Source organism: Homo sapiens, chromosome 11, assembly GCF_000001405.40.
Source record: "Homo sapiens chromosome 11, GRCh38.p14 Primary Assembly".
In the NCBI taxonomy this organism is placed as follows: Eukaryota; Metazoa; Chordata; class Mammalia; order Primates; family Hominidae; genus Homo; species Homo sapiens.
Window position 1 is genome coordinate 119,896,976 of NC_000011.10, and position 140,989 is coordinate 120,037,964.

General features: G+C 48.0%; 4 long non-coding RNA genes across 8 annotated transcripts, besides 12 other annotated features; 2 read left to right on the top strand and 2 right to left on the bottom strand.

Moving 5' to 3' along the window:
- Positions 1-1,677: 1,677 nt before the first annotated feature.
- Positions 1,678-5,907, bottom strand: LOC124902772 (uncharacterized). The gene is made up of 2 exons (XR_007062922.1): positions 5,827-5,907; positions 1,678-1,839 (listed from the first exon to the last, which is right to left on the bottom strand). It is a non-coding gene; the product is annotated as an uncharacterized LOC124902772 (long non-coding RNA).
- A 2,463-nt stretch (positions 5,908-8,370) lies between these two features.
- LOC105369526 (uncharacterized) lies at positions 8,371-54,187 on the top strand. Of its 4 annotated transcripts, XR_948081.3 has the most exons (12): positions 8,371-8,747; positions 16,320-16,721; positions 22,485-22,560; positions 32,560-32,681; positions 41,092-41,184; positions 42,517-45,860; positions 45,955-46,714; positions 47,833-48,080; positions 48,794-49,157; positions 49,440-49,558; positions 52,385-52,563; positions 53,698-54,187. It is a non-coding gene; the product is annotated as an uncharacterized LOC105369526 (long non-coding RNA). The 4 variants fall into 4 exon arrangements; XR_948080.3 differs by lacking the exon at positions 22,485-22,560 and having other exon boundaries at positions 42,517-46,714; XR_948082.3 differs by lacking the exons at positions 16,320-16,721; positions 22,485-22,560 and having other exon boundaries at positions 42,517-46,714.
- Positions 10,525-11,028: an enhancer, noted in NCBI's record as "H3K4me1 hESC enhancer chr11:119778209-119778712 (GRCh37/hg19 assembly coordinates)". NCBI's record gives its function as "activates a minimal SCP1, AML or CMV promoter by ChIP-STARR-seq in primed H9 embryonic stem cells {active_cell/tissue: H9 hESC(primed)}" and the evidence as "EXISTENCE:reporter gene assay evidence [ECO:0000049][PMID:30033119]".
- Positions 22,781-23,280: an enhancer, noted in NCBI's record as "H3K4me1 hESC enhancer chr11:119790465-119790964 (GRCh37/hg19 assembly coordinates)". NCBI's record gives its function as "activates a minimal SCP1, AML or CMV promoter by ChIP-STARR-seq in naive H9 embryonic stem cells {active_cell/tissue: H9 hESC(naive)}" and the evidence as "EXISTENCE:reporter gene assay evidence [ECO:0000049][PMID:30033119]".
- Positions 24,282-24,782: an enhancer, noted in NCBI's record as "H3K4me1 hESC enhancer chr11:119791966-119792466 (GRCh37/hg19 assembly coordinates)". NCBI's record gives its function as "activates a minimal SCP1, AML or CMV promoter by ChIP-STARR-seq in primed H9 embryonic stem cells {active_cell/tissue: H9 hESC(primed)}" and the evidence as "EXISTENCE:reporter gene assay evidence [ECO:0000049][PMID:30033119]".
- Positions 24,783-25,283: an enhancer, noted in NCBI's record as "H3K4me1 hESC enhancer chr11:119792467-119792967 (GRCh37/hg19 assembly coordinates)". NCBI's record gives its function as "activates a minimal SCP1, AML or CMV promoter by ChIP-STARR-seq in primed H9 embryonic stem cells {active_cell/tissue: H9 hESC(primed)}" and the evidence as "EXISTENCE:reporter gene assay evidence [ECO:0000049][PMID:30033119]".
- Positions 38,919-39,724: an enhancer, noted in NCBI's record as "H3K4me1 hESC enhancer chr11:119806603-119807408 (GRCh37/hg19 assembly coordinates)". NCBI's record gives its function as "activates a minimal SCP1, AML or CMV promoter by ChIP-STARR-seq in naive H9 embryonic stem cells {active_cell/tissue: H9 hESC(naive)}" and the evidence as "EXISTENCE:reporter gene assay evidence [ECO:0000049][PMID:30033119]".
- Positions 45,593-46,792: an enhancer, noted in NCBI's record as "CDK7 strongly-dependent group 2 enhancer chr11:119813277-119814476 (GRCh37/hg19 assembly coordinates)". NCBI's record gives its function as "activates an origin of replication core promoter dependent on BRD2, BRD4, P300/CBP, MED14 and CDK7 cofactors, with strong dependence on CDK7, by STARR-seq in HCT116 cells {active_cell/tissue: HCT116}" and the evidence as "EXISTENCE:reporter gene assay evidence [ECO:0000049][PMID:35650434]".
- Positions 68,023-68,192: an enhancer, noted in NCBI's record as "experimental_19319 CRE fragment used in MPRA reporter constructs". NCBI's record gives its function as "activates a minimal promoter by MPRAs in K562 erythroleukemia cells, with activity observed for the non-introgressed 11:119835792 or rs12574743 variant allele {active_cell/tissue: K562}" and the evidence as "EXISTENCE:reporter gene assay evidence [ECO:0000049][PMID:34662402]".
- Position 68,108: a transcriptional cis regulatory region, noted in NCBI's record as "Neanderthal adaptively introgressed variant 11:119835792 (GRCh37/hg19 assembly coordinates) or rs12574743 in the experimental_19319 CRE". NCBI's record gives its function as "modulates activity of the experimental_19319 enhancer by MPRAs in K562 erythroleukemia cells {active_cell/tissue: K562}" and the evidence as "EXISTENCE:reporter gene assay evidence [ECO:0000049][PMID:34662402]".
- Positions 78,254-78,936: an enhancer, noted in NCBI's record as "NANOG-H3K4me1 hESC enhancer chr11:119845938-119846620 (GRCh37/hg19 assembly coordinates)". NCBI's record gives its function as "activates a minimal SCP1, AML or CMV promoter by ChIP-STARR-seq in naive H9 embryonic stem cells {active_cell/tissue: H9 hESC(naive)}" and the evidence as "EXISTENCE:reporter gene assay evidence [ECO:0000049][PMID:30033119]".
- Positions 81,091-81,965: an enhancer, noted in NCBI's record as "H3K4me1 hESC enhancer chr11:119848775-119849649 (GRCh37/hg19 assembly coordinates)". NCBI's record gives its function as "activates a minimal SCP1, AML or CMV promoter by ChIP-STARR-seq in naive H9 embryonic stem cells {active_cell/tissue: H9 hESC(naive)}" and the evidence as "EXISTENCE:reporter gene assay evidence [ECO:0000049][PMID:30033119]".
- LINC02744 (long intergenic non-protein coding RNA 2744) lies at positions 90,977-97,755 on the bottom strand. Its single transcript, NR_183635.1, has 4 exons — positions 97,619-97,755; positions 92,306-92,481; positions 91,616-91,905; positions 90,977-91,252 (listed from the first exon to the last, which is right to left on the bottom strand). It is a non-coding gene; the product is annotated as a long intergenic non-protein coding RNA 2744 (long non-coding RNA).
- Positions 116,942-117,547: an enhancer, noted in NCBI's record as "H3K27ac-H3K4me1 hESC enhancer chr11:119884626-119885231 (GRCh37/hg19 assembly coordinates)". NCBI's record gives its function as "activates a minimal SCP1, AML or CMV promoter by ChIP-STARR-seq in naive H9 embryonic stem cells {active_cell/tissue: H9 hESC(naive)}" and the evidence as "EXISTENCE:reporter gene assay evidence [ECO:0000049][PMID:30033119]".
- Positions 126,084-126,585: an enhancer, noted in NCBI's record as "NANOG hESC enhancer chr11:119893768-119894269 (GRCh37/hg19 assembly coordinates)". NCBI's record gives its function as "activates a minimal SCP1, AML or CMV promoter by ChIP-STARR-seq in naive and primed H9 embryonic stem cells {active_cell/tissue: H9 hESC(naive and primed)}" and the evidence as "EXISTENCE:reporter gene assay evidence [ECO:0000049][PMID:30033119]".
- Positions 129,778-132,020, top strand: LOC105369527 (uncharacterized). 2 transcript variants are annotated; one of them, XR_948085.4, is made up of 2 exons: positions 129,778-130,227; positions 131,865-132,020. It is a non-coding gene; the product is annotated as an uncharacterized LOC105369527 (long non-coding RNA). The 2 variants fall into 2 exon arrangements; XR_948084.4 differs by lacking the exon at positions 131,865-132,020 and adding an exon at positions 130,444-130,621.
- The last annotated feature ends 8,969 nt before the right edge of the window (positions 132,021-140,989 follow it).

A 140,989-nucleotide genomic window follows, 5' to 3' on the forward strand; every position in this document is an offset into this window, starting at 1 on the left:
GGAGTCCTATTCATCTGTGTGTCCCCAACACGATGAATAGGACTGAGATTTTAAAAGGCTCCAGGCCACATTAATCTTCAGCCAAGTTTGAGAACCACTGGAGTCCACACACACATAGAGACAGCAATGGCTCCAGATTCTGGCTTTGTAACAGTGAGCCTGGTACACTGAAGGGGCTCGATAAACATTTGATGAATGAAAGCGTGAGAACTATGTTGGCTGGCAGGTTGGTTGGCTACATGCAGAATGGAAGGATGGTGGGGGAATGGTTGGCTGGAGAGATGAATGAGTAAATGAGTTCCTATGTGCTGTGGAGGCAAGGAGAGCTTGGCTGGGAGAGGGTGGATTCCTGGCCATAAAGGACTCCAGCAGTTCTTTCCCAAGGCCTCAAGGGAAGAGCTAGAACCCATTGTGAGAAAATGCAGCAGGGCTGTGTATACAACATTCTCTTCCTGTACAGTTAAGCCCCAAACACTTCGAGGTCCCATGGAGCCAGCTGACTGAATTTGAGCTAAGTGGCCTTTACCCTGGGGGGAAAAAGAAAAAGACATTTACCCCGAAAGTCCTCTCCTGCTCTCTTCAGAAGTATATTAATTTTATAATGTCAGAGACAGAACCGTAAACTCTCCTTCTTAGAGGATTGTTGCCAGAACCCTTCTTGCTGAGGAGCACTGAGCCGCTCCGCTCCGGCCCCCATGAGCAGCAGAGAGGGTGGGAATCAGCTATTTGACAAGTGAGGCTTGCAAAGGTCACTCCTGCTGGGGGGCTGGCCCTGGAAGGAGCAGAGAAGCCCTGCTCACTCTTTCTTTCCTGCCTCTCCCTTGCTCGGCCTCGGAAGTGGTGAGGACTGCCTCCAGGTTCCTGTACCAGACCAGAAGATCCTGGGAAGAGCTTCTAAAATCTAGCATTCTCTTCAAAGATGGGCTGGTATGTATGGTGTGTCTGCCTGGAGGCAGAGGAGTGATTGCAGAAGATGTCCTGCCAGAGGAGGTCAAAGTGCGGTCTTTGGTGGGCCACCTGCAACTTAGCCACGGGGGGTGCTTCTGAAAATGCAGACGACCAGCCCTCATCTTCAGTCCTGATGAATCAGTTGCGGAAACCCCAAATCTGTTTTTTTTTTTTTTGTAATGTTTCTCAAGTAGGCATCCTGAAGTTTGAGAACTATGCTCTAAGGAAATTGTTTCCCCAAGGCTGTATCTAAACAGTCCCAGCTCCAGCTGGCAGTGATAGGAGGCAGCTGAGGTTTATTTTTTCTATTTTTACCCACCTTCTAAACACTAAGAGGCAGCTGAGGTTTAAAGGCAAAGATGCTGGTAGTGAGGCTTGAATGCCCCTTAACCTTTATAAGACTATTTATTCATCAATAAAATTGGGGTTAATAACCTCTATCTCAGAGGGCTGTATGCAGATTAAAGGGAAGTTCCAAGCATAGTGACTGGTGCCCAGGGGTCCCTTAATGTTTGCTGAGATTGGGTCAGGCATAAAAAGAAGTGTTGGTCCCAATGCCTGTGTGTAGGGCCTGAAAGAAATAGAATAAACTTAAGGAAATTTACACTGTGGCCCCTTGAAATTTGTAATCTATGTTACACGTGTTTTCAACTTCCCAGTTGAGCTCTTTTTATGGATTCTTTTCTGTAAGTGTACACAACAACATAAAGCCTTTAGGCCAAATCTGTCTCACTTGACCTTAAGCTGCCCACTTGACATTTTTAATGAAACATTTTGTTTTACTTAATGATTTCATGTACTTAGTCTAGTAAGACCTTATCCCCTACCAGTAAAGAGCTTGCCAAGCTTTGTGGATAGGCGAAAATCAACATTCTTTCTCTGATGGTATACCTGCAGGAAAAGAGAGACAAAGGAAGTTTTAACAGTTTATTCGAATTTAAAAAGTATGCATCATCTGAAGAGTCTGGGTTGCAAACTTCGCAAGACAGGTTGATCGCATGATGTAAGGGGGACATTCTCTGATGGTTTATTTCCTTCGTCCTTGTGCCCATCCCATTGCTGGGTGGTGAACACTTGTCAAAGAAACTCATTCAAATGCTTTCTCACCCAATGTGTTGGATTCCCTGTGATTCATTACATTATTTTCTTCCTGAAGAAATCTGAACACAGAGAACTTGAAGCTGCAGGGGGAAAACATTGCTGATTTGTTCTAGGACATGTAGACATTCATGTTCCATCGGGACAGGAGGATTGAGCAGATGACAACTGGAGACTGTGCTCATTTCCCATCGATGAAATGCCCTCGGCTCAGTAGAATCCCCTATTTTAGAGAATTGCAGAGCTATTTGCTGGAAATAAAGTGACAGCTTCAGAAGTGATTCACAGATTTGGATGAACATGAAGGTTTAGGTTTTTCAGGTCATCACCTGGTGTCCAATGGCAGGAATATTCTGAAGTGCCAAAGTTAATCACTGTGGCTCCCACGGTATCCCCTGAGTTTGTAATGCATGACTCTGAGGCCCACTTTTGGGTAATGGTGAGTTCTGGGAAAGTATCTTCTTCCACCTGGAGGCAGAAATCATGTGTGCCCCTGCTAAAGTCCACAGGTCTTTTTTAAGAATTTCAGGCATTATGTTCTCACTCATAAGTGGGGATTGAGCAGTGAGAACACACGGACACAGGGAGGGAAACATCACACACTGGGGCCTGTCAGGGGGTGGGGGGCAAGGGGAGAGAGAGCATTAGGACAAATACCTAATGCATGTGGGGCTTAAGACCTAGATGACAGGTTGACGGGTGCAGCAAACCACCATGGCACATGTATACCTGTGTAAGAAACCTGCACGTTCTGCACATGTATCCCAGAACTTAAAAAATAAAAAGAAAAAATAGAAAAGAATTTCAGGCATTAAGAACTATTCTCAGCCACTTGATCAAAACTGATCGATGGCAAGCACCAGGCCTGTAACTGTGCACTTCAGTTGGAATAAAATGAATTACACGGAGTTTGGGGTATGGGCTTCCCCTCTCCCTTTCAACATTTGTATGGCTGCTAAAAATCTATACATTTAAATATACTTCACCATTGTTATTCATAAAAGCTGCATGCAGTCTCTACCTCCCCAGTTTCGATCGCATAGGCCACAACTCAAAGAACTGGGGCATCTCTGGGCTCATGCACTTCCAGCAAGCAGATGGCTGTGTTCCCTAAACTGAGCAGTATTAAGCTTGAGGAAAGAGAACAGTCAGAGGCTAGGCTGAGATGGCTTTTCCATAAACCTGGCAGAACATGATCAACGGGACACAGAGGACTGACTGTTAAACTGGGTCTACAATAAAAGGGCAGGGATAAATCAGTGTCAGAGACCTAGAGAGGTCATCTTCATACTTAGCAATGGGCCATCATTTCCCTCCCTGCAGCTCCTGCTCCCCACCTGGCCTGTGGCTGCAGGTGGTCTTGAGCCCTCTTTGTGTGACCCGCACCATACTGTGGCTCTGCCTCCATTTTTCCCTGGGGCCCTTGGATCTTAGATTTCGCCTTCCCCCGTATCATTCTCCAGGTGTCTGTCTCCTATGCCAGCAATTGCCCCATCTCCTCCTGCTTATCTCCTCCAGCCTGGCTGGTTCCCTCCCGTCCTCTTCTCTGAATTATTCCCAGGATATTCACTCTCCAAGGAGAAGTATCCTTTGATGCCCATAGTTTTTCTATGATTGTATCAAAGATGGATAGATGGACTAGATAGTTGTGGTTACAATAAAAAAAGTTCATGGGCAAAATGGGCCACAAAGACACACAGCCTCGAATGTTCCACTCTCAGGCAGTGGATATTAACACTTGCCCTGTGTCACAAAAGGGATTCCGTGTGCTGGGCCTCTCAGTGGACTGGTTCACACATCCCCAATGACAGAGAAGCAGGAAGCAGGGTCCCAAGGTCTGGCTATAGCCCAGATTCTAGCCAAAGTAGAATTTCTTTAATAATTCAAATTTTGTCTTTATAATTAATTAAAATGTTATATGCTTCTCCAGAATATATATTTATCTGTTTTAAAATATGCTTGTCTCTAAAATCTTTGGATAAAATATATATGCCTTAGGAAAATATGTACTTCTCACCGTATTACCATGTAGGCTCAGGGGCAGAGTTCCCTATTTGGGAAACATAGACAATCATTGTCACAATAAATTTTTGCCAGTAATGCAGTCATCCCCGTAATGCAGGAGAGGAGACTGAGGCTCAAAAAGGTTAAGTGAGTTTTCTGAGATCACCTAGGGCTTGGATTAAAAATTTAGTCCCAAATGCTTATCCCTCCTCTACCCATTCTATTAAGTACTTCGCCTTCCTCTCTGGCCTGTAGCCCTTGTCACTTGCAGAGGCAGTGTGGAACTTCGAAGCTGTTCAAGACATCCAATTTTCAGAGAGCGTGGAGGCTGCAGCTGGCCTGTCACCGAACAGCATCAGCTAGAACTTTAGAGGGAATGGGGCCTCCATTCCTCCCATATGTAGAACTGGATTGTGGATTCAGCTGCTGTCTCCAAGAAGGACAATTGTCAGAGTCAAGGAAGGTTAATGTGCCCTTAGCAGAGATGTGCCATCTGAAAGCCTGGGGGCCACCTCTATAGAGGATCCACCAGTTCCTGGCAGCCTAGGCAAATCACAACTCTGGCCTGGCCTTCTCCTCCGAGGGGTGGATGCAAATGGATGGACCGGGGCTGTTTTTCCTTCAAAGTTCCAGGCATTGTCTTAGGCAGGTGCAGCTTCCAGGAGGAGATAGGTGGTGGTGGTAGTGGTAGTAGTGGTAATCTGGGCCCCCTAGGGCTGACTCCCAGGCAGCAATGCCCAGATGGTCAGGCTGACCTCACTTCAGGGAGTAGTGGGCGATGCAGGGCCAGGCCTGGGGCTCTCCCTGGACAGCTTCCAGGACAGCAAGTCTCAGCCACCTTGGGCAAAGTCATGATGATGTCCAGGAGGGCTATTTGATGACCTCTGCTCCTGGCTGTCCTTTGTTGGAATTCCCTGCTCCTGCAGATACAAACCAGATGCCTCTGTCCAGCATGATGCCTTCCTCTTCAGCTCATCTCCTACTTTTCCACCTGTCATTGACCTGCGGCCACTCCAAAGCCACCACTCTCCTTTGTCTTCCTCATCAGTTCTGGCTGTTGCTTCTGCCTGGAACGGCTTCCCCAATGTGACTGCCTGGGTGCACCCACTCATCCTGCAAGAGTCAGCTCCGGTGCCACCTCCTGTAGGCAGGCCTCCCTACCCATCCCTGCCTGGGCCAGGCAGGTTTCATCTGTGCTCCCACAGCCTCCTGTGGCCACCCCATGTCACAGCTGTTAGCTCTACTCCTCTGCTCTATTGCTGGACTTAGAGCTTCTTGAGGCCTCTTTTTCTCCAGTGCCATATGAGAGGTGCTGAGTAAACAGTTTTTGGATAAATAAATGACAAAGATTGCCACCCTGTGGGATTTGGCTAAGCAAGAAGAATGGGGGCCTGCCAACAGTAACAATAATGGCTAACGCTGTCATTTATTGATTGCAGACTGTGTGCCAAGTATGATAACAGGCAGTTTGCATATATTACTTCATTTAATCCTCAGCACAGCCTTTGAGATTGATCATTTCCATTTTACAGGTCAGAAAAACTGAGCCTCAGTTTTTCCAAAGTCACAAGACAAGGGGGTAGCCTAGCCAGGATTTGAATGGAAGTCTGTCTGATGGAAACATTTATGCTCTTAGCCAGCATGTTAGTCAGGGTTCTCCAGAGAAACAGAACCGATAGGGTAATGTGTGTGTCTGTGTACGTATTAGTCTGTTTTCATGCTGCTAATAGAAACATACCCGAAACTGGGAAGAGAAAGAGGTTTAATTGGACTTACAGTTCCACAAGGCTGGGAAGGTCTCAGAATCATGGCAGGAGGCAAAGGGCACTTCTTATGTGGCGGTAGCAAGAGAAAAAATAAGGAAGAAGCAAAAGCAGAAACCCCTGATAAACCCATCAGATCTCGTGAGACTTATTCACTATCACGAGAATAGCACGAGAAAGACCAGCCCACATGATTCAGTTACCTCCTCCTGGGTGCCTCCCACAATGCGTGGGAATTCTGGGAAATACAATTCAAGTTGAGATTTGGGTGGGGCACAGCCAAACCATATCAGTGTATATGTGCATGTATCTACAAGAAGGGATTTATTAGGGGAATTGGCTCCCACAATAGGCCATCTGCAAGCTGGAGACTCTGGGAAGCCGGTAGCATGGTTCAGTTCACATCCAAAGACCTGAGAAATATGAAGCTGACAGTGTAACTCTCAGCCTGAGGCTGAAGTCCTGAGAAGCTGTCAAGGCTGCTGGTGCAAGTCCCAGCGTCCAAAAGCCAGATACCGTGAGCTCTGATGTCCAAGGGCAGGAGAAGATGTGTGGAGCAACTCAAGAGGGGAGAGACAGAGAATCTGCCTTTTTATTCTATCTGGGCTCCCAGCCGATTTGATGGTGCCCGCCCACATTGCATGAGGGCAGATTTTCCTTACTCAGTCCACTGATTCAAATGCTAACCTCTCCTAGAAACACCTAATAACACTTTTCCAGCTATCAGCGTATCCCTTAATCCAGTCAAGCTGACACCTAAAGTTAATCATTACAACCATCAGCTCACAGCAGCTAGAGCTTGAGCTTAGACAGGTGCCTGGTGGCCCTGGTGTCTCATACCACAGTCTGCAGTATGGGCTGACCTCAAACCATCTCCAGTCCTCCCAGGCAAGGCCGTGGGCCCAGCAGGCTCTTCCCTGGGGACCTGCTTCTCTGTGACTGAGTTGCCCAGTGCTCCCTTCCTCGCTCCTATCTTGTGTCCCCATAATCCCTCCCCTTGCCTCCCCTGACTCCACCTGATTGTGGGAAAGGAAAAGGTGAACATTAAGGTGTATGAGCCATGATTGTTTGTTTGTGTGACAAGAAGCTGATGTGTTGGTGAGTATACTCCCATCCACACTGGGCCTCATCCTGTCTGCAGGAGCTCTGACATTGATGAATGAGTCTTTCAAAGTCAGTCCTCACTTTGCGGAGAAGCCAGCTCTCCTGAGAAGTCTGGTTGCCAGCAGCAATCAGCAGCCCTGCCCACAAGCCCGTGCCACCTGGGCTGGACACCGCCTTTAGCAATCCTTAGAGTAGCAAATGAGGGAGGGGACACCGTGCGTCTCATCCCTGTGCCCCCAAAGTCAAATTAGAATGCCGCCTCCACCTTGGGCATCACCGACCCAATTGTTTCCTTTCCTTCTATAGCCACGGCCTCTTGAAGGGCTCCTCAGCCAGCAAGCCTGAGCCAGCTCTTAATTATGTGTGCTAATAATGGGGGTGCTGAGGCCTAGAGAATCTCAAATGGCAGATAATCAAACATTCACTCCAATCTTCTTTGCACTGTGGTTATGCGGTTTTCAGCTGATGTCTGCACGTGGGCGGCCTTAGTGTTGATCAGGTTCAGAAGGAAGCCACTCTTTGAAGAAGGTGAGAGGCTGCCATCATGGCTCCAGGCCTTCCCCACTTCTCTGCAGTCTATACTGGGGATGCAGATGCCATGCCTTTGGGAGGAGAGGAGAGGAGGAGATAAAGACAAGTGTGCGATGGGTTATTAGTTGTCAAATGGACTTTCACTCATGTCATTGCAGCTCTGAGCAGAGGAAAACGTGACAAGTTCTTGCGCATTGTAAAGAGAGGGGCATGTACTGGATATTTCCCAACATACCCCTCTAGCACCATTCTTCTCTATCCTGGTCCTGCCAGGCTGACTGCTACCAATATTATCAACTGGCTTCCCTCAACCTCAGGCTTTGCACTGGCTTCAGCCAATGGGAGGCACCTGCAGAAGATCCAAGGGCAGGAGGAGAGAGGCCAAGGTATTTATTTCCCTGTTTCCCTCTCTGCTTGGTCACGGTCCAAGGGTGGCTGAATCCCTCTGCTAAAGGCTGTAGCACCAGTCCAACAGCTCCAGATCTCCCAAAGTTCCAGAAACTTCCCATTGCCCTTGCCCTTTTAGATTCAAGATACTTCCCCATGGCCTGTGGCTCCCTGAACTTTCCCCACACCTTTGTAAAGTCCCTTTGACTCTGTCCAATTACCCCTTTGAGTATGCTGTCTATTTCCTACCAGAACCCTGCCCAATAGAAGTATTGTCAGACGTAGCCGCGGACTTATCAAGAGAGAAAAACTGGCTCACAGCCCTCTCCCATCAGCCAACCCCATCCTGGTAAGAGAAGGCCTGAGACTGTGAGTCTTTTGGGGAATACAATGAGTTTCCCATCCCCTGTCCATTCCAAGCCAAGTAAAGGAAGCTTCAGGAAAATCACATATTGAAAGAGGGTGTTGACTACAAATGGGAAACCTGACCCCACCCACTGCTGGGTACTTAAGCTGTAGAAAGTCAGAGGCCTGTCCCTAGTTCTGCTGGAGTGGAGCTGAGAGAGGCTCTTGGGAGCTGCCTGCGTGGGCAGAGTTTGAAGGCTTAGGATATCTCCTGAAGGCCGGATGGGCCAGTAGAGATTAACGAGGCTTGAGCTGTCTTGAAAGATGGCTGCCCTGAGAACTGGCTAGAAGAGGAGACCAAGGAGGCTGTGTGGGTCACCCTTGCATTGGAGATGAGGGGAGTCGTGAGAGATCAGTGGGGAGCCCATTGCCCTGTTGGGGAACTGCCTGGTGGAGCTTTCCCAGGGATATTTTAAAGAACCTACATGGGAGAAAGCCTGCATTTGGACATCTTCCAGGCCATTCAATAGCCAAAGAGAACCACCAACAGCTTGAATCAAAAAAAAGGTAACCTTTCTCCCTGCCCTGACCCTGAAGGAGTCAGGGTATGCACAGACCATGAGGGAGGAAGAAGGGGAAGGCCAGGAGGGAGAATGAGCAGCAAGCTGGTTTCCTACCCATTGCAGATTCTCTAGGCTGGGACGGGGTGGGATGGAGAGAAGCCTTAAATTGAATGAGAGAGTGAAGTTTTGATTTAGGTCAATCTGGATTTTTTTATAATGGGATTGAATGGAGAGAGTTAATAGTCAAGAACCTTTGAAAGGTTAAGGGATTTGATCTGCATACCATGGGGCGGGTGTTAAGCAGGGGTGAGGAGGGGGCACTCAGAGAGCTGGTTTGAATGGCTGTAGTGACAGGACAAAAGGCTGTTTCCTGATTCTACTCCCACCAAGTCCAACTATTTAATAAATTGTCTCTAAAGCCACTTAAGTCTTTGAGATTTTGCAAGACTACAAATTAAATAGAAACATAAAGGGAAAGTATTTCTCTAATACAGGATTGAAAACAAATCAAGAAGGTGGTGATGTTAATACAAATAAAAAGTTAAAGACAAATTGACAGGTCTTTTCTTGTCCCCCAAACTACATTTAGGATAAACTATAGATGAAATCCACATTTATTTCCATAGTTTTACAACTTGTACTGAACAGGGGCTCTGCTAGACCATGTTGGGGGATGCAGGTAACTTGGACAGAGATGTAGAAATGAATAGGATACATTCCTTGCTTATCTAGGATCTTGCGATCTTGTGGAATACTTGATTGTATCCTGTTCTTTATTATTCCCACAAGCGGTAGGCTCCTGAGAACAGAACCCATAGCAGATAATCTCTTACACATTTACTAACCATCTGCCGCAGGCGAAGAACCTAAAAGTCCTAAGTCACATGGCTCCTAGCCCAAGCTGGGCTCATGGCAGGCATGCAACAAAAACTGAAATTTCACGGGGTGGGTGTGATGGGCCTGCACAAACCCCTCACGTAGAGCTGCGCGGGGAGTATGAGAGCCCTTGGTTTGCTCTGGGCTGGCTTCACACACCTTCTTGAGTGTTTATTTTCCAAGCATCTATCAAATTCCTACTCTATGCTAGGCATAGAGGACTGTAGCAATGAATAAGATCCCATCTTTGCCTTCAAAGAACCTGATATCTAGCAACAGAGATGGATAAAGTAGACCACAAACAGCAATAAAACATTTTAGGGGCCATGCTAGGAGAAAGCCGGGCTCAGTGGAGGTCGGTGAGAACAGTGATAGGTTTGACCAGGGCTGGGGACAGGAAAAGGCTTTACATGGAGACGGTGCTTAAGTGAAGGAGGAGAAGGATGTTCTAGGCCTAAGGAGCAGCTCAGAAAGATCCCAGGGGCTTGCCTGGGAAATGAGGTGTGAGGGGCTAGGCAAGGGTTATGCCTGTGGCAACAGGCAAGCTGGCCAGGTCCTGTTTGGCTTACAGGAAACGCTGAGAAGTTTGGACTTTACTATTTAGGGAGCTACCAGAAGGTTGTAACTGGGGGAAGTACTGCCATCAAATTTGCATTTTGGCAAGATAAACTCTGGCGGTGAGTGGAGCAAAGGTTGTCAGATAGGATCGAAAGTGGGGAAACCGGTCAGGATGCTGTGGCACTGGCCCCAGCAAGATGGAATGTGGGCGTCCACTTGCAGAGGTCAGGCCAGAGGCCAGAGCTTTTAGGAGGAAGACTTGACCAGAACTGACAGATGGGCTGGAGGAAATGGAGGGGCAGGCATAAGGAGCTCCCCCAGAGCTCTGGCCTGGACTGGGTGGCTGGTGGACAGGTGGGAGAACCTCATTCCAGCTGGCTCTGATCTGGCCGCAATCGACTCCTGGCCTGCAATCACCCCCAGGGCCTGGGTAGGCAAGGCTGGGATGCTGCCTCTGTGCTCAGAATCAGCCAGGCTGAGCCCCCTGGGCCCAGGATGGGCATCTGTACTCCAAACCAGGCATTATGCAAGTCCCCCGCTCAGCTCAGCGCTGTCTCCAGGCCAAGAGGCTTCAACGGAGTTCCACAAAATTATATTTTCCTCTTTGAAAGCAGCCTTTGCAAACAGAGCATTGCTTAATTGAGAAGATATTTAGATCTGTGTATCTCTTGTAAGGTGCAAGGCTCCCCATGGTGACATTTTAATGGCCAGGGGCATGGGGAGGAAGGTAAACACTCTTTACCTTTGCCGCAGCCTGGGAATTCTCCTCGTTTGTCAGATATGATTAGCTGTTACCCTTCTGGTCTTCCATTGTTATTCAGGTCCCTGCTTGTCACAGTTACACCCCTTTGGAAGCTCACGCCTCGCTTTCTCTCCAGCTCTCTCTCCCTCTGGTGGCACCCTGACTGGCTAGTAATTTATGTATGACAATATGAGACTAATTCGGTTATTATGTCAAAGGGAAATTGAATCTAGGGTTTTAGTGCCGCATCTGGGAGAAATCTTCAAATGAATCTGGAGTGCAGAAAAAAGCCTCAGAGTTCGATTCATCCGCTTGTCACCCTGTCGGCAAGATTAAGTCATTATAGAGGGCTAAGCCAGGTCCAGAAATGGGAATGGAGAGGAAGGAGATAAAGGGGGATGAGAAAGGGGTGGGGGAGCAGGAGCACAGGGGCTGGGGAGGTGGAGCAGGGCTGGGTGGTGGGGCGGGGGGTCTGGCAGCCAGGAGGGCTGGCTGCCTCTCCAGGGACTCCCTTGTTTACCCACAAGGCGGCCCCAGCAGTGTGAAAGCCAGGGGACATATGGGCAGGGAGGAAGTTCAGTGGGAGGGCATTTATGCAAACATTCGCTTGTCTCTGCTCCTGGGCGTCTTAAATATTGTCTGAGTTAAAATCTGGCTTCCCTGCCTTCCACGGGATTAGAGCACTTTGCTCGGTGCCAAGTGAGACGGTGGCATTTCTGCTGAATACCTAGGTTTGGGCAAGAAGGAGCTCCCTGAGCTCTGCACAGCAGCTGGGCACAGGGCTGCACAGGACAGGGCAAGGTCCTAGTGCGCAAGGAGGCACCCTATGTCTAGGGAACTGACCATGTGTGTGTTTACTCTGTTTGCCGAGAGAGGATGGGATAGAGTTCTTGGAGTCTGGGATGGAATCGTGGGGAACGAGAACCAGCCAATGTGTGTGTGACCTGAATATAAAAAGAATTCTGAAAATACTTTATAAAGTTGTTCTGCCCTCCAAGACACCCCAACCCTGCTTCCATTTGTCTGATTGTTAACTAAAGTTGTTTTCTCTGTCATGAGGTTGTTCCCCATCCTAGACCTCAGTGGAAACACTAGTTAGGTTTGCTCTGAGCATGTTTTCTCTCTCTCGCCTCTACCCTCATGGCTCTCCCATTCTTGGCATGCTCCAGGCTCTAGGTAGCTCTGCTACCTGCTTGTCCTTCCTTCCGCATAGGAGGGTCATGGGGCACTTGGCAAAGGGAGCTACCCTCACCCCAAGAGCATGAACTGCTGTGCTGGTTTTCCTCTAGACATTTTGGTGCCCGGCTTTATCTCTCTGAACCTCAGATTTTGCCTCTCACAAACTGGGATCACCCACTCTCATGGGGAAATTCTGAATTGCATGGTTACCATGACTACAAGTTTCCCCTCAAACCTTCTGGGCATCCTTCTTCATCTTAGAATTCTCCATCCAGGATTCCTCCAGCCCAAGGAAAGGGCACCAGAGGTCTCCATGGCCATGCCCCTGCATCCAGGCAGCAATCCTGAAAAAGGAGCACACCAAGAATGAATTAAGGCCACTTCCACCAGCTCTCTCTTTCCACTTCCCTTGGCTTACCCACGGAAAAACAACTTTTCTTTTCCCCCCCAAGAAAAAGAAGGAAACTCAAATTAAAAATGTAAGAGTTCAAAATAACCCTCAGTTCTTAACTCTCATCAATTTGACTGTTTCTTTCACTACCCACGCGTCGGCTTCGACCAGACACCCACCCAGCAGTACTTATGCAAAAGATATTGGCAGCTGTTACTAACCCAAGACGCGAATTGGTGCTCAGAGTGGCTTTGTTACCATCCCTCTGTCTGTTCTTTGTGTCTCTGGAGATTTTCCTCTGTCTAATGAGGGCCCTGGTGCCCTTGGAAGGGCCCTAGGCTGCTGCAGTGCTGCACCCTCACCTCCCAAGTGAGTAAGGCCATGTGAAAGTTGGCCATCCCCCACGACCTCCACCACGTCATTGAATGCCATGTTTCTGTTAATTGGACTGTGTCATCTCAGGGACCGTTATTTATTAATAGATGCTCGGAGCCCTGGACAAGTTCATCATGATCACCAGAGGACTTGAAAGAGGCCAAGGGACAGATGGGTATTGCCGAGTGTGAGGGCAGTCTGCTTGAATTCCAGGCACACCCTCCTTGATGATGCTGCAGAAGGAAATCCACCATGATTATTGGAGAGAGGCCAGCTCCGTTGATATTAGAGCAAGCAGTCAGTGTGTGTGGACCCGCCCAACCCACTGCAGGGCAGGTGTCTCCTCCAGGTCATGATGTCCCAGGTGGGGCTGGCTGCCCTCAGGTTTGTGCTGATAAGCCAGGGGCACCTGGATAGATGGAGAAGGTCTGGTTCCAGGGAACAGCAGGCTTATTACTACCACAACCCTGTGTTCCCAGTGTCTGCTTGGGTCCTGGCATGGGTTTATCATTGGAGTCATTTCATTCATTGTTCTGCCGCTGAGCCCAGCTGCAGATAAAATAGTCTGAAAAGCTAGTTGAGGGGAAGGCGCTCCCTTTCTTCTAGAGTTTTCTGAGGAAGAACCTGACACAGCTCCCTATAGTCACGCACAACAATGCTGGCAGCCCCACTCCTGAAACCCTCCCAGCGCGTTTCATGCTGCAGATGTAGTCAGCAGAAGCAGATGGTCAGGGTGGTCTAAGCAGACAGGTAGGGGCTGGAGACACCCAGGGAGGGCCTCATGCTGGCTCCTCCACCCCCACGTGGGTTGCTCACTGGCTGTGCTCCCAGGACGTCCCTCACAGGAGACTGAAACCAACACCCTGGCCACTTGTTGGCTTAGGGCCCCTGAACCCATACATGTCCTTGAAAAATTCATGCAGGCTACTTACTCCAGGCTGAGGAGGCCCAGCTTAAGCCTCTGGGCAGCAGAGCCCACACTCCCTTCCACCTGTTGCTGCCATGGGGCCACCCAATGGTGCTTTTATACCAGCAGGGCCTATAGGGGAGCCAGTTCCAGGAGCAGGCCAGGACTAGGCACCTCACATGCCTCGCCCTCATCATCCTGGCTTTGCCAGGGAGGGATGGGGGAGCCTGCAAATGAGGCAGGAAAGAGTATACAGACTATGTGGTCCCAGCAAGAGGCCAAAGCCAAGGGAGACATCAGGAGAGGCACTTGAGGACATCCAAGCCGAGAGACTCAGAGTCTATATAGGGAGTGGTCCCCAAGGACACTGGCCATGGAACTGAAGGTCCAGGACAGAACTTCAAGACCCAAGATAGCGGCACTTTCCCAGCTGGCTTCCAGAGCCCGGGGCGAGGCTGGACCTGCAGGTGGAAGAGCAATCCTTCAGCAGCAGAGGGAGGAGGGGGCAATGGGGAGAGGCGCGGCACCAAGCAGACTATTCCAGAGCAGGACTGGTGCCCAGGCAGAAGGAAGACCCAAATAGACCAAGACTGGGTTCAGGAATGAAATGGGTTAGTGGATCGTCCTCTTCTACTTTGTTTCGCTTGGAAATAGATTTCATTTTTAATTGTATAAGTAATATGTGAATATATTCTTGTAAAAATTCAAACAAGAAAAGTGAAGCAAAAGTTCTCGTTATTTAACTCCACCATCTGCCCTCCCCAGTCCCACTGCCCTCCCTAAAGGGAATGACCATGGTCAGGTTAGTGTTTAGATAGGTAAGGTAGGTAGATAGATGATAGAGATAGATAGATGGGTAGATAGATGAGGGAGATAGATAGATGATTCACTGTTTGATAGATAGATAATTTATGTGGCTTGCCTTTTTCACCTGACAATATTCCTTGGCATCATTTCCATCCTTATGGAGGGATCCATTTCACTCATTTAATTGTTGCATGGAGTTGCATTGATCAGGGGTAACATAGTTTAACTGTAACCCTATTGATGGATGTTTATTTTGTTGTTGTTTTCTTATTGTTTCACAATAAGCACCCCTTTACATGGCTGCCACAGATTTTAAAATAGGCCCATGAGTGACTGGTGGGGGCAGGAGTCCCTTGGGATCTTTTGGGGAACTGGGGTGTGGAGAAACTGGGCTAGATTGAAGCCAGGCCACTAAACAGTCTCCAAATGACTCCTGTGTCTTGGCCAGCTTCTCAGAGCAGCTGCTTCCAGTGGAGTCTGGGGTGCCTCCCACCCTGGAGCCTCTGGTGCCCTGTGTCTCATGGGGGTCATCCCTTGCTGACCCTTAGGCCTACAGCTTGTACAAGTGGCCACATTCCACCCATGAATGTCTTGCAGGAAAAGGCACAAAATCTATGTTCTGGCCTGATCCAGGCAGGTTAAAATCAGAGCCCCGCATTGGAGTGAGAGCCTGATAATAATCCTCTCACTGCACCAATTTCCAACAGATTTGTTCCCTCTCAAAATGATCACAAACAATATTCCTGCAGCAGCCCCAGCCAAGGGACGTGTGCTATTTTGAGCTGTTTTTGGTAATTGGTTAATGCGGAGGATGAGTGGGAGGAAGACGCAAGGGCCTTTGTAGACGTGGTGCTGATGTCATGGCTGAGTTTACAGAGACATGGTTTCCTATGTAGCTTTGGGAACAATTTCTCCCCCTGATCACGTGTCTCCGGGACAGTTGAGTAGCAGAGTAGCAGGTGGCTCCTTTGTTCTCAAACCTGTCATGCAGTCCCAGGCTTCACTGGGCTATGGTCTTAGTGCATGGTCTCAGAAAGAAGTCAGGTAAGGGGGGGCACAGTGTGGCTTACACCTGTAATCCCGGCATCTGGGGAGGGTGAGGTTGGAGGATCACTGAGCCCAGGAGTTCAAGATGAGCCTGGGTAACATAGCGAGATCCCATCTCTATAAAACAACTACAAAAAATCAGGTAAACGACACAGGCATGTTACAAAAACAGAAAATGGAAAACCAAAAATAATAATAATAAAGATGATACAGGCAGCCTGCCAAAGGCCCAGGAGGTCAGCAGTGAAAGGCAGAGGGTTTCCTTGTTTGTGTGCTATGAAAAGACACCTCTGAGTTCCCTTCTCTTTCTCCTGCCGCGTCTCCTTGCACGTTGATGGAGTGCCTTCTACAGTCCTTGCAGGAAAGCCATGGTATCTCATAAGAGCAAGGGCTCTAGAGCTGGGCATTGGCTGAGTTCAAATCCTGCCTCTCACTTTTGATACCTAACTCTGTGCCTTGATTTTCTCATCTGAAAAATGGGCATGATAACATACTTCCCCTAGAGGGTTATGGTGAAAGCTCAGTGAGATGAAGCCCAGTGCCTGGCACGCAGCAAATGCACACAAGGTGGCGGCCATTAGTATTACTTATTCGCCTGTGTTGTGATGCTCTCTTTAGCTTTCTATTTCTTCCACTAGGCTGTGAGTTCTTTCCAGAGATCTTAACCATGTTCTTTATTGTCTCCTCAATACAGGCCCTCAAAATAGGCTGAATGAAAAGAGGTGTGATCGATGAAAACTGGCCGCTCCTTCTTTGCAACTCCTTCCATTAGGTGGTGGAGTCTACGTTGCCCTCCCTTTGATCCAGGCTGGCCACACAAATTACTTTCACCAACAGAATGCTGTAGAAGTGATACTGCATGACCTCTGAGCCCAGGCCTTAAGGGACTTTGCAGCTTCTGTTCTTGGCCTCTGGCTGCTCTGTGACTACCATGGAAGGAGTTCCACACTAACCTCCTGTAGGGTAAGAGACACGTGGAGGCAGACTGAGCCTCCCAGCCATCCCACTGAGGCTCCAGGCGTGCCAGTGATGTACCTGGCTGAAGCCTGGCCCCCAGTCACCCACTGACGGCAGCTGCAAAGGTGCCCGTGATGAGGTGAGCAGAAGCCTAGAAGAAATTGCAGAATCATGAACAAATGGATAGCTGCCGTTTTCAGCCACCAAGTCTTGGAGTGGTTTTTCATGCAGCAATAGATACATGAGACAGGAAGCTTTGGAAGAAGTCATTTTAGCATTCATAAGGGACAAGGAGGGCAAGCTGGGCCTAGCTGGATTGGATAGTCGAATTTCAGAAGGTAGCATTGCCTAGATTCAGAAAAAGACCATTGCAATCCCACAGATAGGAGCTCTAAAAGTAAGGTGGCTCAGGAGGGCTGAGAGCATCTCAAACAGTGAGTTCTGGTGCTATAATCACAAATGAAGCTGATAAAGAAAACAAAGGTATTGTCATAGAAAAACACTGTGATACCCAAGGAGCCCTGTCCTGAGCTCAGATTATAAAGGGGCTTGCAGGGTATGGAGCGGTGGGGCCAGTGTCTATGTCCCAGGAAGACATAAACATGACACAGACCTGTGTGAAGGGTACCAGGGGCACCGTGGTCCACAGTGAGCTGGCAGTGCCAGCAACAATAAAAATGGGCACATTGAAAATTTTTGAAGCAAGAAGAACAAGGGGCGAGCCCCTCTCTTTATGGTGGACATTATCATGTTGAGAGAGGTTTGAGCAAAGCAATCTTCCCACTTTGCTTGTTTCCTGTCAAGGACAATATTCCCTGATCTGGAGAAAGTAGAAAAAAATACAGCTGAGAGAACTGAAGCCCAAATAAGATGAGGCAGTAGCAAGAACATGCTTGTTGTTGTTCGAGATTTTTATTCCCCAGCCAAAAATGTCTTTTATTCTAGAGCTCAAGAAGAGTTCTTGCAGGATGGTGGCCACACTAATAGTTCTCGCTATGGCAGGGTTTCTCCAGGGTGGTCACCTGTATCAGAATCCCACCCCCACATCCCCAACACAGCTGCTTGGCAAGAGCACAGCCTTCCCAACTCTCTCTCCCACTTATAATGTCAGACTCTAGGGTGGGGATCAGCATTTAGTTAGTGAACACATGCGTACGACTCCCTGACACTGTTCTAGACAATGTAGACATAACTCTCCTTTAATCTTCATAACAATCCTATGTGGGAGATTCTATATGACCTCTATTTTAGAGATAAGAAAACTGAGGCCCAGAGAAGTTGAATGGCCAGGGACATGGAAGGTGGCAGAGTTGGAACTTGAGCATAGGCCATCAGTCTAGCTCCAGAAGCCATGCTCCTAACCACTGGGATATGTGGCCTAGTGGATTATGGCCTAGTGGCCCATGGACTCCAGACAAGAACCACAGGCATCCTCCTGCACAGTTACATTTGCAAACCACTGCTTTAAATAATACCCAAACTGCCTGTAATCCCAGCACTTTGGGAGGCCAAGACAGGAGGATTGCTTGAAGCCAGGAGTTTGAGAAAAGGCTGGGCAACATAGTGAGATGCTGTATTAGTTCATTCTCATGCTGCCAATAAAGATATACCCAAGACCGGGTAATTTATAAAGGAAAGAGGTTTGATGGACTCACAGTTCCACTTGGCTGGGGAGGCCTCACAATCATGGTGGAAGGCAAAGGAGAAGAAAAGGCACATCTTACATGGTGGCAGGCAAGAGAGAGCGTGTGCAGGGAAACTTACCTTTATAAAACCATCAGATCTTGTGAGACTTAGTCACTATCATGAGAATAGCACAGGAAAGACCTGCCCCCATGATTAAATACCTCCCACCAGGTCCCTCCCACAACATGTGAGAATTATGGGAGCTACAATTCCAGATAAGATTTAAGTGGAGACACAGCCAAACCATATCAAACACTATCTCAGAAAACTAAAAAACTAGGAATGGTGGCACACACCTGTAGTCCCAGCTTCAAGAGACTGAGGCTGAAGCAAAAGGATCACTTGAGCCCAGGAGTTGGAGGTGAGGCTGCAGTGAGATATAATTGTGCCACTGCACTCCAGCCTGGATGACAGAGTGATAGCCTGTATCTTAAAAAAATTCTGACACCTGTAATCCCAGCTACTCAGGAGGCAGAGGCATGAGAATTGAGTTGTTTGAACCCAGGAGGTGAAGGTTGCAGTGAGCCAAGATCACGTCACTGCACTCCAGTCCGGGTGACAGAGAAAGACTCTGCCTCAAAAAAAAAAAAAAAAAAAAAAGAAAAGAAAAAAGAAAAAATCCTGAGAATGGGAGAGATAGAGAGAGAAGGAGAAATGCTGTCTCCAAATATAAGACCCTAGAGTCTATCATCTTTGGTAAAGCCTTAGCACAGTCATTAAATAGATGGTTTGTGATCACTTAGAGAAATGGTGAGTATCAGGAACCAGCATAGGTTCACTAAGCATGAGCCAAGTCAAATGAGCTCATTTATTCTATTGAGAGCATGGTTGGACCAGAGCATCTGGAATGTAGCAAACATTTTCCAACATCATTTCCACCCCCCGTGATTGGTTCATTTTGGGCCACTAAGCTGATTGAACCAATGAGTCATGAAGACAGACTTGCTTGAGGCTTTGGGGAGAAAGAGAATCCAGTCTGTCTCTCTCCTTGAATGGGAACAAAGTATGTTGCCCCAATTACTCTGGCAGCAACCTTAAGAGCCTAAGGGGAACCACATTATGCTATAAATGGTAGACAAGAGATGGATGGAATCTGAGTCTCTGCTGACATCATTGAGCGACTGAATCAACCAACCTTGATGCTGCATCTATCTCTAGGCTTCTTATTATGTGAGACCATCAGTTTCTTTATTGTTTAAACCACTTTGATTTAGGGCTTCTGTAACCTGCAGAAAAACATATTGTAACTAATACAAGGGGAATACCCTAGATATAATGCATTTCAGCTTCAGAAAATTATTTTACTCCAGTTTAAGATATCCCTGTGAGCAAAATGAAGAAATGAGAACTAAATAATATAATTAGGTAGATTCACACCAGTAAATCCAAAGTTGACCAGAGACTGGGTGGAACAAGCCAAGTGGTACCTTTAGAACAGCCAGGTGCATGCTCAGGAAAGTTGAGTGTACCTGCCTGTAGCAGGAGCCCCAGGCCAGGAGCATTCCGTCTTCTGGAATTTGTGTGGACATTGCCTGAAATGCCTCATTTGTGCCTGTGCATTCCCACGAGTGGTACATGTCTCAGGCTCCAACATTGGTATATACTTCCCTGAGCTACTGTCTTTTGCAGACCTGATGTCAAGACCTGGGTTTGTCTTCAGGTGCACTCTTGCCCCCTGGACAGGTGTGAGGTCTCCCAACTTTGGCATTTCTCCCTTGACCTTACCCTTTTCTCCTGGATTGGAACTGATCCCTGCCCTCTAAATCTTCAGAAGCAACCCCTGACATATCTTTAGTTTCAGTCCAAATATGCAGCCGTGGCTGGCATTTGATGCTGGAACCAATGTAATGCTTCTGTAACCATGCTCCACTCCATAAGATATGCAGTTATCTTATGTGAAAACATACTGTTCAATGGCATAATCAAGAGGTAGATTCTGACATGACCCACATCCATGTTTCTCTCAGCTTCTCAGCCAAGTGTACACACAAGAGATCAGTGTCACTAGTTAGGTGGTCTCTAGTGGGTGATATGAGAAATTTAGCCCTTAAATATCAGCCTGGCTGTAATCATCTCCTAGGTATAGAAAGGCATCTTACCCAATTTGCAAATGTCCCAAAGCTGCCAGGCTGGCTAAAGTACAGGCTGACAAACTACAACTTCAAAAAGATCCTAAAAGTAGTGGAATAATAGGCTGAGAATGTATTTTTTACTTAACTATTAAAGTAGCCTACAGCAGTTTATGTTAAAAATGGGCTGAGCCCGGGCAACATAGCAAGGCCCCATCTCTAAAAAAAATTTTTTTTTAATTACTTGGGTGTGGTGGCATGCACCTGTAGTCCCAGCTATTCAGGAGGCTGGGGCGGGAGGACCTCCTGAGCCCAAGATTCTGAGGCTACAGTGAGCTATGATTGCACCACTGCACTCCCGCCTGGGAGACAGACCAAATAAAACCCCGCAGTTTCTTTAAAATGGTCTATGATGTCATGTTGCTGCCCAAAAGGCCAATGGCATCTTAGGTTCACACTCGAAGTGTAATGTCCAAACAAAGCAGGTGATATCCCACTGGGAATCCTTTTGGGGGCCCATATTTGAAAATGGCTATCAAAGGAGAGGGGGCAAAGGAACAGAGGGAAGCCTCTGCAAAGCTCCAGAGCTGGGACCTGGGATCAGTCAGTGAAAGTTACAGAGAAGCAGAGGATTCAGCTTATTCTGAAGAATGATTTCCTATACAACAAAACTTAAGACACATTAATATGACAAGTGCTGTGCAAGGCTATGGGTCATTCAGTCCCAGGTTCAAATCCCAGCTCTGCCGCATGCTAAATGCATCACCACGGACAGCTCGATTTCTCTGAGACTCAATTTAAGCTACCTCACTGGCTTAATTGCAATAGTCTACCTAGAGGGTTTAGCATAGTGCCAGGCACAGCATCAGTGCTCAATAATCTACAGTAGCATTATTAATAACAACAATCAAGTAGGGTTTGAGGTAAGGTAATAGGTTCCCCATCATTGGAGTGTTAAGCAGAGGCTATGTGTCAACACATCAGGAATGTCGGAGAGGATTTGTATGCTCTGGGTTGGAGGTGGAAATAGCTGATTTCTACAGCCCCTAAAAACTATAATTCTATGATTTAAAACCATTATAAGAGCCCAGACTTCTGGTCGGTCAGGGACAGTAATCTATTACTAGGATTGAAATTCCCTGCTGGCTCAAGGGCCCAGAAGTTTCATTGTCTGAATTACTGTTCAAGCATGCCTTGCATATGCCTGTGGTCATCCACGTGTTCTGTGTGTGTACACGTGGGAGTGTGTGTGAACATGTGTTTGCCTAGAACTGTGCCCCGCTCTGTAAGACAGCCAGTTATCATGTGTGAAAACATTCCATTTAATGGCATCATGAAGGGATAGATTCTGACGTGACCCAGGTCCGTGTTCTGCTCAGCTCCTCTGCCAAGTGTACACACAAGAGACATTTCCCTCTGCTGATTTCTGTGATGTTTGTTCTTGGACAGAAAGCTTATCAATAAGGTCCTCAGACTGTCGATTCTCTTCAACAGCTGAGGGGCAGGAATGTGGGCTGGGATTTGATAACTTGTGGTTGAGACCCTGCCCAGGGCTACCCCTTCCAGAAAGAATTCTCTAAGCCCCTGGCATTTGTCTTCATCCCCGTTGGATTCCTTTTGTAGGCTTTTTGCACCCTTTAAAGACTTTTTCTCATCGCACCTGAGGCACTCTCTGCCAATCTGTTATATCAGCTCTCTTCTCTTGGAGGAAAAGCATCTGACAAACAAGTAAGTACTGAGTGGTTGGTACCCAGGAGCACTGGTCATGTGCCAGGAACTGTGCCCATCACATGTCAACAAGGGCTTGTAACTCAGCAGGAAAGTTAGAGACAACCCCCAAAGTATAAAAACCTGCTACAGTCACTATGCAGAGGTGGGGATAGGGGATACAAAGTAAGTGGCACCAGAGCTGCATCTCTAGACTGGTTTCTACCTTGGTAAGGATGAATGTAGAAATGCTGGTCCTATGGCAACTAGAGAGTGGCAAAAATATCTAGGGAAGGAAGGTATTCCTGGGATACTGCCCATCATCCCTTGTAACTGTCCAATAAAAACTCTGACTATTTTGCAGAAAGGTTCCCCAATCTTCTCTCCACTGAGATCTTGTAGCAACTGTTTAGATTGCTATTGTTCTCTCCATTTTGCAGACAAGAAGACCAAGGCTCAGGGAGGTTATGCAATGAGTCACCAGCAAGGACGTGCCAGAGCTGAGATGCAAACCAGGTCCTCGAGTTCCTGCTCTTGTGCCCTTTCCAGCACCTCTGCTCTCTCTTGGAAGCTGCCGGGGCGAGGCTCAGGCTGTGGCTGGTCCATCCTATGCTGGACCAAGTTGTCCCTAACCCTCCAGGGCTCTCTCACATCTGGGGAAAGATCTGTGGGCTTCTGGACAGCATTTCATTTGGCTACGTCTTGTGCTTGTGGCACTATGCGGGGCCTCTGGGGAACTTCTTTTGCTCACCATATTTCCTCATTTCCCGACCTGTCCCCTGCACAGCCAGGTTCCCTTTGAAATGCCATCTGGAGCAGCAATGGCCCCCAGACAGGCCGGCTAAGCAGCAGGGCAGCCACTCCCCAGAGCAAGCCTGGTGGCCGAGCCGGTGTGGGCAAAACAAGAAGACTCTTTCTGCTTCTGAATGATCTGGCCCTGCTGCCATGGGGTCCTTTATAAACTCTCTCCTGAGTTATTCTCTACTTATTGTTGTTATTGCTATTGATCCAGCCTCTAAACAGCAGAGATCCCAAGGCTCAATTTAAACCATCAATCACATTGATAATTCCTTTATTTGTAAAATTGTTACTTTGGAGACTCTCTGGATGCCTCCCAATACCCAAGAGAGGTGGGAAAATTCTTCCCTGAGGGAAACTGAGGCCCAGGGAGATGGGAAGATCAGCCAGGGGCTACAGAGCTGAGCTGGACCCGGGCTCCGGATGCTTTGTTTCTTGCTCAGCTCCTGGGGTACCGGCTCCCCTCCTGCCACGGGCTGTTCTGAGCTCATGTGAGAGTCTCAGCCAAAGCTTCTCCAGCAACCTACAAAGACAAGGCACCCTTGAACCCTTAACGAGGGAGTGTGGGCCTTTTATTCCCCCAAAGGCCCCAGCAGCCCTCAGCCCAGCCTGCCTCCCTTTGTGCTTCAGCCTCAAAGGGGATACAATGAATAGCTTTTCCACTCTCCTCCATCCCAACCCCTAGGGATGAGATCTGTGCAAAAACCGAAAGGATCTTTTTGTAAATGGGGGGGTGGGGGCTGGGGGTGGATGTAACATCACAGATGCTTGCCTTTTCCATTCTGAGAATATTGGCAGGAGAAGAGGAATTAGGGTGGTACGTGGGTACCCGAGTTTCCTTATATGCGCAGAACAACGTGTCTTCCGGTGGGGGCACCATCACTTCTTACGGCAGCCAGTGGGGAGTGGGTTCTCTTTTCTTGGGGGCTCCTGGGCCAGCAGCAGTGGCACCATCCGGCCCTTCTGCTGCGGGACAGAAGCCGATGGTGAATGTGGGCAGTGTTCATGCTGCTTATTCAGCTCCCAACGTGTTCATAGTAGCAGCATCCAGGACGGCTTCCGCGGGGGACAACAACCACAGAGCACAAGCCTCCTCCCTGACAACCCTGCCTCGCTCCTCCTCGGCCCTGCTTGGGCTTCAGGGGTGCTCGTTCCCCTGCTGCGCAGCCACTCTCTCCCCTGCGCCCCACCTTTCAGCTTTACGGCGAGGCATCCGGCCTCACCTGTTAGCAGAAGCAAACATGAATCAAGCCCCCATTTCCAATCTTCCAGGCTCATAAAACTTGCCACGCTTTGCAAGGTGGGGTGGCCCATCCCCTATTTTATCTCTGGGGGAGAGCAGGCACAGATGCGGCTGATGGATGGGAAGTTTAGAAAATGAAGTCTTGGAAATCGATAGAATATACAAGCTATGTATCATGTGAGCACCTCTTGTCTGCGCTTCAGTAAATCAAAAGTAACGAATGGCAGGCTTCCCGCAACCAGGGACCCCCGGCCTTTCGCTGAAGGCGGGGGCTTGCATAGTGATTGGGTTTTCACAGTCCAAGCACATGTTTTCTACTTCAGTAGACCTAAAAATAGGCCCTGATACTGATTTTTTTCTTTTAATATCTCTGCCCCCCACTCCCAGCCCTTTTCCTCTTTAATTTCCATCCTGTAGGCACTTGGCGTCCAAACTTCTCCTGTAGAAGCGTGATGTATTGCAAGATAAGCTGCCTCAGTGGTTCCCAGAATGAACGGTCATCCCCAGGGCTGTGTTACTGCGACATTAGCAAACTCTGATCCTCCTGCAGTTTGAATGCCTCAGCGCCTCGGAGATGATTATCTGTGAGGCTCCTTGCACCCCAGGCTGTGGGCAGCACTTGGCTGCAGAGTCGCTTGGAGGAGATTGGCACAGGGGAGTCGCTTGGAGGAGATTGGCACAGGGGAGTTGCTTGGAGGAGATTCGCACAGGGGTTGGCGGAAGCCAGGAGGCCAGAGGGCCTGGAGGTGGAGTAGGAGTCCCCTGGCTCTGCACTGCTCAGCTTCCGGCCAATATCCATCCTCTCATCCCCAAAAAACACCCAGATTTGAATCTCAAGTCAGAAGACTCCACCACACCACCCCCTTCCCCTCCTGGTTGCAGCCATCTCTGGACCCCCATGGCCTCCCCACCTTCCTTGAATATTTTGGTTTCTAGATCATTGTCATTCTCCCCAGTCCTCCCCAGCATAATTCATGGGGATTCTTCCCCCAGCCTGGCCTTTTCCTATTTTGATTTCGTCTCCTCTGATGAGCTTGTCTTCAACTGCCCCCCAGCTTCCACCTTGGCTTTGTCATTATCACCCCTTTCTACGGTTCCGTAGTCTCCAGCTTAAGCCTTCTACTCTCCAGCCCCCACATCCAGTGACTTCAGTTCACTCCTTCAGGGATCACCTTCCAGCCCCACTTGTAACTTGTCAGTCCTATCACCTGTCCACTTTCCCTTCTACTATCCCAGCATACCTGCTAACCTGCTACAGTTTCCTGACCAATCGTCGTAATAACCCCATTGCAAACGCTCTCATCCCTTGCCCCTCTTACTTCCCAGTTGCTTAGCAAAACCTCGACGGGGTTAAATCCAACTTTCCCCCTCTGTGGTGCTTACACCTTTGTGAGCAGAGTGTGGCTGGAGAACAATACCCCAAGTGTGCTGACAGGCCCACTTTGAATCGATGAGCCTTAAACTCAAGTGGGCGTTGGTTGCCGGCTGGCATCATACATCATTTCTCTGGTCCATTCATTCTCACGCTTTCCCAGATGAGTGGTCATACCTCCCCCTTTCTCCTTACACCTCCACCACCTCCCCCTCCATCCTCATCTCCACAAATAACCTTGCTGTCTAGTCGCTGAAAGAATGGAACAATCAAAAAGAATGTTCACAAACTCCCACCCCTGCAACTGCCCTCCCTCCCACGTGTGTTTCAACTCCTCTACCTCACTCGGGTTCTGTGCAGGGACTGTCCATGCTCCTGGCCTGTGTCAGATCTGACCCCTCTCGCCTGCTCAAGGACATGCCCTGGGCACTCGCCCTGCTTGAGCCTGCATCATCCATTGTTCACTCTCTCCCAGTCCACCCCCATCAGCATGCAAACCTGCTCTTATTTCTCCTGTCCTAAAAAAAATGTGCCCACCTCTTCCTCCACCAACTTACAGCAACCTTCTTGAAAGATCTGTCCACCCTCACTCTCCCAAACTCCTCTCCTCCCACTCTTTTCTAGACCATTCAGGGTCTCATCCCTGCCGTTCTAACTAGCTGTTCTTGTCAAGGCCATTGTTGCCTTTCCTGGTGCTAAATTCAGTGGTGGCTTCTCAGGTCCCATCCTGACCTATCGGCAGCATTTGGCAGTACCGCACTCCTTTCTTACTGAAATACTTTCTTCACCAACGTCCAAGACCCACACAGTCCTGGTTTTCCTCCATCTTCACTGGCTTCTCCTGTCTCTGGTGCTGGTTTCCCTTCATCTCACCAGCTCCTTGACATTGCAGGCGCCCAGGGCTCAGCCTCTGAGCCTTTCCTATTTTTCTCTCTACACACAGCGCCTTGGTAATCTCAGCCAGATACATGGCCTGAAATGGTTTAAATGCAGCTATATGGTGGCATCTCCAAATTTATATCTCCTCTGAACTCTAAAGTACATACTTGACATGTCACTTCCCTGCCTAAGCCTTTCAGTGACTCTTCTCTGGCTGAAAGATAAAGTCAGAAATCCTGAATGGGACATAAGAGCTCCTTGATGCTCTGCCCCACTCCTGTTATTTTCCATTCTTAACTCTCAGTCTGGCACTGCCTTGGCCTCTGTGATCCTCTGATTCTGTAACCAGGCCAATCTCCTCAGGCCTTTGACAGTGTTATCCCCTCCCAAGGACTCCCAGCAACCCTCCCTCTCCTCCCAGGCTTGGCTAATTACTTCTTCAGGTTTCACGGACCTCTGATGTCCTGCCTAAGGTTCAGGTAGCCTCCGGTGCTCAACCCTGTCATAGAAATGACCAGCTTGCATGTGGCCATACACTGGACTGGGGGCTCCTTGAAGGCAGACACCATCCCATTGCAGTGGGATCTCCTGGAAAAGTCTGCCCATTTCCTATCTACCATTTAGTCCTATTTGTTCCTATACTATAGCCCCAATTTTGCGAGAGGTGGCAACATGCCCAACTGACTCCTAGCTTCTTTCTGGACAGGGGTGGCCATACAACTAGTCTCAGCCAGTGGAGGGCAGGTTCCTGGGAAAGCTGTGTTCTCCTAAGATAACCACTGCCACTTCTGTTTTCCTTCCCATGATCAGAGGCCATAGAGGAAGTGGCCATTTGTGACCATGAACAATAAGCCACATGCTAAAGACAGTGGCAGGACAGAGGGAGCAGGAGCATCATGACATCATGGAGCTGCAGGCTCTAGACTGTGGATTAGGGGGATGTGGAAACAAGCAGCAACGCCCCTCCCGTTTAGCTAGCCCTCTCTAGTTGTTTTTCTGTGACCCGCTGCTGAACACATTTCTGCAGGAAACACCCCAACTCTGGCAGAGACCCTAGGGGACACGGCTGTGTGATGAATGATTGCACGGACTGCTTACCAGTTTCAACCCACATTGTGCTTTCCAGCGTTTGCCTGAACTCTGCTTCTGCTCCCTCTACCACTCCATTTATGTCTAGTGAAAGGAAATTTCTCTCTCAAATCTCAGAGTGAATACCTCCTCTTGAAGTGGGCTCTGACCCCTTCTATCCTATGTGCACCTGGATTTGTTAATGTGCATCATCCATCTGCTATTTAAACCACCATGATTGGTGTTATAGCTATTCATAGGTGATTCTGACCTCCTGCTTAGGAGGCCCTAGAGAGTAGGTTAATACATGTATTTGCCCTCCCCACCGCATACCCACCTACATAACCCTCCCAGAGCCTAGAACACTGCGTCATGCATCACAGATAATCAGTAAATACTTTTTGGACGAGAGCTGTGGCTGTCCAGTAGCCCCGCCCACCTCCTCTGGCAAATCCTTTCTGACCACATCACCCCACTTTCTGCACCACGCTTTTGGTGACGGCACCAATTTCCTTGTCTTGGGTTTGTTGCCTATAAATACATTGAAAGCTCAAGTTTGGCAGAAGTCACATCCAAATCTGAGTTTCTGCTCTCTCCTCCTCATTCCCAAGATAGAGTCGGTACCTTACAGAAAGTGGAGGGAATGCATGTGCTGATCAAATGCTTGACTTGGCTAAAGCGGATACTTGCTGCTGGCATTGGTGGTCTAACCCCCCTTTGAAGGAGGTTGGTGGCCTGCCTCCTTTTCTCTCTGAAGGCCTTCCAAACATGTCGGCTGCTTTTCAGAGCCTTGATTCCCGACCCCATGCAGAGATTTCAGAAACACTCTAGAGGCCTGGCTTTTATTTCCTAAAACAGATTTCCTAGAGCTCATCCAAGTTCTTGGTGGTACAGGCTCTTTTAACTCATCCCACTTCTCTCAACTACTCTCCAAATCTCTCCTCTGTAATCTGGTTCCTTTTGGCCCCTCCTTTTCTCAGATGATTTCTAGGTGTGAAAGAGCATCCCATTTGGGGACAGATTAATTCTAGGAAACCCTAGAGGGATTTCCCTAAAAATGCAATCCAAGACAAACAAATCCCAGGACCTCACTCTTTAAAGCTGAAAGCCAGGAGACAGTCCCCAGGCAGCAGAAGCATTTGACTAATGAGTTTGTGGCAGAATCTGTACCCTTGATTCTTGGAAACATAAGCCTGTAAATTGATTGAGCAGAGGAGCTAAGAGATCATCTCAACTCAAATGCCACAAGGACCAGGAAGGCAGCGTAAATGAGTTATTTGGGATTTGCATGATGCGTGACAACTGACATCCATCTTAAATGTTGGAGAGTGTCTTCACCTGGGTTCCCCAGAAAGCAGAGCCTGAGATACAGGCTCATTGGTGTGCCACAATTGTCTCTGGGGTGCAAGAGTATGAGGTCAGGGGAGTGAGGCAGAGAAAGGTAGAGAGACAATATGAGGATGCATTATCAAACTGGCCACCACCGAGGGCAACTTCATGCTCAATCTTGTGGAAATACACCCAAGAAGCTACGAAAACTGTCCAGGTGGTGGGGGCAGGGGAGAAAGAAGGAAGATTTGTCTACCAGCTCCGATATCCCATTTGCCAAAGGTTGGCCCCACTAAGCACTAACTTACCTTCACTTCTGGATTTTAATCCATGACAGCCCAAATATGTTCATTGGCATCCCATGTCTTGGTGTCTACAGTGCTGGAGGTGAGAGGTACGCGGTGGGCAGCCCAGACACCAGGCATGACCCCCCCAGGTAGTAACTCACTGCATGATGCCTGTTGGAGCCCATGCAGGGCTGCTCACTGCTGTAGCAGAACGAAAGGTGCCTAAGAGATGGCTCATACGATCCACCCCAGCACTACTCCATCCACCTAAGAGATGGCTCATACGATCCACCCCAGCACTACTCCATCCACCTAAGAGATGGCTCATACGATCCACCCCAGCACTACTCCATCCACCTAAGAAATGGCTCATAGGATCCACCCCAGCCCTACTCCATCCACCCTGACTTTCCATCACATCTGGCACTCAGAATACAAAGTGAGGCCTCCATTTTTGTGAACAGAGAGCTTCACGTCTTTTCTGAAGGGGAAGGTACAAATACAGCCAGTCACAGAGTCTCCTCCAAGATGGTAGTTAGCTAGATTTTTTTTTTTAAGAGATAAAGTCTCACTCTGTCGCCAAGGCTGGGATGCAGTGGCACAATCATAGCTCACTGTAGCCTTGAACTCCTGGGCTCAAGTGATCCTCTCATCTTGGCCTGCTAAAGTGCTAGGATTGTGGGTACAGAAATAATTGTAAAGAGTTCAGGTAAGAGGATTGGTGAAACAAGCCACAGTCTCACTGCTGCAAGTGGTCTTGAGGCTGCAATTTAACATCACCATCTTTCTCCACCCTCCATCCTAGATTTTCCTCACCTTTGGCCAGCACTTTGGCTGGTGTGGATCGCTGACCTTGTGGGACCTGGTTTGTGTTGTTGCTGTTGTTGTTTGTTTTGTTTTGTTTTGTGATGGAGTCTCGCTCTGTCACCCAGGCTGGAGTGCAGTGACGTGATCTTGGCTCACTGCAACCTCCGCCTCCCGGGTTCAAACAATTCTCCTGCCTCAGCCTCCTGAGTAGCTGAGACTACAGACCTGTGCCACCACACCCGGCTAATTTTTCTGTATTTTTAGTAGAGATGGGATTTCACCATGTTAGTCAGGATGGTCTCAATCTCCTGACCTCATGATCTGCCCGCCTCGGCCTTCCAAAGGGACCTGGTTTTTTATCCCTCCAGAGTCCAGGCTCCTAGTGGCTTTGCCCTTGTTGAGTCACAGTTATCATTATCATGGAAGCAGCAAAAGATGCCCCAGTGAATCTTCTGGCTTTCAGACACACTCCCCGCTGCCCCCATTGAGTAGCAGCAACACCCCTAATTTCTCGTGGCAGTCAGGGTAATCAATCCTGCCAACATAGTAACTATTTTCTTTACTTGATGGTCGACCAGCATGAGGAACCCAGAGTATCTAGGTAATTGTCGTGACTTCAAGTTCAGTAGCACCCCCTACCCTTTGTCCTCTGGCATTCATCACCTGGGAATCAGGACCTCTCACCTGGCAGAGCCTAAGTTTACCGGGAGAGGAGGCACAAACTTCTCAAGCAGTTCTCTAGGAATAATGGTGGGAGGGTAAATCCCACACCTTGATTCCCACTTGTGTGTGCTCTACCTATTAGAGACATGTGGGTCATCGTTTTAGCACATCCTTTAGGATGCAATATATGCAATGTATTCTCCCTGAGTTGGTGCCTTAGCTTAATAGGACATTTCACCACTGTCTTTGGCTGGCTGCTTTAGCATGATGGGGTTCAGATATGATAAGACCAGTGGATCCCATGACCATGTGCCTATTGGTACACCTCCTTAGATGACTTGGGTTTCTTGGTTTGAGACAATGTCATATGGGATATCATGGCAAGAAACTAGGTATTTTGTAGACTCTCAGATGGTGGTACTGGTGGGGGCTCTGTGGACAGGAAGGCAGGGGTAGAAGTGGGATTTACCCTCCCACCATTATTCCTAGAGACCTGCTTGAGAAGTTTGTGCCTCCCAGAGTAGTACCAATGCTGGAAAGAATAAATTGCTGCCCCTCCCAGCATTGAAGGAATCTGATTCAGTCAACCTACCACAAAGTGGCTGGCTAGTCTCCTGAAGGAACGGTGCCACATTAAGGTCTCTGTATGAATCTCTGTTGCTGCCTGTTTGCGTATTCAGTGGTGGCAGCTGCATGATCAGTCTTGGTGAGAAGGAACCCATGATGTTGGCCCATGCGTAGCCTCCATCCTTTCTGTCACAGTCACTCTGCATCTGCATGGGGTGGCTGATAAGAGAAGCTGGCTGACATCCCCAGGATGAATCATCCTTTCCATCTGATCGGTGAGAATTTCCTCTGCCATCAATGCTTCTGGCATTAGTGGGAGATACATGATCTGCATGTTTTGTTGCTTTATTTCCACTACCATAGGCCCATCTACATACCTCTCCCTGATCTTTCAATCTAATTCTTTCTAAGCTCCTGACTTAGAAGCCAGGTGACTGGCGACCATACAGGAGTCCGTGTAAATCCATGTTTCAGGCTGCATTTCCCTCTCTGAGAAGTGGACAACCAAGTGTACTGCTCATGGCACTGCCCACTGATAGGATTTTTCAGGCTGCATTTCTCTCTCTGAGAAGTGGACAACCAAGTGTACTACTGCTCATGGCACTGCCCACTGATAGGATTTTTCATCACTACTGATCTTAGGGCCATTTTGTGTTCTCACCAACATAATGTGCTGGCCTATTTGTTATCCAGATACAAGTTATTTTCCACCTCTGTTGGTCAGAACCCCACATGAGTCCATAGGTATGAACTAGGGGAGAAGGGCTAGTGAAATAGAGGTCATTGACATGGGATCTGTTCATTTAGTTCATTTGTGCTTTTTGGTCCTGCTTGGCCTCTTCCTGAAGATACCATTTCCACCATACAGGGAACTCTATTGCCTTGACTCCATGACTCGGTGGATTCGAGAAGAAGCCCCTGATGAGTAGCTCGGGTTTTGTAGTCACTTGGTGCTGCATGGTCCCTCTCTCTTCCAGGGCCCACACCAAAAGGTGCTTCAGAAAGCATGGCCTTGTTCCAGACCGTAGGGGGTTTTCACTACCTCTCTTCTATTGAGGCTCTGCCAAAGACTCCCCATGCATTTTCACCCACCTCACATACCTCTAGAGAGTCTAATCTGCTGGGACATACAACCCTAGTGTTGGATTGCACCAGTGGCTAAAACCCCTGCAGACCTTTATTTTGCTTTGGGCTCCACTCAAAACTAGAAGCTTTGCCAGTCACCCCAAAATTGAGTCAGATTGGTGTTGCCAAATGTGCTACATACTGCCTCAAAAATCCAGAGACCCACTAAGCACAGTGCCTGTTTCTTAGTGGAAGGAGGTATGCAATCCAACAGTTTGTCTTTTACCTTAAAGTGTGGGTCTTAGAATGCTCCAAACCACTAGACCCCTAAAAACATCACCTATGTGCATAGTCCTAGATTTTCATTCAGTTATCTCCTACCTCCTGTTCTCAAGTGCTTAATAAAATCTCCAAGCTTTCCATTTTGTGCTCACCAGGTACAATTTGCTTGATGTCATCAATACAGTGAGCCAGTGTGATATTCTGCGGAATTGAAGATGACTACAGTCCCTTTGGACTACACTATGACAAAGAACAAGAGTGTTAGCACAGCCCTGGGGTAAGACAACAAATGTGTCCCCACCATATGAAGATGAACTGACTTTGATCCTCCCTACTGATGGGGAAGAAGGCATTTGCTTGATCAATAGCCTCTTACAAATGCCAGAGGCTATTTGACCTGCTCTAGTAAAATTACCACATCTGGCACAGAAGCTGCAATCAGGGTTGCTGCCTGGTTTCGTTTATACGAGTCCTCAGTCATTCCCCATGAGCAATTTGGTTTTAGCAGGTCCAGAATGATGAGCTGAATGAGGATGTGATGGGAAACACCTACCCTACATCCTCTAAGTTTTTAACGAGGGCACTAATCTCTGAAATTTCTCCTATAATGTGGCAATAATTCTTCCATTTTACAATCTTGTCTGAGCAGGGTGGTAGTTTCAGGGTATCCCACTTGGCCCATCCTACCAGAATGGCCCCTTATTCATGGATTGTGGAATCAAATGGGAGGGTTCTGCCGGCATCTATCCAAATACACTTGCAGGGACTGGAGGAATGACCACGGGGTGGTCTACAGATCCACAGGACCCACTGCAGAACAGACTTAGACCCCAAGTCCCTTTATCACCCAGCCCCTTATTGTCAGTGCCAGTGTTAGGTCACTGCAGGTATCTACCAGTCCTTAGAAATATGGGCATTTCCCTTCCTTCCATGCAGTCACTCTAGCAAATGGCTGTAGGTCCCTTTGGGAAAGGATGGGAGGAATACAAATCTTATACCCTTGTGATGGCATCCTGTGGTCCTTCCTCAAGGGGACCCTCTTCTTCTTCTCTCAATGGATGCTCGGTCTGTGAACTGACTTAGATCTGGAGACCAGGTGAGGGTCTGATGTCATCCTTCTGCTTGCCATTTCTTGATATTTTTTCACAATTATACAAATTAAGCAACTCCCTTGCAGCTGTCCATCTGTCCCACACCATGGCTGATTAGCCATCGTCAACTATCTCTGCAGGTCTGTGTTCCCTGGTTGCTTCTCTAGCTTGCTACTCATGTTGCCTCTGGTGTTAAAGGGCCAGCACCTGGCCTCTGTTCTGCCAGAATCCTGTCCTGCCCATTGATCACACAGAGCACAATTCTATCATCAGCCTCAGCCTACTGATGGCGGCCATTGCAGAATTTCTCAGAGATGCCTGTGCTCCCCACCCTGAACCAGGGCATCCCTTCTTGCCTTGGGGAGGAGGATCCTCTGGGTACTCCTGTAGAAAGTTGTATTCATTTCCCCTGGCTACTCTAACAAAGTACCATAAACTGGGTGTCTTAAAGCAAAACAAAAGAAATGTATTTTCTTTCATTTCTGAAGGCTGGAAGTCCAAAATCAAGGTGTTGGCAGAGCCATGCTCCTTCCAAAGACTCTAGGGGAGGAAGCCTCTTTGCTCTTCCAGCTTCTGGCTTGTGGCAGCACAACTCCAATCTCTGCCTCCATCTTCACATGGCTATCCTCTCTTTGTGTCTCTCTGAATGTCCTCTCCTCTTCTTAGAAGGACAGCTGTCATATTGGATTGGGGCTCACCCTAATTACCTCATCTTAACTTGATTACATCTACAAAGACTTGACTGAGGTCACATTCACAGGCACCAGAAGTTAGGATTTCAATGTTTCTTTTGGGGGAATGCAATTCAATCCATAACAATAGCCAGCTGGTAAGTTCCCAGGTCCTATATAGATAATCCATCCTAAAATTCCTACCTCCCTGCGTCTTCTGACCCCTTCTTCAATCCTATGCTGAGGAGGTTCTGGTATTTCTACTCATTTGCTCTAAACCATTGTCATGGCCAAGCTCTAAGATGCCATCCTATCACACTGTTCAGACCAGTTCTAGGTCCTAACACTCAATCCAAGTCAAGGGCTTACATCAAGAGTGAGTGTCACAAATTCTCCCCCAGGCAGCCTTCTCTCCCCCACCTCCTTCCTCTATCCAACCCCGTGCAATGTTCAAGCACCAAGGCCATGGCTTTCTACCCCAAGGCCTCACTTTCTACCTGCAGCTCTTCCCAGTATTCTACAGGTGATAGCTCGGATAACCCTGATGTCATTGCATGCCAGGACTATCACCACCCAACTTATCGCCAGGGATGGGGTTCTTCTTGCCAGAACTCCAGTGAGTAATCCAGCTCCAGAATCCCATTTTGAGGGCTGCTTGCTGGAGCCACTCCTGACACCAACTGTCTTCTCTTGGGTTTTCCAGAAAGCAAAGGCTGAGGCAAAGTCCTCTGTGCTACTCCGTTATTAGGGAACACAATCCCAGGAAGGAGAGCAAGATAGGGAGGGGCAGAGCCACCACGAGGAGGGCACATTACTGAGCTGTCTGCGGCCAAATGCAACTGATTGTTCAATCTTGCAAGATCATTTCAAGAAACTGTCTGCCTCGGAAGCATCTACCGGGAGGGAGAAAGAGGGAAGAATTTTCCATTAACTCCTATTTTCCATTAATCAAAGTTTTGTCAAACTGGTCATTAACCCATAGCACTTTCAGGTTGTGCACATGTGGGTGCTGAGTGGGATTCTTCAATGCCTGCACTTCAAAAGGGAAGCCCAGGGATATGAGGCAAGGGGCCCATGGTGGCAGACCGTGCAGGCACGGAGCAAGGCACTAGCTGGTTGACGTGCATGAAGTTAGTTGGAGCCCATCAAGAGCCGGTAGCAGCAGATGCCCTTGAAGCTAGAGACAGACGAAGCTGAGAGGATCTAAGGGGGTGCAAAATAAGGGCTTGCTAGAGTGATCAGGGGATCATGGGCTCGATGGCCCAGAGGAGGGTATGTGCTCCATCCAAAGAAAGCAGCTGCACTCAGCCCCAGCCAATTGCTCGATCTTCTGATTTGTTTTCAAGAAAGCTAGTTTATTGAATTTTCTTTTGAAGTTGATAAGCAATTCAGATTTAAAACGTGATGTGGGCCAACACTGCAGGTCAAATAAAATATTTCTGAATATTGCCCACAGGGGCCCATAGGTTTGCAATTTCTGAGCTACTCATCTTATGGAACTGGGCCAGGTCGGGAAGGGGGCAGGGCCGAGCCTAACACTGGATGTTCTGACTCCAAGACCAGTGTTCTTACCCCCATTTTTAGAAGGCTGGCCTTAGCATTCATGGCCTTAGCAAGATCTCTAGCCTGCCATGACTCAGGAATTTCCCCTCTCCAGGATCTAAGTGCACCCAGGTGAGGGCATTTCCCTCTAACTGCACCCAGGTGAGGGCACAGTCAACCCATCCCCTGCCCCATCCCTCACCCTGACAGGCTATTGGCCTCCCATGGGGGCTGGGTACTCAGGTCCCACTGATTCTCAGCCTTGTTGGCCTGGCTGATGAGGTGGAGCCAGTGGAATCCCACCACACTGCCAACCTGAGACCGGGGACCCATCAATCCTGCTCCCCTATTGCCTAGGACACCCCCGTGATGGATGAAGGGCCTGGGCCATGAATCATCTCTCTCACCTTTTCCCATCTCCCAGCCAGCTTCCCGGAGCTGGAAAGATGAATGCCTGCAGAATCTCACCTGCTCTCTTGAATAATTTCCCTTTAAAAGACGCCAGTTATCAGTAATTCGTTACTCGTCTTTGTTAGCATAAACAAGACAGAGAAGTTGGGGTGGGGGATGATGCTTCCTGCTCCTCCTCCCAGCTTCTGCCACTGCCGCTGCCTTCATCATTCCACTGTCACTCGTGCTGGCCTCCAACCTCAGTTCTGCCTTCCTGCTGTGGAGCAAAGCAAAGCAAAGCCAGGGTCTTAAGGAGAGCTGCTCCAGCTGGTGGCACCCTCTCTGGCAGATGGCATACAGCTGTTTCTGGTGACATCTGGATGAGCACAATCAGCTCCAATTGATGATTTCTTTTAATCTTGAATTAAATGTCACATGTTGTCTCTTTCTTTTACGGCCCATATACATCCCTGTCTGTGTTGTCTATAACTACAGAATAAGATATCACTGGCCAGGGACCACTTCTCTGAAAGCCAATCTTGTTCCTCGCAATCTGCATTTGTTGGAATATAAAACTGGCCCCCAAGGCAGGAATGTGGAGGACCTGGAACAGCAGGGAAGACCCTGGGAAGGACAAATGTCAGAGTCACAAAACAAGGAACATAGCCCATTCCATTACCCCTGGAGCCTTTCTTGGCAGGGGGTGTGTGCCACAGCAGGATGAGCCCTTGGAGGCGATGGCGGTTTCTGTCAAAGGCACAGTTCCAGGATTCGGCCCTGCCGAGGTGAGAACTATCAAGAACCAAGGGAGGGAGCAAGGCCTTTTGAATGCTAAGAACCAGGGCAAGTGGCCAGACAGGCAGAGAAGTCCCCCATCCCTCCTCTTCTGAGCAGAAGCAAAGAAAACAAGAAAAGGACAGAAATTTCAGTGTGGTTTGTCGCCTGGTTAGGGACTGTAGCTAATTTTTTTATGCCACCACCAGAAGACCAGGACGAAGTGATTTTTCTCTGGACTTCACTCCTAACTTCCAAGTTCTTTCCTCGTTTCTCATATCCAGCAATATCTCATCCTATAATGACAATGGCAGCATCGCACATGTCATTCAAGGGCTTAAGTTTTATAGCTCTCCCCTCCCTCCATCCATTCTCCAGCATCTATCTATAGGACATCACAAAACTATAAATCGGATCATGCCACCCCCTTGATTAAAAACCTTGAGTGATATCCCATTGTCTTCAAGATCAAGTTCAAAGCCCTGAACATGCCCTGTAGCGTGCCCTGGCCTCTGACCACTCTTGACCCTCATCCTGCATGCCCCCCCAATTGCTCCTGCCACGCAGCTCTTCTTTCAGCCTCTAGGGAGCCTTCTGCCTCTTCCTACCACAGGACCTTTGCACGTATTAGTCCTTCTACCTGGAATGGCCTCTCCACTCTACCGCCACCCCCAGCCTCCCATTTAGTAACTCTGTAACTCCTATTTATCTGTCAGGTCTTGACTTAAGCATTGGGTTATCCAGAAGGCCTTCCTTGCTGCCCTAGACTATATCAGACATGCCTTGTTCTCCTGCCTTTATGCTTCAGTTACCCAGTGAACTCGTAATGATTTGCCTAACATCCTTTCTCTCCACAAGACTTCATTTCCATGAGATGAGGGGCTGTGCCCTGTCTGCTGCTACTTGCTCAGGGGCAAGTACAGAGCCTGCCACAGAGATGCCCTTTGTGGAATGAATGAATGAGGGAGGGACTGCATGTGAGGGCATCCTGGCCCAACTGCTCTCTACATAGCTGGTCTCGCTGCAGACTCTCTTCACTGTCTTCAGCCTCTGTCTCTTCCTCCACCATCAGAGATCCTTGTCCTCTGCTCAGACTCCTCAACTAAGGCCATTTCTCATCACCTTTTCTGGTCCGTGGCAGTGCAGGGTCCTTGTTCTGACCTCTAGCTCACCTCCTCTTTGGCTTCAGGGTGAAATGGGTCTCCCTGAGGCTGAGGAGCCCCAGCTGCCTGCCTTCTCCTGCAGGAGGGGCCTGACTAGAGCTCCCCAGCTGTACCGCCTCCTCCCCAGCTTCCACCTATCCTCAGGGAGGGACCTGGAGCTCACACTCCAGACCCCAATCTAAGGTCACGGTCTCATCCCAGACCACAGTGGCATGAATAAAACAACACAGAGCATTTGCGATTCAGTGGCTGCTCTATCCTTCTGTCTCCAGCTGGCCCAAAGGGAGACCCAAAGCCAGCATGATTTTAGGGAGGTTTGGGGGCATTTGCCACAGGATGGTGGGGTAATGACTGGGATCCTTGCTGCCAGAGGCCAGCTGTCCAGTGATGGATGTTAATATCCTCTCTCTGGGAACCCAGAAAATGGTTGTGCCATCATTTGCATATATTTGCATCTCCTACACTGCCATCTATCCCAGGGTCTGCAACCTCTGCCTGGGAGCCACGCTGGCCAGCAGGCTGGTTTTCCTTGGCAGGCAGCCTGGAAATCCTCCCACCCCAGCTGCCCTTGACATGGTGGATGCTGCGCCTGCATCCCCAACCCTCTCAGGCCCCCCAGGATGGCAGCTCTGCTTTCTGCTCATGAATAGGCAGCCAGTCGATGACAGCTCAGCTACTTCTCACACCCGCTCCCCCACCAGGGCAGGGTGTGCAGTCAGGCTTCCCACCCACCCTCACCTCCCCTTGTCCTACCCCAAGTGGAAAGAGCTTGGTAACCTGGCGTTTGCCCACTCATTCATTCAGTAGGCTTACTGAGCACATACTAAGTGCCAGGTGCTGTGCTGGGGATTGGGTCTATAAGGAAAGCAGAGGGGCCATTCTGAGAGCTAGCCAGGGTGCCGCTCACCACGCTGGGGTCCAATAACCTGGGGCTATGTTCTTCCCATTGTCCTCGCTTTACCATCTGCCACACTGGACCTGAAGTTTCCATCCTTGGCCCTTCAAGGGCTCCGTCTTCAGCACCACTCACTGCAAGTGCCTCTCCCAGAAGGGCAAGAGCCTTCCCTATTTGGGGCACAATGTGGGTGGAGATGTGGGCCACACCCACAGGAGCTTCCTGGCCCTGGCCCCTGTACTTCCTCAGGGATGAAACGGGCCTTTCAACCCAGTGGGCAGGTAGGGGTCTCAATAATGGTTCTCCTTTTTTGGCATCTGGCCCCATAAACATGACAGCAGACGGGGCAGTATGGAGCTAAGAATGACAATGGCTTATGTAGATGAAGCCCACGGTTCACTGTGGGAAAGCCAAATTTCAAACTGGGCCTGTCCTGGGGATTCTTGGGGGCCTCAAGCCTCATGGTCCAGACCCTGTGAGCACAGTTGTCTTTGGCCAGTTCCCAAGAGGCCAAGGCTCCTGACAACAGTCCAAAGGCTCAAGCAGACAAGGGCGGCTTCCCCTTCCCAGTGCAGCAGAAGTGGAGACTTGGTTGACATCTTCCTTCCTGGTGGCCTCTCCTCCTCTGTTCTCTGTTTGTCTTGGTGGCTCTAAGTTCTCCAATTCCTCCAGGCTAGAAACCTCACTTTTCTAGGTCATCGCTCTCCCCGTGTGGCAACCCCAGTCCAGCCAGTTGCCGCATCCTCTTTCAGAATGCGTTTTGCAGCTGTTTCTGCTACCATCATAGATGAGCCTGGAATGATGACACTGTTACTGCAGCCTCTTGGCCAGTCTCCCATCTTTGATCCAACTTATTCTGCTGCCAGATTAAAAGTAAAATTCCTAAAACAAAATCCCATCAATACTTTCAGTGACCCCCCTATTACCCATAGAATAGAGCCACTTCTCACTCTCGTGCCATAGTTTTTACCACAGCACCTAACACAGTGCCTACTACAGGTGATAATAATGATAGCTAACATTTTTGGCATAATGACCACGTGCCCCAAACTGTTTCAAGTGTTTGATTTGTATTATTTAATCCATTCAGCAACCCTGCAAGGTAACTACTATTACTACATTTTACAAACAAACTAAGGCACAAAATGATTAAGGAACTTGCTTAAAGTCCTACAGCTAGTAAGTGGGAGAGCTGGGATTTGAATGCTTGGGATCTGACTCAAGAGCCCACACTTTCAACCACCATGCAGAAATATACCCCAGATGGAGAGTTAATGTATGTTGTACGTATCAATACATGCATTCATGAACCAATAGATGAAAAGATGAGTGACTGAATTAATGAAATTACTCCACATCATAGGTCCCCAAGACAAAGGTACTGATACTTTCCAGAATAGTTTCATTGTGCCTTCTTCTGAGCAGAGACAGTGTAATGTAATTGTTATGGCCATGGGCTATGGTATCAGGCTTGGGTTTGAATTCTGGTGTCGCCATTTATTGGCCATGTAGGTTTGGCAAGTTATTTGAGCTTTGCCACCTCTATTTCCACTTCTGAAAATGGGAATAATAATAGCACTGATTGTGGATCAAATGAAGTCATGGTTATCTAGCACAAAGCACAATGCTTGGTAAATGGCGAGGGCTCAATGCACAGCCACCACAGTTCCCATGAGAGCTGTCCTTTGTCCCCACTGTTTCCATGGTCTAAGCAACAAGGTTGAAATGTGCAAAATGTGATTTGTGCTCTGTTGGCTAAAGACAGCAGGTGTGTTGGGCAACAAGGGTGGAAAAGGAGGAAAGTGGTGGGCTCCAGGTGCAGAGAGGGGACCCAAGAAGGTCTAGAAATGGCAGAGAGGAAGCATCCACCACCCGGCGTGCACATCACACAAAGACGGTTCTGCTTCCCTCGCCTGTTTAGTATGAAACTCAGTGAGAATTGATGAAGTCATTTTTCAAGCCATAAAGCACTGCAAACACATTTGTATTATTTTTCTTCTGTGCCATGGGTAGTTTTTTTTTTTTTTCAATTCTCAGATGTTTAGCAAACACGGGCTATCTTCCAAAAAATGTAATTTTGTGGATGGATACATTTAAAAATGGTATGCTTTGGTCAAGTCGGTAATGTCTATTTTTCTTTATTGATGACTTCTCGTTTCAGTGGGTCACTGACAAGAAAATTCACCTGGAGGCCAAATTGTCTCTAATAACAAGTCCAAGACATGCATTCCAGCTGGAATCCTCTTCCCGGATGGTAAGTTGCCTAGGAACAAAGACTGGGTCTTCCTCATCTTTTGTTGCAGGGGCCAACAGTGCCTGGCAAGACAGGTGGACACTCGGTGACTGCAGACTGGATTCTGGCTCATCTGACCGGGTTCAAATCTCAGCTCTACCATTAGCTGTGTGAACTTGGAGAAGTGATTTCATGCCTTTGAGGCTCAGTTTTCTTAATTAAAGTGGGAATAATCTTAGTAACCTATTTTATAGGGTTACTGTGAAGATTTCTCTCTCTTGTCTCTCCCCCACCCCTCTCCTCCCTCCCTCCCTCTCCATGTTGGGCCTAAACAGTCATTTCAATCATAAAACATCCCTTGTGTTCATATAGCCCTCTGCAGTCCACAAGGTGCTCTCAAATGCATTATTTCATAAATAGATACAATTATTTGTCCATTAAAAAGGTAGATTTAAATTTAAAAAATGCCTGATCTCATTTTATCAGAAATAAAGAAGCATTAGCATCCCCATCTCTCAGATGAGGAAGCTGAGCTCAAAGATTTGGCCAGGGTCATATAGCACGCAGAGCTAGGACGCAAACCAGGCTTTCTAACACCAACTCCAGATCCCTTTGAGTTAAAGGAAATCAGGCAATAGTTCTAAAACGAATGACATTTACTCAAGCTGAGCCTAATGCAGTTCTCAGATATCCTGACCTTCAGAGGGGGAGAAATCGGTCAAGCCAGGTGGTCAGCATCAAGTGAAGCAAACAACCAGCTGAGAGACTGAATTTTTCCCTATTTCTTCAGGCTGCTGTTTGTGGCAGGAGCAGAGAATAGCAGGTGGAGACACAGGCTCAGTGTGGTGTGAATCAGGAAAGATCTGGGGGCATATCTGGGAGTGGCCTCTCTGTGAATTTGCTGCCTCCAAGTGCTGGATTCTCCAAGAGGCACCAATAAAGGCTGGGTGCACTCAGATGGACTTCTCTGTGCCAGAAGGGTACCCATGTGTAAGCATCTGTCATCACCTCAGTGGCTTTGTACAGAGATAAGATGGTTACCATTATAATTCTTTCCACTTTTAAGATGGATAAACTGAGGCTTGAACTGTTCAAGTTCATACAGCTAGTAATGGCAGCAAGATTCAAATGTGTGGCTGTCTCACCTCAAAGTCCATTCTCTTTCCAAAAAGCCAAATGAGGTGGCAAAGGGGAATAGCAGAAGGAGATATATGGCTTTAGGGGTGGACAGTGAGGGGTTAGGAGTAGGAGGAGGAAGGCACTGGACAATGCGTTAATTTGGAGAGTCAAGTTATGTAGAAAACTATTGACATGGTGATACAAATGGCTCACTCACCTCTTTATTTATTTTAGGTTGTGTGTTTTTAATTGCAGTAGCCATCTCCAAAAATGCCATCCAGTAACCATGCCCTTGTGTGCTGCCCTTTCCATGAATCTGAGCTAGCCCCATAATTTGCTTTTGGCCATTGGATGGTGGTGGAAGTGATGCTGTGTGACTTTTGAAGCTGAGTTACAAGCAGCCTTGGACAGTCTTTCTAGACCTCGTGGAGGGCTCACTCTGGGGGAAGCCAACCAGCATGTAAGGAGCATAACTGCCCTGAGACCGCCGTGTTGTTAGGATGCCCAGCTAGCTATGTGGAGAAGCTGCATAGACTGAGGGAGAAGCCCAGCTAGTCCCCAGTTATTCCTGCCACCCTAACTGAGGCACCAGACCCATGAGCAAAGAAACCATCATGGATGTCCTGTCCCATCCAGCTTCTGTGACTGTAACTGTATGAGGACCCCAATGAAAACCACACAGCTGAGCCTAGTCAACACACAGAGCTATGGAAGATAATAGTAAATTGTTGCTTTAAGCCACTTGGTGTTTATTCATTTGTTTGGAGGGGGTCGGGGGCAGAGAGATTATGCAGCAGTCGAAAACCAGAACACTTGCATAAATCTCTATGAAGCTGGACATCTCTCTAGACCTGAAGAAGCTCCAGAATGCCCTGAGCCTGGCATGACTACAGGGCCACTCTATTCCCCCGCTGGAATGATCCAGAGTGCCAGGAAAACAGGCCCTTCACACAAGGCCCTGAGTCTGTTTCCTGGTTCCTCCATGACTAGCTGCAAAACTTTAGACAAGCCAGTGCTCTCTCAGCCTGAATTTTCCCATCTGCAAAGTTAGGCAATAGAGTCAATGGATCATCAAAGATTCTTCTGCTTCTCTGCCTCATGAAATATCACTCTGTGCCTAAGAGATGAACACACCACCTAGAATTCCCCCTCTAGGCGTGCCCTTTCTCGGTTCACTCACATGATAGGCATAAAGGCACAAGGAGAAAGGAGCTCATCTGCGCTGTTTCTGGGCTTCAGGAATCTCCAGTCACCAAGTGAGGCTGTGGGAGGGCCAGACATGCCAGCCAGTACCCAGGTTCCCAGCTCCATGCCCCTCCTCAGCCTCCCTTGAGTTTTTCAGTGCTAAAGAGGGAGCACCTGCTCCAAGGCCCAGGTAGTTCTGGAATCCCAGCTCTACCTGAGAAGAGGAAGTTCCTGCCTGCCAAAGAAGAGGGGCCTCCTGAGAGGAGTAGGCTTCTCGGTGGCTGCAAAGCGTCTGGTGACAATATTTGTGTCTAAAAATACAGCAGCTGAGAACCAGCTAATTGCAGCCTCTGGAGTCATTCATAGCTCAGCGTTTCACACCACACTTGCACCTCTTCCAGTGTTTCTCAGGAGCTGCCACGAAGGAGGCCACTTATGGGTGGAAACCCAGCCAGGAGGGCCCAGGATTGGGCCTAAGGTCCAGGGCATCCTTTCACCCAAGAGCCCAGCCTGGTACCAGTATGTAGCTGGCACCTAGGAATAGAGCAAAGAGAGCAAGTTTCTCAAGTCAGCTGAATCCCCCCCCCTCTACTCAGATGCCCTTGGCCACTTGCCCATCAGGATCCATTCAGACCTGTTGGGGCCCCTCAAAAGGCAATGGCCCAGGTATAACTTCATGAGTGAGATGTACTCGAAGAGATGCACAAGGTCCAGGAATTACCTTGCTGGAGACGGCCTTCTGTCCTGGACCTGCAGCCGGCAGGGTGCTAACCTTTGAGCTAGGACCTCTGCTGGACTGGGTCATGGGCTAAGCAGGGGTTGGGACCCCATAGCTCCCTGCTGTGGATCCTCCTTTCTTTCAGAGCTTCTCAGATGGCTCCTGTCTCGTCTACCAGGATAAAGGGCATGACTCAAGGTCACAGGATGTGACGATCTGAGAACTTCAGCCACAGCCTCTCTGGTGCCCCACACTGCCTGAACACACAGTGGACGAAGGTCATGGCAAAAGTAGAAGGAACCCTGCGTGGGGAATGTGTTTGCCTCAGGCTTTAGGAGAAGGAATTTTTTTTTTCTTAATCAGGGAGGCATTTTAAAAGCACAAAGCCAAACTAACATTTGTGTAGTATTTTTCACTTGGCAAAATGCTGTCACACACCTAGTGCTAGGTGGTTCCCATGTTAATTAGATGAGGTGGTTATTATTATGGCGTCCACTTTATGGGTAATTAAACTGAGGATCAGAGGGGCTGAGTCATTTCCCCAGGGTCACCAAAGTCATGACCAGCCTTGAACTCAAGTCAGGAGCCCTCCTGCTGGGTCAGCAGGCCCAGCACCGCCTCCTGGCCCAGCTTAGAAGCTTGACTAGTCAGCCCCATTGGGGTCCCAGATTACAGAAATGCCACACTCCGGCCACACAGCCCTGAATCCAACCTAAATCCAGCTCCATCAACTTCCCCCTATCTGCGAAATTCATTTGAATCCCACTCTGAATCTGGATCCATTAACCTTTGACCTATGAGAAATGAGTCAGAGCCTAAGAAAAAGCGGGCACCTAGAGAAAGCAGGGAGCAAAAAACAGAGTTTCTGAGAGCAGGGGCCCTCTGCTTGATGGTCAGCTCCTCCCCTGGCACCTGGGCCAGGTCAGCCGATGCTCTGTGTGGCCAAGAGAGGGCCAGACCTGGCCTCTGGCTGTGAGTGGCTGGGACGGCGAGCAAGACCCAGCTACATATCTGTCTTCAGCCCCTGCAACTGGGAGAGCAGCAACTCAGAGATCAGCCGTTTCACCCTTCTTCCTAATCACCGCGGGCGTGATGGAACACCTTGACATTCTTTAACGAAAGTTCAACTCCACTGCCACTCGGGGCGCTGCATGAGGAATGAGGTTTATGTTGAATCCCAGAATCACAGAAATTAGAGATGAAAAAGGACGCTGAGGTCAGAGGCAGCCCATCCCCATGGGGCCAAGTGCACGTTCTTCTCGGTAATAGACTTTCCCTTTATTCCTCCAGTCCAGGTGGCTGCCTCCCTGAAGACCATTCTCCACTGTTTCTTGGAGAAGACACTGTTGATAGAAATGAGAAGTCTGTGCTGATCCCTGCATGATTTGCTTTGAAATTTATTAATCATCCAAAAGCTGGTGAAGAGGGGAAAAAAGAGAATGTAAACTCATCTGGTAGCCAGCGTGCCTGAGTGCGAAGAAGGAGGAGAGCCAGAACCCTCTGGGTTTCCAGCTTGCTATAGCTCTAGGGCAGCATGGGACAGTGTAGACTGATCACTGACTTGCTATGTAACCTGGCAAAATTTTGACTTCCCTGAGCCTCAGTTTTCTCATCTGCAAAATGGGAGCTCATGATGCCTATGCACAGGGCTGTTGGAAGATTAGAGTTAACAAAGGTTTAGCACCTCATATTGTGCCTGACCCATGTGAATTACTCCGTAAATGGTAACGATTATTACTAACATTACTTTATGACTCTCCCCTCTCCAGATCCGTGTCCCTGTCTGTAACACAGGGCTAAGCAAGTTCTTCAGCTATTGGGCTTCATCCACTCAACATTCCACTGGCACTTCCAGAGCTGCCACCACACTTCAGACTCCCAAGGCTAACAATGACCAAGAAAGACAGATTCTCTGACGTCATGGAACTTACTGTCTTTATGAATTTCCAGGGAGAAGGGTGCTAAGATGCTAACATGGATACTAACCATCTGATGCAATATTCTGCTGCACAGATTGTGACCTATGACTCACTGGGACATGATAGAGGTCACAGAAATGCCAATGACATCCCAAAGACAGTGTGGGAGTGTGTTGTCTAGCTTCTTAGCAAACCCCACCCCCACGGTGGCATGACCCCTGCACCATCTTCTCCCACCCTGGGATCTCCTTCCTACCCCTCTGCCCATGTCAATCTGGAAGGTACTTTTATACACACACACACACACTCCTAATAGCATCTAAATCAGTCACTCTCAACCTTGGCTGTGCATTAGTGGTGCTTACCTATGACAGGGCTAGGCCCAGGCCACACCCAAATCCATTAAAGCAGAGCGTCTGGGGTGGGACCCAAGCATCAGAGTTATTGGCATCTTCCCAGCTCGAGAACCAGTGCTCTAAGCGGATGTGGTCGTCGGGGGAAAGGCAAGGACCTCTGGTCTTTACAATCTTCTTGATATCACTGAATAACCTCAGTTTCTCTGTCTGGGCAAGGAGGGTACTAATACCTCCCTCTCCAGGCCATGATGAAGGTAAAACAATATTCTGAAAGAACCTCAGGAATCCTGCCCAGATGAGAGGCACTGGCCCTGTGGCCTCTGGGCAGATTCACTGGAGAAAGTGGTGGGTGTGATGGTTTCCCTGGGGGCCAACACTGAGACTTCCCAGTGTTTGCTCTACCAGGGTGAGCATCACTGTGGTGAATGTCCCTTGCAGAGCTCACATCTGTTGCACCAGGATACTTCCCCTGAAGCTGAGCTGCCAGCCCCAGCCTCCCATTCCCCCACCTCCTTACCATGCCCTTCCTTTCCTTCTCTGGCCAGGCCCGAGTCCTGCCATCTCTAGATGCTGCATTTCCAATACTTTCGGCCCAATAAACAGTTGGCAGGTGTCAGGTTCCCAGGTTTGAAAGGGGTCTATATTAATCACAGAGATACACACCTGTCAGGAGTCCAGCTAATGTCCTTCAGAGAGCCCTGGAGGAGAGCGGGAGAGGCAGGGCTGATCTGAGGGCGGAGCACACTGAGGAGTAAGGAGAGGCTGGGATGTGCTAGGGCCACCAGACCAGGATGTACTGGGGCCGCCAGACCTGTCCACGGAGTCCAGGCGGGGGACTCCCACATGTCTCAGGCATCATGAGGGGCTACAGAAGCAGCATGAAAACAGTCCCCACCCTCGCCCAGTTCATGACCTATATTGGGAGTGACACACGCTGGGCTTTAAGATGCTTGCCAAGCAACATACAGGCAAGTGCAAAGTAGTGAATCCAGGTTGAGGAAGTGGGTGAGGAGAAGAAATATCAGGTGAGAAGCAGACCTGGGGGTTGGGAGAATGGGGTAGGAAGAGTCCCAGATATGCAGTGAAAAGTCATGCCCTGTTAACGGGGAGAGAATAGAAGGAGGGGAGGGGAGTGGAGGGAAGAGGAAGGGAGCAGAGGGGCTGAGAGGGGAGGGGAGGGGAGAGGAGGAGAGAGGAAGGGAGGGGAGGGGACAGGAGAGGAGTGGAGGAGAAGGGAGGGGAGTAGGAGGAAGGCAGTGCACATTGCATGCAGTAAGGAAAGTATTATGTTATAAAACTTTGTTTCAGCTTTTTGTGGGGTGAGTGTGTGTACTGGGTCCTGAGATAAAATTTCTTTCTTGCATGATCTAAGAAGTATGTGTGCATCACAGGAGTCCAGGCTTTGAGCCTGGGATCAGCACAGTTCCTGACTCTGACCCACACACCATGAGCCAAAGCTCTAGACCTTTCAGAAATTCTTCACCATCAGAAAAATGGAGGTGGCACGCCCTGCCGCAGCTGATCAACTTCCCAGATGTGCTGCGAGCCTGCAGTAAGAGAATGGATGTGAAAGTGCTTTGTAAACTGAAAATTCCAATGAGAAAAATCCATTATCATTAGGTACAGTTAACCAGAAACCTAAGAGGTAAACTTAGATCTGGATTTTGGGGGGTTTGTTTGTTTGTTTGCTTTTTGAGATGGAGTCTCACTCTCTCGCCCAGGCTGGAGTCCAGTGGCACGATCCTCAGTTCACTGCAACCTCTGCCTCCTGGGTTCAAGCAATTCTCCTGCCTCAGCCTCCTGAGTAGCTGGGATTACAGGCATATGCCACCACGCCCAGCTAATTTTTGTATTTTTAGTAGAGACAGGGTTTCACCATGTTGGTCAGGCTGGTCTCGAACTCCTGACCTCATGATCTGCCTGCCTTGGCCTCCGAAAGTGCTGGGATTACAGGCGTGAGCCACCACACCTGGCCTAGATCTGGATTTTGAAGAAGAAGAAGAAGATAATGATGACGATGATGACAGCTAATGCTTAGATGGTGCTTGCTATTCACTAGGCACTGTCCTATGATGGGTGGAATACAGGCTGTGGGGAAGGAGGGGCTGCTCTCTGTGGCAAGAGATGGGAACTGAGCTAGGCAGGTGGCTACAGCCACAAGAAGCCCTGGCTACTGGGCTGCAGCACATGGCAGATCACACCAAACAGAGATGGTACATTTTGGGGTTGGGTGCACAGGGACAGATCATCTGGAGTATGACGTGGTTTCCTTTGGGTGTCCTGAAGTCCCCAGCAAGAATGCTGAAACATGTCTGTCATGTTCCCTTCTACAGGAGAAAGAGATAGAAGTGGCCTGGCTTTGAAACATGGTGCTATCCCCTAGCAAGCAGAGGAGGAGCTTCCAGACAGAAAATGGTACCTTTCCCCAGAGTCTATGTTGAGGTGCACCAGCCTTTCCAGTCCTGAGAAAAGACAGAGTCATGGCTCCAGGGCAGGTGGGCATGCCTGTGTCCCAGGAGGCACTGTTCTTCCTGGCCAGAGACCCATGCCCACTTCAGAGGAGCCATGAAGGAGAAACACCAGGCCACAGTGGAGGACTGTGATCAAGGAAAAATTGAAGAACTGCTGCAGGAAATTGGAGCTGCCAATCTCCTAACAATTGGAATTTTTTTATACTGTGCATTTCACAAATGTATGGTAAGTGCTTGGGAATCACAAAGGTCCTATAAGTATTCAGTATTACAAGTCACATCCTGCTAACACAAGTACCATTGCAATGAAACTTTCTGTATGACAAAAGCAATTTCCACATCCTGGTCGGTGGCCCATTTATTTCAAACAATATTCAATATGCCAACAGTGATAGCTCCCTTCTCTGAGCAGGCAGGCTGATTGTCTGTCCTGTTAATTCTGTAAAGCATGCATGCACCATCTTGTACCATTCACCATTGTTTGATGCTTATTATTCTTGCCTTGAAGTCCTCAAGGACAGAGAAGATCCTGCCCTAAGGAGCAAGTGTGCGGAGGCCACCTGGCCTTCACTGGTTCCTGCACTGAATGTTTCCTTCTCACCTGCTGAGTACCAGGTGTTACCCCAGGTATGAGATGACCACGCCAGGAAGATGTAGACCCCGCTCTCAAGGGCTTACAGGCTGCAGGGCAAGTAGACCAGCAAACTGCCATCAAGATTCAGTGTGAGAGGTGCATTCTACAACAGCACTCAGAGCAGGGATCCAGGGAAGTGGTGCCTAACATAGACAGAAGGAGTCCAGGAGGACTTCCAGGTGGAAGTGACATCTAAAAGATGAATGAGAGTCATCCAGGCAGGTGAGGTAAGGAAAGGGTCAAGGGTCAAGGCAGTGGGACAGTGGTGAGAGCCAGACTAGAATTCCAGGTATTTGGATCAGCACAATGATAACAACAGCTCACTTTTAAAGAACACTTGCCAATGCCAGGCACATAGTAAAGGCTTTATAAGCATTATTTCATTTAAGCCTCAAATCAACCCCACTATCCCTATTCTACAGATGAAAAACTGAGGCTTTGAGAGGATAAATATTTTGTCTATTTAATCAACACAATCTAAATATTAGCCATCATTATTATCATAATTGTTACTATTATTATTAACTTCAGACATCACATCTCAACTAACCTCTTCTGGTGAAACAGGTACGGATTAACCTCCCCTAATGATAAGCTCACACCATTAGTAATGAGCTGCATTAGGATTTGAACTCAGTACTCAGATTCTGGAGATGAAAGAGGTCACCAGGCGGGGGAACGGCACCTACTCAGTCTCCTGGTGTGGTGCAGGGAGGGGTCATAAAGCATCAGTTGGGCAGGGCTGGTCCTGAGTGGCATGAAGGCTGTGGAAAGGCACCCATGAAATGTTCCAGAGGGTGAAGGGCATGACAGCCTGTGGCTTTAGAAAACCTCCTCTGGCTTCATTATGAAGAATGGATTCAAGAGGGCAGAGCTGGAAGCAGGGAGATGCATTAGGGGCTATTTTCTCATCCAAGCAATAGATGTTGGCGGGGTGAAGTCAGGCTTGGTGTGGATGCAGAGGAAGTAAAAGATGAAAGAGCATTTTAGGAGGTGAACTGGATGGGGCATCCGCCACACAGGCTGGTGGGGAGGAGAAGGAAGCTGGGACAGGCAGTATGGTGCAGGGAAGGACCCAGTTACAGAGTCTGGCTCCAAAGGTGGGACAGGGCATCTGGAAGCCCCACTGCCATGCCCAGGGCATCTGGAGAGGAAGGAGGAGCTCCATAGGTGGCGAGGCTGCCATGTGGTGGATGTTTGAGGTGGCAAATAATACTTGCAGCTCAGCAGGCAATGGCCTGGTGGCTCTGCAGAAGCAGCCCCAGGGGAGGATGAGGATGAGGGATGTTGGGTGCAGCCAGGGAGGCTGGTTTCAAATAGTAGGCAGTCAGGGGATTAGGTCCAGAAAACAAAGAATAACTTAGATCAATGAGGGCAGGTTGGCATAGGAAATGGTAGAGTTGCAACTGCAGGGTGCTAAGGGTGCCTGGGTCCGGCTGGCTCCAGAAGTCAAGGTTGAACTCCCCTCATTGTGCACCTGAGCAGCTGACATCCTTCCAAAGACCAGGACATCAGGGACCCCATCTAGGATGGGATGAGACAGAAACAATGTTCTTGTCCTGTGTGGTTTTACTTCCCTCCCCGGGGCCCAGCCGAGGGGTGGGTGCGTGGGGGCACCTAGCAAACACTGGTTAAAATCAGAGCCCAGCATCCTGTCCCAATGTGCATGCCTACCCTCAGCTTTTGAAGTCTGAGGTGTCAACAGTGTGTAGTTTAGAAATCCTGGAAGGTTGCAAAGTGCTCAAGGGGATGGTTCTAAAATACGTAGTGATGCTCCCCCGCCAATATGTTGTGTGTTGTGGCAGGAGAAATATTTCCAGAGATGGCGACATCAGAACGCTACAGGAAAGCTCTAGAGAATTTAGTGCCTCTGCGTCTCTTCTCCTTCTCATTAGGAGACAGCAGTGGTGTTTTAAATTCTTTAAAGTGGCACTTCAGTCAAGGAGGAGTTTATAAAAATAATTTCTGCAGCATGGTGGATGGAGGGTGACAGGCAGCAGCCGGGTGAGGGGTTGAGAGGGCTGGGAAGAGAAGTCAAGCAGGCCACTGGGTAAACAGGGGGGACCCCTGAACCCCAGAGTCAAACAGAAAAGACTCTACCATATGCAGCCCTGGACAGTCAAGAAGCATGGAGCAGGGAGGGTCTGTGTGCTGATGGCTGATGGGCCCCCACTGGTGGCCTCTCAAGCCCCATTAGGGCTGGCACCAGGTATGGTCACTTCCAGTCCACACAGAGCTTTTGTAGGCACAAGGACAAGTGACCCCTTTAGGTAGATGCAGCTCTGCCCCAGGGTGCATGGCTTGGTGGGCAGAACACAGCCAAAGTTCAGCCCCCTAGTTCCCCCAAGGCCAGGTGCTTTGATGCAGAAAAATATTGTGCAACTGTTCATGGCAGTCCATGGGGAGAGACTGGGGTGCATCCTCGTGAAACACTGGAAAACAGAGCCAGAAAGCAAAACTGGAAATCATGGGAATCCAAGAGGAATTAAGACATTTTAAATAAAAAAAAATCTATTTTAAGATCCAGAAGGAGAGAAGACTCCTGATTAGCTAAGGCAACAAGCAGTGGTATGGGGAGAGAGTAGAAGCCACTGCAATCCCTTCCCCATCTAGGTAGTTAGGCCACGATTGGCAAAGTGCTTTGCCATGCATGATCCCTCAAAATTCGCACTGATAAAAATTCAGTGAAGAGACTTCCATAGAGCAGGGAGCCACAACTCAGAGGCCTCACTACTTGCCCAAGATCTCTCAGCTAGGGAGGTGGGGAAATGGGACTCGAAGTCAGGTCAGCTGACTTCAAATCCAACCCTTTTTCCTAGGTAGCCTCAGTGTGATGGATTATCTGCAGAGATCATCACCAGTAATCCTCCAGCCCTGTACATATCCACTCTTTTCCATCAGGAGGTGAAATTTATTTCCCCTCCCCTTGAATCTAGGCCAGTCTTGTGACTTGCTTTGACACTGACTTTTCTTACACTGTGCATTTCACAAATGTATGGTAAGTGCTTGGGAATCACAAAGGTCCTATAAGTGCTCAGTATTACAAGTCAAATCCTGCTAACACAAGTACCATTGCTATGAAACTTTCTGTATGACAAAAGCAATTTCCATGTCCTAGTCGATGGCTCACTTATTTCAAACCATATTCAATATGCCAATAGAATGTGTAAGTGACACCAGGCAAGGTCCAGGCCTCAGTCTTAAGAGGCCTGGCAGATCCTACTTTCACCTTCTTGGGATCCAGCCACCATGTGGAGAAGCACAGTCTAGACTGACATCTGCTGAAGATCACATGGATTGGTGCAGTGAGGGAGAAGCCTGGCCAGCCCTCCAGTCACCCCAGCTGCCACACATGTCAGGGAAGCCATTGTGGATATCGTGGCTAAATGCAGCCTTGTGAATGGCCCAACCTGACACCATGTGGCATAGAGGAGCTGCCAGTGGAGCCCAGCCACCCCACATAATCATGGAAAAAAATAAGACACTGTGCTGGATAACCGAGACACCTGATTAGTGCAGACACTCCTCCTGGGGTCCTGACACTGGAAGGACCTGCCCAGCGTGTCATCCTGGCTTTGATAACTGACCTAAACTGGCCAGGACTGCTCCTTCTTCCACTGTGTCCTCTTGCTCACCCTAGACTGCGAATTCCATGAGGACAGGACAGTTCTTTGCTTTGCTTTCTCTCCAGACTTAGGAACTGTTCCCTAAACAGAGAATACTTGGTCGTGATGCCTGGCCATGATGCTGGTCAGTCAGTCTGCCTGCCTGTCTAGCTTGATATTAAATGCCCAAATCAGACTCCCCTAGTAATACACATAGTGTGGCTCGTGAGTTGGGTGTGACTTTTTTCAGCGGAATAACTCAATTTCATTTTACATGTTGCTGCTAGCCAGGAGAGTGTGGTCCCACTGGGGAGGGCAGGCCTTTTGATGTTTGCCATGTTGGTCTTTACTCTGTGGGAGCCCATGAGAGGCAATGCAGAGATTTCAGAGTATTCAGAATATTCTCCCACTCCCACCCCACCATACCCTAAATGGCTGTACCTGTCACACATACCATGCCCTGGCTAATAGCGTGTTGTTGTATAAATTAATTACAAAATGACTAATGTCAATTTCACTTTCATCAGAGATGGCAGAAGGACTGAGGACCTGGGGAGGAGAGAGGAGGAAACTGGAGGACTGTGAACGTGGCCACGTCTTTTCCAATGGAGAGAAAACTCAATCGGATCTGGGCACTCCCTACATTTCTCCACCTCCTGCCGCCCCCGTGAGCCACTGCAGGGAGATTTTTCTGAATAATGGAACATTTTCCTGTTTTAATCAGATGCAATTTTGCAAGCAGTTTTTATGATTTAGCAAGTCCATTAAAACTGGCATTTGTTCTGCTCTGACACTCGAAAGGGGCTCCACAGAGCATAAACATTGGAAATTACTTGTAGGGAGAGACAATATTAAAATTCCCCAGCCTGGGCCTGTTGTTTGAGAAATTCTGTTATCAAGCATCATGCCAGCTACGATCAGAGGTGCTTGAGATATATGCTGCTTCCTCTTTACGCACTAACTGGGGGCCTGGGAACTCAGGCAGCAATAAAGTCGCAATGCTGTTATCTCTCAGCACTTTTGGCATCAGGAGGTGAATGGGTCTTAAGGAGAACTCACTGGAAGAGCAGGTCACGAAGTGCAAAATCTCAAGGAAGAGGGTGGGTGAACACATCTTTAAGGACAAGCCTGGAAATTGCTTTCCTGCCCACAGTGAATGATAGAGTTTATTGGCACATAATTAAGAAGGTCTGTTTTGTCAGTTTCACTTGTAGTCAATTCTCAATTATCCATATACTAACAGATGACCAGGGTCAAGTGAAAATTCTCCTTTTGCCCTCCTTCTGCTTCCCTGCAGGGATTCCCTCTCCACAGAACCAAAGTAGAGTATCAGCAAGAGAGGCTTTGGGGAGCATCTCCTCTCCCAGTCAATGCAGAAGCCATAGAAGAAATCACAAAAGATAGAACCTGGCAGTTCAACTACATAAAATTAACAATGCGTGGGTATAACAAACTAAGAAACTGGCCGGGCGCAGTGGCTCACGCCTGTATTCCCAGCACTCTGGGAGGCCGAGGCGGGCGGATCACGAGGTCAGGAGATCGACACCATCCTGGCTAACACGGTGAAACCCCGTCTCTACTAAAAATACAAAAAAATTAGCCGGGCGTGGCTGTGGGCACCTGTAGTCCCAGCTACTTGGGAGGCTAAGGCAGGAGAATGGCGTGAACCAGGGAGGCGGAGCTTGCAGTGAGCCAAGACTGTGCCACCGCACTCCAGCCTGGGTGATAGAACGAGACTCCGTCTCAAAAAAAAAAAAAAAAAAGAAACTTTTTATTCTGAAGAAAAATATTTACTTCTAACATTTCAGAGTGTTAATGTTTTCATATAAATAATTAATATATAAATTGATAGGAACGTTCTAAGAGTCAAGATGGGGTGAGGTGAGGAGATCAAACAACAAACAGACAAAGGATTCATGCAACAAAAAGATTTGAAAATAAACATATGTTGAAAAGGACAACCTCACTTACAATGAAAGAAACACAAAGATGATATAACACACTGTTTGGACTTCTAGCTAAACATGAAAAATTGAACACGTGTGTTTATTTCCTCTCCCTTCCAAATCTTCACTAAAATGAAAACAAAGAATATAAGAAAGGCATAAACTCATAAGAACCCCAAGAAGAGGAAAGGAGACTGCCGCATATAAAAGACATCAACTATTTCTCTAAGACAGAGGCAGATGGGGGAGTGGCAACTGGCCGAGGATGCCAAGGACTAAGGGGCTGCAGAAAGAGGGCTGTCAGAGAGTTTGTAGACTCACCCGCAACACCCGAAGTCACTGGAACTAGAGGGCAGTCAGGCCCAGGAATGGATAGAAAAGCCCCAGAAGCAGATCAGGCTTCACGTGCTGGAGAGAAGGATGTAAGGAGTGGGTCATGGTGGGATTCGAGGCTGAGGAAGAGGGTGCCAGATGTTTGGTTCCGGCAGTGTAGTGGCCCAGATAACCAGCATGCATGCCCATGACAAAGACCTAGAAAGGCGAGCATCCTTTAAATGCAAAACTGAGCTTTAAGCCAATTCACCTGTGAGCCAGGCACAAAGGATCTGGAGCAGGAAGCACTTGAATTGACACTACAGCGGCTGCATGATTTTGCCGGCATTGGGAACCCAAGCACATAGGGTTAATGCTCATGTGGGACCCAGTGGCTGGGCATTGGGCCTTCTGAAGAGGGATGTTTGAACTGAGATCTTTGCATAGAAGCTTGACTTTCAAATGATTACACTTCGATGAAAGAGTGGAAGAGAAAATGTACAGTCCTGGTCCAGGAAGATGACAAAGAAGTCTGTCTGACTCCACTTAGACAAGGAGTTCTCATCTGGCAATTTATAACCATGGACCAACTCTTCATACAGATTTGGTCTTTGACTTTATGCTAGCTTCTTGATACAGAAAGAAACAACTTGATAATGTTTTATTTTAAAATAGTTCTGGATTAGTGATACATTTGGGACTCATAAGCAAATGCAAAATGTCTTAGAAAAACACATTCTCATCTAAGCGTGCTCAGGATTCTAGAGATAAAACTCTGTTGAGATAAGCTTGCAATCCAAAATTCAAAAACACAAAGAACAACGCAGGTGGCAAAAGGAGGAAGAAAAGGAAAGATCACCTCAAAAGTCAGGAAAATGATTTTCTTCAGAAGAGCAGGGGCTGTGCCTGGCAAATGAAGAGGATGCTGGGTGCTGGAAATATTCTATTTCTTGACATGATTGAAGGTATAGAGAAGAAATTGAAAGCATAAAAGGTCACTAAGTAAACATAAGGGTAGATTCAAGCCCCCCAAATTCTAGAAATGAAATACGTAGATATTAAAGTTAAAAATTTATGGAGAGCTTAAATAGCACTGTTGACCCTTGAACAACATGGTTTGAACTTCATGGGGTCACTTATAGTGAGTTTTTTTTCCAACCAAAGGCAGATGGAAAATACAGTATTCACAGATTTCAAAAACCTGGCTATACAGAGGGCCAACTTTTCACTTAAGCGAGTTCTGCAGGACTGAGTGCAAGACTTGAGAATATGCAGAGTTTGGTATTCGCAAGGGTGTCCTGGAACCAATCCCCTGCAGATACCAAGGGACAACTCTATATTAGACATAGCTAAAGAATTAGTGAACTAAAACATAAATCTTAAGAAATGACTTATAGTGCAACACAGAATATAAAGAGATGGAAAATCTTAGAGATTAAGAGACATAGAGACTGGAATGAAAATGTTCAACATATATCTCATGGTAGTTAAAGAAGGACAGAATAGAGAGACTAGGGAAGTAGCAATATTCCAAGAGATAATGACTGGGAATTTTCTAGAATTGGAAATCCTCCTGTTTGGGACCACGAAGAATCCCAGGTAGGATATGTAAAACTAAATGCACATCTGGCAATATTGCTATGAAGTTTCAGAGACAACGGCAAAGATCTAAGCAAGCAGAGATAAAACATACAGAAGACCTACAAAAGAACATTTGTACTGACTTCAGACTTCTCAAAAGCAACCGTAGACCCCAGAAAATAGTGGAAGAATATATCTAAAATTCCAAGAGAAAATAACTGTCAGCTTTAATTTTATGCATAGCTAAACCAGTTTTGTTTGTTTGTTTGTTTGAGATGGGGTCTTGCTCTGTCACCCAGGCTGGAGTGCAGTGGCTTGATCTTGGTTCACTGCAACCTCCACCTCCCAGGTTCAAGCAATTCTCATGCCTCAGCCTTCCGAGTAACTGGGGTTACAGGCAGGCAGCACAATGCCCAGCTAACTTTATTATTTTTTTTTTTTTTGTATTTTTAGTAGAGATGGGTTTTCAACATGTTGGCCAGTCTGGTCTTGACCTCCTGATACCTCAAGTGATCCACCGGCCTCGGCCTCCCAAAGTGTTGGGGTTACAGGCATGAGCCACCATGCCTGGCCCTAAACCAGTTTTTCAAGAGTGAGGGTGAAATAAAGACATCTTCAGATGTAAAGAGATTGAAAGTTTTTAACTACAGAGGTTTGCTGAAAGTAAACTTACTATGGAGTAAATACAAGAAAGCATAGTAAAAACATAGTTTAAAAAAACATGGGGCTGGGCTCAGTGGCTCATGCCTGTAATCCTAGCACTTTGGGAGGCCAGGGTGGGCAGATCACCTGAGGTCAGGAGTTCAAGATCAGCCTGGCCAACATGGTGAAACCCCATCTCTACCAAAAATACAAAAAGCTAGCTGGTGTGATGGTGGGCGCCTGTAGTCCCAGCTACTCAGGAGGCTGAGGCAGGAGAATTGCTTGAACCTGGAAGGTAGAGGTTGTAGTGAGCCAAGATCGTGCTACTGCACTCTAGCCTGGGTAGCAGAGCAAGATCCTATCTCAAAACAAACAAACAAACACGCCAGTTCATGTCAGTTAATTGAAACAAGCCTATGTTGTTTTTAAGAAAACCCTAAGCATATACTACTACTACTACTACTAATAATAATAATGACAAAATGGAATTAAAATATGAACAACAGAATATGTAAGTTGGGGAAGAGGTGATAGGAGCTAAAATGAATTCTCAAGGCCTTGTTTCATTCAGGAGGAAAGCAGAGACTGATTAACTTCAGACTTTATGTTAAATATAGATGCAAAAAAATTAAGAGAACATACTTAAAAAGTCAAAATAGAATGTTGAGCTTCCAAAACAGTAGGCAGAAGAGAAGAAAATAATTTTTTACAAGCCTCAATCATTTCAATAGAAAGTAGAGAAGAAGAAAAACAAAGCAGAGTGTGGTAGATTGTATTTTCTGAAAATGGCCACAACAATATTTCTAATTCCTCTTGTACTTCCAGAACTCAGACACTCCCCATCAAGACTTGGTGGAGTCTCTTATGCCTCCCCTTGAACCTGGAAGGACTGTGTTACTCCCCTGGCCAATAGAACATGGTGGAAGTCATGCTGTGTGATTTCTGAGGTTAGATCATAAAAGGTAATACGGCTTCCATTTAGTGTGTGTGCACACTATCTCTCTCTCTCTCAAGATTCTTGCCCTTGGAACTTGGGCACCATGCCGTGAGGAGCCCACAGCCATATGGAAAACCTACATGTTGTTTGGACCAACAGGTCCAGCTAAGATCTCAGCAGCCAGCCAGCACCAATCACCAGACATGTAAGTGAGCAAGTCCTGAGATGATTCCAGCCTTCAAAGCTTCCAGATGAGGTGCCGGACATCGTGGAGCTGAGCCCTATCCCATTCCTGACCCACGGAATCTGTGGGCATAATAAATCGCTATTTTATACTACAAAGTTTTGGGGAAGTTTGTTATGCAGACAAACTGGAATACAGAGTAAATAAAAAGTACAAAATAAAATGGTAGCATTAAATCCAATATATAAATAATCACAAAAATGTCAACTGACTAAACTCACTTGCTGAAACAAAGGCTGTCAGAGATTTTTAAGAAGCTTATAAGAGACATCTCTTAAAAGCTATTCAGGAGGCTGAGACAGGAGAATCGCCTGAACCCGGGAGGCGGAGTTCAGTGAGCCAAGATCAAGCCCCTGCACTCCAGCCTGGGCCACAGAGGAAGACTCTGTCTCAAAAGAAAAAAAGCAAGGACACAGAAAAGAACAAAAAACAATGGAAAAAGATATATATTCTCTGGATATATTAATCCAAAGAACACTGGGGCTGAAATATTTTGTTGTATATCAATATAGTTGTTATTATTAAGTACAGAGATGAACACTCCATAACATTAAAAGCTACCATTTGCCATGAATATATGATACAACTGACCCTTGAACAATGCAGGTGTTAGGGACACCAACAACCCCATACAGCCAAAAATTCGTGTATAACTTTTGATTCCCCCAAAACTTAACTACGAATAGCCCTACTATTGACCAGAAGCCTTGCTGGTAACACAAATAGTTGATTAACACATATTTTGTATGTTATATGTATTAAATATTATATTTTTACTTTAAAGTAAGCTAGGGAAAAGAAAATGTTACTAAGAAAATCACAAGGAAGAGAAAATATATTTACTATTCCTTAAGTGGAAGTGGATCATCATAAAGGTCTTCATTCTCAGCATTTTTGCGTTAAATAGGCTACGGAGGAGGAGGACGAGGAGGGGTGGGTCTTGCTGTCTCAAGGTTGGCAGAAGTGGAAGAAAATACAAGTCTAAGTGAGCCCACGCAGTTCAAACCTGTGTTATTTAATGCCATCCTAAATTTGCATGAAGCTAACAATATTGCCTTAAAATATATAAAATCAAATTGACAGAATTTCTATAAGAAATTTACATATCTAAAATCATAATGGCAGCTGTAACATAGCTCTCAGTAATTGATAGATTAAGTAGATAAAAATGAGTAAGGACTAACGGTTTGAGAAATGCAACCAGCAAGCTTGAGCTGCACCTAACAATTGAAGGATGCACATTCTTTTCAAATACAAATGGCACATCTACAAAATAGACTATGTGCAGCATCCTAAAACAAGCCCTAACAAGGAACTAATATCACACAGATCACATACTTGATCCACAGTGTAATTAAGTTAGAAATAACATTTTAAAATCTTTTTTAGAATATCCTACATAGTCCTAAACTTAAAAACACACTTCTAAATAATTCATAGATCAAAGAAGAAATAAAATGGAAATTAGAAAACATTTAGACCTAAAAGATAACAAAAATGTGGTATATCAAAACATGTAAAATATAATTACAGTGGGAAATATAGCATCTCAAATGCTTAAACCATAAAAAAGAAAGATTGAACAGGTAATGAGGTAAGAGTTCAACTCAAAAGTTGGAAAAGTAAGACAGGATAAACCCAAAGAAGGTAGAAAGGAGAAGATAATAAAGACCTGGCCAGGTGCGGTGGCTCATGCTTGCAATCCCAGCACTTCGAGAAGCCAAAGAGGGAGGATCATCTGAGACCAGGAGTTTGAGACCAGCTGGGGAAACATAGTGAGACTCTGTGTCTACAAAAATCTTAAAATTATCCAGGTGTGGTGGCACACACCTGCAGTCTCAGCTACATGGGAGGCTGAGCCAGGAGGGTTGCTTTCAGGAATTTGAGTCTGCAGTGAGCTATGATCATGCCACTGCACTCCAGCCTGGGTGACAGAGCAAGATTCTAATTTACAAAATAATAAATAAAGGCAGAAATTTATTTTTTTTTAATTTCGTGAAATAGAAAGTGTTCTAAGAGAGAAGTTCAGTAAAACCAGAAGCTGGTCCTTTTGAAAGACTAATAAAATAGACAAACCTCTGGCAGGATTGGTGAGAGAGAGAATACAAATAAACAGTATTAAGATGCAAAAAGGCGATATAATTCCAGCTACAGGAGATAATTTTAAAAATCATGAGATTAATATGAATATCTTTTTATAAATACACTAAGAACCATAAATAAAATGCACAGTTTTCTAGGAGAAAAAAGCCCAGTAAAACTCAGAAGAAATTTAAAAATCAGAATGGGCCTATAATTATTAAAGAAAGTGAATAAGTAATTAAACATTTGCCTACATCGGCAAAAATAGCTACGACTAACAAAACATCAATCCCAGGTGGTTTTACAGGGAAGTTGTGCCAACTATCCAAGCTGCAGAGAATCCCAGTCTTAGCAAAATGTTCTAAACCAGTGTTTCTCAAACTTAAATATGCAATCAAATCACCTAAATCTTATTCAAATGATGATTCAGTGGATCTAGGGGGGAGCTTGAGATTCTGCATTTCTAACAAGCTCCCAGGTTATGCCAGATATAAAGTCTTCTGTAAGTCAATAAGCTAAAGCTAAACAACCCAATAGGAAGCTGGAAAAAAGTTGTGTATATTCAGTCTGCAGAAGAAACCTAAATGCCAATAGAAAGAAGCCCTACTAGCTTGCTATTAACAAATCCAAACTAAGAGTGAGGTACTGTTTCCCCCTAACCAAATTAGCAAATCTGGTTTGCTGACAAGATGAACTACTGGCAAACATGTGAAACAAGAAAACCCTTTAAGGGTAGCTGGAATGGTAAATTGATACATCTATTCTGGAGATCAGTTTTCCAACCTCTAGTGAAGTTGAAGAGTGGATACACCATGACATAGATACAGTGTACATGCCTAAAGAAATTGTTGCACATGTGCTCAGGGAGAAAAGTGCAAGGATGTTCAGGCTGCTCTGTATGTTACAGTGAGAAATTGGAAATAATCTAAATCTCCATCAGCAGAAGAATGATTGAAATACTATACAGCAGTGAAACTGCATATACAACATGGATAGATCCCTAACAAATGTTTTTTAAAAAGCAATTTGAAAATCAATAGGTACACTTTGATACCTTTACATGAAAACACAAAACATGTAAGGCAATCACATATATTGTATATCATTTATATATGTAACAAAAGTATAAAAATATTCATGGAAGTGAAAAATGACAAATTCAGAACAGTGGTTACAACTGGGGAGGGTGGAAAATAAGATAGAATAGGGGTATATGTCAACTGAGTCTATTAGTTTATTTCTTTTTTTTTTTTTAAAAGGTGGGACCAATACCGTATGTTTCTCACACTTTGTGTGATAAGAACACAAAGAGGGAACCACACACAATGGGGCCTATTGAAGGGTGGAGGGTTGGAAGAGGGAGAAGATCAGGAAAAATTACTAATGGGTACTAGGCTGAATACCTGGGTGATGAAATAATCTGTACCACAAACCCCCATAACACAATTTTACCTGTGTAACAAATCTGCACATGTACCCCTGAGCTAAAAGTTAAAAAAATAAAAGTTAAGGCATTAAAAACCTGAAAAAAAAGGTGAGGAAGTAAATATAGCAAAATATTAAGAATGAATGATTTAACAGAACTGGGGAGATAGGTATATCAATATTTTGACACTATCTCCCATACTTTCCTATATATTTATAATAATTTAATAATCATAATAATATAAAAGGCTTATGACTAAGAGAATAAGAGAGGATATATCAGCAAATGAGAGATATCTTGGACTGTCTTGAGATGGTTATACAGTCACTGATGAAGCTAGGAAAAGTGAGGATGCTACAGAGAATGCAGCCAACCTGCCCGGGGAAGCAAATTTTGATTTCAGATGTTAGGGATGTCAGAGAGTGGGATATTTGGAGCTAGAATCTGGTGGGGGTGCTGACTGAAAAATCCATTTTCAGGACCAAACAGTAGCTGCCCATTCCCACACTATGTATTAATAGAATTCCAAGTAGCCACATTTCTACCATTTAGACAAAAACAATTTTTGAAAGTTTCTCCTAAAAAGAAATTGAATAAGTCTCAAGTAAGAATGCTGCTTTATTCTGACACTTAGGGGTCTCCCAGTAAAATGGCTGGCTCACAGCCCAATCACCCTAAGATGAAGTCCGTTAGTCAGCCAGTCCTTCACATGAACACAAAGCTCCCACGTGCCTTTTTATTCCCTTATTCTTATATTTAAAAGGATATCCAATAATTCCAAATATTTAAGATTGCAAGAAAAAAAAAACAGGAAAAGTAATCCTGAAAGATTATACTAGTAACAGAAGATAATTTAAAAGTAAACATTTAAAATACTCTAATTAGATCCTCAGATAAATTAAGAGGATTTTGTATACCTATAACAAGAACAAGGTGCTATAAAGAAATAAAAAACTAAAAGAGCTCTTGAAAATATATATATTAAAGATTTTTATAAAATTTAAAAACTTAATAGAAAGCTAAGAAGATAAGGTCCAATAAATCTTCCTGAAAGAGAAAATATGAAAGAAAAAAATAAAAGACATGATTCAGAGAATTCCAAAAATAAAACAAAGAAAATAGGGGAAAGGAAATTTTCAAAAAAAAAAAAAGTAGAATGAAAAGTCAGAACATCAGGGCTGAAGAAAAAGTGTGGCAAATGGTATACAGGCAGCAGGAGAAGGTGACAGGTCATCTGTAAAGAACTAGAGTCTGATTGCCATCACACTTGCCATCTCTAATGCTGGATGCAAGAAAATATTGGAGCAAACCTTCAAAGATTTGAATAAAAATAATTTTCAACCCAGAAACCTAGAATCCTGTTCCTAAATGTGTACCAAACAGAACAAATATACTTTCAGGTACACAAGCACTCAGATAATTTATCTTTCATGTACAATTTCTTAAGAATTTATTTGAGGAGTGCTCCTGAAAAATGGAATAACTCAAGAGAGAAGAAATGGGCTGAGGGAAACATTGGATCCCACCCAGGAAAGCGGTAAGGGGCAATCCCTAGACCTTCCGCTGTCCGGATCATTTATAGAGCAAAGAGTCCAGCTTGGAACAAGTGGACTCAGGTCTCCGGGAAGAGTTTTCCAAGAAAAACAATAAAGAGGCTTATAGAATACCTGAGGCAATCGAAAATTGAAAGAAAAAAAATGAGGAATTCTATAAAGGCAAATAATGCAAGACACAGAGAAAGGAATGAGAAACTCTGGGGAAAATAAAAAATTATACAAAAAGGATGTGTAAGTAGTTTGATGAGTCAGTAAACAATATTTTCATAAGCAAAGCAATAGACATCATTTATTGATTTTTACCATAAATGGTGATACTGGAAGAATGAGGGAAAGGGAGCTTGGGGGTGGCATAAGAAAATTAAACACTCAACCTTCATAACAGGGAATCAATAGATAATGCATAAAGTACATAAATTAAGATATATCAGTAAAACATATTACTTAGAGATATGAGAGTAATTGGCAGAATAAATAAATCCAAAAGATTAAAATGATCGCCCTTGAGGAGCAGGACTGAAATTGTTGGGAAGGGTAGAGCCGAGGACTCCTGTATGTCATAATAAGCCTTTTGGGACATTTGGCTTTTAAATCATTTGGCTTATTTTGATTTTTAAAAGCAGCCTCTGTCAGGTCCTGGCAAGCTTTGAATGCTTCCAAAGAGATTGCACTCTATTCTGCATGCACAGGGAAGCCATGGGAGGTTTTGGAAGCTAGGAGGGACATAATCAGATATAGATCCTGGTACAGCAAATCCGCTCTCCAAATGGGACTTCCAGGGCTGAATATGCTGCACACGTTGTTGGTGTATCCAATGTATAAACTAAACAAATGCTTAGGGCTGCAGCAAAGCAAAGGCATTAATTTTTTTTAAATCTCGTCTTCTACACGTCAAACATAAACCCGTTTTCATGGGAAAAGATGGAATTTACTTACCTGTATTTTACAGTTTACTATTAATTTGTTTTGAGCTACATAGAAGAGCTGGGGGTGGGCGCACCATTATTATTATTATTATTTATTTATTTATTTATTTTTGTTGGTGCTTAAGGTCTTTAAAGTTCGTAGTTCAACTGTGGCTCTAGGTGAACTTGAGCCATCTTTACCTTTCGTATTCTGGACCCCGGAGTTCTAATAACAAAGCCCAAGATTGTATCGACCTTACCAACAGCTACACATACGGCACAAGTTGAGATTGTGGTCTGCTAAACCTCAGATTTGTCCCCACCCCATTCTTGAACTGCTATCAAATCATTATCATCACTGTCCTGTTCTTTTAAAATTTATTTTTAAACTCAAGTATGGGATGATAAGCATTACCAGGAAATCACTCCTCGTTTCAGTCCTATATTATAATCTGGTCAGATATTTTGTAGATGTTGACCCTACCACATTTCCATCCCAACTTTAGGTCATCTATAAATTAAATATACTCGTTTTCTAGATTTTCATTCCAAATCACTGATAGACTTGCTGAACAGGATTGGGTAAAATGTAGTCTTGTGGCATAGGCCTGAGACTTCCCTAAAAGTCAAGGACATCTAATAAGTTTCAACCACAGAAACCTAATGGCTGGTGGCTGCCTAGTGGCTGCTTGGAGCCCTGTGCTGAGAAGGATTCTGAGCTCCATCTGAATTCAGAGGAAAAGAGAGATGTGATGGATTAGCAATGAATGTCTGTCTAGGGATGGGGGTGAGGATGTCACAAATTGCCATCTCTGCTTCAGAATAGCCCCCAAACCACTCAACTACATTATTTGCATTTGTGTCTCAATCTTTCAATCCATCAAAGGGCTGTTTCCCAGTCCACATTTCTCCACCTTGTTCATAGGGACGGGACAGGCTTTGTCAATTATACTGCAGAATCAATACACATTATGTCCGTAACATTCTCCTTATCTACCAGTCTAGTAACCCCATCAAAGAGGAAAATAAGGTGAGTTTGGAATGCTTCATTCTTGGAGAACCTAAGGCAGAGCTCCTAATGACTACTACTTTATTTTCTAAAATGGGGTACAACATCTTTAGATTGTCTGTCTCCTGGATGTTTTCCTAGCCTCTAGGAGTTGTCCTACCGGTAAGTTTTCAGCACCTGAGAGGTAAGTCATTTTGACCTGGAGATGGAAGCTGGGAGATAAATTAGTATCTCTTAGTATCTCCTTACCTATTGATTACCATTTTTGTTGCTGTTGTAGTCATTGTAAAAATAATGCATGCCTATTACAGAAAACCTGGAGACTACGGAAAGATGAAAGGAAGGAAAATCGCCCACCGTCTCGACTTCTTTTTCTTTGCACTATTTTTGAGAGTTTGCATCTGTGTTGTTTTATATAGCTGTGACCATAATGTATGTGTGATTTTACATTCTGGGTTTTCACATAAGATTATATTCTATGAATTTTTCAGGTCAGTATTAAATTTCATTGACCTAATTTTTAATAGCATAATATCCCATCTACGTGATATGTCATAGTTTACTTAACCATTCTGCTACTGTTGGCCACTTAGGACATTTCCATCATTGCCCTACTTCAAATGCCTATTCTTGAATATATTTATTATTTAATACATATGGATTACGTACCAGGCACTGTGCTAGGAGCTGAGATGCAGAGATGAGCAGAGTCCCCAGGGAATAAACAAATAAGGACAGAGCAGGTGAAGCAGACAACCCTGTGGGCAAGGCAGGGAGGCCTTCAGAGTGGAGAGAGGTGGGCGCAGATCATTAAGAGCTTTGGATGCCATGATGAGGAGCTGCTGAAGAACTTTAAGCAGTGGCCAGAAACCCTGTGTGTGAGTTCTAGCTCTGCTCTTACAGGGTAGGTGACCTTAGGAAAATCACTTAATCCCTGGGTCTCATTTTCTTTTTTCTGGAAATGAAAGATGCTAATTGATCTGCTACCTGCCTTTCAGGGTTGCCATGAGAATCAAAGGGAGGTAGTCGATCTGAGTTTTCTCAACTGGAGAGCACCATGAAAAATGTGAAGCACGGGAGCAGAGGCCAGATACATCCTCATGGAACTGAACCAAATTCAATTCCTCTGTCGTCTCTTTCTCAGCAACCTAGCTGGGAGTCGGGGAGAGGCAGTAGTGAGGACAGGGTGGAAGTGGGGTGTGCCTGTCTCTCCTGGGAAGCTCCAGAACAATGAGAAGTTTTGGAAAAGCAAGGCAAGAAGATGGAGGACCTCCTTATGTGAGAGCCAGTTGTCTCTCTGCCCCAATGGATCAATCCTATGTAACACATATACTCATACACACACACACACACACTCACACAAACACACACACACCTTGGAAACTTGTTTGAAAAGCACTTGTTACCCCACAGGGCTTTTTACAGGCATTATGTCATTTGATCCTCACCACCACTGTGAGAGAAGAATAAATGGGATATTATTGGTATTCCCATTTCACAGACAAGAAAACAGAGGCTCGGAGTGTTAATATACCCTGCTCAAGAGCTGTTAAGAAGGAGAAGCCAGTCTCTGACCAGATGCCCCAGGTTTTTTTCTGGGCAGGCAGGACTTAAAAGCAGGCGGCCTCAACTTGGGATAAAAGGACCTCGAGAGCTGAACCACAGCCCCAGGGCAGCACCTTTCCCCCAGGATCCTCTTCCAGTTTACCGGCCACCTTCCCCACTGCATGAGGACTCAGGAAAGATTTCCCAGTATGAAACTGCCTGTGGGCGCCTGAGAAGACTTGCTGCAACACTAGAAACCCCAGTTTCCCCTTCCTCCCGAATTGGCCTTAAACAGCCCTGGACGCTAGCCGATGAAAGGGAAACCTTAGGATATCTGATGTGTTGCAACACTGTAACAGACTCCAAATTGTCTTGGCAAGACCAAACCCCAAGGCTAGGAAGGTAATTCCATCCTGAGGAATGTCTTTTGTTCCTTTGTTCTGCTTTTCACTTCTAATTTGAGGCAACAGGATAAATAAGCAAACAAAAGTGCTCATGCAGATCTCTCAGAATCTTAGGGAAGGGGAAGCCTTAGGCTCTGACATTCTCAGCATTTTTGTTTCAAAGCTTTGGGAAGCTGCAATTGCCCATTGAGGAGACTTGGGCTGCAGATGCCAGAAAGACTAGATTGTCTTGTCCAGAGCAGAGCCATTCTTGTGGGGTCTGAATTTTGGACATTGGTATTAGGGTGTTAGGGAGGTGCTCCTGCTCACTCTTGCCTGCACCTCCTGCACTCCGATTGTCTCCAGGATTAGCTGAGAGCTCTGGGTCCATGGGTTCTCTCCCCTCCCCACAGGTGCCTTGGGAAGGGCACCTACATACACCAAAAGCTCTGGTGTCCTGTCCAAGGCCCTACATTCAAATCCTCTCTTTGCTCCTGTGAAGCTGTGGAGTATTAGAAAAATTGCTGTACCCCTCTGTGCTTCTGCTTCTGTAAAGAAAACTGTCTCTTTGTAATGACCAGATCCATCTTTTGGGGGATTACCTGGGCTCTTGTCGTAGAGTTAACCTGTGAGGGATGCCTTTAAGAGGGTGGAATCTCACCAGAAGGGGATGAGTAGTGCTACTAGCAGAGAAAAGGAGGGTCTTCCCACAAGAAACCTGCAATCCTGAGCAAGACCTAGGTGCAAGAGATGGCCATGGACATTGAGGATTGTAAGTGTCTTTATCTGGCGTCTACTAGATGGACACTAAAATGATATCTGACCCATGGAAGAAAATCCAGAGATATGGAACTCTGGGGACCAATAGGGTTGGGATGGAAACTTCCAGCCGTGGTAGGCCATTCACAGTGGGTAAACCAGATGGCCCAGCTGCATCACATTCTGCATTTTTCCCTCTTTGCCATCTCCTAGTTTCTCGTAAAGTATTATTTGAATCAAGTTCCAACTTTGCCTTCTCTGTGCCATGGAGAAAAACAGTCATATGGAAAAATCTCAAAGGAAAGAGGACTGTTAGACACAGAGACAAGACACGCAGGCCATCCACCCCCTCATATCAAGAAAATCCTTTTAAATAGCTACCGTGGGGGTTCTTGCCTTATTTTTATTAAAGAAAGGTGGCATTTCTTTATAGTAATAAAATGTTATAAAAAGTTCATTTAGAATGATTTGCTCCTTGAACAAAGGAAGGGTGGGTGGTAGAGAGCCCAGGGGTGAGAGGTCGTTGAAATATACTGGTTTTTAAAATTTTATGTTATCTTCTATGGAGTATCAATATATAAAACTGATAAAAGTGGAGGAGCTCTGTTTGAAGAGGAAGATGAGGAAAAGTCTTTTCCAGTTGGATGCTTTTTATTCCTACTTCATCCCAAACTATCCCCTGCAGCACTTCCGCAGTCATCTTAAGGATCCCTGACAGGTACTTGACAAGCATGGCTTTTATTTGAATTCTCCATTTATAAATGAGAAAGCCTAAGTTCAACGAAGTGAGGTGTCCCACCCCAGATACACAACTGGTTAGTGGAAGAAGAGGGACTCCAGACCAAGGGATCCAAAGTAGAACTTCCCAATTGCTGTGCCGTGCCACACTGATGTGCTGCCGTTAGTCTCAAAGCTCTACAGACACACAGGCGGGGACTGGGACTCTTGGGAATTCCCTTGCCAGTGTTTCTTGGAGGATAGCTGGAGTGGAGTGGGATATGATGGTGTGTCCTATGGTCCTCACTGGTAATGGCCCTGCACAACTCCATCACACTCTGCTGCATGGTGAGGTACCAAACATGGCCTAGGAGATGCTCCACCAACTGGATGTTTGCTTGAATTCTCAGCTCAGAACAGGCCACTGTCCTTTAGGGCAAGGGACCCCTTGTGCTGCTGGAGGACTTTTGGTTCTAAGTGCCCAGGTAGTATGACACAGACCCCAAGGTACTGCCAGACAGGGGTAGGATAGGGAGGCTTGGTGGGGTTTCTGGTAGATGCAGCTCCAGATAGGGTCCAACTATCTATCTTTGCAAATATCAAATGCTTCTAGACATTTACAGCTCTTTTAGTAGCATCTAAGCTAGCTGCAGGTTGACTGCTGTAACAGTGCACATACCTGCTACAAATTAGAGATTCTGCATTATTTTGAAATACTTAATATGAAAAAGTTTGGTAGCATTCAAATCCATTAGCATTAACACAAGATATTTAAAAATTACATTTGTCAATGAAAGAAAAGGAAGACCTCTGGGAATCTTTAAATATAATTTCAACTGCTGCAATTTTTTAATGTGCTGCTGACTTTTGCTCATAAAGTTACTTGTCAATGAGATTTTTAAGAATTTAAAGAGATCAGTCCTGAAAACCTGGAACAAGAATTATTAGGTTGGTGCTAAAGTGATTGCGGTTTTTGCCATTGACAGTAACAGTAAAAACCGAGATAGCTTTTGCACCAACTTAACATATGGAAGCATTTAAATATACAACCAGATATAACAAGCTATGTTCGTGGAAACAATATTGTTAGCATTAAAAACTGAAAACTATTTTCTAATGTCTAATATCTAAAATCTATGCAAATTTAAACTTTAATATTATCCCTAATACTTTCTGTTTTGATTCCTTCCCTCCACAAATATGAGTTGAGAGTAGGTAGGCAATATTTAGCTCCAGGAAGTATATCACTGAGCAAACAGACAAAAACTACTAAAAAGTTGACATTCTAGTAGAGAAAAGCCAAGAATAAATAATATCATAAATATAGCATGTCAGGAGATGAGTACTATGGAAAAAAATTGAGAAGAGTAAAATAGATTGATATGGTTTGGATTTGTGTCCCCGCCCAAATCTTATGTCAAATTGTAATCCTCAGTGTTAGAAGAGGGACGTGGTGGGAGGTGATTGGATCACGGGGGCAGATTTTCCTCTTGCTTGTTCTCATGATAGTGAGTGAGTACTCCCAAGATCTGGTTGTTTAAAAGTGTATAGCACCTTCCCCCTCTCTCTCTTCCTCCTGATCTGGCCCTGTGAAGACATTCCAGCTTCCCCTTCACCTTCTGCCATGATTAAAAGTTTCCTGAGGCCTCCCCAGCCATGCTACCTGCACAGCCTATGGAACCATGAGCCAACTAAACTTCTTTTCCTTATAAATCACCTGGTCTCAGGTATTTCTTTATAGTAGCATGAGAAGAACTAATACATATATTGATAAAATAAAGTGGTCAGGGCAGGCCTTGCTGAGATGGCAACACTGAGCGAGGATTTGGTGATGGTGAGGAAGTAAGCCATGCAGACATCTGGGGAAGAAAACTCAGACAGGGGATAGAGAGCATGTGCAAAGGCCCTGAGGCACAGCAAGCTTGGCATGTTCAGAGAACAGGAAGGAGGCCTCTGTGGCTGGAAAGAAGTGAACATAGAAGATAGTAGTAGAAGACGAGGTCAGGGAGGTGACAGATACCAGACTGTGAGGGGGCTTGTCAACATTTTAAGAACGTTGCTTTTGACTCTGAGTAAACTGGAAACCCCTGTGGGATTTAAGTGGAAGAATGATGTCTTATTTATGCTTAGTAAGGAGCCCTCTGGCCATTGTTTTGAGCTTCTGTTAGGAGATGGACACTAAAATGATATCTGACCCACGGAAGAAAATCAAGATATGGAACTCTTGCGATCCATGGGGTTGTGATAGGACCTTCAAGCCCCAGGTGGACCATTCACAGCTGGTAAACCAGATGGCCCAGCTGCCATCATTGTTTTGACTGAAGGGGATGGAGGTCAGAAGTAGGGGGACTACTTAGGTGGCTGTCATGAGAATCCAAGGGAGAGGTGATGATGTTTGGAATGAAACAGTAGCAGTGAAGGTGGTCAGTTTATGACTGTATTCCAATGGTAGAGGCTAGAGGATTTCTGATGTAGAACATGGGCATACATATCACATAAAATATATACAGGCTCTAGAGGATAGAGAATATGAAAGAAAGAGTTGAAGATGGCTCCAAAGGTTTTGGCGTCAGCAACTGGAAGGATTAACAAGAGCTTAACTGAGCTGGGGGAGACTGCAGGTGGAGTGAGCTGGTGAAGATGGTGGCAGGTCAGGTGTTCAGAAACTAATATGCTGTTTTTGAGATACCTATGATGCATCTAAGAGGAAATGTCAACTAGGCAGTTGGATATAAAAGCCTGCAGTATAGAGGGATTTTATTTTATTTTTATCATAATAATATAATATAAAGTTATAGGGGGCTTTACCCCCAGCCATATATATTTTTCTATCTATTATCTGTCTGTCTATCTATCTATCTATCATCTACCTATCATCTATCTATCATCAATCTATCTATCATCTATCATCTACCTATCATCTATCTATCATCTATCTATCTATCTATCTATCATCTATCTATCTATCCATCCATCCATCCATCCATCCATCCATCCATCCATCTATTTATCCATTTTAATGCCCTCAAGTTTACCCCAGTGTGTCATCAAGTATTATCTTCCTCTATGAAAAAGTGTGGAAAGCACTGTCCTAGTAGCAAGGGCCTCTGGCCTGGGCAGTCAAGAGTCCTGAGCTCCAATTCTGCCTTGTTTATGTGTAGAACTGATGATCAGTTGGTGGCACTGCCATGGCTGAACCAGCTATTTCTGGTGGCATCTATTCTGATTGGCCAGAGCCAGTGTTCTACCAATTGTTCAACATCTTGAACTTCACCCTTGATTATGGTGAACATGTTTTGGAGTCAGGGAGTGGTAGCTTTGCACTAGCTCAGCCCCTTACCAGCTATATGCAGCTGGGAACATGGGTCTGGTTTGCTAGTTCATTGGGTGTTGGCTGCTCAGCTTGGGAGCCCCCTTTCTTTCTTTGGGAGCCCATCAGGCAATTCTTGATTGGAGCCAGTGTCCATGAAGGGTGCCCTGGCCCCTGGCATTGAGGAGTGAATGCATGGCGTACTCACCCTCAGATGACACCACTTGGGAATTTAGATTTTAAGATAGGGACATAAAGGTGCAAGGAGAGTTTGAAATTCACCTTGGTGGTGGCCATCCAGTGTCTGGTGCAGTGGTCTCCTAACGGGCTCTTCCTTGTGTGTCCTGGCCCTGACTCTAACCATCTTGGATCATACATGTTTCCTAAGTTCCCTGTATATTCCATGAGCTATCAATATCTTGCTCCCAAATTTCTTTTCTGTTTAAGTTAGCTAGAGTCTTTTTTTATTGTTTGTTTGTTTGTGATGGAGTTTCACTCTTGTTGCCCAGGCTGCAGTGCATTGGTGCGATCTCGGCTCACCGCAACCTCTGCCTCCTGGGTTCAAGCGATTCTCCTGCCTCAGCCTCCCAAGTAGCTGGGATTACAGGCAACCGCCACCACGCCCAGCTAATTTCTGAATTTTTACTAGAGACGGGTTTTCACCACGTTGGCCAGGCTGGTCTTAAACTCCTGACCTCAGGTGATCCACCCTCCTCAGCCTCCCAAAGTGCTGGGATTACCAGGCATGAGCCACCGTGCCCAGCCTAGAGTCCATTTTTGAATGCTGACTGACACACTGACCTAAGGCAGGCCACTGACCTCTTTGGAGGCTTGCTTTTTCTTCTATAAAACGGAGATCACATCGATTGCACAGAATTAAATGAGACAATAGTTTCATGAACCTAGTACAGTAATTGGCAAAGAGTAGGTCCTTAAACATTTCCCAATAATAAACTCTGTTTCCCTTGGCTGGCCTTAGTTGCTTCGTCTTGGAAGTAGAAATGACAGAGAATGCTAATTCATCTCATTCTCTTTACATCTCTTCAGAGGACAGCAGACTGGCTCATCCAGTCACAAGACATGGGCCTGCTTGAAAGGCCAGAGAATTGGAAACAGGGCAAAAATAGGACAGTCAAGGGCTCGCTGATGTCAGGAGGAGTCTTATTAGCTAGTCCATAACTCAGCAGATCACAGTGCATGTGCCCCTGATTCCTGAGCTTTCTGCAGTGCGAGGGATGTGGCCTCATCCATCAGCCGGCCCCACGGGCATGCAGACAGGAGCACTGCAGTGCCGCTGGAATCAGCGCGGAGCAGTTAGTTCTGGGATGGAGGCTGAGGCAGAGTGAGGTGTCGGTTCCACCAGTATGTGGTATCTCCAAGGCTGTATTAGCAGGGGGCTGTCAATCTCCAGGCAGAAAAACAAGAGACAGAAAGAAGAAACAATCAAGAATCAGACAGCAACAAGAGAGAGGGAGCGAGAGGCTGGGGGACTATTTTAAGTAATGTTTGATAAATTACCTGCCTGTCCTGGCCTCCTCATAAAGATGCTGTGCAGCTGATGTTCGCATTTGACAACTCACCACCACAGCAGGCTGCGGGGATGAGACAAGCCGGGGCTGAAGGAGGTGGCTGGGCACTCCTACACTAGGGACCCCGGGTGGGGGTCCATGTCCATTGGTCACAGGTTCACAGGTGGACGCATGCAGCGCTGCACACACATGGAAACATCTGTGCTCACAGGGACTGAGGTTGTTGTGTTCATTGTTATGCATATAGGCACACACATGGCACACAGGCAGGCCCAACCCCGCGCTCCCACTCACTTCACGTGAGGCCCTGCCCCTGCCTGGTCCTGTAAAATGCCAAGACACATTCATTGGCCAGAGTGCTGTCTCCAGGTAGGCAAGAGAAGATGCCCAAGCTGGGAGCAGGCACCTGAACTGTTGGGGAGGGAAGATGGGGGCATTGCAATTTTCCAGAAGTTTAGATGTGGCACAAAGATCAAACAAAGATGTGGATCTTTGTGCTGCCCTAGGGAACCCCCAAAGCCTATTCAGCAAGGATAATTCATTTAGTTAACAGCCTTCTGTGAAAGTGGTAAAATTGCTGTAGCAAGAATGTTTCTAAGTAGGGTACCTAGGTCTGGCTGGACACACAGCTTCTGCCCTCTCTTTAACTTTCTGACATCTAACTTGCCCCCGCTCCTACCCTAAAAAGAACTACCTGTACACAGTTTGAGCACATGAGATCCTCTGCCTGTAAAATGGGGATAATAGCACCTACTGCTGCTTGCCTCACAGGGTTGTTATGAGATTAAAATGAGATTACGTCCATGAAGGCTTTCTGCATTTCGTCAGGTATCATGGGGAGCACTGGTAGATTATTAAGAGAAGGTGGTGTTTGTTACACAATTTGGAAGACCTCAGTTGGAGTCCCCACTTTCTTCCTATGACTTAGGCAGGATGCCCAGTGTCTGCTCCTTGGTTTTCTGATCTGTACATTGGCAATAACAACACTGCTATGGTCTTAATGTTTGTGTCGCTCAAAAATTCCTATGTTGAAATCCTACCCCCACAAAGTGATGGTGTTAGGAGGTAAGGCCTTTGGGGGTGATTAGGTCGTGAGGGTGCAGCCCTCCTGAATGGGATTAGTGCCCTTGTAAAAGGGCTGAAGGGAGCCTGTTTATCCTTCTGCCCTTCTGCCATGTGAGGGCACTGAGACAAACCACCATTTATGAGCCAGAAAGCAGTTCCTCACCAGACACCAAACTTGCTGGGGCCTTGAACTTGAATGTCCAGGCCTCCAGAGTGGTGAGAAATATAAATGTCTGTTGCTGGGAAGCCACCCAATCTGTGATGCTTCATTATAGCAGCCTGAAAGGACTAAGACAGACACCCATCCTACTCTACTTTGTTGTGTGGGTCCAGTGAGACAACACAGGTAAAAGTGTTTCATGACTGTAAAGTGCATGTCAGACTGGGTCGTTATGCTGATGGCAGGACCTGGAGTATGTGCCCCTGCCTGGGGTGGTGCTGGAGCTAACTAGGGGACAGTCTGACAGTTGGGGTGCAGGTAGTCTAAGATCTTAGGGGGCCTGGTGCCCCGCCAAAGCCATGCCCTTCTAGTGGAATATTTGAGGAATCTAGTGGCAAACTAGCCCCTGACCTGGTGGAAGGGGCTCCCTGGGGCTGTGATGTCTCTTTCCTGGACCTCATAACTGGAAAGGAGACAGGCTGGATGTTTCTTCTAGAAACGCCGCCGATGTTGTGAACTTTACAACAAGAGTCTAGTCTTCGTCGTTTCTTCCTTTTCCACAAGTCTTGGGGAGTCTCTAAAAATAAGGTACAGGAGACCCTGAGCCTTTTTGAGAAACAGGAAACCTAAGGGTGTCTTCTATCTTCACGTTTTCTTTCTTTTTTATAGTTACAGCTTCAGGGAACAGATGTGCAGGTTTGTTACATGGATCTACTGCATAATGGTGACGTTTGGGCTTCTGGTGCACCCATGCACCCAGGTAATTTTTCAACCCTCACTTCCTTCCACCCCACTCCCCTTTTGGAGTCACAAATGTCTATTGTTTCCATCTTTTTATGTCCATGTGTACCCATTGTTTAGCTCCCACTTATAAGTAAGAACATGCAGTATGTAACTCTCTGTTTCTGAGTTATTTCACTTAGGATAATGGTCTCCAGCTCCATCCATGTTACTGCAAAAGACATGATTTCATTCTTTTAAATTCTTTTACATGGCTGCATAGTATTCCATTTTACACACACACACACACACACACACACACACACACACACACATACACACACTACATTTCCTTTATCCAGTTATCAGTGAATGGTAACAGAGGTTGGTTCTCTGACTTTGCTATTGTGAATGCATCTCCATATTTTCAACCACACAATGCCGTACAGTGGTTTCATTTCCTCCTCTATAAAACAAAGACAGGACTGGGCACGGTGGCTCATGTCTGTAATCTCAGCACTTTGGGAAGCCAAGGCAGGTGGATCACTTGAGCCCAGGAGTTCAACACCAGCCTGGGCCACATGGCGCAACCCCATCCCTACTAAAAAAAAATACAAAAAAATTAGTCGGGCCTGGTGGCACATATCTGTAGTCCCAGCTTCTCAGGAGCCTGAGGTGAGAGAATCACCTGAGCCTGGGAAGTTGAGGCTGCAGTGAGCTGTGATTGTGCTACTGCACTCCAGACTCCAGCCTGGGCAAAAAGAATGAGATCCTATCTCAAAAACAAAAAACAAAACAAAACAAAAAAACCTAGCTGGTCTGAGAGGCAGAGGGGGCCTGGGCCTGACTCCCTGCTGACTGAAGCTTGCTGCTGTTCACCAGCCTCATGGCACATGGGGCTCAGTTTCCTGTCTCAGCAAAATGACAAATGGCTGCAGATGGAGGACTTTGAGGACACTCACAAATAGCTGAAATGGAAATGTGAAATCCAGGAATGCCATGTGGAATTCCCTTGTGACAGAGTCCAAATGGGAACTGGAGGCCTTGGCTTGAGCAGGGTTCAACCCCAAGACATCACACAGGCTGCAAGATCACATCCCCAGCCTGGGATCCAGTGTGCCCTCTGCTGTCTTCTGGGGCTCCATTTGCTTTTCTGACTACCGGGACTGACATCTGTGAGTGAGAATGCCTGACGAGGTAAATGACATAATGCATCAGAAACTCCAGGGGCCCCAGACAGTTTTTCCCAGGTTTCGTCCAGAGCAGGGGAGAGGGCAGCTGGAGAGGCCATGGCCAACATGTGGCTGGGCAGGCTGGGGAAGAAGGGAAGAATGTGCTGAATCGTTCCAAGCCCCTCAGAGCTGTGGCAGACAGATGTGGAGTCTGGCCAGAGGTCCCTCCTGCTGTCTTCTCTGAGCCCTGTCTATCTAGATACCTCTGATGGCTGGGGTCAGGGAGGAAGACAGGCCCCTGGGCCACAAACGGGACAACAGCAGCTCTACCTTTCATCTCTGATCCGCTTGCCTCCTTCCCCATGGGGGAAGATGGCCCCAGCATTTGTTCTTCCCTGAAATGCTTGTTGAGATCAATATACAGGCAGGCCCAGAGGGGAGCCATGTAATGGAACATTGTCTTCCAAGTTCCGAGCTGTCTCCCAGGACTCCAGAAGGCCGGCTGTGGCTATGTGCCCAGTGAGAGTCCCACACAGATTTCTGCAGTATTGTTAGGGTTTTCATCATTAGTATCGACTTGCTCCTCATCTGGTAGACACATAAATCTCTCATCTGACCAGAAAAAAAGTGTTGTGGTGGGAAGAACACTGAGCTTTCAGCAAGAATCTTGGGGTCTACCTTAGCCACTAAGTCAGTGCACTAGTGGCTCCTCATCTGTAGAATAGGGGTGAGCAATTCCTGTTCTGCTCGCCTCACTGGCTCACATGAAATTAAGAGTGCAAAATCATCTCGACTGAGGGAAGAGAAGGCACCTGTATTGAACACCTGCTACATGTCAGGTGCTTTACCACAGGGTCTTCCCCAACTCACTGAGACTTTACATATGGTAGCTCATTAATCCTCTCGGCAGCCTATAGGTGGCTATTGTCATGACCATTTTACATGTGAGGGAATGAGCCTTGGAGAGACTCAACGATGTGTTCTAGCCAGTAAAGGGTGAAGCCACATTATCCAGGACAGGCAACATCGGCATCACTTGGGAGCTGTGAGAAAAGCAAGTTCTCAGACCCCACTGCAGACCTGTGAATCTGAGTTCCCAGCGATCTCCTCTGCATGGTGTTGATTTCTTTCTAAGTATTCAAATATAAGCCCAAGTATAAGGTGCAACAATAGTACAATAATAGCATACCCACTCTGGGGGCAAACTCTCCCTCCAGGAGGCGTTTCTGACAAATTCTGGTTCCTGTTTCTTGGAATCCAATCCTACTCAGAAAGTTAGAAGCACAGGCCCTGCTGGGCTGCCCTGTCGGACACATGGGGAGAGTCTGGAAAGACACTCACCCACCCCACGAGACCCCACCCCCAGCCTGGGGCCAGTTCCTCCCTGGAAATGAGGCAGAAGAAATCCACCTCTTTACTCCTGGAATTTGCTTCCCAGATGAGTTCCCTAGTTGGAAAGATTGTGCGAGTTCCTGGGGCCCTGGAAGGCTTTGAAGCATTTTCCCTCTGCATCTAACACTGCTGGCCCCCCACCGGGCAGTGATTGGCTTCGGAGCCCCTCCCAGCTTGGATACAGAAGCCGCTCCCGCCAGGACGCCCAGTAAGTGACTTGATCTCGGCGCTGGCAGATGGTGGAGCTATCAGAGCTGCAGCTGCCTTGGCTGCACACATCCCTCTCGAGGGAGCTTTCCAGTCATTTAGCTCCACTGCGGACTCAGAGCCAAAATTAACAGTCTCCGGTGGGCCCTCAAAGCTCACCACCCACCCAAACACTCTGGCTTGCTGTCATTCAACAGATAGCCAGTGGGGAGCGGGGCCCAGACTCACCCTCCCTGCCCACCACCCGCAAGAGGAAACAGCACCACCACCTCTTGTGCCACAGCTGGGCCGGTCCCAGGAAGAAGCCAGCTGGGACTTGGAGTGACAAGCCTTCCCTCTGATGTGTGTGCAGGGGGTGCCTGGTACAGAGGGACAGCAACCACAGAGCACTGCAGACGCCAAGACATGGTAAGGGGCCAGGACAGCCGAGCTGCCTCCCATCTGACACTGGCTTCTCAGGGGCTAGGCCGGGGGGCTCCTCCAGGGGTGGGTGGTGACAGTGTGCCCAGTGGTTAAGTGCCCGAGCCTTGGAGTTGGACACATTTGGGTTCAAGTGCAGGCTTCAACAGTCATTCACTGTGTGGTCTGGGGCAAGGTAGCCAACCCCTCTCAGCCTCCGTTTCCTTATCTGGAAAATGGAGATAATTACCCACAGTAGTACCTACCTCAGGTAATGAGGATTTAATGAGAATGTTAATGAATGTTAAGAGTTTAGCAGATGCTCGACAAATACTAAGTACTTAATTAATCATACCTGTCATTATTCAGTAGGCCTGCCCCTGCTGCAGGGCATACAACTTAAAAATATACTTAAGAATAAAGAAAAGCAAGGGTCAATGGATGTGGTTGTTCATTCAAAATCCCTATTGTGAGAACCTACTGTATGCAGGGTGTCTTAGTCCATTTGGGCTGCTATAAAATAAATACCACAAACTAGGTAGCTTATAAACTATAGACATTTATTCCTCACAGTTCTAGAGGCTGGAAAGTGCAAGAGCAAGGCACCAGCAAATTTGGTGTCTGGTGAGGGCATTCTCTCTGTGTTCTCATCTGGTGGAAGAGGCAAGGGATCTCTGTGGGCTCTTTTATAAAAGCACTATTCTCGTGTATGAAGGCCCCACCCTCCCAAAGGCCCCACCTCCTAATTCCATCACTCTAGAGGCTAGGATGCCAACGTATGACTGTTAGGGACACACAAACACCTAGACCCAGCACAGGGTGCTGGTGGTGTGATGAGGAATAAGCTGTGGACCCGCCCTCGTGGTGCTCACAGAGGAGAGGGAGCCTGGTGGGTCATGCTCAGAGCTTACAGAATGGCAAGTATGCTGGGACACGCAGAGATGCCGTAGAAGCCCATGGCTGAATATGAAGGAGCCTTGTGACTCAGGGAAGGTTTCTTGCGGGAGGTGATATCACAACTGAGTCTTAAAAGATGAGTTAATGAAGCCACAAGGGGCAGGTGGAGCAAGAGGGAGAAGATAGAGTGCAGCAGGAAGCCGTTGAGTGCGCTCAGAGCACTCTGGGACCTGCAAGCAGCCCCGCATGCCTGGAGCCTAGGGAGGTGCAGGAGCTCTGGGCCAGGGCAGGTCACAGAGGACCTTGTGTATATGTCCAGGGGTTAGGACTTCTTTATCCCGAGCACCTGGTGACTAACTCACTAAACAAAAAGATAACGGCTAAGTCTCTGAAGGACTTTAAGCAAGGGAGTTGCACAGTCAGGCTTTCAGTTCAGAAGGCTCACTCTGGCTGACAGGGAGAGGACGTCCAGAAGGGGCCTGCACTGGAGGCCCATGCAGAGTCCAGGAGATAGTGGACAGGCTGGGTCCAGAGGTGTGGCCAGCAGGCTGCCCCCACTCCCAGGAGATATGTTGGTGAGGCGGGAGGAGCCAACACAGAGGAATGGAGTAGGGGCCTGGGGGGACCGGACAGACAGGCTGGCATCTGGTTGTGGAGATGGAAAAATAACTGGACAGGAAAGGGAGGGACTGCAGCAGGTCTGTTGGATGGGGAAGAGGAGAGGGCTATGTGGGAAGGAGGTAAGGGGGCAGGGCAGATTTGCCTGACTCAGAAATGCCTAGAGAAGAAAGGCCATGGAGGCAGACGCAGACTGGGGCAGAAGGGTCCCCTTGAGGCTGCCTGTGTGGGAGCGCTTACACACTATCCCATGGGGCCGCTGATCTGCCCCTCCTGATTACCCTTCATCCTTCAGCACTTCCCCTGGGCCAGGCTCTGTGCTGGGCTGAGGGAGCAAAGAGGAAACGCCTTGGCCTCTGCTCATGAGGCCTCCCAGGGCAGGAATGTCCAGGAAGGGGGTGCCGTCGTTATTGTCCCCACCTTGCAGAAGACAGGACTGAGTGTCTGAGCCTGTGACTAGTCCGGAGTCATGCAGCCAGTTAGGGACAAAGCTGTAGTGAGAAACGCGGTGTCTGCTGTTAAACGTGGCGAGGTTTACACTGCATTATTCCAAGTCCCGGGAGGAGAGCCCCTGGAAAGCATCTTTGTGCTGGCAAAACCCTCCCTGAGGTCATGAGTCGGTTAGGCACCAGTAAAGGGTGCCAAGGTGAGGATGGAGAAGGTGGTGAAGGAGGGTCCAGCTCCACTGCTGAGGCACACAGCTCCCCGGCAGGGAGAAGCGGCTCGCGTGAATTCACATTCAAAACGCATCTGATGCACCATGTTCATTTCATCTTCAAGTCTTCCGGTAGAGGACTTCTGCCTCCCAACAGCTCCCTGGAGCCCCCTGCCCTTCAGGAGGTCCTTGATTTTCTCCATAATGATTCTCAGAACAGTTTGAAACCCATTTCAAACACAGGGAGTGAGGGACGCCCCGGCGACCACCAGCCCCCTCTGTGTTTGCCACAATGGGGGAATCTCACAAGATGGGTTTCCGTGCTTCCGCCTGTAGGAGTGTCCTTTTCCACAACCAGGGACTGGCGTGTGCCCTCTCCACCCTCCCCAAGCCCAGATAGGTGCCCACAAGCAGAGGCAAGGCCCAGGTCCCTCTTGCCCCAGCAGCTGGTCAGAAAATGAGAAGAATGAGCAGGAAGATAAGACACCACACGACCAGAGCCTGGAGGGCTGAGCCGGCAGACAGAGAAGGGGCACCCTCCCTCGCCCTCTTCTCCTCCCTCCTCCTCCCAACATCTGAGGCCACTGACCCCTCTCCTGCACCAGTGACTCCTGAGACAACAGAGCTTCAGGGGTGAGGAGCTCCATTTCTGGTCTAAGAGCTGGGGTCCCAGAGTCCCAAGATGCAGCCCCAGCAGGCCAGAGCAATAAGCTTTTTTCCTTGTCCACATCCCATGGGTCACTGCCCCTCTGTCAGAAAGGGTGGGCACCACTGCTGGCTCCGGAGGGTGAGGTCAGAAGAGGAGAGACCATTCCACCTGATGCAACAAACACTTGTTCATTCACTTGCTCACTCACTCACTCATTATCATTATCAGTATTATTATTTAGCACCCACTATGTGCCAGGCATTGGGTTAGCCTATAGGAATAAGCAAAGCAGGCCCAGTTCCTGCCCTCGTGAAGCCTGCAGTTCAGGTTGTTGCACACCTACTGTGTGCCCTTCTTGGAGTCAGGTAGTAGAGGAAGCTCCAGGATGAATGAGCTAGAAATTCTGCCCTCAGGAGATGTGGCAAACAAGCAGCCCCATTCCAGGCTGTCCCTGGCAAGGGTGTGGCTTGGGTGCCAGTGGACTCCAGAGGCTGTTCCCCTGGTGCACGGAAGCCTCTACGTTCCGAAAGGGAGGGGCTCACTCAGCCTCCCTCAATCACCTCTTCTCCTCTGACACCTTCTATACCAAGATGACCTTCCTGATCTCAGACCTGGACCTCCCCAGCTGCATTTTAAAATAACATGCTGTTATTTTCAATTGCAATGGCAGTCCTGCTTTCTCCAGAAATTTCCCCTCGGTTTAATACGAATGGAACTGGGAGCCGGAAGAGGCCTGGGGCTCTGACCCAGCTCCACCACTTAGATTATGACCATGGGATGGCACTTCACCTACCCAGGACTTTGTCTCTCCGTGAGGACAAGGACACTCACTGTATGTGCCACACAGGGTAGTGACACCCTCATGGGTTAATAGATGCAAAGTCATTGAAATGATAGTGATACTTGTCAGTTATTGAGTGCTTGTTGCACGCCCAACCCTGGACAAAGGGCTTTACAAGTGTTATCTCAGGGAATTCTCCACTGGGATTGGAAAGGTGGGTTCATTGCCCAAGGTTACACAGGTAGAAAATAGCAAGGTCCAGGTACGAACCCAGGGTAATTCCAGAGTCACAAGTCCCAAACGCTGCCCACAACGGCTCTCACCAAAGCTCTTCACAGAATTTAGAAGGGGTATACAACGATAATTCTCCTCAAAATGCAAAGCCTTGCGTGGAAAACACCTCAGGCCCTGAGTCCCAAAAAGCCTCATTCTCCTTCCCTTGCCTTGTTCCGGGTGGGGGCCCCTCTCCTTCTCCTCCCCCACAACCCATTTCCTCTACTGCAGGGAGTGGTGCACCCAGGACCACCAAGCTATTGTTGCAAGATTCATTTATTTTAGTAAAAGTTAAGTCTCCTCGGCTACATTTCCATCCACAAACCATCAATATTTCAGTAGTATTGCTCAGCCCAGGGTGGCAGAGATGGCCCCCTCTGTGTCTGAGCGGCGGCTTCCAGTTAAAAGTTCACCACAGAAAGTTTGATGCCTAATAAATTGGAGCCTTTCCTGCTTTAAATCATTTTTAAACCACGATTGCTGCACAAAATATAATTATTACAAACCGGTCATTTGTAACACAGAAATCTCATTAAAACGATTCCATGCTGGAAAGGTGGGTGGGAGGGGGCGGCGGTGGTGGTGGCGGTGGTAGGCGTGGGGTGTGGCTGGAGGAGCGGAGGCCTAGGGAAGGCTTGGAGGGGGCCGGGGGATGCTCTTAATTACAGATTGATTATTTCTGGTGATTGAGCACAGAATATAATCAACTCAACATTTCTAGGCTGGAGCAGAGGGGCAGGGATTGGCGGTGACAAGGATTGAGGAATCTTCCAGACCATCTTCTCTTCTGAGCTGAACAACTGGCCGAGGGGTGGGTCAGAGGGCCACAGGCCAGTGGCAGCAGGCTCCCCCGTCAGATTTCCGGCTGGTCCCCACCCCAGAGGTGGCTGCAGAGTTTGCCAGGGGCTTTGGAGCTGCCTGTTTCATCCACAGTGGAAAGAGACTGCATGATTACCGGAAGAGCTGTGGCTAGTTGCTGGGGAGACAGGATGTGAGACTTAAGGCAAAGGACCTGGGTTCAAATCTCAGCTCCAATCTTTGCAAACTGCATCCTTTGAGGAAATGATTCACTCAAAGTGCCCAAGCCTGGGTTTCCAGGTGGCTGAAAGGGGCATGGTTCTGCCCTCCCAGCCCTGCAGGGCTGTGGTGCAGCTCACCCAAGACAACGTGTGTGTGTGAATTCCTTTACCTGGCACAGAGGAGACAGTGGAAAACCCGCTGATTTAAATTTTCTGACAAAGATTGTGAGATGTGGAAAGCAGCTTCTAGGAGAGAGCGGTGGAATCCCCCTCCTCAGGGGAACATTAAGAACAAATGGACCCTGATCTCCCAGGAAAGGCGTAGGGGGACTTGGGGCATCCTTCTTCGAGAGAAGGGAGAGAGGCTTGATTTTGCCACAGAGAACCACCTGTGCTAGGCGCACACGGCATGGAGCCAGTGCTGGGCTCTGGGTGTGTCATGGGGCCAGCATCTTGGGGCTTCTTACCATCTTTCATCACCTCTCCCATAACCTCCAGCAGGTACCAGGAAAGCCACGGGCCCCTCTCCTCCACATTCCTGGGAGGCCCCCATGAAACCCATCTGGGAAAGTGGAAAGGCTGTCAGCTTCCTTGTCCTGGTCCTCAGCTACAAGCCTGTTGAGACAGGAGTCTCAAACTCTTCCCCTTACCCATTCCACTTTCTGTGCCCCACCAGGCCTCCTTTGGTGGTAGCTTTCAGCACAGCCCAGGCTGCCACTTCTGGCTTCTTAGACTTGAGCTTTCTCCCCAGTCTCAGCTCAGTGCACTCCGAGATCTCAACCAGCAAACTCCTCACTCCCTCCTGGCCCCAAGGAGCTCCTCGTGGAAGGAGCTCTGGGGCTGCTGCCCCGTGGTGGGAACTGTAGATCCTATGAGCAGCCTCAGCCCTTCTTGAGGGTTCTTGGAAGCAGGTGAAACCCATTGCCAGGGAACAGCTGCTTTCACATCTCCAGGCCTCTGCCACAGACCACCAATCCCTTGCAAGGGAAGCCTCCCCACTCCCGGCTGCCTGTGAACCCACAGAACAGTGTGTGGTCCTGTTTGAGGGCACAAGTATACACACACCTTTGCAAGTTCCCTATGCTCCGGGAGCTTCCCAAGGTCAGGGCCACCATTTCTCTCTATTCCCTGCCCTTAATCCCCACCCTGCTATGCACACAGCATGACCAGCACACTGCGGGTAAAGATCTTCCCAGATACCCAGGGCCGGACACTTCACTGCATACTGGGTTTGAGCCTGCCATTTCTCGCTGTGTGGTCCTACTCTTGAGTAGGTCACTTAACTTCTCTGGGGCTCAGCTTCATCTTCTATAACTTGGGATGATAATAATAACAGTTCTGCTTACTTTAGGAGGACAGAAGTTTGGTATGGTGGCATTATGATGATGGTGTCCGTCATAATCCTTACTACTGACAGGCCCTGGGTCATGGCAGGGGGACTGCAAGGTGGTGGTGAGTGCATCTTCCTCATTCAAGCTCTCGCCTTGGATTTCTTCAGTCTCTGGCTTGAGGGCTGGAGGAGGAGGTGTCCAGGCTGTGCCTACCCCGGGGTCTCTGCATCCCACAATCCCCAAGTGCCTCTCTGTGATTGGCTGCTCAGCACAGCTCCCTGCAGGCTGGACAGGCTCTGGGTGGGAGCCGTGGGTGGATGGGTGCCAGGAGCCCACAGAGGGGGCTCCTGTGTGTGGGTTCATGGGACCGTGGGTGGCTGTGCAGGCAGAGGCTTCCATTGCTCCAAAATAGCTCGCAGTGGTGGTGGGGACAAACAGGTACGTGCAGCCCGGGCTGGGCTGCTGGTGAGTGTTGCCAGGGAAACCATGGCTGCAGGAGCCCCCAGCCCTTTGCCTCTTCGCCATGGAGACAGTGAGTTGGAGGCAGCAAGTCTGACGGAACAGGCAACCCCCACCACGGGCTTCAGGGAAACCACAGCGTCCACAGCGGCCCATCACTGGGGGGCGGGAGCAGCCTTGGGATCAGTTTTCCTATTACAAAACCATGTTCAAATGTCAATTCCTTCTCTCCTGCATGTGGGTTTCTCCCCCTCCATTTCATCAGTCCAGCCCCCTCCTCCCTCCTGTTCCTGGCTTGCATTTCACGTTAGCGCAACGCTGGTCTTTGAAGAATGAAATTTGGCAGCCATCGAGTGCCTAATATGACCTCATCCTATCTGGTGTTTTCAGGAAAGGGTGCCTCCCCAAAGGGGGTGGGGAAAGGCCCACAGGGCAAGTGGCAGGGAAACCCAGCTGTGATGCCTGTGGGTGCTCCAGAGTTAAAAGAGTCCTCCTGCTTATGTGCAGGGGCAGGGGCTCCTCTCCTCAGTCTGCCCCCAAGCCCAGCTCCCCACCATCTCTAGGGAAGACCACTAGCACAGGCCAATGCTGGTACTTTCCAGAAAACTCTTCAAAGTTCCCTCAGTACCAACACGTGGGCTCCCTTCCAGTCATTCTGGGGTGCTGGGAGGTCACTGGTTAAAAGCAGGCTGAGAGGGCGCTGTTGAGCCCACCTCACCGGTGGGGGCAGGTCTTCCCCACAGTGCCCGGGACACATGGCTGTCTTAGGAAGGACAGGCCTCCCCGTTTTCCTGTTCCAAAGCCTTTTCCAGGGCCCACCAGCCCTTCTCACTGCACCCCAAGTCCCCACTGTGGACATCCAGGCTTGTCAGAGAAGGGGAGAGGAGCTCAGCAGCTCTTCAAAATGCTCCCTGAGGCTGGCCAAGGAAGAGTGACCTGCCCCTTACACTGACCTTTTCCCATTTCCCAAGCTGTGCGATCTCATTGATCTAGAAATGCTAGTTCTTGTTTTGTCTGTTGACCAAGAGTCATTGGCTATTTCTCCAGATAAGTGGAGAGTTGAGAGCTATAGACCCTTAGAACTCACCAACTTGCAAGGACTGGTTCCTGCCATCATCATGCCCCAACCACCGCCTCCTCCATCCCTGCCTCCCGCCTCAGTTCAGCCCCTCATCGCACTAACATGGCCATGCCCCTTCCCCCGCCTACCCTGGGTACCAGGTTGTCGGCTAGCCCAGCCTACCCACTTGCCCCGCCCCACCCACCCTTGCCATCTGTCTGTCTGCCTGGCTGTCTGACTTGTCTCTTGCCTGTTTGATGTTCAAGCTATCGACTGTGACAATCATATCTGATCATTAATAATGCAATAACGGAATAGTGACTGGAGAGACACTTGGATAATCAGCTAGCACAGCCTCATTAGTGGCACAGAACAATCACAGCGATATAATAACAGATCCCAGGAAATTTCAATTAAACCTGGAACTTTGTTAGGGTTTCATTTTATTTTCAGCATGGCAATGGATAGCGTAATTGCAATCAACTAAAGCCAATGCAAATCTCTTCCAAAAGAGACCCCTTCCCCTGGGTATGCAAGGGAATTAAGTCTCACTCTTCTTTAGCTCCTGCCCATCTTAATTCTGAGCCATTTAATGAACTCCTTTTCTGCCCTGAAGAATGTTCCAACTGAGTCTCTGGCTTCACTTAACAACAGGATCATCCTGGCTTCTGGCCCTGTGTTAGAGATGAAGATGCTGAGAATTAGCCTGTACAGAGGGCTCAGTGTGTGCTGTTCACTGTGCTGGGCTCTTTACGTGGGTTATCTCATTTAAACCTCACTACCACTTAATGAGACAGTGATTAATATTATCATTATTGAACCAGCAAGGTCACCAAGTCTCAAAGAAGTTGAGAAACATCTTCTGGGCAACACCTCCTGCAAATATCATTGGTGCAGCCAGAATTAAACCAGACCTGCCCAAGTGTGAAGGCCATGACTGCTGCCTTCCTCTCACTCTCTCTCTTCTCTCCTGTGCTCCTCCTGTCTGTCTCTCTCTCACTCTCTCTTTCACTCTCTCCCCTCACCCCCCACCCTTGTCTGTTTCTTTTCTCTTTCTGATTAGGGACTGGATGAGCCTTGAGAATGCTGAAGGGGGATAGAGTAAACCGAGTCCTGTACAGCCCAGGCATCTCATGTCAGGACCTTGGTCTCCAGCCTAGGGTGGGCTGGTGGGGAGATTTTTAAAGAACAGCATCTCTGAATCTTGCCCCCAAATCAGACCACCTAATCAGAATCTCTGGGGATGGGGCCCAGTCAAATGTATTGTTTCAAGGCTCCCTAGGTTGTTTTAAAGCACACTGTGCATAAAACCTTGCCCAGAGCTTCTCTACTTTACTGAGGGGACATGGATAGCGGGGATCAGCCAAGCCCTGAGCTCCTGGCTCTGAGTGGGAAACTGAATCAAAGCCAGGCTCTTTCAGAAGCTGTCATTGGTGACTCCCCCCTCGGTGACCTGTGGTCGGGCTTCCATCTCTTCATTCCTGCAGTGAGGATCAGACTGGGCAGCCTTTGGCTCTGGAAGCCTGCAGCTTGAACAGCAGCTTCCCAGAATGGGCAGCACCTTGTCCCAGTTCCATGAACTGCTGGGGGAGATAATTCTGGGGCAGGAGTACCTTTTCAGATCCCCTTCAATCTCTGTTTCTCTAAAGTTAAATCACATTATTTCATTCTTGCCTCTAAATTGACTCATTTTCTTTACTTAAATGCTTTTTAAAACGGAATTTTACATCATTACCATATATAGAAAGCCTATCCCCTGTCACAAATGGAAAGTAGCCACAAAAATTGGACCATCTAAATCCATCTCCTCCGCCACCAGGGACGTGCAGAGCACGCTGGCTCCGAGCATCTCACCCAGTCAGCTCCTGCATTCCTCGAGCGCGAGCCTGACGGCGAATCATATCTGGTAGCGCGTAGGCCCACACCACTCACTCGGCAGGAGAGGTCCCTGGGAAGGTCTAAGCCTTGAGAGTGGAGCTGTTGTTTCCACCTTATTGCTGGGGGATGTTGGCCTTTTAGTAGGACTAAAGGTCTACGTTTGTAGCATTGCCCTCTGCAGAACCTCAGTTTTGGTACCTACAAAATGAGCGTCATGAAACTTAGGCACAACCTGGACTTCCCTGTGCTACGAGTTTGATTTCTACATTCTTAGCTCTTAACATTGCAGGGGGCAGTAGCAGAACTGACCTAAGGGAAGAAGAAAAATCAGGTGATTTTGTGGGGTGATTGGAGGGACTTTAGGAAGGTGTTTGTATGGCTGACCCTTGAACAATGCAGGGGTTAAGGGGCTGTGCTGACTCCCCGCCATGATCAAAAATCTGCGTATAATTTTGCCTTCCCCAGAACTTAACTACTAATAGCCTACTGTTGACCTGCATCCTTACTGAAAACATAAACAGTCAACTAACACATATTTTGTATGTTATATGTATTATATACTGTATTCTTATAATAAAGCAAGCTAGAGAAAAGAGAATGTTATTTGAAAATCATAAGGAGGAAAAAATATGTTTACTATTCATTATGTGGAAGTGGATCCTCATAAAGGTCTTTATCCTTGTCTTCTTCATGTTGAGTAGGCTGGTGGGCAAGAGGAGGGGTTGGCTGCTGCCTCATGGGTGGCAGAGGCTAAAGAAAATTCACATACAAGTGGACTCGCACAGTTCAAATCTGTGTTGTTCAAGGGTCAACTGTACTCGAAAACAGCATCCTCTACAAACTCACAGGAGATATCTGATCTGCCACCACTGACAATTTAAGAGTTCTGGGTTTCAGGACCTCTTAGCCTATTTGGGCCTTACTTCCTCATCTGCAAGCACTGGTTGCTATGAACTCTTGTTACACCTCAGCTGGATACTAAAGAAACATGTCCCAGACCTGTCCTCATAGAGCTCCACTCCAGCCACGTGGTAGACACATAAACAAAGGTATATACTGGGCAGGGCATGGTGGCTCATGCCTAGAATCCCAGTACTTTGGGAGGCCAAGGCAGGAGGATTACTTGAGCCCAGGAATTTGAGAGCAGCCTGGACAATATAGCGAGACCCCATCTCTACAAAAAATTAAAACAAAAAAAATTAGTGGGACATGGCAGCACGTGTCTATAGTTCCAGCTGAGATGGAAGGATCCTTTGGGCACAGGAGATCAAGGCTACAGTGAGCCATGATCATGCCACTGCACTCCAGTCTGGGCAACAGAACCAGACCCTATGTCAAAAAAACAAAACCCCCAGAGGTATATGTTACACTTTGCTCAATGCTCACTCCAACAGGGGCTGAGACCAAGGCAGACAGGCAGGAAGGAAGGGATTCAACACATGCTCCCTCCCTAAGCTCCCTTCTCTTGTCCTTCAATCCAAATAGTACCCATATTTGCCCAGCATAAAATGTTAGCACTTGGTCTTGTCTGTTTAGGTATACATTTTGAGTGGCAGGTTGTCTTCAGGTTAAGAGCATAGGCTTTGGGGCTGGCCCTGGCTTAAGATTTGTGTTACTCACAGAAAAGTATGAACCTATCACAGCTTCAGTTTCCTTATGTGCAAAATAGGGACCCTAAGAGAACTATGTGAGATGCTATCTTCAAAGTGCCCAGCAAAATACACTATGAAGTTAGCCCTCCAACTTGTAGTTGTTGATGTTTTTGTTTGTTTCCCTCTTTAGTAGAAATTTTAGGTTTGAAATGGGACACTCCTGGATACAAATGCTGGATCCATACCTTGCTATGTATTCAACCTTGGGCTTGACTTCTTTGAGCCTTCTGTTCTCATCTATAAAGAGGGGTCATCGTAGTGGCCTCTCAGACAAGCATACAAATGCAAGGTCCCTAATGCTGTCACCTCTATCCACTCTCTAGGTCTGTGGGAGAAGGCCACATGCCCCATCAGCACAAGGTGAGCCTAGACTGAAGGCTCAGGGTTCTCCAGCATGCTCCAAGGTCCACAGTGTTCCCATTCCCATTCACTCTGCCCCACACCCAGCCCAGAGCAGCCCTTTCTAGGTGCTCTTGTAAGCGTAATAGATCCCTTGCCCAATGTGCATGGCAAGTCAATACACCAAGTACATCAGGTTGCAGCAGAGAAAGAGGTTTAATGACAGGGCTTCCACACAAGGAAACGGGAGGAAGCCTCAAATCCATCTCCCAGAGGAGTTTGGAGCTTGGGATTTTAGGAGTTTTGGAGTGGGCCGAAGTGTGGAGATTGTTGATTGGTCGAGGAGTCCAGGGTGAAGTTCTGGGACAGGGAGATGAAGAAACTGTGTTCTCATACTGATTCCATTCCTCTGTGGGGGTCTTCAAACTTGTTAGTATCATCTGTTTCGCTGGAATTCAGGATCTGAGAAACATCTTAAGCAATTTTTAAACAGGAGCCTTATGATTCTAATGTCAAAGATCTTGTCTGTCTTAAAAGCCTTATAGCTCTAACATCAGAAATCCCATCTATAGGAACATTAGGGATGCAAACGGCCAGTATCTAGTCCTACAGTGTCTGTCAGTTACAAGGAAGTGGGTTAAAGTGCAGCCTGATTAATGCCTAATTATAGCCGTATTTCTGCCCAGAATTCTTGTTAACCCTGTGAGGACAGCTTTACTTTTGCTTTTTGATGATCACTTTCATTACCCTGAGCCCCACATCACTGAAATAACAGAATCCATCCTTTACTGCTAGATCAAGGCTGGCCACCCACTGTGGACAACATTGCCACTGACCATGACAGGGGCTTGTAGAGTCCAGGGAGGAGGAGGCAGCTTCGTCAGATGAGATCAGCATGAAAGGCTGTGGGAGGGAGGTGGAAAGAGAACGAATATGCTCTCCCTTCTCCTTTTCTCAATCCGATCCCATCTTTACTCATCTGAATGCTTGTCAGCTCCTGGAAACTCTTCCCGGGGCAGCCGCAGCACCGAGGAGAGACCAGAACTTCTCCTAGAAGACAGGTGTTTGAATTCTGTTTCTGCCATTGTCCAGCAAACTTGGACCTCCTGCCTCAGAGTCGCCTCACCTATAAGGGGGACAATGAAGTCTTTGTGAAGAATAAATGAGAAGTTTACAGATGTTCAGGCTTCTCTCCTTCTCATCCTCTTCCCTTATACCCACAGCTTCTCAGAAGCTGCAAGCTTTTTTACCTCCCACCTCTGAGCCCCCTCTGCCTCCCAAGCAAGCAAGGGTAGCCCTCATCGCTACCCATCTGCATGATGCAAAGCCCATATTTTCAAGTGCCATGAGCTCCTGAAACATCAAGACACTGACAATGAAATTAGCATGCCTCATCTGGGCCCAGGCCAGCGCAGGTCTGAAGGCCCCTTTCCTCGATGATTAGAGAAGGGGAAGATGGTTCCTGCCCAAGAAGGCTTACATCAAAGCAAATGAATGGACCTGATACCGACCTGAGAAAGACTCACCCCTCTGCCTTGCGCTCCTGGGCCAGCAGATGCCCCTCTCCTGACCCCACTAGAGTCACTGTTTCCCTTGCCTGGCATTTCTGGCCAGACATCGGCCAGTCCCGAGTCCACTTTGCTGCACCCCACACTTGATGCAAACAAGAGCCTGTTTGAAGCAAAAATCCTTCAGCAATTACCTGTAGAAATAGGATGGAGAGTGCTGGGAACGGAAAGAGGAATTTATTTATTTGTTCTCGATGCTTTGAGTTAGTTTTCAAATTGTCCTTCTGTAGATAAAGGCATCTCTCCAGCAGCTCAGCCCCAGATCGCAGCAGCTAATCTGCATCCGGTGGATCAAAATAGCCTCCAAACCAGATGGAGGCCCAGGCCACACCAGGAAACCAGAACCGGTCCTGAGTGCTGAGAGTGGGGATTTAAATAGACTCACGTGAAGCGTTTTTGGGATTTTCTGGGACAAAGGCGGGGACAACAGGGATTTCCAGGACTAGGAAGATGCAGGAGGGAAAAGAGAGGCCGACGTTTAGAAAGGGAAGAGAGTGCACTCTGGCACTTCCTCTATCATTTTCTTCAAAGCAGAAAGTGGGAACAATTTCCCAGGGGGTCAAGGTCTTCACATGTCTGCAGTGCTCAGAGGGCAGAACGAAGGTCTTGTATGTTTCCCAGAGATAAATGATGTTGTGGAAAAGGCATAGGCCCTGCAGCCAGACCGGGTTATGCATTACCCACGATAATGATGAGATAATTTGTTCCATTGAGCCTCAGCTTCCTGGTCTGCAAATTGGGATTATGATATTCACCTCCCAGGGTTTTGGTGAGGATTAAGACAAGAAATGTGAGGCACTCAGCCTACCCTATTCCTAGCACTTTCAGAACTAAACAAATGTTGGTTCCCTATCCCCACACCCCTTCCCAGCGGCCCTTCTTTGGGGAAGGGTGTTTTGGGGGCAGTAGTAGATCTCTGCCTAATTTAAGAGTAAGGGTTCAGTCTGAGTCTTTATACAGTCTCAACCCAAACTCCTCTCTCCACCTGCCTGTCCCATCCCTGGAGCTGCAGGGTGGTTTCAAGCTGAAAACTGGGATGCTTGCCTTCAGATGTAGGTCTGCTAGGGGAAAGAGGCCATGTCTGTTTTGCTCAGCATTGTGTCCCCAGGGTCAGGCACAGTGCCTGGCACCCAATCAGCACTCAGCAAACATCTGCTGATGGAATGACTGGGCAAGCGAGTGACTCCACCAACCCCTCCCTGTGATTGGAGGAGAAGAACGAAGTGTGGGCAAGAGCCCAGACTCTGACTGCAGCCAGCAATGAAGCTTTGGAGCAAGAGAAGTGACTGTTACTTTGCATTATAGGAACTGGGGAAAATGCTCCCACCCAGCAGCTTCCCCAGCCCCAGACCTGTCTGAGTCCCTGGTTTAGGGGTCACTCAGAAAAGACCACAAGCCAGCCTGCCCTGTCTCATCCTGTTTCCTCCATGTTAACCTGCTGTCTTCAGTGAAACCACAGGCCCTGCATGTTCAGGGGGCAGCTCTTCCACCTCTAGGGCCACCTCCACCTCACACACCCTGGGCACCCAGTGGGGAGGGATGAGGGGGCCGGTCAGCACCTGCAACCGTGGCTTGTTGCCAGGCCCGCTTGTCTCCTGGCCTCTAATAGTCCCCTGGAACGTTGCCCCTTCAGCTCTTCCTCTTAGTCCTCAGGATAAGGGAGTGAAAGAAGGAAGGAGTGGGGGTACTGTACACCTTTAATTTCCCTAAAAAGTCCTTGCATCTAAGTGCTCACATTCATGTGAGTTGGGGGGCAATGAGAGAGAACAAATGGGAAGTGAAGGCAGATCGGAGCTCAGGAGGAGAAAGTTCAGGTTCCGGGGCTGGGGGCAAGAGGAAAGCTGCATCCTCCCTCCTGGCACCGTCTCAGGTTACCCTCACCTGTGGAGGACAGACACTGTTGGCCTGAGACGCAGGGCCAACCCCATCCAGGTGTGCTCTGCTTTACCTCAGTCTCCAGATCAGGCAGAGGGAAGGGAAGTTGGAAAAACCAACAGCCTTGATTAGTGTAAATTTCATGTTCTACTTTGTGCTTCAGGGTCTGTATCACCCAAAATTTTTCCAATGAGTCACTTTGAAAAGCAAGAACAAAAATCTAGAGGAAATGCTCTGGTTGAAACAGGCTGCCTATCACACTTAATCTCTGAGTTGGGAATGGTTCTGACGATCAGATGTTAGTACGCAGCCTGGTAACGCTATGGTATGGGGTCTGCCTTCCTCACTGGAGTGGGAGCTCCTTGAGGGTGGGGTTAGAGGCTTAGGAAGCTCTGCATCTTCAGTGCCCAGCACAAGGCCTGGCAGGTATCTGGTGGGAGGGCAGGTAGGAAAATGGCAGGAGCAGGGTGGGAGCAGGTGCAGTATCCCCATATGGTTCCTGCGGGCCCTGGGGAGGGCCCCAAAGCCCAGTTCTTGGAGGGAGGGGACAAAAGGGCAGCCTGAGGTCTGCCCTTCCTGCTGCCCTGCCCAGGTCCAGCCTGAGCACTCCTGGCAGCAGGCTGCCCTCAAGGTCCCAGCATGGCCACCTGCTCACATGTTTATCCACCAGGCCAGTCCCCTGGGACAGCTGGGACTTAATGAACTGCCGAGTTGCTAAGGCTGCCTTTGATCCCAGCAGTTCAGCTGAGGAAATCGATACCCTTAATGGAGAAAATCTGGGTTGTGATGTAGAGATTTGGGATGGGCCATGTGACCATGTGACTGCCTGCCTACCTGCTGTGGAAAATGCTAAGTTGGCCCAGCAGGAGTCTGCACCTCCTAAGGCCCATCTCCCGGGACTGAGCCCTGCCTGGGAGCCAAGAAGGGCAGTCAGGATCTCAGGGCACTCCCAGGCCAGGACAGGGTTAGGGTCAGAGATCAGACAGAAATGCTAGAAAGGAGAGCCCATCAGTGCAGCCAGAAGGGTTTAAGGTGCACTGGGGAAGGGAGAGAGGACTGAAGAGAGGAAGACGGGAAGTGGCTGACTGGCAGCTAGAAAGCAAGGAAGAGCCACAGGGCGGACACTGACATTGAATGGCCCAGGGACAGGAGCAGCTAGTGACATTCAAGAACCAGTGAGCTTCAGCTCAGTGCTGTGGCTTCAGCAGATTCCACGCAGATGAGCAATGAACCCGGGAAGCCCACATGAAGCCAATGAGGAGTTGGAAACAGACGGAATTGCCGTAGGGGGCACGTTGGGTTCCTCGGGATCATCAGGGTGGAAAGACCCTGAGAGAAGGTGGTCGTGGCCGAGGGCATCCCCGCTTGGCCTGTCTTGCTCACTCTCCCAGTGCCTGGCTCACCACCCTCGGCTGATGCGTTCTGTCAAATATTCCCCCTCCCACGGCAGATCAGGTTATGAACTCAGTCAATACTTGCATCAGCACTGGCTGGCTCTGTTTCACCAGGCACTGTGTTCCTGTCTCGTGGGCTTAGTGTCTCCCCATTCCCTCCTCCCTGGCGCTCAGCATGGTGGTGACCAGATCTGCAATTAGCTCCGTGGTTCCACGGCACACCTAGCAGCAGGCTGTCTGCGTGGCTAGCCTCCTCCCCACAGGGCCCTCTCTATGGGGCACCGTCGGTTCCAGGCTCCTTGGAGGCCAACACAGTGTGGGCTTCTCAACGTAAGGCCTCCCTGTGGCTCGGGCTGGGGCACAGCTGCTCAGCACTCACAAGTCTCCTGGTTCCCAGGTTAGACCCAAAGAGCCCACACAGGGGAGGGAGCCTTGATTGCTGCATAGTGGAAGGAGCCCACACAGCCTGCGCTCTGGTCTTCTCTCTGCCTGACTCTTGCCCTGGCCTTGGCCTCCCAGGTCCTGGGTTTCCTTATCTAGAAAGTACAGGGTGATAATCCTTGTCCTGCTCACCTCACAGGACACAGTAGAAAACTTGAATGAGAACGCAGATGTGAAATACTCCCTCAGGTACCAGATATACCCAATGATTTGTTTCATATGGACACACTTTGCCTGGCTTCTTATTCAAATGGCACCACACAGGAGTTCCTTCCAGGCCCAGAATGACCCTGGATGCTTTGTGAGAGGCACCCTCTGACCTGGGGGCATTTATGGGGCAGGGTGGGGGAGAGCAAAGTCGCACTGTATCACAAACACAAAGAAATGTGTGAAATTGCTCTGAGGGTGGAGTTTGATGGCCCTAGTTTGGAAAAACAGATGCTCCAGTTCTGCAGTGAGTCCCCAGGATTGCAGGCACCAGGCCCCTGGTTGGAGGTTGGTGTCACAGCCAGGGGTGTAAGATGTAAAGACAGCCAGCGGGGGCTGGTAATGTGCTCAGTGTCCTTGGCCCTATTGGGCATAAGGTCGGAGAACAGGGTCCTTCTGTCTCTCCTCATGCCCTCAGATGATTGGGGCTAGCACCCTTATAGTCTATAGGTATCCTCAAGCCAGGGCCACAGTTCCAACCAGGAACACCCAGGTGGAGCCCCACCTGGTGCTTTGCAGGTGAGGCCAGCTCTCACACCTGGGAAAGGCGACGTGAGAGCTCAGTGTTCTGGCACACCCCTGACACCACCACCTGAACAAGTCTGGATATGCAAATGATCTCCTTCCTTCATGGTTTTGTCCTATTCTAATCCATAGCTCAGCCCTGGCTAATCAGCAGGAACCACTGCCCCCCTGTGGGGGCAGGGACAAGGCAGGTGTTCTGAGCTTGGGAGCCAGGGCCAGGGCAGGGCTCTGACGTTGGGAAGGGATGCCAGCCAAGGGGGTTCATGCCAATGGAACTTTGCAGAGGCAAGTCTTCGCAGGGCTATTTGCTCAAGAGCCTGGAACAAGCAGTCCCAGCCTCCTCCCCAACTCAAACCCAGGAAAGAGCTCCCTTGGGATTTCTAACCAATCCCCAACCTTTGTCCCTTCTAGGGACCTGGAGCCCAGGGCAAAGCAATGGCCAGGGAGCAGAGCGTCATACAGCACCCTCACAGCTGATGTCCCCATGGTGGCAAAGGCAGCCTCCATGGCTTCCATTTAACCTCTCTGGACCCTCAGCCCTAGCTATGGCCAAGGAATCTGCTTTTCCAATATTGCAAGGAGAAGGCAGCAGGGTTTGTGAAGATGCTGTTTTCCCACACTTAACCCCCAGAATCAGAATGGGCCCATGGCAAAAGTGGGGACAGAAACGTGGGAGTCATAGCCACACCAATGCTGGCAGGATCTTTTGGCTCATTCATGCACACCCACCATGTGCCCAAGAGCCCACGGCTGGCGGGGACAGGGCCAGACCCCAAAGAGAGCCCAGCATGTCTCTGGCCTTCTCCCCAGTGGAGGCCCCTCTTCCTACCTCTCCCTCGGGGTTCTGGGATGAGATCTACAAAGACTGAGGGGTCGAGGGCTAAGACAGACTCTCGACATGACTCTCAGAGGAGTGGAAAGCTCCTCTCCCATTCCTCCAAAACTGGTGACTGCGGCAAGACTAGCAGAGGAGCCAGCTGGAGCTGCCCAAGTCATACTCCCATTGCGTTGTGATGTCACAGAGGCCCGAGGAAACGCTGGCCTCCAGTCAGAACTAATCTGCTACTTAGAGCCTATAACCTTGCACAAGTTACAGAATCTCTCTAACCCTCAGTTTCCTTACCTGGAAAATGGGCATGCTATATCTACTACTCAGATTCATTGTGAGAACAAACAATAGCCCACATATAGAGCATGCAGCAAGGTGTGTGGCTCTTTATAGGCACCCACCACTGTTCTCTTTTCCTCTTTACTCCTCTCCTTTCCCTTTCTGGACTTCAGTCCAGAAATGCTCTCTATTGTGTCTATGACCACTATGTCCAATCACCAAGTCACTTTCAATATGTCTAGTGACACGATGGAGCAACACGCACACTCTGCACAACACTTCTTCACCATGTATACTCGCAAAGATGCACCAGGCATGCTGACTCTGCATCACAAAACAGAATTCCAGCCCTGGGTGACACGTGCCCTATGAATATAGTATTCATAGGTTTTCAGAAACAGTTCTGATCTATGCCTATTTGACATCCAAACTGTGACATTTTTAGAATGAAAATGTTGCCAGGACAACAAGTATAAACTAGGAATGTCCTGGAAATCCTATGAATACTCATTAGGACCTCGATCTCTTAGGGTAAAGAAGGCTTCTGTCTCTACACTCCTACCTGGGATGTTTACAGTCCTTGGGCCTCTGCTCTGGGAAGACTCCTGAGCCACCAGGCCAGGTTCCCTGCTCCAACTTGGATCAACCCAACGCCTAATGCTTCCTTCCCTCTTTACAAGGGACTGCTGCCTCCACTTCACCTATTTGCTTCTCTGTCTCTCACACTCACCACGAGCAACCTGAGGATGGGGGTCCCCATACCTAACACTGCCTGGCTTATAGTAGATGCTCAAAAATGTGCATATGAGCCGAGATCATGCCACTGCCCTGCAGCCTGGGTGACAGAGCAAGACTTTGTCTCAAAAAAGAAAAAAACTGTGCATGGGGAGAAAAAACAGATAAATGCCCCACTTAGGAGAGGAAAACTAGGCAGAGAGTAGGGGGTTAATGCAGCTCCTGGTGGAAGCTGGAAGAAGTCAGCCCAGCTAAAAGAAGAGGGCTGTTGTTTGCTACCAGGCAAGCCAGAGCAGGCTTCTTCTGCCCCCTCCACTCCATCCCCCATGCACACGTGTCTGCAAATGGCACCTGGTGGTTGGCCAGGGAGATGACATCTTCATGCCCACAGGTGACGGGCCGAGAGGACAGTTAGTGCTTTGTTGAAAAGCTTTCAGAGTCGGAGTCTCTGCTCTCAGAAGTAGGAAGACAATTCAGAACCCTGCTGTGGCCTCTCCCTTCTTCCCCTCTCTGGCTAGCCCCCTCTCAAGACAGGGACCACCCCAGCCATGGCATCCAGAGTGGGTTCCCTGTGCACTCAAGCCAGTTGCCTGGGTGCCATCACTTGTCACTTGACAATAGAGAAGGATGTTTCTCTATTTTCCAGCTCAGATGAGCTTTCGAAGATGCTATCTGGCTGTGATATAAATCCATTGAGAAAGCCCTGGAGGGAGCCCCTGCAAAGCCCTAAATTGGACACTAAAAACAGATAAAAGCCAATGGTTTAAAGGCTTTACGTGAGCTCCATTTGGGGGAAGAAATGAAAACAGGGATTTAGTTTGTCCTCTCCCACCAACACACTTTGGGCAGCTGTGGCCTGAGATTTTAGATATTTGGTGTCCCTGATGCATGGACCTGAGTGGCTGATGAGCCAGCACTAACGGGGAGAGCCTAGAGCTAAGACAGCCCCGAAGGGGCCCTGCTCTCCTTCCCTCTCCCCCACCACCATCCTGCAACCCTGCCCTGATGGCCAAGTGCAGGACTCAGCACTTGAACGACTGAAGGAATAAATCCCAGCCCTGCCCAGCCCAACAGCAACTCCAGGGTTACCCAGGCCCATGTTAGTGGCATTTCCTTAGGGTGAGCAGGTCAAGCCCTCCTTGCTGCTTCTGCAATCCAAGGCCCTGGTTTCCCTCGACTCAGTTGGTGGGGTGGCACGTTAACCAACAGGACATTGTGGCTGCCTGGACATTGCGGCTGCCTGGACATTGCCTTCATACTTCTCTTTCTTGGCCAGTGCCCTGCAGCCAGAAAACTTGGTATTTGGGAAGATGGAGAGGCTAAAATGAAAATTATAGGAGCATTTTCACCCAACACACAGCAAGCAGGGCTATCTGGAGTGTCCAGGGACAGGACACATGGCAATCCTGTAGCCCCTCTTTGGGATAAATAATAAATGTCCAGCCGTTCCGATCAGAAGGCTAGGCCATCACTTTCTCAAAATATTGCCATGGGGTACAAAGGGTAATGCAATCTATACTAACTCAATTGTTCTCAACCTACACATTAGTGTTACCCAGGAACCTTTTTAAAATTCCAATGTCTGGGCCACACCCCAGACCAATTAAAACAGAATCTCAGCGGTGAGGCTCAGGCATCAGCATTTTTCAAATTGCTTCTCTCATTTTTCAAGTGATTCCACTGTGCAACCAAGGCGGAACCACTGTTCTAGTTGGCTAAACCTATTAAAGAAAATATGGAGGCTGGGGGCTAAGGGTTCTCATTCTTCTCAAGTCTCTTATTCCTACTCTTTAATTTGGACCTGAAGTGTCAGGGCCTGGAGGGATGATCAGCAATGAAGGTCAAGTTAAGAATGACATCCTTTCCTTCCTGCTAGGCATAGTGAACCTGACCCTGGCGTGGTCTGCCTCAGCATTTGCAGGATATGAAAGCAGCCCACTGGAGCCTGGGGTCAGATCTGGGAGGGATGTTGGAAGCATATAGGCCAACCATACCTCCCATTTTACATGTGAAGACACAAAGGAAAGTGAGGGTGTGACCTAACTAGGGTCACTGAGCATGTGTCTGAGTCCTGGGCTCTGTACTTTATGCAGTAGTGCCTATCTGGGGACTTCCAGCTCTGTGGGACTTCTGGCTTATCTACTGAATGATGGAGACCCAGGACAGTGAACCTTTTGACTTCCAGTAACCCCTCCATGAATGCGTTCCCAAAACAGAGAGGAAGGGAGACGTCATCGTAGCACCATGTTGAATGGGGCTGGTCTGGAATCTCAGCTTTGCCATTAAGAAGCTCTATGGCCTTGAAGACCATCAGCCTCTCTGTGAGCTTCCATTCTATTCATTTATAAGACAGGGAAACTATTAACTTCACACAAGGGTATTAGGCAATGGTTAAATAAAATGAAGTGTGTAAAGTACTGGACCATACTAAGTGTTTACCCAAAGTTACTTTCCATCCCTCCCTTCACTCCTCCTTTCCTAGCATCAAGATGATACTTCTTATGGCAGGATCATGGCCCTCAGCCCCTGGAAGCTCTGCTGACCTGGGCCTAGTATGGAAAGTATGTCCCCAAAATAGATAAGATGGTGCTTAGGGACCGTATTAGTTTGTTCTCACACCGCTATAAAGAAATACCTGAGACTGGGTAATTTATAAAGAAAAGAGGTTGAATTGGCTCATGGTTTCACAGGCTGTATAGCAGGCATGGCTGGGGAGGCCTCAGGAAACATATAATCACTGGGGAAGGTGAAGAGGAAGCAGGCATGTCTAACCAAAGCTGGAAGAAGAGAGAGAGGGGAAGATGCTACAAACTTTTAAACAACCAGATCTCACGATCACGCACTCACTATCATAAGAACAGCACCAAAGGGGAAATTTTGCCCCCATGATGCAATCACCTCCCACAAGGGCCCACCTCCAATAATGGGGGTTATCTTTGACATGAGATTTGGGCGGGGACACAGACCCAAACCATATCAGGGACCTTAATCTTTCCCTAAGAGAATCCCTTGGGTTATAGTAGAAAGGGTGGGTTAGGGTCTTTTGGGTTTCATAGGAACATTCTCAGGAGGCCAAACGTCTGAGCAGAAGATTCAGAGTTCCTGTCTGGCCTCTCCAGCTCCAGATGGGGCATCCCTCATGGCCCCTGGCCTAACTGGCCTGGATTTTTTTTTTTCTTTCTTTTTTTTTTTTGAGATGGAGTTTCACTCTTTTTACCCAGGCTGGAGTGCAATGGTGCGATCTCGGCTCACTGCACCCTCCACCTCCTGGGTTCAAGTGATTCTCCTGCCTCAGCCTCCTGAGTAACTAGGATTACAGGCACACGCCACCACTCCCAGCTAATTTTGTATTTTCAGTAGAGACGGGGTTTCACCATGTTGGCCAGGTTGGTCTTGAACTCCTGACCTCCAGTAATCCACCCGCTTCGGCCTCCCAAAATGGTGGGACTATAGGCATGAGCCACCACGTGCGGCCTGGCCTGGATTTAAGTGAAATAATTAACTAATCCTTCAACAAGTACCAATTGAGTACCTACTTTGTGCCAGGAATAAATGGATGGCAAGACAGACGTGGTCCCTGCTTTCTTGGAGCTTCTAGGTAAAGGCAGACTTTAGACAAGAAATCTTAGCTCAGTGGATGATTTCATCAAATTTTTTGTCTCCTCCAAATTCATGTTAAAATCCTAATCCCCAAGACAATGGCACTAGGAGGTGTGACCTTTGAGGAGGTGTGACCTTTGGGGAGGTGATTAGGCCATGAGGGCAAAGCCCTCCTAAATGGGATTAGAGCCCTTAGAAAAGAGGCCCCAAGGAGCTGCCTTCCCCTTTCCTACCACGTGAGGTCACCGTGAGAAGGTGCCATCTATGAACCAGGAAATAGGTCTTCACCAGACATGGAATCTGCCAGCATATTGATCTTGGACTTCCCAGTCTCCTGACCTGTGAGAAATAAATTTATGTTGTTTATAAGTCACCTAGTCTGTGACACTTTTGTATAGTGACCCAAATGGACTAAGGTAAAAATTGGTAGCTAGAAGTGGGGGTGCTGCTCTATATAACCAGTACCTCAGTGGGAAGGTGACTTTGGAACTGGATAATGGGTAGATATGGAAGAGTTTTGAGGTGCGTGCTGGCAAAATCCTACAGTATCATGAATAGATTGTAAAGGAGGATGCTGGTGAGAGCTCAAAAAAGGAGACTGGTAGAGAAAGTTTCAGTCCTCTTAGAGATTATCTAAGTGGCCACGAACAGAATGTTGGTGGAAATATGGACTGCAAAGGCCGTTCTGATGAGGCCTTAGACAGAAATGAGGACTGTATTATTGGATACTGAAGGAAAGGCAGTTCTGGTTATAAAGTGGCAAAGAACTTGGCTGAATTGTGTTCATGTCCTAGTGTTTTGTGGAAGGTAGAACTTACGAGCAATGACATAGCATATTTGGCTGAATAAATGTCTACAAAGTACTGAAGCCATGGCTTGGCTTCTCTTGAATGCTTATATAGTAAAATGCAAAATGCAAGCAGAGAGAAACAAATTAAAGATGGAATTTTTAATTAAAAAGGAAGCAGAACTTAAAAGATTTGAAAAAAAATCCAAACAGCTTTGGAATACAGAGATAATCTCTCTCCAGAGCAAAAGGAAAACTAGTTAAGTGTCCAATGTAATGAAGATAATGTCTCCTTCTGAGGCAAAAGGCAAGGGTCAGGCTGGCTTTCTTCCCATTATAAAAGATTCAGGTTCCCTAAGCTCGGAATTCCCCACTAGATGCACGGGCATCACCTGGCCATCTTCCAGTCACCCCGTAGGAAGTGGAGCTTGGGGAACTGCACCAAAGTTGAGACTCTGGCTGCTGCTATTGCTGTAAGTAATGAAGTCCTTTGTCTCTGACCCAGGAGTTTCATGTATTCTGTCAGCATCCATGTAACTATGGCATGCTAATCTATTAGTGTGTGAGTAGGGTAAAATACCAGACCCTTCACAGTTCTTAACACCCTCCATCCTATTATACTTCTTGCCTCCTTCAGTGGCCTTCCCTCCCCTATACACAAAACTCCATCAGCCCAGCCTCTCTACAGGGCTTCGCAATAGTATCACCTGCATCCATATTCCATGTTCACCTGCAGGTGGGTTTTCTCTCTCAGCCTTCCATCCCCAGGAATCCCGTGCACAGAAGGCAACACCGTTTTCATAATCCCACCCGGGCTTGGGTTTTTTTTTTTTTTACCAATCATTAGGTACTTTTGCATCCATCATTGTCATTGATCTTCTCGACAGTGCTGTCAGGGAGGGGTGACACAGTCCCCATTTGAGGGCCAGGGAAACTGAGATGTTCAGACATGGAGACTCATTAGCAGAACAGGACTAACTCCACATCCCGTGCTCTTTTCTCCATGCCACAGTTGCTGCTCATTTTCATGTTTTAATGTCAACCTGACCCATGCATGATTAGGTAGGTAAGGCCTGATAGAAGTAAAATAAAAATCCTACAAGGCTAAAGAGAGCTGGTTCAGAATTACATTAGCATTCATAATCAAGAGCTGCCTGCACATTTAAACATTTCCAGGCCCATCTCTTTCCCAAGGCTGGGAACTGAGCTTGAGCTTTTTCTGCAGCCCTTAAATAGGGGTATGGTTGTAGGTGGGGGAGTCCCTTTTAACAGTCCAGGAGAAGGGGCAGTGCTTCCCGGGTGGTGGTGGGAAGGCTGCAGGCTTACTCCAGGCAGCCTGGTTTGTTTTGAATTGTAGATTGCCTGGTTTGATTGGAAAGTCAGAAGTCTAGCCAGGCCCCCTGCAGACCTATTTATGTGGAATTGGTCTCCTCTCTGAGATGAAATAAGCGTCAGAGACTGCCCTGCCTGCCTGACACAGCCCTTGGTGTTGTCAAAGCAGGTGCCAACCTCAAGCTAAGGCTGAACATTTCAGGAGCGCTGGAACCCTGAACAACTACCCATCGCCAGCCCCCGCCACCTGCCCTGTGTGCTCTCTGAATTTCCTTTTCCTGCTTCCTGTCTGCATTGAGCCACATGAAACTTTTAGCATCTGCCTCCTCCTCAGCTCCTGTGAAGTCCCGTTCATTCTTTCTCCTCTACAACTTCCGTTTCATCTCTAAATGATCCAATATTAATGTTCTCATCATTACAGTGTTCGGAGGAAAAGAACTGATTTTGTCCACAGAGAGAGGGAGTTGAGAAATTAATATAATATTTGTTCAGGATTGATTTCAAGCTGTAATCCCTGCTGCCAGAGAGACCCATCTGTTTAAAACTATCAGACACTAATTACCCAGAGCGCGAACACAATAGCAGGATTGAGGAGCCACGTCCTGATCCGCCCCCACACACTTGTAATTTAGCATTGTTATTTATTAGGGAGAAAAAGATCTCTTAGTGAAGACGGATCTCCCGTCCACTTGACTGGCAGAGGCTCCTGGAGGACTGAGCATAGCAGGGAAGAAGCCCCCAGACTTTCTTCATCAAAGAATACCAGGAATTACATTCATCTAGCTATAAAAGGCAAATTCATCCTAATTCCTCCCCCCTCCCCTCTCCGACTCAGTCTGGACTCCCCACCAAACCAGCTCTTTGATGACAGTAAAGATACCACCATCCTCTGGGTAAACCAGGATTGAAAGCACCAGTTCATCTTTGAGTGTTCCCTTTCCCTCATCCTCCTAAGTAATTAGATGCCAGGTCCTACGAAGTTTGTTTCCACCACATCTCTCACACCTGACTCAGCTCCTTTGTTTTCAAGACTAACACCCAAGTACTTGAACAATAGTCCAGGTGATGGACGTCCAACTCCAGCCTCTGTTCCCTTCCAGTCTAGGTTATGCTCCATTGCTACCATGAATCCTCCCACCAAAAAAGATGGTGTGGGGGAGGTGAAGGGGGAGGAGAAGAGAAGAAGCAGCAGCAGCATAGCTGATCAAGTCTTTTACCTGTTCAAAAATCCTCAGTGGCTTTCCCTGGCCACCAAATAATTGGATATTTAATACCCTCCAAGCTCTGGCCTCAAGGCATTTTAAGCCATCCTTCTAGCTAGTCTTTTCATTCTGTAAATGTATAATCTGGGCAAAGTGGACTGCTCTCGCCTCCATATTCACTACAGAGTTTCTTGCACCAGCCTTAATGTTGTTTATTCTTACCACAGGAAAAGGCTGGCCCAGCTCCCTTCACTTTTCCTTCTCAAAACCCTTCCTCATCCACAGCCAGATCACTCTCCTTCCTCCTTCAATCAACTGTAGTGTTTTATTTGGGCCATGCTTTACAGCACCTATAATTTGCCTAATATCATCCTATTGGCCCTAACAGACTTGAAAGCTCCAACATTTCTGGAACTCTTGTTGTATACCAGACAGTGTGCAAAGCACTGGGAATGGTAGTTGACAAAATAGACATGGTGCCTTCTTTTATGAAGTGTACAGTCTGGTGGGAAGACAGACGAATTAAAAATTAATTTAGCATTTATGAGAGCACAAACTACTGCAAAGGAGGAGTTCAGGGTGCTGACAGGGAGACATAACTAGACTGGGGCTAGGAATGTTTCCATGAAGAAGCAATGTTTAGCTGGGTGCAGTGGCTCATGCTTGTAATCCCAGCACTTTGGGAGGCCAAGGCAGGAGGATCACTTGAGCCCAGGAGTTCAAGACCAGCCTGGGCAACATAGCAAGACTCCTACCTCAAAAAAGAATAAATGTTCAGGGAAGGGATTATTTAGACAAAGAGAAAAGAGAATATTTTAGTTTTTATTTTATATCTGGAAGAAAACAATGTGTATTAAGGCAACTCTGAGATCATACATGGGTTCTACAAAGGTTTGCCTTTGATAAAAGCATAAAGGATGGATACTATGGGCAGGGGTTAAAAGGGAGGATGGGAGCTGGTGGGGGGCAATTCATCTGGAAGCTGATAAATCAGTAGTCAGGAGGCTATTGCAAGAGTTTAAATTTGGGGAAATAATGACCTAAACTAGGCTCGAGAGGAGAGGCTGGATTAAGAGATGTTGAGGAAAGAGAATCACCAGAACTTAATTTCCAATTGGCTGTTGGTGGAAAAAGAGTAAAAAGTCCAGGATGCCTCTCAGTTTTCTGGGTTCTGGGTAGATGGTTGTTCCCTAAACTGGAGAGGAAATTTCAGGAGCAAAAGCAAATTGGAGGTAGGGCAGAAAAGAAACTCCATTTTGGATATAATGTGTCTGAGTTACTGGTGAGATATTGGAGGAAACCTTCCAGCCCTTTCAGAGGACCTACCATGGTGTTATGTGTAACAGTTTTATTGAGGTATGATTGGCATACAATAAACTGCACATATTTAAAATGTATAGTTTGATAAGATTTGACATTTATATACACCTGTGAAACTATCACCACAACCAAAATAGTGAACATCATCACCACCCCTAAAAAGTTGCCCTCTTCTCCACTGGTGCCATCCCTCCCACCCCTCCCAACCCCTCCTCTGCTGGCAACCACTGATCTGTTGTCTGCCACTATAGATCACTTTGTGTTTCCTAGAGTTTCATATAAATGAAAACATATGGTTCATTTGTATCTTTTATAGTACATATGTGTCTTTTGTGTGTGGTTTCTTTCACTCAGCATAGTTATTTTGAGATTCATCAGTGTTACTGCATGTTTTATTAATTCCTTTTTATTAATGTATGGTGTTCTATTGATTGCATATACCATAATTTATTCATCTATTCACCTATTTTGGGCTGTTTTCACATTTGGACTATTAAAATTATGCTGCTGTGAGCATCCTTCTACAAGTCTTTCACCTGATGAAAAACCCTGTTTCCCTTTCTCTTTGGTAAATAAATACCTAGAGTGGAATGACTGAATCATATATATCATGGCTACAATACTGTAATGCAATTCTAGCACTAACTACTTGACGCAGACTCCATAGACTAAGGGTTCAGTCCCCATCAAGACTGCCTTCACTTCAGATGCCAACTGCAAGCTTAGGGATCCCCAGGCCACCTGCACTTCTCACCAACTGGCTACAAATTCAGGAGTTCCCCCAACCTCCTCGGGTTTTAGGATTCACTAGGTTGAGTCACAGAGCTCTGGAAAGCAGCATACTTAAAATCACAGTTTCCTTATGAAAGATGCAAATCAGGACCAGCCAAAGGAAGAGACACACAGGGCAAATGCAAACTTCCATGTCCTTTCCTCATGGAATCAGGACACATCACCAACACACTGATGTGTTCACCAACCAGGAAGCTCCACTGAGTTTTGGCGCCCAGAGTTTTTGCTGGGGTTTCATTACATAGGCATGATTGATTGAATCATTGACCATGTGACTGAAATTAATCTCAGCTCCCCTGCCTGGAGGAGGTCAAGCTGATATCACCTGGCTGAAAGCTCCAACCCTGTAAACACACAGTTGGCCTTTCTGGCATGACCAGCCTCATCTTGAGTCATCTCCTTAGCAGAAACTCAGGTGTGTTCCAAGGGCCCACACGAATAACAAAGACACTTCTATCACTCAGGAAATCGCAAGGGTTTCGAAGCTTATTCCCGGGGACCAAGAGTCAGTTAAATTCTTTATTATACAACAAAGGCGTCCCACGTTTAATAAATCTTGGCTAGATATATTAATGACTAAATTAATAAATGAACACATACGTGAATGACCTGGAATAACTTTTCAGTTGCATAGGACTAAAAACCAGCTCAAACCAATTAAGAAAATGTTGGCTTACACAGTGCGGAAAAAAACTAAGTGTTTGGAGAGTCAAGAAAGACCTTCAGGTATTCAATAACCAGGAGCTATAACTAGGACTTGAGACCATCAGAAATTGATTTCTCATCTCATTTCTGTTTGTTTCTCTGCTTCACCTGCAGAAGGGCTGTTTTTCTCCTCCCTTGTGACAGGGAACATGGCTTTCAACTCAATTCATAGATTTGTGTTCTCTTAGCATTAATATATATTTCAGGGAAAACTCTAGTTGGCCTTATTTGGATCATGTGCTCGGTTCTTGGACCAATCACTGTCCCAAGGGAGGGGAGGACTGTCCAGGCCTGGGTCACATGCCTGTCTCTGTGGTCTGATGTTGTGATTGACAGGCCAAATAGAACGCTGGGGACTGGTGGATCCTCAGTGGAAAAAACGATGAACAGATAAATATGAGATACCTGCTACACTTTATGTCTACATAGTTTTTAGAATGTAGGAAGGGTTTTCCACATATATTATCTTGTGTAATCCTCACAGTAACCCTGTAAAGTAGGGTTGCATTTCACAGATGAGAAAACAAGGCTTGGTGAGATCAAAGGTTCAACTAAAACATGTTAGAAATGACTAGGACTTGGTCTTGTAACTATGAGTTCAGGAAAATATGTATCTAGTTTATACTTCAGAGTCTAGGCAAAGGCTTTTCATATTCTGTCATCAACTGTTCATTCACAACAAACAAAGCAGTGTTGCTGCCCTAGCGGAGCTGACATTCCAGTGGGGAAAATGGATATTGATAAAATGATTTTAGCTAGCAGCATGCGTTAGGCCATTCTTGCATTGCTATAAAGAAATACCTGAGGCTGAATAATTTATAAGGAAAAGAGGTTTATTTGGCTCATGGTTCTGCAGGCTGTACATCATGGTGCCAGCATCTGTCTAGCTTCTGGGGAGGCCTCAGGGAGCTTTCAATCATGGTGAAAGGCAAAGGGGGACCCCATGTATCACATGGAGGACAGTGGGAGCAAGGGGATTCAGGGAGGTACCACACTCTTGTAAACAACCAGATCTCACAGGACAGCACCAAGCCATGAGAGATCTGCCCCCCACGACCCAAACACCTCCCACCAGGCCCCACCTCCTACACTGAGGATCACATTTCAACATGAGATTTGGGTGGGACAAACATCCAAACCATATCACAGTGCTATGAAGAAAATAAAACAGGTCAGTAGGATTGAGGACACCGTGGGTATGTAATCAGGGAAGGCCTCTCAGGGAAGAGGTCGTTGGTAAAGATAGCTGAATGAACACCACGCAGCCATTTCTCTTTGAGCTGCAGCTTGAGAATGCGGACTCCGCTCTTCAGCAACGATGCCAGCAGGTAACAACCACCCCGCCCAGAACACCCTCCCTAGCCTTGGGAGCTGTCTTTCTAACTCCTCAATGATGGGTCTGCCAGGTCTGAATGTGAAGGAACAACCCAAATTGCAGCTTGAATTATTGAAATTTAACCAAGGGTGATATTTCAGACTCTTCTGACAAGAAAATCACGGATTCTCTTTGGCAGTAGAAACTATTTCTGCCTGGCTATGGTGGCCTATCAAGAGCCTTGTGTGGTCTTTCCAGGGGTAGAAGGGTGAACTAACCAGGGTCTGTTCCAGCTCTTACCTTTGAAGCTATGATGAAAACCAAGCTCATTCCTGGCTTTTGATACAAAGGAAAAGTAAAGAAAGCAGAATCACCATTCCTTTGGGAAGCCGGCCCTGTCTCCATGGTAGTCAGGAAGTTTGTGATATGTCCACGTCAAACCAATGACTCCTCTGGGAAAGTATCAAATTAAGACCTTTCCATAGAAAAGCATAATGCTATTGATTAAAGAGCAAACACCAAAATCAGAACTCCCCTGGCCCCATAGTTGGATGGATTTATGTTCTCCTTGTCTCTAAAACTTGAGCTAGAACACAGTTGGTACCCCTGGGAATTTGAGACTCAGAAAATAAGCAGAGCCCTTTCCTGGAAGATTTCTGCATCAGCCTCAGTGAGGGGTGGACGGCTTGCCTGACTCCAGATATAAATGACGTGGGCTTTCTGTGTGGCCTGACGCCCCCAGTTTTTACGAATAGCAGCTAATGTCACATGCAAGACACCCAGAGCACAGAGCTGGGTATGTTGAAGACATTTATCACCTGATTGAAAGAATTAATGACATATTTTGTAATTTCATAAACCTTTCACACATGGATCTCTTTGCATTGAGGTAAACACGATGAAAAGTGATTGAAATTGACTTGCTGCCCTAAACTATTTTAGGGGAGGAAAAAACATCTTTTCCTTCTATCCTCCTGATATGGTTTGGCTGTGTCCCCACCCAAATCTCATCTTGAATTGTAGTTCCCATAATTCCTACATGTTGAGAGAGGGACCTGGTGGGAGATAATTGAATCATGGGGACAGTTTCCACTGTTCTGTGGTAGCGAATAAGTCTTATGAGATCTGATGGTTTTATAAGTGGTTTCCCCTTTCTCTTGGCTCTCACTCTCTCTTGTCTGCAGCCATGTAAGATGTATATTTGCTCCTTCTTTGCCTTCCGCCATGATTGTAAGGCCTCCTCAGCCATGTAAAACTATGAGCCCATTAAACTTCTTTTTCTTTATAAATTACTCTGTCTTTATTAGCAGTGTGAGATCAGACTAATATACCTCCTACATTTATGACTGGGGCCTCTGTAACAAAAGACAGATTAACAAGAGAAAAAGCTTACAAATTTATTTAATACAAGTTTTATGTGACGAGAGAGCCTTCATAAGGAAATGAGGATCTGAAGAAACAGTTAAATGGGAGTGTTTTTAATAATAGGTTTGATAAGGAGGGGAAAGTCATGGAGAAATATCACAGGGCAGAGAGTACAATGTAAGTGTGGTGAACTGGGGAAGCTTAGCAAGGCTTGTTTTTCTGGATTCCTCTCTGTCTCCTTTTGTCTTGAGAGATAAGGATGCCCCTTTCCTCCAGCTACAGGAAGGGCAACTCTCACACGAGGGTCTTATGACCTGCTTCAGAAGGTCAGAGTCCTTCCCAAAGTTTATGACCACTTCAGGGGACCGCCTCAGGGGACCTTCCTGCTTCTGCTGTTTTCTCAAATTCCTCTAGCTTAAAATATTCAACATGCCAAAGTGCCATATTGTGGGGCAGTATGTCCTGAACCCATGATTTTTTAACACCAAGTCTTCTCTTCCCCTTCTTGACTGCTGCAGAGATCCTGTGTTTCCTTTAAAGGCCCGGTTCTAAAGTCATCTCTCGTGTGATGCCTCCCCTGAGTCGCCAGGGACGGCCGCTCTGTTCCCGGTCACTTTGTGCATGTATAGCATCATCACACAGTGCTGTAGCATATGCATCTGTGTGAGTACACATCTGTCTTCTCCGAGATTGCGAGTGCCTTGGGAAGAAGCACCGAGTGTTCTTCATCTCAGTCTCCCCTGTCCCTTGTACGGTGTCTGGCTGAAGCTAGAAAGTCAGAAAGTGCTGGTCAAATGAATAATTCATTGAGAATGGATGAATGGGCGTCCAGGACCCTTCCTCACTTTGAAATCTCTGTGGCAGTGGGTTACATAGGTTTAAGAACATTGATCAGAGTCTTGGCCTAGTTAAATTGATCTGATGGTCTCACCATCCAAACGGCACTTACCTTCCAAAGCTGTGCTTTCTCTGAGAAGCTGTCTCCATTCCATCACTATGGAGGATCGTGCATGATGAAAAAGAGATACTAACAGGAAAACAGCATCAATCAGTTGTGGAGCCTGAACCGAAGACCTGAGTGAGATGGATAAAGTGAGGAAGGAGATAAGGACCCCCCACCTGACCTGTCAGGCCAACCCTGGAGGTCAGTGGAGTGAAAGATAAGACGGCCAGATTACTCACATCTGAGGGCAAACTCATTTAAAACTACAGTGGGCAAAGTTTAGGTTAGAGCAATTAATTCCCACAGGAGGGTCCCAGAACTGGTAGCATGGAAGTCAGATCATAGGATTTCCTTTTCTGCAGTTCTTAGAGAGGCTACCACTTCTCTCCTCCTCCCCCCCAACCCCCACACCCTTCATCCATGTCAAGTATGTCAAGTGGCTGTGGGGCTATCCTTCCTGGAGGCAAAGGGAGAGAGGCTGGGACCTCCAGCAGCCAGGGCTTCTGGGGCTCTCCCAGCATCCTGCTGCCAAGATACTGGGCAGACCACCAGGGACTGCCTTCTCCAAGTCCCCAGTCCAGGCACAGCGGTGTCAGTCATTAAAGCTCATTTCTTCCTGTTATTAGCAGAGACGAGTGTCATGTGCGGGGAGGTGAAGCGCGCTTTCTGGCTGTAATCCTTCCCTCCCCGTGGCTGTGAGGCAGAGCCAGGTGCAGAAAGCAGCTGAATTAAACAAAGTCATGGGAGTAGGGGCAGAGAGGGACGGTGTAATAGGAAGGAAATGCTCACTCTGACAAAAGGAAATCAAAGCCCCAAATGATCCCGCAGGGAGGAAAGGTGAACAGGAGGGAAATGAAATGGAAAAAACCAACAAATTGGAAATCGGGCACAGAGGTGGAGGGAAGGAATTGGAATGCTCTCGTGCTGGGATGCAGCTCCCCAAAGAGCTGATCTCTCTGGAAAGGACCTGAGAGCCAACAGGTGTGCGTTGTATTTCCATGGAGTGAAGGTAGCTTGGTCTGCTGCCACTTCATCAGCAAAAAGGTGGCCCAAGCGGAGGCCTCTCCTGGCCTGTAATTCTTCCCTAGCAGCCACTGTAACCTGAAAAGACTGGTTGATTCTCCTGCCAACAGTGATTTCCTGGTAAGGCTGTCTGGGAACCCTTGAAAACATTTCTCATCTTGGCATCGGTGAAAGTGCTGGTGGCCAGACATATCTGTACACACTGGAGGACAAAGAACCCAGAATGCAGGGTGGACTCCACCAAGCTCACACCTCAGTGGCTTACTGTCTTTTGAGGACAATGTCCCTGGGGATTCAGCAGTGTCCCATTTGGAAGACAAAAGGTCCGGTGGCTCATGCCTGTAATCCCAGCATTTAGAAAGGCAGAGGTGGGGGGATAGATTGAGCCCAGGAGTTTGAAACTTGCCTGGGCAACATAGTGAGACTCTTTTATCCACAAAAAGCAAAAAAAAAAAAAAAAAAGACAAACTAAAAGGGAGTGTTCTTCCTAATAATATGTTTTTCTAGGCACAAGTCTCATCTCCTCCTCTGGAAAAGCCTGCCCTACACGTTCAGTCCCGATAAGTTCTCCACCTCACCCCTCTAATTTTCTATTAACCCCACCCCGCCCACACATACGCAGCCTTTTCACCCCTTCTGCCTTTTCAGCGTCCTTCACACTACTGAATCTCTGGCTTCCACCTCTGCCATTAGGAAGCTCTTCCTCCTCTTGCTCTCCACTTTCTCTTGCAAGTTGACCCAGCTTTCTCTGGAAGCCTCTGCACAGGCTACCTGGGCAGGCCCCAGCATCTGCACATGCTTCACTGCAGCCCTCTGGGCTCCTTTATGAATGTCATTAAGTCTCTTTCTGGTGTTTCTTCCAGCCTGCCTTAATCTGAGGGCCCCACACGAGCCGGCTCAGGCCTCCTCTTCCTTCGTACCTCCCTCGAAGCCTGGGATTCTGGGCAGTGAGTGCTCCAGCAGCTGACTGACTCCCATGGGTCTGAACACCACCAGCCAGACAAGGCTTTCAGCGCTAAATGACATACTTTGGGGGCAGCAGCTATGATGTCACCTTTATAAACCCACATGCTGGACTCGGAGCTGTCATATTGTCTACTAAATCCCTCAGAAGGAGGAAGTCTGAATCGAGATGGATTTCAAATGTTCGTTTCCAGTCAAACGGACTTAAAACTGTGCATGTGAGGAGGAGTTCAAGGAAGTCAGCCTTGTTCTCCTGGAGGAGAAGCCTCGGGGTTTCATGCTAGTCGCCTTTCAGCAGGAGCCAGGCTGTCGTGGAGGGGAGAGCTGAGACTCCATCCTGTTGCTCCATGGGGTAAAAGCAGAGCCAGTTGTTATCAACCCAATGTGGACAGACTCCAGCTCAACAGAAGAAAAGCCAGGGACCTTGAGACCCTCTGAGCATCCTGTAGCTGTAAGGGTATAAGTGAAACGTTGCCCAACTTGTAGAGGAGATTTAAACATGGAAAGGGGAGAGAAGAAGGCATTGGAGGGGAGAGAAATGAGAGTGGACCAGATGGCCTTCAAACTCTTTCTAGCCCTGAAGAATCTGACCATTACTATAGAAAGAAAATGGCGCAAAACAGCAAGAGACTTCAAAGCCCCTGAGAACAATTGTCCTAATGATGGAAGTCTGGAGAGGACTCCAGAAGTCATTTTCTACAATCTCCCCATCCCCAGGCAGCCTTGCCCCACTGTGCATTTATCACCAGCCCAGAGATTTCCACTGGAGCTAGCTGGAATTTCTACAAGGCAGCAGCCAGAGGTGGTGGTGGGCTCTGTGGCAGCAGGTGGAGAGGAAAGGCTCTTTCTGGGCTGAGCATCAAGCTGGAAAAAACATTGCTGAAGACCCCACCACCAGCCCTCAGGTCTATTGCAGATGCACCTCTCTGTGCTGGAGGGAGAGAGCTTGGCGAGGGAGCTCAGTTGGAAGCGGTGAAACAAGCATCATTCTATTGTTGAGCTGCCTCGCCAGCTGCTGACAAGGGAGGCTTTGCAGACAGACTGAACCTATGGAGAGATGAAAGTCGCTCAGATATAGACACACACACTCCCAGAGTTTCCTGTGCTTAAGCTGTTTGGAAGCTCTTGTCATACGCACCTCGAGCAAAGAGAAAGGAGGCGAGCGGGAATGACTGCTGGAAGTTGAGCATGTTTCCCCAACGCTGGCGCTGCTCTGTAATTCTCCTCCTTCACTAAGGAAGCTTTCTTTCAAAATAATTGGGGAGTGGCATGACTCACAATCACAGTGCCTTCACTCCCCGAGGAACAAGAAGTTAATGGGCTTGCTGTAGGGTGACTAGGGGAATTTGCCCCTCGGTGGGGATCTTCCCAGACCCCCCGGGGACTGCCGCGTGCTAGCTAATGTGGGCCAGCACCAGTGTGAGGCCAGCCCTCTGAGCCTTGGAAGCATCTGGTGAGCTTTGTGCTCTCTGTGCAAGTGGTTGGCATCCTATAGGCATAACCGTAGGCTTTCAGAGTGGGCACAGGCCAAATGTCCTCCCCATGGTGGAGATTAACCGGGCTGGGATCCCATTACAGGAGAGTCTGTGATGCTAGTTAACTCATGCTGGTTCATCTGCTCATCTTGGCTCTGCTGTCACCTTCTCAGCCCCCTCCCTGTCTCCCTTAATTTGATCATCTTGGCCCCCTCCCCTGTCGGGGCTAGAGGCTGCCCCAGGTCCCCATCCTCCCAGACTTACCTTCATCTCTGCTGATCACACAGCACACTCTGTGTCTTTTTATTTTCCTGCCTCATCCAGTAGGTTCTGAGATCCTTGAGGGTCCTCTCCACACTTTGTTAAACCAAGAATACAAATTGCTCAAAAGCAGGGCAGGGCTGGGTCCAGGGTGAGCAAGGAAGGCATCCAGGGTGCAAAATTCAAGGAGATACACACTCTCGGGCTTCCACAAGCCCAGGTGGGCCCCTGAGAATGAATGCCTCCTGAAAACACTGGAAAACACCAGGTTGGGCTCACTGGAGTCCTGGCCCTGGGGCACGGAAAAGGAAAGAATATTAATTGTTAAAAACCAACCATGTAGAGACACTACACTATTTCACTGATCCTCAAAGTAATCCTGTAGAATAGGTACTGACAGCTTCATTTACACATAAAGAAAATGAAGCTCGGTACAGTTTTGCACCTTGACAATAGTCCCAGAACTAATATCACAGACCCGGAACAAACCCCAATCTTCCTAACGCGGAGGCGCATCAGACTGCCTCCAGCAACCGTCCGCAGCTGCTGTCCCATGTCAGAGAAGAGTGCCTCTGAACGGGTGTCCTCTGAGGGGACAAAGGGCTTGGCCTCCTGGACATGAGGGTAGGTGGAGCTCTGCCCAATGCCCCCAAATCCTGACTCGGCAGGTGTGGCTGGGCCTGGGAATATCTGTGTTTGCCAAGGTCCCTAGGAGGCGCCCATGCACCGTCTGGTGGTGGGGACGCTGCACTGCACCAACTTCCATGTAGGGCCAGAAAGTCCTCCCTTAGGGCCACCCTAACTCACAGGCCTTTCACTGCAGCCCCTCCCCTCTCACCCAGGCCTCCGCGGAGTCCCCCTGCAGGAGCTTCCTGCCCGGGGCTGTGCCGGCTGCCAAGTTGTGCTGCTGCCGGTGCTCGGATGGACCCCGGGGAGCAGCAGCCACTGCTCAGAGCAGTCTGTTTTGCCTGTTGCCGGAGGCTGGGGGGTGCAGGAGCAGCCCTGGAGGGGCTTGGCACTATCAGTGGCGGAGGGGTCTGTGTAGACTCAGAGACAGATGTGGCAGGCAAAGATGGGGGACTTTGTCAGCAGCCCTACTAAGCCTAGATAGTTCTGCGTCCCCAGGCCCCACCCCCCGGCTCCTGCCTTTACTCCTACACCCCCTTTCCACCAGCATCACCACTGAGGGGGGCAGCCCAGCCGGCTTCGGCACCAGACAGGCAACGGCAGGAAGCACAGAGGAAACACCAAGGGAGAACAGGTACCCAGGGCAGCCGGAGTGGGCCTCGCACACCCCCACAAGCAGAGTCCCTGCAGCAGCAGAGCCGTCGGTGGCATCAGGGCGGCCAGCTGTGCCCCAGGTTTCCAGAGTGGAGAGGAAGGGACCCCACACTCGGGATGGGCTCCAGGGTGCTGCGAGCAGCGGGTGGCCCCGCTTGGAGCCAATCTGCCTACCTGGAGCAACCTGCCTACCAAAGACCAGAGTCCCACCCAGGAAATCAGGCCCCAGAGAGGATGTACCCGCACCCTGCCAGCTGCTGCCACACTCATCACCTCTCTCTTGTGACTTAAGTCTTCAGGCCGCAGTTCTCAGCGCCCTTCCTGCCCCACAGGCTGCCTCCAGCCCAAACTACACAGCTTCCAGAAAGCGTTCTCCTGCCCAGACCCCTGCCCCTTTGAACACAGGACAACCCCTCACCTGGCATCCCCGGGCACCCATGATCTGGCCCAGATCTCCTGGAGGGTTCACCACTGATCCTCCAACACAGCCACATCTTCCCATCTCCCGCCTACCTCCCCTGCCTCTTGGTTCTGCTCTTCATCTGCCCACATCTGACATATCTTCAGGATCCATTTCAAATCCTGCCTCTCCTCCTCTTCCTTCTCTTATCCCCTAAACCTTTGGCCTCCTGGAGCCCTTTGCCTGTGGCATTTGCATCACTCCCCATATACCCCAGACTAATCTATGAATTCCTTAAGGGCAGAGACAGAGCTGTCCTCAGCATTGTGCTTCCCTACACACACCAGCCTCTGCCATGCCCACAGCTCCTCCCACACACATAAAGCCATCAAGCCTCTTTCTTCAGAGGACCTCCACAGGCAGGAAGTCCTGCCTCATATCCAGCCCAATTCCACCCTGCTCAGGGCTCATTTTCATTCCTCAGTGAAGATGGAGAGCAGTGGATTATCTTCCCCTAAATAATAACCCTTCCTAGGCTTTCACACTATTATTAAATCACCTTTAAGCCACCTTTCTTCTTCAGGCTAAAGAATCCCAGTACTTTTCATGTTCCTTCAGAACGTGACTCTCTGCCCTGTAATTAGCTTGGCAATACTTTTGAATTCTCCCCAACTTCTCCACACCCAGAAAGAAGAAGTGCCTTGAGAGGGGACCAAAAGGAACTGTGTGGAGGGTCTACGATGTTCCAGGGATCACCCCTACTACATTTAATCCTTCTAGCTTGCTGCTCTTCACCCCAATTTACAGATGAGGAAACAGAGGCTCAATATGCTCAGCAGGGCTTCTCAACGTTAGCTGACATGTTGGTTCAGATGATTCTTTGTTGAGCAGGCGCTGGCTATGCCTTGTAGGACGTTTAGCAGCATTCCTGACCTCTACCCACTTGATGACAGCAGTAACTACCCCCCCCCCCACAACACACACACACAGTTGTGACTACTAAATATGTCTGCAGACATTGCCAAATGCCTTCTGAGTGTGAAATCACCTCCAGCTGAAAACCACTGGGTTAAAGGAATTTTGCAGAAATCAATCAACTTGTAAGTAACAGACACTAAATTCAGATCTGTCAGCTTCAAATAATTTTCTTACTTCTACCCCCATACAACCTCCTAAGACAAAGTCTCATCTGAGAAAGTAATAGGAAAATGTCACTATGTTTTCCACTTTTATCACTCCTTACCCCAACATTTAATCTTCTATATGTGTCACTGGGATCAACTCATAGATGATTCTGCTCCGAGTCTAACCCACACTCTCCAAGTTTACCCACACTCAATTTGAAAGCATTAGCTTGGGTGCACCGTAACCACAGGAACTTTCTTTTTTCCAATCAATTGCTCAGTATCACTTATTTCAGGCCTGCTGCAGAGAACTAGCAGAGAAAATGGAGAACAGACCCTCCTCCTCCAAGAGCAAAAGGTCCAACTTGGGAGCCGGGGATACACATGAGGAGTTCTAACACTTACTGACAAATGCACAGACCATTCTTGCACAATTCCCAGCAGGCTATCAGAAAGCAGGAACACTGAGTCCACTGAGCAGTTGCTTAGACTAAAGATGCCAAGCAGTCAGTGCAAGGAGTTAGCTAAGACCAGCCTGTGGCAAGGTGGAGATGCTGCCATCAACCGAAGCAGATGAATGTTGTGGACTGCACGTCGTGACGGGGACATGTGTGCTGATGGGATGCAGGGTAAGGGAACCAGGTGTCCACTTGCTGCCGTTGCTATTTCTGTGCTCCAGACCAGCCTGGGGAACTGAGCTCTGCTCTGAAGCAGGCTCCTACTCCCCTTCCACCTCCTATTCCAGGTGTCAAGGGTGGGAAAAACATACCAGGTTGGAACATCTTGAACTTCCCACCGGTTGTTCCAGGCATTCGTCCGAAGCCACGTCAGGCCTAATGCAGTTCCTTCATCTCTATACACCTGCCAAATCTGATTTATTCTTCAATATTTGCTTAAATGCTGCTTCCCCCTTCTCTCCTTCAGTCCCCACCACCCACTCTCTACTCTGGCCAAATCAGTCTGCTGATCTTATCCCATCACAATTTCCTATTAACATTCCTTTTTCTTATTTATTCTTTCAACATATGGCTTTTCAGACTCTACTCTGTACCAGGCACTCTTCTACAAAGCTGCTGTAACTGCTGCATCCTCAGTACCTGGAATAGTGCCTGGTGCAGAGTAGAGGGAGACACTGACATTCTGGTCATGATTTCCATCTGTGCTTTGGCCTCACACACTGCATCTTAAACTTTAAAAACTCAGCCTTTGCTTCAGCCTTAGGTCATACCTCACCTCTTCCATGGAGCCCTCCTTCAACTCAAGCAGGGTCGGTCACTCCTCATGCTGGACTTTACTGTGAGCCATGCAGTTGATGCGTATCAAACATGACATTTTCTTCTCTTTCTGTGTCTGTCCTCTCTCCCAATGTAAGATCCCAGGAGGGTGAGGACTCGTCTGTTTCGCCTGTATGGTTCTGAAGCACCCAGCAGAGTTTTGCCACAGATAAATAATAACAGCATGTTAGGAAAAAATAACAACTAGCATTCATTGCATGCTTATAAAGGACCAACTACTGTTCAAGATACTTAATAAGTATCAGCTCACTTGATCCTGACAACAAGCCTATGGGGTTGGTAGGAGCTCATGCAGGAAGCACAAACACAGGTGGAGGTGGCTACAGTGGCAGTGGCGGTGGCAGCAGAACTGATAATACCATGTGCCAGGATGAGCAGAGCCGGTGGGTTACAGAACGTGGGCTTTGGAGGAAGACCTGGATTGGAGGCCTGGCTCCATCATCTATCAGCCGGGTGACCTTGGGCAAGTGACTTCTCTTCCCTTGGCTTCATTTCCTTCACTATAAAATGAGGATAATTCCAGCACCCGCCTCACAGAGCACAGAGGTGTGTGACAACTCTATGAGCTGTGCAGACCACGCACCTCCAGCACAGAGCCTGACATTGGTCTCAACAGTCAGCAGATGGGAGTGTTTGCTGTTGTTATTGTTGTTGTTATTATTGTATCCCCCTTCCAAGAATCACCCACACCTGTTTTCTGTTCCATCCTGCCTCAGCTTCCCATCCCCCGATTACCCTCCTTCCACATCCTCAATCAGGTAGAGGAAAATCTGAGTGCAATATACTGAGAAGACACTCTTCAGTCACTACCTTATTCCTCCTCTTCCAACAAATGAGCCCTGAAACAAATAGATCCCAGATGTCACGACTTATGTATAAAAACCCAGGACCTTGGGACCAGAGAGGGAATGGAAGCTCTGCTTGGGTGCTGAGAGAGCACTGAGGACTCAAAGATATGCAAATCCAAGGGGGCAGCTCAGGAAGCCGGGCTACATGTGAGATTGTTATCATCTCTTTTCTGCTACTGCAGCGATGATGATCGGCTGAGCTCTTTCATTAGAAATCTGATGCTGCTGTTGAAAAAAAAAAAGAGAGAGAGAGAGAAATACACAGCAGCCTCAAAATGTGGGCACAAAGCGGTCTCCTGGGGAAAGCAGCTTTATTTGTGTCGGCTACGAGTACTAAGGTCCTGTTCATCCGCTGTTTATTTGTGCTGTTTTGTTCCCCAGCACATGACCTTTATTCCATCCACGTTTTGCAGGGTACCAGGAGTGCTAAACTCTTTGCATTTCTCCTGCATTTACAGCAGTTGGGATCTATGGCAGCCTCCTTCTTCCTGGCTTTCATCTCTGCATCCCTCCATTTCTGCCTGCAGCAGTGAAGCATCAATTATACACTCCAATTATGTGATTACACATATTTTCACTAATTAATAATTCTTGCCACTCATCCTGCCAACTCCCATTGGAGGGCTTCAGAGGGCACTGGAGAGGATAACTCACAGCTCTGCCACCTGGGAGGGAATGAGCAAGGCCTGAAGAATTCCTGATATGAAAGGGAAACTGAGGCACCACAAGGTACTTCCTTGTGACAGAGGCAACCACTGAATCCAAGACTTGCCTTTGTCTTGATAGGGGATTTGCTTGAGCAAATAGATCCATTTGATGTTGCTGCTGCCTGAAGAGGTGGCAGGAAGAAGAAAGTAGTTTAGCCCAGGGGTAGCACTTTGTAGGTGTTAAATTGGCTATCATTAAGGCTCAAATTTCTTCTTACTTATAGAAATCTGGATTTTGGGGGTTACATACCATAGTGTGTCCTCCCCTCTTGAGACTCAGTAGCATGCTGTGAAGAAAAGTTACTCTGTGATTTGGATAAAAACATAGCTCTGTTCCCCAGAGTCATACAGGAATGAGAAGGCTGAGGCCTGGGAGGTGACCCAGTCCAGCCTACTCCATTTTCAGAGACAGAGGCTTGAAACCCAGTGCCATTAAAAATGACAAGCACACCTCAATCTTACGTCCGTTGTCAAATTTAATCATCAAAACAATACCGTCGGGTAAATTTTACTGCCCTCATGTTACAGAGGAAGCTGAGGTCTAAAGAGTGACTTGCCCAAGGTCACACAGCTTATAGACAGAACTGTGACTAAGCCTAGGTTTCAGAACATCCCAAAACCAACACCGTTTTGATTGTGTCATGTTGAGAATACAGCCAATTAGTGGCAGAAGACTCCAGCACTTTGACGCGTATGACAAATCTGTGAGCTCTTGGAGTAGAAGATAAGCCAATCTGACAAAGGGAACAAGACATTCCACACTTAAGTTGAGTCTTCCTGAAGCCAAATTTCACTTTCATTGATGCAGTCAGACAAAAGTCCTAGTCATTGAAAAAAAATCAATCAAAGCAGTTTTCAGATGCAGCAGACTGGTCAATTGCTGGAGCTGATCAGTTCAGGTCAAACAGGTCATGCAGACTGAGTTAAAGCCATGATGCCGGCAGGCTGAGTGATGTCAAGGTTATGTCTCCACACCCAACGGCAGAAACCTCGCTCAACTTGGTCCAACCATCAGTTCATGCGCCCTCTTCTCCCACTTCCCCGCTGCATGGGGCCACAGTCAGCAGAGAGATCTGGGCATGTTTGTGTACCTCAGCCCCACTCCCACCACAATGGGGAGACAGAAGGTCAGGACCTGTTTTATACTGAGTCTGCTGCCAAGGGCAAAGTTGGCTTCAGTGGACTTAGGCAGGTTCAGAACTTATACCCAGGAGAAAGGCTTATACCCAGGCAGGCTCAGAACTTATACCCAGGAGCAAGCAAACCTAATGAAAGGAGATGCATCTCCAGGTCTGCCACTCTATCAAGCCTCCACCCCACAGGTACCTGGCCTGCAGGGGAGGCAGCCTCCAGCCACACCCTGAACCATTTGCATCACACGAACAGGTCTGAATCCTGCCTGTCACTTTCCCCAGCTGCCTAGTTCTGGAAAAAATGACAGAATCCCAGCATTCCACATTCAGCTCAGAGATTGGATGTGAGCTCTCTGGCAGCTTTTTATCAGTCCTTTTCATAGAACTGACTTGCTAGACTGTGTATTAATTTTCTGTATAATCTTCTATTGACTCTTAGAAGTTGGGAGAGTTGGTATTAAGATGCTATGATGCACAAAAAGATATACAAATGGCCAATAAGTACATGAAAAGACGTTCAACATCTTTAGTCATCAGGGAAATGCAAATTAAAAGTACAATTAGATGCCACTACCCACTCATTAGATGGGCTAAAATTTTAAAGAATGAAATTACAAATGTTGGCAAGGATGGGGAGCACTGTGTACGTCCTGCATGGCTCCTTTAGGTGGACTCTCCTACATTGCTGGAGGGAGCAGAAAATGGTGCAAAAACCACTTTGGCAAAATAGGCCCATTCTTAAAATGTTAAACATAACACTTCTCTTAAGACCTAACGATTCCACTGCTCAATATTTACCCGAGAGACGCGAAAACATATGTCTACATAAAGACTCATACATGAATGTTCATAGCGAGTTTATTTGTAATACCCCCAGCTGGAAGCAACCCCAATGCCCATCAATAGCAGGTGAATGGATAAATAAATCCTAGCATAGCTATACAATCAATGGAATATTACTCAGGAGAAAAAGGAACAAACTACTAAATGCAACAAAATGGATGAATTTCAAAAAAAAAATACACCAAGTAAAAGAAGACAGACACAAAAGAGTATATATTATATGATTTCATTTATATAAAACTCTAGAAAAGAGAAATCTAATCTATAGCGACAAGAAAGTACATCAGTGATTGCCTGGGACCATGAGTCGTGGGGAGATTGAGTAGGACTGAGTACCAGGGAAGCCAGGGGGTAATGGAAATGTTTATATCTTGATTGTGGTGGTGGTTACATAAGGGAAAACATCTGTCAAAACTCACTGAGCTCTACACACATAAAATAGGTCTATAAATTATACTTCAGTCGAGTTGGGGAAATGCCACGTATAAGACTATTACAAACAACCTTAATTTTGGATTTAGAGAAACACCTTTAAATTAATAACATTTAAATCTAACCCAAATTTGTAATTAAAAGAACAAATGTCAAAAAAAAATTAAAAGAAGAATACACACACACACACGCACACACACACACACAAAGATGCTATTATGATGGACTCCATCCTGGCTACCCAGGAATAACTGAAAACTATCCCCAAGAAGAATCCTTAAAGAGATGGAATGGATACAAAGGAGGAAAAGCAAGACAAAGAAATATGTTTTTATCAGACATAGTTTTGTCCTCAACCCACTGCAGAACTCTGGTCAGAGCTGGACACTGTCATGTGACAGCACCATTGCTAGACCAGGCAGCCTGGAAAGCCATAAAAACAGATAAGCCCCAACCCCTCCTCCTGCTCCTGGTGCCCAAGCCCAAGCCTCAGAGTCTGCTCTTCCTACGTAAGCCACATCCACCAGCACCAGTGGAAAAGGAACCAGAGAGGGGCATTCATGCACTCGGGTTGATTTCATCCTCTAGGGCATCACCCACTGGCACATACAGCCTAATACATGTCCAGTGAATCCTTAGTCTAAAATGGGGTTCACAAATTCAAATTCCTACAGAGGCCTACTAGGGAAGGTAAGTAAGTGGATGAAGTGGGCCCACGGAGAGACAAGAGGAAGGGGTGGGGACTGGGGTGGACCCAGGAACGCACAAGTCTTGTGTAAGAGGAGCACCATGCTTCAGGGCCTACATTCCCACATGATTGGTAATGTCCAGTGTAATCAGGCCTCCTGATTTTTCAAGATAAGCCAAAAATTCAAGCTTTTCTGTAAACTGTTTCAATTTTAAATATCGACAACAAATCCAAAAAATTTGAAATACGGTATGGGCCAAACAAAACACATTCTCAGGCCAAAGGCCAGGTTGTGATAAGGCCCTAGAGGTCAACGTCCCCTTGGGGCAGGAACCACAGCAGAGCCCAAGAGCTGTATTCTCCACTGAAAGGATTTGCTTTAACCTCCTGGTCAAGGCATAAATCCTCCATTCAACATTCCAAGCAAGCGGTTTTCCAGCCCATCCTTGAAATCTCCAGTGACTGGGAGATGGACCTGGGATTGTGTGCTCTCTCCCCTGCCCTCTTCCGCTGGCTCTGACCATTCCTTTAGGACTCAGCCAAGATGTTACCTATTCCAGGAAGCTTTCTAGGATCCCAATATCTATATTAGAGACTCTCCATCTATGTGTTCATGGCCCCCTAGACCTCTCTTATCTCAATTCTCTCCACGCTGCATTACGTGTCTGTCTTCCCACTAGGCTGAGAGCTCCTGAGAGCCAAGGCTGTATATACAGTGGTTAACACACACAGTTCGTATATCAACTGGCCTTTTTTTTTATTGCAAGTCATAAAAACTCCATCAGACTCTCTTAAGTACACAGAAAATGTATTCTCCATAAAAGTGGCCAAGAAGGCGTAGGCCGAATTCAGGCACAATTGAGTCTGGGGTTCACATGATGTCAACCACTCCTGCCTCACCCCACCTCTCCCCTGCACTCAGCTTCCATCTCCTGCCCAGGCAGTAGCAAGATGGCAGCCAAAGAGAGACAATCCAAAATGCATAAACATCATTACTAATCCCTTTTATTGAACAGAAAATGGAGGCACAAAGATGTGAAGTAACTTGCTCAAGATCACACGAGTATGAGGTGAAAAAGTGAGGGAACGAAGGAAGCAGTTGGCTTCCAGAACTCATGCATTAAACACGTTATAATTCTGCCCCCCAAAATATGCCTTTTTCTTGGCCAGTTCCAAATGTGGCCCCTTATGGCCAGGCCACCATCGTCTAGATGATATTTGGTTGGTGCAAATGTAATTGCAGTTTTGCCATTACTTTCAATGGCAAAAACCACAATTACTTTTGCACCAGCCTATACAATTAACACCCTGTCCCTGTCCCCTGAAATGTCAACAGCATAGAATGGTAGAGGAGGAGCAGAATAACTTCAATTAAAGGAGAATTGCACAGAGGGCACCCGCCCACAGCACAGCGGCAGTGCTCTCAGTACCTGGCAGGAAGCAAGGTTCTTTGTCCTTCAGCGTATTTTCCAGGAGAGCTCCCTTGCCCACTGTCTCTCCCAAGCCCACATTTGGGATGGGCGACAGGGAAGATGCAACTTCTGGGAAGCAGCTCTCTACTGGATGGGGTAGTGGGGACCTGAGGATTGATTGCCTTAAATGATGGGCTTCTTAGATTATTTGACGGATTTGGTGTTTCTCTTGTAAAAAACTTCTCTCAGATCTTAAGTAAATGATGGGCATCTTAGGTTATTTGGCAGATTTGGTGTTTCTTTTGTAGAATAATTCTCTCAGATCTTTAGCAAGCTGTTGGTGTCCACTTCTAGCCTTCCCCATGGGTTAGTACCTGAAGCCCCAGCCCTCACTGAGCCATTGACTTTGATGTGCAACCTGGGCAGTGCTCTGCCCTTCCCCCAGCCAACAGCTTACCGGCATCCATCTGAGACTCCACCTCCAGGAGGCAATTTGAAACAATGCCTGAAGGAGGGGAGGGGATTACTTGGCTCCTTGACTCCAGCCACATCCCCTGCATTGAGTGGGGGGCTCATCACAGGAGGTGCTTGGGAAGGGTCTAGGGGATCAGTGTGTCCCCAGGTTGCTTGCTTTCCTGCCTTTATGCACACTAATTTTAGGTTGGAATCGGTCCTTTAGCTTTCCAACGCTGCATTCCTCCATACTTCTGGCTGCTGTGAATTTCAGGTCATAGGCAAGAGGTGCCTCTCTCAGTAAAGCTTAATGTAAATGCCACCTGCTTTCAAACCAGCCATTTTCAACCTAAGCTTGTCACTTTTTAATAGGACCTTACTGAAGGTCACTTCTGTTTAGCAAGAGCTCCAACCTTTCAGCCAGGGTCCGTGAGTCCTCACCACCTGACACCTCCACTCCACTCAGCCAACAACGTACGCGTGACTTGCCACTTGCACGTTCCACTCCTGGAATCAACTTCTGCATCAATTTTGTTTAAAAGTAACAAAAGAAACCAAACTATCCCAGGTGAAAAGAAGTGCATTGATTCATAGATCTGAAAATGCCAGGGTCTGACTCCTGGCACAGCTGGGTTCAGGGGCTCAATGTCATCAGTACGTGCGTGGTCTTTCTGTTTGTTGCATCTTTCTTCCATGTTTTGGTTTCTTCTCCAGTTCCCTGTGGTTGCTCAGCGTTCCAGACCCATATCCTCACCAATTAATGTCCAGCAGGTTGAAGTTAGAGCTTTGTTTCTCCAGGAGTCAAAAACTCAAAGCCACTCTCACTGGTCCAAATTTGTCATGTGTCCATCCTTGAAGGAAGAGCCTAGGAGATACAGCACTCCGATTGGCCAGGCCTGATCACACGCCTACCCCTGGAGGGGGAGTCAGGGCCTCCTACAAGGAAGGGAGTGAGGAAAGAGGATTTCTTCAGAGAGAGACTGGAGAGCAGCAACATCCCACTGGGTGAGCGGAGGCTGGGCAGTCGGAACAGCAGAAGCCTATACAATGGATGCTTAGCAGGTGTTTATCCTGGGGGTGAACAAATGAGCCACTCACCCTCTGTGCCTGAGTAGGCAAGTATTCTGGAAAGAAGATATATCTTTTTTCTTTCCTATTCAAGAAGTCTGAGCCAGCAAAAAATGCTGTGTCCTAAGAACCTGTTTGCATTTACAGTGAATTCTCAATTATCTGTCTGTGGCAGATTCTCTCTGGACTATCCAGGTTGAGTCCCGCAGCACTGCAGGTTTCTAAGCAAAAGCAGAAGGCCAGACTACATTACTTTGAACATTCCGTAATTCAGCAAGCTTTGCCTCTACTCAGGCTATCAGACAGTGCATGCTCAGGGAATGCTAGCTCACAGTCATATTTGTCCGAGCAAAGCAGACACAGGAAAGCAAGTCCACTTTTGGCAGGAAGAGGCAGAAAGTGGGACCTGGGTGGGAAGCCACAGAAACCCTCGCAGAGCCATTCCTGGGGCGAGCCCAAGCACATGAGCATACACTTCCTACATAGCTTGGGATTATCAGCCTCGCTGTCTCCAGCCACTGGCATGGATACTTGGGACCTGACCATCCTGGCCAGGTGGTCATGCTATATGACTGATATAAACTAAAGAGTGTGCATACTGGCTGGGCACAGTGGCTCAGGTCTGTAATCCTAGCACTTTGGGAGGCTGGGGCTGGAGGATTGCCTGAGGCCAGGAATTTGAGACCAGCCTAAGCAACTCAGAAAGACCCTGTCTCTACAAAAAAAAAAAAAAAAAAAATTTAGCCAGACATGTCTGTGCATGCCTGTAGTCCAAGCTACTCCGGAGGCAGGAGGATTGCCTGAGTCCAGGCATCTGAGGCTGCAGTGAGCTATGATGGTGCCACTGCACTCCAGTCTGGGTGACAGAGCAAGACCCTGTCTCTAAAATTTAAAAATAAAAAAAGCATGTGTGCTGTCGCTATTACCTACTTCTGAACTTGCTTAGGAGCCAACTGAGGTTGGATTCCCTAGAAGCAGATCCTGAGCAAAGGATACCTGGGGAAGGTATTCATCAGAGGAATGCTACATGAAGGAACCAAACAGTTAGTGGGCCAGTAGTGGGCCCCTCCCGAACAAGGAAGGGGAAGAAGACAAGAAAGGCTGTGATTTCAGGGAAGTCGTAGCCTCAGCCTGAAAAGCCTCAACCATGGAAAGCCCTGGCGTGTGAATTACATCACAGACATTCTTTTCCCATCTTAAGGCAAAGGCACTGGACTTTCCTATCCTTGCACTCTACAGGGATGGGGGAAGGGGAGAGGGTGCTAAACACCCAGGCACGTCCAGCTGTGGTGGCCTCAGGTGCCCCAGAGCAATCCTCTGAAGGCTGCAGGTGCAAGCTTTTGAGAGGTGACAGCATGCTGGCAGCCCTCGCAGCCCTGGCTCGCTCTCGGCTCCTGCTCAGCCTTGGCGCCCACTCTGGCCGCACTTGAGGAGCCCTTCAGCCCGCCACTGCACCGTAGGAGCTCTTCTCTGGGCTGGCCGAGGCCGAAGCCGGCTCCCTCGGCTTGCGGGGAAGTGTGGAGGGAGAGGCACGGGCGGGAACCGAGGCGGCGCGCCGCGCTTGCGGGCCAGCTAGAGTTCCGGGTGGGCGTGGACTTGGTGGGCCCCACACTCGGAGCAGCCGGCCGGCCCTGCCGGCCCGGGGCAGTGAGGGGCTTAGCTCCCAGGCCAGCAGCTGCGGAGGGTGCGCCGGGCCCCCCAGCAGTGCTGGCCCACCAGCGCTGCGCTCGATTTCTCGCCGGGCCTTAGCTGCCTCCCCGCGGGGCAGGGCTCGGGACTTGCAGCCCACCATGCCTGAGTCTCCCCACCACCACCGTGGGCTCCTGCGCGGCCTGAGTCTGCCTAACGAGCGCCGCCCCCTGCTCCACGGCGCCCGGTCCCATCGACAGCCCAAGGGCTGAGGAGTGCGGGTGCACGGCGTGGGACTGGCAGGCAGCTCCACCTGCGGCCCGGTGCGAGATCCACTGAGTGAAGCCAGCTGGGCTCCTGAGTCTAGTGGGGACTTGGAGAATCTTTCTGTCTGGCTAAGGGCTTGTAAATGCACCAATCAGCGCTCTGTGTCTAGCTAATCTGGTGGGGACTTGGAGAATCTTTATGTCTAGCTAAGGGATTATGAATGCACCAATTGGCACTCTGTGTCTAGCTCAAGGTTGGTAAACACACCAATCCACACTCTGTATTTAGCTAATCTAGTGGGGACGTGGAGAACTTTTGTGTCTTGCTCAGGGATTGCAAACGCACCAATCAGCACCCTGTCAAAACGGACCAATCAGCACCCTGTCAAAACAAACCAATCGGCTGTCTGTAAAATGGACCAATCAGCAGGATGTGGGTGGGGCCAGATAATAGAATAAAAGCAGGCTGCCTGAACTCACAGTGGCAACCAGCTTGGGTCTGCTCCCACGCTGTTGGGGCGGGGGCGGGGGGGGGGTTGTTCTTTTGCTCCTTGGGTCCACACTGCGTTTATGAGCTGTAATATTCACCGCAAAGGTCTGCAGCTTCACTACTAAGCCAACGAGACCACAAACCCACCAGGAGGAACGACAATTCCAGACGCGTGGCTTTAACAGCTGTTAACACTCACCGCGAAGGTCTGTAGCTTCATTTCTGAGTCAGCGAGACCACGAACCCACCAGAAAGAAGAAACTCCGAACACACCCGAACCTCAGAAGGAACAAATTCCGGACACGCCGCCTTTAAGAACTGTAACACTCACCACAAGGGTCCGCGGCTTCATTCTTGAAGTCAGTGAGACCAAGAACCCACTAATTCCGGACACACTTTGACCAGCAGAGCAGGCAGAAGTAAAGCCACGGTTCACAGAAGTGGTGAGGGGAATACGTGGGTCCTAGGCGGACGCTGTCTATATCTGGTACAGGGGCAAAAGCACAGAGGTGTTCTCCAATTGCCCCAAGCCCCGCAGGAGCAGGCACAGAGGGAAGTGAGGGCTTCCAGTCCCCTGGGCCCCTAATTTCTGAATAGTTCCCCGATCCCCCACCTCACGCTCTTCCTGATGTCTGGTCTTTTTCTGGTTCCGTGTCTAGGCTGCCCCGGCTGGACACAGGCTCAATCTTGCTGGAATCTGTCCTCTTACTCCCCTACCCCAGCCCAGTGCCCCACCAGCGTGCTCCACTCAGCATCCTGATTTTCCCTGGAATGTGCCACTTTGCCACCATTTCCCTTTCAACAGATGGAATATAGCAAGTTCGCTTTCTGTATCAATCATGTCACAAATCATTAAGCATATCGACATCAAGCAGAGCCAGCCTGTGTAGTCGCAAAGGGGTCGGGTGTTCTTCCACTGCCGAGCAGGCAGGTGCCACTACCTCGTCCTCAACTGTCAGGAGTCCCACCCACTTGGGGGCCCCAAGCCAGCGGCCCCAACCTGCTCTTAGCTCCACAGGGTAGCACGGAGGTCATGTGATTTATCTGGATCCTCTGCAGGAACCCTTCCCCAGACCACAGCTTTAACAGCCGATCTTCAGAAGCCAGAGACAGGAGGTCCTGACAAAGGGCAGTCCAGCTCTGCATTCATCTAACAGCAAAAGCTGGTTGCACAGCCACCCAGGGCTTCCACAGGTGCAGGCTCAGCCCATCTTCAAGGAGCTCACACCTTACTCCAAGATCACTTCCTCCCACTGCCCTCCTCAGGGCAGGACCACGTTCAATGATCTCATGAGAATCTCAGCGCTTTCTAACCTATCTCATTATCCCTCACAATAACCCTGTGCAGTTCATATTTTTATCAACATGTTATAGAAGAGGCCCAGGGAAGTCCAGTGGCTTGCCATTGTCACACAGCTAAAAAGTAGCAGTTGCCAGGCTTCAAACCCAAGTCTGTCTGGCTCTGCAGTCAGCACCATTCCCCATGCAGCTATAATGTATTCTTTGCCTTTCAGCTGAGGGTCTTCCTCCATAATTCTGCTCAAAAGTCCTCAATATAAGTGCTTTGTGATATCTACCTTAATCCCCTCTATTTGTTACTTAAACCCACTTCCTCTTTTCATTGACAAATGGACAGATGTTTGCTCACCTACTGCCTTTCCTCTTCCAGATACATTTCTAGTGTTTGCTTTTAAGCACCCATGGCGGGAGATGGAAGAGGAGAGGAGGGGGCGATCATGAGATAACAGTAGATAAAATAATGTCCCCTCAAAAATGGTGCAGAACCCAGCCGGCATCCTGTGCAAATAGTACCCACTTACACAAATCTGAGAGCTATGCCTCCTTAACTTTGTGCCTGAAGTACCTTGCTGGCATGGCTCCGGTCCAGCCCCTGACATGCACGCAGACACTCATGTGAGGTGTCTTGTCATCTTCCATCCCTGAGTCCACCCATACAGTTGCCCTAGCTCCACCTTTTCCCTGACCCCTCCCACACACAGCCTTCCATGCCTCGCTCCCACAACCCGCTCCCTCGGTGAAGTCATCTCACATGTGACGCCCCCACCTAATGTCTTCCCAGCAGCCTCCCCCAACGCCAGTGCCCTGGGTCCAAGAGCAGAATCTCAGTGTTCCTGCAGAAGTCACCATGGAAGAATAATCGTGTTGTGATTTTGAAAGGAAATTGAAATCCCCTCTTTACTGCTTTCTAAATGAACCTTATAATTTTCTCCCTGTCTACAACCTCCCTGTGCACTGGCTTCTCTGTATCTGTGTGCATATTTGTGCGAGAGAGAGTGAGCTCAGTTCTAGCAAGTAGGGCCTCTGGTGGATCCGCGGGAAGGACCCGTCACCCAGCAGGATGGAGTGTGAGCTCTGTGGCCAGGAGTCACAGTGCACAAGGCACCCTCTCCCCTAGGCACCCTCTCCCCTGCCCATTCTTAGCCCCTCGGGTTGGAGCCTCCGAAATGGAACTGGCGTGATGGAGCCTGAGTGCACCAGGAGTTTTCCCGGGTTGGATGAGCCAAGCTTGTCTGAGGGAACCAGGGCTGGAGGACAGAAGAGCAGTCCAGGGAGCAGGGCAGCAGGGAACTCTGGAAGGCAATGGGGCTGTGGATTAAAGGGTGGGAGGAATGTCCCGGGAGGCCAAGAACAAAAGGTGGTCCTAGTGGCAAACTCGCAGAAGGATCTAGAAGAGAAGTGTCAGGCAGGGGCAGGGAAAAAGAGGAGGAGCCAGGGCTCCTGGGCAGCATGGGCGATGGGCACACCTGAGGGGTGTGGCCTATTCAGAAACCCCTGACCTGTCCAGGCCTGCTCATCTGGGGAGGGTGGGAAATCAGGACCATTCTTCCCTCAGTAGGGGCAGGGAGAAGTGAACCCAATCAAAGGGTGAGCCAGGCCATCCCTGTGCTGTGAGGAGTGAGTTGGTCCTCAAGCATCCGGCTTCCTCTGGGGGCAGTGATCTTGGATACTTGGGCTGCACCTCTACCTTTTTTGACTATCCCAGAGTAGATAACTAAGACCCAAAGCTGAAAACAAAGAGCATCAAGAACCCTATACCATAAAACAATTGGGCCTTGACCACTCCTTGTGGCTTACTAAGAGGCTAGCCCAAATGCCATGGCTTCTTGCTCTTGTCTGCTGATATGTGGACCACAGGCCTCGGGGAGGGGTTGCAGCTCAAAGAGACTTGTATTAGTCCATTTTCACACTGCTATAAAGAAATACTTGAGACTGGGTAATTTATAAAGGAAACAGGTTTAATTGACTCACAGTTCCGCATGGCTGGGGGGGCCTCAGGAAATTTACAGTCATGGCAGAAGGAGAAGGGGAAGCAAGGACCTTCTTCACATGGTGGCAGGAGGGAGAAGAGAGAGCAAAGAGAGAAGAGCCCCTTATGAAACCATCAGATCTCCAGAGAATTCACTCACCGTCAAGAGAACAGCATGGGGGAAACCACTCCCACGATCCAATCACCTCCTTCCCTGGACACTTGGAGATTACAGGACCCTCCCAGGACATGTAGGGATTACAATCTGAGATAAGATTTGGGTGGGGACACAGAGCCAAACCATATCAAGACTCATTTAGAGACTGGGAAAACCTACAGGGAGGGAATTCAGAGACCAACCCCATTCTCCAGCAGTAGGCCATTTGCTTAGGCAGCAGACTTGGTGAGATGCCTTAAGCCAACCTGAACAGGGGAAAGGGCCTGCACGCCCCTTGTTGATGTGGCAAAAGATGGGCGAGTTTTCCATGGCTCAAGAGACCCTGCAGAAGGTTGTGGCTTAGGCCACTTCACTGATAACACAGCCTGTGAGGCCAGGGGACCCTCTTGGGTCCCCCACAGTCCCCCCACTTAAAGAGGCTGGAAAGAGTTGAGCTGGAATAGACCTCCCACTTTTGGCGCTCACTAATGCTGATTAACATTAGCCTGAGAGGCAGCAACACCCCACTGAGAAGAACCCAGTGCCCTGGTAGTACAAGGTACTTCCCTCCCTCTTCTCACCTGCACACTGTGGGAGCCTCCAGGAGGGTGGGAGAGCCGGCATGCCAGAGGGAAGGTGTTCCCCCACCCCCACTCTTCACTCCTGGGGGAACAGGGAGGAGGAGACCACCTCCTGCCCCACTCCAGGCCCTAAGCCAGAGGGTGTCCTACGTGAGGAAAGGTGAGTTTCAATCCCCTGCAAGATTGGAATCTTAAACTCAATTTATTCAGTAATCAAAACTAACTCATAGAATCTGCCCAAGACATTGTCAAGGGACAGAAAAGGGACAGTCAAAAGAGTACAGTTGAAAAAGTGGCATAAGAAAAAATTTTTAAATAAATATTTCATGTTCCCAACTGAATGGAGCCTGAATGATAAATCACTTACACAAAGGACACCACCTTCCTTAGATAAGCTCAAGTGTAAACGTGGGGATGGGGCGGTATTTTAAGGAGACACAGAATAATAAATAAGGAGACAGACTCCCAAGGAAATTCTAACAGTGGGGCCAAGCTCCCAGACAGGAAAACCTAAGGGTTGTTGGGAAGCGAGGCCTGTCCCGTTCTCCAGTGAGACCCGCGACGCAGCCGAGCTTTGCTGTGGGGTTCAAATCCCGGCTCTGCCACTCTCTAGCTGTGTGAGCTTGGGAAAGACATTAAACCCCCTGTACCTCAGTTTCCTCATCTGTAAGATGGGGGGAGTAGCTCCTCCCTAGGGGTGTTTGTGAGGATTAAATGAATCAATACGATCCGGATCTTAGAGCAGGACCTGACTCTGCATTGTCCCTTTCCTGTGTTCCCTAGGCAGCTCAGCTGCTCTCGGAGTCCCTGCAGCTCTCTCTGCTTCTCCCCACTGCCTGCTCACACCCTCACCCTCTGCTGAGCCCTTTTCTGCCTCCCAGCATCTCTTTCTCATCCATAATGGTGGCTTTTGACCCGTGGGGGTCCAGACTCCACACCAAGGCCTTTGCTGTCCATGCTGGCTTTTGCTTCTACTTCTGGGCTCCCTGCTTGATGCTTTCTGGATTTCCCAGTTCAGCTTCTCAAGAACAAGACACTGAATGGCCCGGCCCTTCCCATTTGGGCAGAGCCTTTGAAGCCAATTCTTGACTGAATAGAAGTGGCCAGAGCTGGAGGAATCACGTGATATGAAACTCAGCCAGCGAGGGCTGCCCCTGCAGCAAGGGCTCCGAGTGTAGGGAACGGGAGCACAGTTTCTCTTAGAAGGGGTCTGAGCCAGGCAGGCCCCCTGACTGACACATCTTACACAAACAGGGAGACTCATTCACTTGGCCTCAGGGTTATAGTGAAGATATACGAAGGAATGGGAAGGGGATTAGGGAGACTCTATCAAGAGTGATTTGTCAAATCCCATCTGTGTGCTCAGGACAACACTGTGTGACCAAAGGGTCAGGTAAGGTGGAGTGGAGGTAGGGAGGAGAGGGTGGCCCCAGCCTGGGGAGCTGGATGAAGAGGCAGATTCAGTGGAGCATAGGAGTCTGCAGCACCCAGCACAGACTGAGTGCCCTCGTGTACCAGGTGCCCCTGGAGCTGCCAGAGCTACAGAGGGGATGCAGGTGCCTCCCTCCCTCCCTCCCTCCCTCCCTCCCTCATCGTCCCTTTCCTGTGCTCCAGCAGCTTGGCTTCCCCAGGTCCTTGCTGCCTGCCTGCCACCTACCCCTTCAGCAGATGAGCTCCTGCCTCTCCCTACCAGGCGTCCTCACCTGGAACTGCCTTCAGAGCACCCCAGCCTCCCTGGACTGCTCCATGTCACTGTCCTCTTACGTGAAGCATCTCCTGGCACCCCAGACAGCCCCTCAGTCCTTAAGTCCCTTTGTGTCCCACCTGTGTGTCTTAATTTTTTTGTTTATTTACATATCAGTCACCCACCCACTTTAGACTGAGTTCCTTGAAGGCGAGAATCTTGGATCCTTCATCTCATATTCTGGCCCCTAGTGGGAAAAAAAAAAAAAACTGCCTCTATGAAATGAAGGAAAGGGCTGAAGTTGTCTGGGTGGGAAAGCATCACTGAGGACACAGCACTTGAGGAGGGAAGAGATTTGAATTGGCAGAAGCAGGAAAGGGACAGCATTCAAAGGGAGCAAATAACACAGGCAAGCGTGGGGGTGGAAATGGGGGCAGGGGGCCAGGTGGGGTCCATGGAGCAACGAGACCACGGACCGGAAGAGAGGAACGGGGAGTACTGGGAGAACCTAACCCGCTTCCTGACCCTCCCCCTCCTTCCACCCTCTGCCATCTCTTCCCTCTGCTGCTGCTCCTGCCTGCCCACCCCACCTCACCCCACCCCGAAGTCCTCCCGAAGGTGGTGTCCTGATCCCTGCCTAGGATTCATTGAAAGCCCAGCCTGGATCCAGCTGGTCAGTGTCAGGACTGATGCTGGGAGATTCTCGAGGGAGCCTGAGCTCTAATCCAGCTCTCATCACAGAGCAAGCCTGGCACTGATGGGCTGTCCTTATCTAGACAGCAATGGAATGGCCCTGGCTGGGAGCCCTGCTGGGACACTCCCTGTCTACTTTGTCCATCCAAGTTCTGGAGGAGCCAGAAGTCTGTTCTCCTCTGGGTGACCCACGCTCCTACCAAGACCTCCAGTTTTAGTCTGGCAGAGTCTTTGATGCCCCTCCACCTTGCCAACAGTGGACAGCTCACTCCATCTAAGGCCCCTTCACCCCAGACAGGCCAACCAGTTTTGTCACTGCCCTGGAAGAAGAAAAGTCTAGAGACCTCAAAAGAATTCTTGCTGTAATCCTAGCACTTTGGGAGGCCGAAGCAGGTGGATCACAAGGTTAGGAGATTGAGACCATCCTGGTGAACATGGTGAAACCCCGTCTCTACTAAAAGCACACAAAAAATTAGCCGGGCTTGGTGGTGGGCAGCTGTAGTCACAGCTACTCGGGAGGCTGAGGCAGGAGAATGGCATGAACCCGGGAGGCGGAGCTTGCAGTGAGCCGAGATCGTGACACTGCACTGCAGCCTGGGTGACAGAGCGACTCTGTCTCAAAAAAAAAAAAAAAAAAAAAAAAAAGATTTCTTGCAAACTACCCCCACTCCCTTCCCATTTCTTTCTTGGAAAATATTTGATGGTGTTTTGCCACATTTCTCAGACTACCCTCTCCCAACCCAGCCACTCAGCGAGAGACTCACTGGAATGAGAGGGGGAAGATGGATATTTATTCAGCTCCGACTTATGCTTCACTCTTGGTTAGCATTATCTTATTTAATCCATCAGTAGGAGGCTCTGAATTCCCTCAGGGGACTCCTTTGAACTCTGGATACTTTCACAAAGAAGTCCTGGGATTTCAGAGGTTTGAGGAAAGCTTCCATGTGCCCTGGCATTCCCTCCTCATTCTTATCCCTGCTGCTTTCCGGAGCACTGATCCTCAGCTCTCACTGGGGAGGGGTTTTGGTAATAAGTTGCCCAGGCCCTGTCCCTATAGACAGGGATTGGGTAAGTCTGGGGTTGGCCAGGGAACCCCAGGCGGTTCTTATACATACCAGAGTTTGGGAACCTCTGTTATGGCAGGTCCGAGAAAGCCGCCATAGTGGCCTCTTCATCCCACCTTTCATTGAACAAATGGGGTCAGAGAGAAGTGACTTGCCATAGGCCACATGGTACAGAAGGTTGGCCTAGAGGCTAGTCCTTCTGGCTTCCTGAGCTCCTGCACTGCCTCAGCTTGTCCCTCGCTGGCCCTCAGAGGAGAGGTAAAAGAGCCCAGCTAGTGCCTGGACCCTTCAACCCCTCTGCAGCCTGCCTCCTTCTCTCTCCCCATCCATGCTCTCCCCACCTGGCCTCAGCATCAGGCTGCTGCAGAGCCAAGCAGAAAGCAGGTTCCCATTTCTACAGCAGCCTTTATCGCACTGCATTGTAATTGCTTGTTTACCTGCTGGCTCACCGCAGACTGCAACGCCAGGAAAGGAGCTCTGTCCCACTCTCTGTGTCCCCAGAGCCCAGCACTGGGCCTGGCTGAGCAGAAGGAGCTCAAATAATACATTATTTGTTGATGTACAGTGCTCTGTTGAGGGACTAGGTTAGTGGCTTCATTACTTACTCTTTTGAGGATATTTGCTGTTTTTAAGGGTGACGCCTAACTCAAGAGGTATAGCATGCGACTGATGGAACTGTAGGCTTTGTGGTCAGAGGAGTCTTTCTGACACCTCTGAAATCCCCAATGTTTAGGGTTCCACATGCTCCAAGAGAGGTTGAGTCTGGTCCCGCCCTCTGGGCCACACCATTCAGAGGTGCCCTGAGACCTTTTGACTTCCCAAAGAGGGATCACCAGGCCTCTCCATTTCTTTCGCTGATGGTTCCAAGTGGCTCTCCTTGACTGAGGAGTCGGCTCACCTTGGCTCAGCTCCTCATCCCTCCCCCTGTCAGCTGAAAACAAAGCCCCGGACTCCATTTGTGATTCTGCAGCTTGTGAATTTCTAGATTACGAGCAAAGCCAGGGAATCTGACAGTCTCATTTAGCAGCCTCTCTCAGGCTCTGGCCAGGCTAGTGGCCACTCTGGCTGGGGTCTCAGAGAACCAAGTTCACTTCCTGGGGTTTTGAACAGATGAGTGCATCTCGCCGGCTCCTTCCTTCTGCAGATAATCCTGCAGGCCATCGAGCTTCCCATCACAAGAGAGGGGCTTTGTTCAGGATACAGTGGCGGGCAGGTGGCTGGCATTGGAAGCCTTTTGAGTGATCTTCTGTCACTCAGCCAAGCCACCCCCTCACAGCAGCTGGACTCATAAACAAGAGGGGAGCAGGCAGACAGGAGAGGGATATCAGCTGTGATCCCAGGCTATACAAGTGGAAAAGGCTGTGTAGCTGTTTCTGAGTGACTGATTCACTAGGAAAGGTACAGGTAAGAAAGGAAATGAGAAGAGCCACTTCCTGGGCTGTGTTCTGCCTTGGGACTCACACACAATCCAGCAGGGCCCAAAGCCCCCATGGCGCCTGCTAATTGAATATCCCTCCTTCCTGGCTCCTTCTGTGTCCCTGGGGGGTGGGAGTTACTGCCCACCCTACTTCCTCCTCTGCTTCTCAGGGAACCCCCAGAGTCTTTCTGCCCTGCCTGAGTCCCCACAGAGAGCATTTGGGATTCCAGGACCTGAGACCCTCACACTCGTGGATCTCATGGACAGACCAGCCAGCATTCCAAGAGCCGCAGTTGCATAGAGCTTCCCCACATCATGGCTTCCAGTCTCCCTCACCCTGAGGCAGATTACTCTCCTCTTGGATACCTGAGGCACCTGAGGCTCAGAACAGTTAAGAGGCTTTCCCAGGATCCATGCAAGCAGCAATGCCAGGAATCAGATCAGGTCTGTTTGAGTGTTCACCCGTTATTCACCTCCGCATAACCAGAGACCCAAACACCGGCCAGCCCTGGGAGAAAACTGGGAAGCCAGCTCCCTCCTCTTCCTCCTCTAGGCTCCTGATGCCCCCAGGAAGGTGGTAAGGAGGGCAGGAGTCACCTCAAATCTTTTCTAGAACAAGATGGATCATGAAGAAAGACACAAGCAAACACTAAGTGTCTAAATAAAAAAAAAAAATTGGGGACATTTTTCATTAGCCTAAGAAAGGTGTTGAAGTTCATCTCTGAGGGTCCGATAGTTGTGGTTAGAAGCCTGACTTTTTCTACCCTCTCAATTTTTTACTACCAAAAATGCAGGCATACGGGAAAGCTCAAAGAATAATACATTAATAGCCCATATACTCACAATCCACAATTAACATTTTTGTCAAATTTGCTTTATCTCTGTGTTTTTCTAGACCACTTGGGTATAAGGTGCAGACATCAAGGCAGTACATACCTAAGTATTTCAACCTGTTTCTTTTAAAAATAAGGACAGTCTTTTCCATAACCAAAACACCATTATCATACCTAAGAAAAATTAACAATAATTTCCTAACATCATCTAATAGCTAGTCTCCAAACTTCTGTAATTGTCTCGGAAATATCTTTTATAGCTATTTTGTAATGCCAGACTTCAATCAAAGGGCATGCATTTCATTTGGTTGTTATGTCTGTTTAGCCTCTTCTACCTAAAACAGTCTCCCCACCCCTTTCTTTGGTCATAATATTGACTTTTTTTTTTTTTTTTTTAAAGAAATCAAGCTGGTAGTCTTGTAGAATGTCCTACTTTCTGGGCTTGTCTGATCACTTCCTTGTAGTGCTATTTAATTTGTCACTTTACTCCCTGTAATTCCTGTAGACTGGACATTAGATCTTGAGCTTGATTCAATTAGCATTAAAGATTTTTGGTAAGAATGCTCTGTAGCAGGCTGCCTCTACAACAGTCCCAGCGATCCCACCTCAAAAGTATTCACATTCTTACTCTACAGGAATGTGGGCTGGATTCTGAAACTGGCTTCTAATGAATAGAATATGGCAGAAGTAATGGGATGTCAGTTCTGAGATTAGGTTACTAAAACACTGTGGCTTTTGTCTCACATGTTCTCTTTCATACTCTCTTGGATCTCTAGACCTGGGAGAAGCAGCAGCCCCGGGAGAGGCTTAACTAGCAGAGCACTGAGGCCCACCGACAGCCATGTGCATGAGCTTGGAAGCACATCTCCCCAACCCACCCCAGTCAAGCCTGCAGATGAGACCTCAGCTGCAGCTGACAACTCGGCTACAACTTTGTGAGAGACCTGGAGCCAAAAGCACCTAGCTAAGCTGTGCCTGTATTTCTGACCCACAGAAACTCTGAGGTAATAAATATTTGTTGTTTTAAGCCACTAAGTTTTGGGGCATTTTGCTATGCATAGCTATGAAATGAATTGTGCTCCTACCCTAAATTCATATATTGAAGCCCTAATCCCCAAGTGACTGTATTTGGAGATAGGGTCTTTAGGAGGTAAACAAGGCTAAATGAGGTCATAAGGGTGAGGCCCTGCTATGGTTTGGATGTTTGTCCCTTCCAAACCCCATGTTGAAATTTGATCTCCAGTATTGAAAGAGGGGCCTAATGGGAGGTATTTGGGTCATGGGGGCAGATACCTCATTAATAGAGTAATGTGCTCTCTTGGGATGAGTGAGCTCTCATGCTATTAGTTCCCATGAGATCTGGTTGTTTAAAAGAACCTGGCACCTTACCCCTCTCGCTCTTGCTTCCCCTCTTGCCATGTGATGTCTGCACACACCAACTCCCTTTCATCCTCCACCGTAAGTTAAAGCAGCCTAAGTCCCTCACCAGATGAAGATGCCCAATTTTG